This window comes from Amphiprion ocellaris, chromosome 15, assembly GCF_022539595.1.
Source record: "Amphiprion ocellaris isolate individual 3 ecotype Okinawa chromosome 15, ASM2253959v1, whole genome shotgun sequence".
Taxonomy (NCBI): Eukaryota; Metazoa; Chordata; class Actinopteri; family Pomacentridae; genus Amphiprion; species Amphiprion ocellaris.
The window spans coordinates 14,260,808-14,367,967 of NC_072780.1; the positions used below are offsets into that span (position 1 = coordinate 14,260,808).

A 107,160-nucleotide genomic window follows, 5' to 3' on the forward strand; every position below is an offset into this window, starting at 1 on the left:
TGTAAAAACACGCCATATGATGAAATAATGTACAGGAGGCCGTGAAAAACACTCCAGAAAGGTTTTCTGTGAAAAAAAAATCATCATGAATTTTGGCGCAAAAAAAACGCCTTACTATACTATGTCGAAAAAAAATGCCATTTTTCAAACATGTTGTAAAAACGTGCCATATGATGAAATAATGTAAAGGAGGCCGTGAAAAACACTCCAGAAAGGTTTTCTGTGAAAAAAAAAACATCATGAATTTTGGCGCAAAAAAAACGCCTTACTATACTATGTCGAAAAAAAACGCCATTTTTCAAACATGTTGTAAAAACGCGCCATATGATGAAATAATGTACAGGAGGCCGTGAAAAACACTCCAGAAAGGTTTTCTGTGAAAAAAAAAACATCATGAATTTTGGCGCAAAAAAAACGCCTTACTATACTATGTCGAAAAAAAATGCCATTTTTCAAACATGTTGTAAAAACGCGCCATATGATGAAATAATGTACAGGAGGGCGTGAAAAACACTCCAGAAAGGTTTTCTGTGAAAAAAAAAACATCATGAATTTTGGCGCAAAAAAAAACGCCTTACTATACTATGTCGAAAAAAAATGCCATTTTTCAAACATGTTGTAAAAACACGCCATATGATGAAATAATGTACAGGAGGGCGTGAAAAACACTCCAGAAAGGTTTTCTGTGAAAAAAAAAACATCATGAATTTTGGCGCAAAAAAAACGCCTTACTATACTATGTCGAAAAAAAATGCCATTTTTCAAACATGTTGTAAAAACGCGCCATATGATGAAATAATGTACAGGAGGGCCGTGAAAAACACTCCAGAAAGGTTTTCTGTGAAAAAAAAATCATCATGAATTTTGGCGCAAAAAAAAACGCCTTACTATACTATGTCGAAAAAAAACGCCATTTTTCAAACATGTTGTAAAAACGCGCCATATGATGAAATAATGTAAAGGAGGGCATGAAAAACACTCCAGAAAGGTTTTCTGTGAAAAAAAAACATCATGAATTTTGGCGCAAAAAAAACGCCTTACTATACTATGTCGAAAAAAAATGCCATTTTTCAAACATGTTGTAAAAACGCGCCATATGATGAAATAATGTAAAGGAGGGCATGAAAAACACTCCAGAAAGGTTTTCTGTGAAAAAAAAAACATCATGAATTTTGGCGCAAAAAAAACGCCTTACTATACTATGTCGAAAAAAAATGCATTTTTCAAACATGTTGTAAAAACACGCCATATGATGAAATAATGTAAAGGAGGCCGTGAAAAACACTCCAGAAAGGTTTTCTGTGAAAAAAAAAACATCATGAATTTTGGCGCAAAAAAAAACGCCTTACTATAGTATGTCGAAAAAAAATGCCATTTTTCAAACATGTTGTAAAAACGCGCCATATGATGAAATAATGTACAGGAGGGCGTGAAAAACACTCCAGAAAGGTTTTCTGTGAAAAAAAAAACATCATGAATTTTGGCGCAAAAAAAACGCCTTACTATAGTATGTCGAAAAAAAATGCCATTTTTCAAACATGTTGTAAAAACGCGCCATATGATGAAATAATGTACAGGAGGCCGTGAAAAACACTCCAGAAAGGTTTTCTGTGAAAAAAAAAACATCATGAATTTTGGCGCAAAAAAAAACGCCTTACTATACTATGTCGAAAAAAAACGCCATTTTTCAAACATGTTGTAAAAACACGCCATATGATGTAATAATGTACAGGAGGCCATGAAAAACACTCCAGAAAGGTTTTCTGTGAAAAAAAAATCATCATGAATTTTGGCGCAAAAAAAACGCCTTACTATACTATGTCGAAAAAAAACGCCATTTTTCAAACATGTTGTAAAAACGCGCCATATGATGAAATAATGTAAAGGAGGGCAGTGAAAAACACTCCAGAAAGGTTTTCTGTGAAAAAAAAAACATCATGAATTTTGGCGCAAAAAAAACGCCTTACTATACTATGTCGAAAAAAAATGCCATTTTTCAAACATGTTGTAAAAACGCGCCATATGATGAAATAATGTAAAGGAGGGCGTGAAAAACACTCCAGAAAGGTTTTCTGTGAAAAAAAAAACATCATGAATTTTGGCGCAAAAAAAACGCCTTACTATACTATGTCGAAAAAAAACTCCATTTTTCAAACATGTTGTAAAAACGCGCCATATGATGAAATAATGTACAGGAGGCCGTGAAAAACACTCCAGAAAGGTTTTCTGTGAAAAAAAAAACATCATGAATTTTGGCGCAAAAAAAACGCCTTACTATACTATGTCGAAAAAAAATGCCATTTTTCAAACATGTTGTAAAAACGCGCCATATGATGAAATAATGTACAGGAGGGCGTGAAAAACACTCCAGAAAGGTTTTCTGTGAAAAAAAAACATCATGAATTTTGGCGCAAAAAAAACGCCTTACTATACTATGTCGAAAAAAAATGCCATTTTTCAAACATGTTGTAAAAACGCGCCATATGATGAAATAATGTACAGGAGGGCGTGAAAAACACTCCAGAAAGGTTTTCTGTGAAAAAAAAAAACATCATGAATTTTGGCGCAAAAAAAAACGCCTTACTATACTATGTCGAAAAAAAACGCCATTTTTCAAACATGTTGTAAAAACGCGCCATATGATGAAATAATGTACAGGAGGGCGTGAAAAACACTCCAGAAAGGTTTTCTGTGAAAAAAAAAACATCATGAATTTTGGCGCAAAAAAAACGCCTTACTATACTATGTCGAAAAAAAATGCCATTTTTCAAACATGTTGTAAAAACGCGCCATATGATGAAATAATGTAAAGGAGGGCGTGAAAAACACTCCAGAAAGGTTTTCTGTGAAAAAAAAACATCATGAATTTTGGCGCAAAAAAAACGCCTTACTATACTATGTCGAAAAAAAATGCCATTTTTCAAACATGTTGTAAAAACGCGCCATATGATGAAATAATGTACAGGAGGCCGTGAAAAACACTCCAGAAAGGTTTTCTGTGAAAAAAAAATCATCATGAATTTTGGCGCAAAAAAAAACGCCTTACTATACTATGTCGAAAAAAAACTTCATTTTTCAAACATGTTGTAAAAACGCGCCATATGATGAAATAATGTACAGGAGGCCGTGAAAAACACTCCAGAAAGGTTTTCTGTGAAAAAAAAAACATCATGAATTTTGGCGCAAAAAAAACGCCTTACTATACTATGTCGAAAAAAAATGCCATTTTTCAAACATGTTGTAAAAACGCGCCATATGATGAAATAATGTAAAGGAGGGCATGAAAAACACTCCAGAAAGGTTTTCTGTGAAAAAAAAAACATCATGAATTTTGGCGCAAAAAAAACGCCTTACTATACTATGTCGAAAAAAAACGCCATTTTTCAAACATGTTGTAAAAACACGCCATATGATGAAATAATGTACAGGAGGGCCGTGAAAAACACTCCAGAAAGGTTTTCTGTGAAAAAAAAACATCATGAATTTTGGCGCAAAAAAAACGCCTTACTATACTATGTCGAAAAAAAACTTCATTTTTCAAACATGTTGTAAAAACGCGCCATATGATGAAATAATGTACAGGAGGGCGTGAAAAACACTCCAGAAAGGTTTTCTGTGAAAAAAAAAACATCATGAATTTTGGCACCAAAAAAACGCCTTACTATACTACAGTGGGTACGGAAAGTATTCACACCCCTTTAAATTTTTCACTCTTTGTTTCATTGCAGCCATTTGCTAAAATCAAAAAAGGTCATTTTATTTCTCATTAATGTACACTCAGCACCCAATCTTGACAGAAAAAACCAGAAATGTAGACATTTTTGCAAATTTATTAAAAAAGAAAAACTGAAATATCACACGGTCATAAGTATTCAGACCCTTTACTGTGAGACTCATATTTAACTCACCTGCGGTCCATGTCTTCTGATCCTCCTTGAGATGGTTCTACTTCTTCATTGGAGTCCAGCTGTGTTTAATTAAACTGATTGGACTTGATTAGGAAAGGCACACACCTGTCTATGTAAGACCTTACAGCTCACAGTGCATGTCAGAGCAAATGAGAATCATGAGGTGGAAGGAACTGCCCAAGGAGCTCAGAGACAGAATTGTGGCAAGGCACAGATCTGGCCAAGGTTACAAAAGAATTTCTGCAGCCCTCAAGGTTCCTAAGAGCACAGTGGCCTCCATAATCCTTAAATGGAAGAAGTTTGGGACGACCAGAACTCTTCCTAGACCTGGCCGTCCAGCCAAACTGAGCAATCGTGGGAGAAGAGCCTTGGTGAGAGAGGTAAAGAAGAACCCAAAGATCACCGTGGCTGAGCTCCAGAGATGCAGCAGGGAGATGGGAGAAAGTTCCATAAAGTCAACTATCACTGCAGCCCTCCACCAGTCGGGCCTTTATGGCAGAGTGGCCCGACGGAAGCCTCTCCTCAGTGCAAGACATATGAAAGCCCACATAGAGTTTGCCAAAAAATACATGAAGGACTCCCAGACTATGAGAAATAAGATTCTCTGGTCTGATGAGACCAAGATTGAACTTTTTGGCGTTAATTCTAAGCGGTATGTGTGGAGAAAACCAGGCACTGCTCATCACCTGCCCAATACCATCCCAACAGTGAAACATGGTGGTGGCAGCATCATGCTATGGGGGTGTTTTTCAGCTGCAGGGACAGGACGACTGGTTGCAATTGAAGGAAAGATGAATGCAGTCAAGTACAGAGATATCCTGGAAGAAAACCTCTTCCAGAGTGCTCTGGACCTCAGACTGGGCCGAAGGTTCACCTTCCAACAAGACAATGGCCCTAAGCACACAGCTAAAATAACAAAGGAGTGGCTTCGGAACAACTCTGTGACCATTCTTGACTGGCCCAGCCAGAGCCCTGACCTAAACCCAATTGAGCATCTCTGGAGAGATCTGAAAATGGCTGTCCACCAACGTTTATCATCCAACCTGACAGAACTGGAGAGGATCTGCAAGGAAGAATGGCAGAGGATCCCCAAATCCAGGTGTGAAAAACTTGTTGCATCATTCCCAAGAAGACTCATGGCTGTACTAGCTCAAAAGGGTGCTTCTACTCAATACTGAGCAAAGGGTCTGAATACTTATGACCGTGTGATATTTCAGTTTTTCTTTTTTAATAAATTTGCAAAAGTTTCTACATTTCTGTTTTTTTCTGTCAAGATTGGGTGCTGAGTGTACATTAATGAGAAATAAAATGAACTTTTTTGATTTTAGCAAATGGCTGCAATGAAACAAAGAGTGTAAAATTTAAAGGGGTCTGAATACTTTCCGTACCCACTGTATGTCGAAAAAAAATGCCATTTTTCAAACATGTTGTAAAAACGCGCCATATGATGAAATAATGTAGAGGAGGCCGTGAAAAACACTCCAGAAAGGTTTTCTGTGAAAAACAAAAAATCATGAATTTTGGCACCAATAAAACGCCTTACTATACTATGTCGAAAAAAAATACCATTTTTCAAACATGTTGTAAAAACGCGCCATATGATGAAATAATGTACAGGAGGGCGTGAAAAACACTCCAGAAAGGTTTTCTGTGAAAAAAAACCATCATGAATTTTGGCACCAAAAAAACGCCTTACTATACTATGTCGAAAAAAAATGCCATTTTTCAAACATGTTGTAAAAACGCGCCATATGATGAAATAATGTACAGGAGGGCATGAAAAACACTCCAGAAAGGTTTACTGTGAAAAAAAAAAAACATCATGAATTTTGGCACCAAAAAAACGCCTTACTATACTATGTCGAAAAAAAATGCCATTTTTCAAACATGTTGTGAAAACGCGCCATATCAGTATGTGGTCAAAAATGGTGAAAAAACATGTATGATATGTCATATTTTCTAAAAAAAAATAATAATAAAATGTCATGATATAGTTTGTAGTTGTCTGTGGAAAAACGTCATAACATGCCATAAAATTGTCTTAACTTATGTTATAGAAATATCAAAGTGTAATATATTCGTAAAATGATCATAATATGGCATGTCAAAAACCGACATAGGAAGGTATTTTATGTCATCATGTAGTGTTGCTAAAAAAATGACATCAATACCAATTAAATCAAGTTTTTTTTAATGCATTTCACATTTGCATTTCACATGCTAAACAATCAATTTTGACCAAAGTCCTTTACATGTTGTAAAATCAATTTTCACAGGAAACAAATATCTCATTGTATATCATGCCATCGTAAAAAGTCATAGTAAGTCAAAGTATGTACAAAAATTCACAGTATAGTATGTAAAAACATCATCGTGAAGTATGTAATTAAACATGTCACTGTTACGCCCAGCCTAGGGGTTACTGAACGCAACATGAAGTGCCTGACTACATGTGTCTGAAGCAGCACACACAGCGTTTTCTCAAAGAATTTATTTACATTAAATGTGTATTGAAAAGCAAACGTGGAGGTTAACAAAAACAAGTCAAAGGTAAGGTGTAAATGAATTAGGGGTGAGCTTTACGCCAAAAATAATAAACAAAACCACACTAGTCCTTAGGAGGTCGACTTACCTATCAAAATAAAAGGACAAAATTAAATACAAAGTCTTCCCTCCCTCTCTAACTCAAACAGGTGAATATGAATAAAACAAAAAGTAGCAGCTCACTACAGTACCTTGTTCTGCTATACAACAAACAAATTGTGCTGGATATGTGCCGGTCTGGACGGCACGGAGGATGGCCTGCTTATCTGACCCTCTCTGACCCAGAGGCGACGTCATCCTGGTTTTCGTCGGCAGCCCGACCAATCCTGCGCCAACCCGACCTCCTGTCATCCAATCCTGGCGGTGGTGCAGCGCAGCTTTTTTTGAATATTCGACATGCACACATCACAGAAAACAACACTATACACATGACAGCAATGATAACAGTCACAAAAACGTCATCGTACAGTATGTTGTTAAAAATAACATCAGAAATGTTACAGTTTAGTACGTCATCAAAAATGTCATCAAAAAAGTCATACTATAGTATGTCAACAAAAGTATCAAAAAAAGTCATAGTATGTTGACAAAAATATCACAAAAACATCAAAGTATAAGACAGAAATCCCTAGAAAAACAAAACAACTGTACAGTGTATCGTATCATGTTACCGTACATACACAAGCTAAGATAGAACTCACAATATGCAGCATGTTTTTGTCCCAGAAACACTGAAAAATACACAGGCATATCTGTTGGTTTACAAAACTGCTTGCAGAGCGTGTCCATCACAGGCAGCTTTGGAAAAAAACGAACCAAAAGAAACTAAAACAAAAAAATATTAGTATAGATATATTTGGGCCTCGTGTACACCCCATATACACACACAAAAAACATCTCTTTTTACCGTGCCCTCGCAAAAATGCAACTAACACGGACTGGACACACAAAGCCTACGTCTGGTCACCGGAGGGACAATGAATGGTGGTCGAAGGCGGCGATGGAGCGCTTCGGACGAAACCAAGCTCTTTCCTCTGTCCTTTAACTCACCGCACATGCACCAGAACTGCCTGAAAGTTTTCTACATTACTTCCTTGTCTGTGTGCCGAGGCTCTCGTTAGGAATCCCTGTCGCTGTCATCGCCCCCGTACATGTCCACCAGTTTCTTAAACCGCGGCCCCCACTCGCTCAGGTCGTTGTAGTCCTGGTCGCCCTCGGTAGTCACCGACTCCAGGGAGCTGAGGGACTCCGCCACCGAGCCGTTGCCCTCGTAGGCGTAGGTGGCGAGGGAGTCGTAAGGCGGCGCCGTCGGGTCGCTGTCGTTGTCCTGGAGCCTCTGGTTGATGAAGTCCCTCACGTCCCCGTTATTGTCCCGGGTCGGGGGCAGAACTGGCTGTCGGACCGGACGGTAGAAGGTCTCGGGCACGATGTCCCGCCACTGTCTGCGCTCCTCAATGGCCTCCAGGATTCGCAGTGTGCCGATATCGAAGGCCTGGGTGTCCTCCTCGCCACCGCCCTCGTCGTTGTAGCTGACGACATTGTCTCTGACATCCTCTTTGGAGATGATCAGAGGCTCCTTCTTCCTCTGCGTCCTCAGGGCAGCGAACAGCACCACGATCACTACAGGGAAAACAAAGAGAGCAAACAAAGAGAGTTTGGTGACTTCTTATGACGTTTTTGTCATATTTTGGACGACATACTAAACTATGACATTTTGGTGACATTTTTGACGACATACTAAACTATGATGTTTTAGTGACATTTTGGACGACATATTAAACTATGATGTTTTGGTGACATTTTTCTGCTTTAGAGCTCTCTGGAAGACAGTTAAGTAGAGATGAAATTAAAATTTCTTTTTGAAAGGAAATCATTGGTGTTTGTTTTAGCTTGGTTAATGATTTGGTCAAAATTGTAATTACAATGGGATAGTACCTCCTCTATTATTGTTCTCCAAAGGGCAATATTAGGACTGGTAATTAAAGTGGAACAATATCTGTAAGGACTGGGAGGGGTAATGTTGTTAGTGGTTTCTTAGTTCATGATTTCAGCACTCTGTACATTAGGGGGTGGTAGCTTTGTGTCTTGACAGTCCAGTCATTTGACGTCACTAAAACTGGAGCCATTTTGTATAATGTAGGACAAACACATGGAGCAGGTGCTTTACATCAACACTAAAATAACATCACAGAAAAGTAACACTTGGTCAGAATCAGAACAATTACAAATGACAGAAATCCACTTTCTGAGAAGATCTTCAACATTGTTGGACCTTGTCGAGCTCATTTGTTAGTTTCAGTGTTGGAAGTGGAACACAAAACAAATGCTGAGTGTTGCAGAAAAGGATTACCAACAGCTGCTATCAGACATTTGTTGAAAAACTTTTATTACTTGGCATTGCAGTGTGACGTTCTCCATCAGCACTGCATTAGTGGCGTAATGGACTATTGTTGATCTGTGAGCTGCACGGATTCCTACCCACATTTCAAAATGTGTTCGAACTGCAGATTAATTGTGAAGTTTAACCATTGAAATGTTTAATACAGTTTACTACCACTGTTACTTTTTAAAGTAATTATAAGGGCACTTGGATGACCAAATATCAGACCAGAGTCCACCAATATGACCAGTGCCCTAATGTGCAACTATTTTGCAAGTCCAGTCATTGATTAAACCCCTAAAATCACACCTTTGTATGTAAAAGTTACATATTTAGAAGATTTTTTCCATGACAATGCCACTGTGTAGACAGCCTATCTCACTCATGATATATCTTACAGGATTAAAAAAAATACACACTATATGTACACATTAACAAGGTAAAACAAACAAACAAACAAAAAAAAAACAACTTGATTTCTCCTGGAGAGGGTGTTCAAAGAAAGTGACCCAGATCTGTATGAAAATTTAACTGGCCATGATTCACCTTTCTACCAAGTTTAATTGATTTGGCTTGATAATTTCTGTACAATCCTGCTTACAGACCAACAGACAGCCAAACACATGGTGCTGACGAACATAACTTTGTCTCAGTGAGGGGTGATTCCCTAAATCTTGGTGCAGAGTTGCAGTGTAAGGATACACAGCAGTTGTGTGTGTTCAGGCTTATGTTAAAAGCAGTTGACATTGACAGTCTTGGCAGAATCGTGAGTTTTCTATGATCTATTGCACCCTGATGCACCGCAGTCCACAGATACAAGTCAAAAGCACTACTGGATTATTAAAGACACCCAGGACACAAATATATCCAAAGCTTTTATCTTCTTTCAAAAAATGGAAACATATGCACTCTAGCTGCAGCATCGTTTTAGTAGATTTTACCCAAATATATTGACCAAATCCGTACAAAGTGGCAAAAACCAAGACACACCTGGCCAACAGGAGAGAACAGCAACACAAAGCAAAACACTCTGTGCACTGCAGTATTTAAAGACAGGGAATTATTATAGATTTTTTATTTTGGAACCTAATTCTTTATCAAAACACAGATCAAATACCAAGAATTTGACACACTGAATGATTAGCATAGTTTCACTGTAAACCTTGTATTGTACACTTTGGCCATGGTGTACTTAACGCTGGTCATTCCAGTAAGGACAATTTAAATTTGAGACAACACAGGGACAGAAAGTGGGGAATCAAAATGAAAGAGAATGTCAGTAAAAGTTGACTAAGAAAGTTCCTGGTTTTGCTCTTGCGGTGAGCTGAGTGTGTTCATGCAGCTTCCCCTTCAAAACACGGCAAACAGAAGTACCAAAACAGGGAGGGAGAAAGTAAAAGAGGGAAGGGTGGTTGAGCGATTATGTGCTAAGGAGGTGTGTGTGTGTGTGTGTGTGTGTGTGTGTGTGTGTTTGTAGAGAGACACGCCACTCTCTCTCTCTCTCTCTCTCTCTCTCTCTCTCTCTCTGTACTTTAAGAGCTTTACCGCTTCAGCCAACATCCTGAAGCAGGCCACTCTCCACTCCACCCCTGCTTTCCCCTCTCCTCCAGACCAACGCATGGACTCCAACAGCTTGAAAAGACGACAGTGAGGAAAGCAACTTTTCAGAAGAGAGAGATAGATGGTGGGAGGGAAGTCTGCTGTTGGCTTCCTGGGCTGAGCTGCATGCGTTAGAGTGTTGGAGTTACAATAGGAAACAATCCCCTTTTTCCTGTGTGCGTGTTTTCTATCCGCCCTGACGAACAACAGCGGGAGCACGAACTGGGCAGAAGAAGACTTCTGGATGCAGCACCAAAGAGGAAGACCAGCCAAAAGAGGGGAAGTGGAAGTGATAAAACAGAAACTGGATCTGCAGGAGTTGGACTGAGAAGCCAGGAGGAAGTCTTGAGGGACGTTTAAGCAAAGGGGCAGAAAAAGATCCAGAGGACGAAAGGTGAATTTCCCCTGATCCACTTGTCAGTTCAGCCAGGTGGTGCAAGCCTCCGTCTTCCCCTCTCCTCCCTCCCTCCCCTTTCCCTCTTTTTCCCCTGACATGGGCCGTCTGCCGGCCCTGACCCTTGCCTACCTGGCCTACCTGCTGGCCACCGCGACCGGCTCTGAGCGCCAACAGCACCGTGTGCAGCACGGCCCCTGCAGCTACACCTTCATCCTCCCTGAGGTGGAGCACTGCCATCCCTTAAAGGATTTCCAGGTCACCAATACCCTCCAGAGGGACTCCCCACCTGAGGGTGATACGAGCCAATCCAAGCAAAGCAAGGCCCCGAAGGAGAGGTCTGCCTGGCAGGAAAGGAAGCTGGAGAGTCTGGAGAATGCCATGGAGAATAACACTCAGTGGCTGCAGAAGGTAAGGTCTCTGAACTGCTGATGAAACCGGCCTCTTCCTCCTGTCACACTCTCTTTATCTTGTCCTTTTTCACATCACACGTTTGCCTGCAGAGCTTCAAACAAAATGCTGCAAAACAAAGACGGGATGTCTGCGGAGTATACTACCCAATAACATCTGTTGACAAGCCTTCATTATTGATAAGTTCAATGCTTAGCTGGAATTTCCGTTGATGCTTACTGTATGCATTTCTGGCTCCATGTCAAAGCCTGGTGTATGAGTGTACGTCTGTGCGTAAGACCACTGGGATGTCAGAACTCCCTGTTGCATGCAAGAGGAGAAACACAAGATGAAAAAAGTTTGCTAATATCAGGTCATGCCAAATGTGTCTCACACAGTTAAACCTACTAAAACAGTGTTTTTCCCCCCACAGGCAACAAGTACACAGAAACTTCTCTCTTGACTCATGCTCAGTTTACATTAAAAAAAAAAAAATCTTGTTTGCTCAATAAAAAAAAAATAAATAAAGTTTATCTGCGAGAGGCACATTTCAGCATGTCTCTTCACTGGACAGTTCAGCCTTTGTAGTTGCATTTAGGCTGGATTATGAGTGACTAAAATGAAAAGATGCGATTAAAAGTGGCTTCACAATGGCGTTTCTATTGCTAAGGTCATCTGGGCACAGAATTAGTGTTGGGCCATTGTCTAGGACAGACTGACTGACACGTCAACCCTCTCCACCCGTCTCTCTATTCTTGTCTGCTTCGCTCACAGAATATTTATGCTATACACTAATCCTCGGGCTGATTATAAGCGTTTGTGTCGAGTGTTTAGATTGGCCGACTGAGAGCAAACACGCTGATTATATTTCAGGATTGGAAAATGGGGTATTATGAATGCCAAAGCTCTTCCTGTGCTCCTGTCACTTCACACTCTCTTTCACACACACACTCACACACTTTCAGCACAAATTCTTCTCTTTTTTGGGTTCTCTCCTTCCCTTCCCTGCTGACAGCTCTTCTTTATCCATCTCCGTCATTTCTATCTGCACCGTTCTGCACCTCTGGGATGATGAATGTGTCTTATCGACCATAACATCTCAGAATCATTGTCTATCCTGCTCACGCTCACCTGACACGTAGTCAGAAAGTCACATATGAAAACACACACTTGTCTCCCCTGTGTGCACTCTATCTGATGCTCGCTCAGTGTATGAACAAGAGGCCTTGCTTCCATGGGAAGCATCCCATGAGGCCATGCTATGCGTGTATTCGGGCGTTTGAGAGATGGAGAGAAAGAAACAGTGAGAGAGTGCACACTCTTTTCCTCATGTATGCTATTCATGTATACACTCTTGAAAGCTAAATTGTAGAATACAAATCATCACACACTGCCCTCTTCTTTTTCTGTGCAGTGTGTAGCCTCTCACCTTCACTTTCTCCATTAGAGATGAGACGTGCTTAAATCCCCCACCCCCTGTTTGAAATCCCCCCCACATCTAGAGAAAAAGCTCCGCTGACACATACCTTGCTCTCTTGCCAGCTTCCTCCACAAAGCGTCTGGAATGAACACAAAGATCCAACCTTTCAACAAGTAACCCCCACCAGGCCGAAGTGATGCATAAATGATCGCACTGTAGGTGGTATTTCCACATAAACACAGCGTGACCCCAGAGAGCCTCTTTTAGATATGCGCTAGGGGAACCTGGCCCTTGACCCCAGATGGCAAAGCCCCTTTCAGCGCCTTGTGGAGCTCATTAGGCCTATCTGCATACGGTTGGAGAGAACTTGGTGATATGCTTGTGGAAGAGCTCCAGGCATGTGTGTGTGTGTGTGTGTGTGTGTGTGTGTGTGTCGGTGTTTCTGTGAAACTTTGTACGATCTCACTCAAAGCTCCCCGGGGACAGTACAACCCTCTCTGTGAGCTTTCCCCTCGAACCCCCTTGAAAGAGAAAACACACACCCACACATCTAGAATTAGGAGCGCACACACTAATCCACCATGTTCCTCAGAGGAATCCTCAAGTGGACCAGTGCAACAGGACTGTATTAATGCTCCAAATTCCTTCTTTGGTGTTTCCACGAAGAAAATACTGTTTGTTTTCTTTTGGGCTAACCCCCAACATCACCCCCCATCTAGTCCCCTTCGCCTTCTGTGGCCCTGAGGGGCGGACGAAAGGGATGTGAGCGTGCTTTTCTTAGTACTTTTAAGAGGCAGTGCGGATTATGCTAATGCAGAAATATTGCACAGAGATCAAGGTAGCTTGGCTACCCTTGGTGACCTGATTTTTTTGGGTTCTGCGAGATTTCATTAAACCAATACTAAAGTCAAAGTCAACCATACAACTCATTTTCTTTCCCAAACATTCACTCATTCCTCCATCTAAACGACGGGCTTTGATTTCAAAACATCTTCAAGCACTTATCAAAATTACAGCAAAGCATATTTTCTTACTTTAATACCTATAATGGCAACTAGCTTTGTAGATAGTTTTGATTTTATTTTGTCACAGTTTTTTTGTAGTACAAAAGATTTGAACCGAATTTTCTTTGCCGTGATTACAGCAATAAAAAATGACATTGAAACAAGCCTAAAAACCCGTGTCTATACAAGCTTCTCTTTACGTCTGTACTTAGGTAGTGTTCTGAGCTAAACTGTTAATGCAGTGTCCACATCTTAACACACTGATGTTCAGAAGGTATAAAGTTTACTCTGTTCATTATCATAGTTTTGCATCTAAGTATGCTGACAATGGCAAAATTGCTCTAAACACAAAGTCCATCTAAGAGTAATGGGTATGGCATTAGTGTGGTCATAAACCAAAGCATTAGACAAAGTGAAATTTTGATTTGATGGTGGAACCCTATGAAAAGAAAATGGATGACTGAGGGTATTACTGTTCCTCCTGAAGGCCACATGAATGCCCACATTAAATATAAAAGCAATTGATCCAGTAATATGTCCTGAGTCAACACTACAAAGAGTAATCTCATAGAGCCACTAGAGGAAAAGTGATATCTTTATCAAGATAAATCCTCAAAATAATATAAATAATAAAAAAAAAATTAAATAGTACAAAATATGATGCTATTCCGTTAAGTAGATGCTAAGATACTTCATCAGATATCCCTACTTTTGATAAAATATAACACACTTTTGAGTGTCCTAAAGGACCATGAAAATGTCATGATAAATCCTCCACTTGTTTTAAGATATTTCAGTTCAGACGAATCGACAGTGACAACTCTAGATGATAAAAAGAAAATAAAAGAAAATATGTCACGGTTGTATCCCTCCGAACAGAGTGTCAAGCATGGACACACTCTTCAGTGGAAGTAGTTCCACTGAAAGTAGTCCACAGTGAGATCTATTGAGAGTAATCATCTCTGGAAAGAGATTCTGTCCTTGATTTTTTTTCTTTACATTTTACTGTGCGGAGGGGAGCACACACACAATTTCACTTTCATTCATTGTACTGGGGTAGACACAGAAATACAAATAGAACCAGAGCTACTCTTGTCGTTAAACAGCATGAAGCAAACAGCAGCAACAGAAAAAATACTGCATGTTTCTTTGAAGCCCTTAAGGTCAAGAATACATTTTCTGGATTTCCACAGTGTTGCAGTGGCACATCCATCACTTTACTATTTGAATCGTAATCATACGCATCCTGATGTGCCTCCGTCCATCATTATCATTTGCCAGAACACCCAGCAGATATGTTTGCCCTGTCCTCTGTAATTGTAACTGAGAACAAATGTGTCTATTGGCTCAATAATTAAGATATCAAGTGATAAAACTCCTATGATTTCTCAGCACTGATCCCTCCTCAGTCCCTCTTAGACACAATAAAACAGAATTATGTTACATCCCAAAAGTGATTTATCTGGCTGCATACTGCAGCATGTGACAAAGCTACAATTAATGCAATTGGCAGGGGGAGATGGAGTATATCAAGGCCTCTGGATTGAGCTCCAGCACAAAGGCTGTAATACGAAGACTTCGGACATGCGGCTGATAGCAGCTTGAATGCGTAAGGCTGATTATGATGCAGGGATCTTTGGTTCTTCCTTTGGAGTTGGCTTTAATCCGCTTAGTAATCTCTTCATAACCTTCGTTATGGAAGGATTTTTTTTTTCTGCAGTCTCAGTTCGTCCAAAAGTAGCAAAATATGAGAGATGGATTTGTGGAGCAAGCAGGAAGAATCGGGACACTTTAAAAGAGGCGGTCGGGGAGAAAGTTCAAGAGGATCTGAGAGACAAAGAAAAAGATTACTGGGAGGCAAACAATTTAATTGCAGATTCATCTCTATTAGCCCACTTGGATGAATTTTTTTTTTTTAGACTTCATAAAAAAATAGAAAAAGACACCCTGCCTCTTCTGTGGCAATGTATTATCATAACCCCATTTCTCTCTGAAATGTTTACTTTTGTCGAAGACAATAACAAAACCAACAACTGTCGTCTGATATGAATTCTCTTCGATTTTTGCGGATAGCCTCTCATTAGCTGGATAATTTTGAGTGCTTTCTCCTGAGAGACTTCATTTTCCAGTTGTGTGGTTTAATGAGTAAAGTCTCTTCAGAAAAGGCATAAATATTAATGTTCTCCGGTTCAATATTCTGTTTTGCTTTATCGCAAAAGGCGCAGACCATTGCCCATTAAACGTCAAACTAAATTCTCCCGTTTACAGCAGGAAAAGTGGAATTTGACTTCCAGATGCCGTTTGCTCAAACAGACCACATTAATAAGAGAATCTATTTATTGAAGCAAGATGGATGCCATCCTATTTTTACTCCTGATATGATGGGTTTTTGCCCGTGCTTCTTTTTCTGGGTCTGTGATTGATTACAGTGTGCGGGCGACGATCCCTGAAGTCCTGCACATGAATATCATGATGTCAAACTCGCGGTATATACTTTCACTGCTCTCTCTGAACACCCACTGAAATGCCTATATATTTCACCATTTTATTAATGTACGGGGTCACTGTTTGCCTGAGGTAGACCTGCAGATGGGTGGATAGATTGGTGGCGGGACACTGAAAGTGCCTAGGGGAAGCTAAATTCCACGACTTCATCACAGTGGCTGAGAAGATTGAGGCGAAGAAGACAGATCACTTGAACGTTGCCTCTTTCACACTGCATGAAGCTGTCAGCCAACGTATAGGGACACAGGCTGCTAAAATATGATTATCACCACAACAGAGGTAGGAAATCTGACATGCTGGACAAAAACTCCCTGCTTGTTCTCCCTCCAGCTGGAGAACTTCATCCAGGAGAATGTGCGCTCTGGGATGGAGGAAATAAAGAGAACGGCGGTGCACACTCAGACAGCTGCCATGCTGGAGATGGGAACCAACCTGCTCAGCCAATCTGCAGAGCAGACTCGCAAACTGACAGACGTCGAGACACAGGTGAGCCGAACAGGAAGTATCCGAGCACACCTGGGGTAACTTGTGCACAGCCAATCCAAATGAACAACTGCGGTGTCACACCAATGCAAAAACAAATGATATCGCTTGCAAAATACTTGGTGAATAGCTAATTAAACGCAAATCAGATGTTTCCTGTTGAGAAGCCATGCCCAAAGGTGGCGGTAAACGCTTTCAAACACCTGGTATTCGGTTCTGCAGGCTCTGATTGAAACAATGAGCCGAGCTTGGCGTCTGACGACAAGCCAATTAAAACATGAAGCTCAGTAGCACAACACAGATGTGTCTTCAATCATGCCACAGAGTTTGTTATTACAGATTGAGCTGTTTTGGTCCTCGTGCTTACTTTTTCTCTTATCAAAGTCGATATGAAAATGGCGAACCTGTACAAATATCCGAGCGCCTTTGTTCAAGCTTTGTGTTTCATGTGCAGCTTCAAAAACATGTCACAGGTGTGTATGAGATCATTCTCGCTCAAATTTTGATTATAAGATCAAAGAATTCAAATTATCAGCTTTGTGATGTGTTTTGCGACACTGTTTATCCCCAAGGGTCCTTTCTATGAATTCCTCTTGCGGGCGCCTCCTTTTATTTTATCCTCTCACATCACTCTCATCAATCCTTTACCTTTTTCCTTATACCATGCAACACTGAGAGAGTTATTCTTTTTTTTTTCTTTTCATCAATCTGTAGGTGTTAAACCAGACAAGTCGCCTGGAGATCCAGCTGCTGGAGTACTCGCTCTTCACCAACCGGCTGGAGAAACATATTCTCCTGCAGACTCAGGAGATCTCACGCCTCAGTGATAAAAACAGGTGAGCACACACACCCTTTGGAAAACTATTCAGTCAAGAACATTTTTGAGCACTGAAAGACTTTTCTTGAGTGCTGTATCATTATTTTTGGATCTATTATGTTAATTTAAATGCTAGTACAGCAAGTTACGGTAAAGATGATTTACATGGTCAGATTTGGAGAACGTATAATTGGGTTCTGTAGTCACTGCTGTGGTTGCTTTTACTCTTCACTTCTCGGGAATCTCTTCTTTGTCTAAATCTGTGCCTTCTATAATGCTGTTTTTGTTAGTAAAACTGTGCTATTTTATTTGCCTGCTTTGCTTTTTGCTTTTATTGACTAATGAAATGAGCTGGTGTGACCACTGTGGGAAACATAAAATGCATCTCCTGCTTTTGCACCACAGAATGCTTTCTCAGGAAAAAGCCACTTCACACTGGGTGGCAGAACATAAAGGTCCTCCAAAGTGTAACATAGTGTGTATATGTACATGCATGAAACTGCAAAAGAATATGTTGAACACTTCCAACAAACAGGGTACTTAATGACTATATAATGCGTATTGTATGAGCGTGTGTGTGTTTGCCAGTGAATGGGCAGTGCGTGTTAGGAGGGGTTTCCCATTCTTCTCTCTAGGAACAGAGGGTCAAGTAAGGGCCAGGGACGGGTTAAGGACTGGGCTCTGCCCGGTGTGAAAGGGAGCCAGTGTTGGCTATCTTTGCATCTGGTTGTTTATCATTCCATCCATTTGTAGCAAGTGTAGACCGAGGGAGGACACGGTGCCCCGGCAGCAACACCTGCTACACATCTGGCTGTGCTTGGCTCCGCTTTGCCCTTTTAGCCCTCGTCCTTCAAGTCGTTGACGTGACTCTGACATGTAAATAAATGAATACATCTTGACGAGGGTAAACCCAATGACGGGATGCAAGATATTAGGAATGCAACAGCAAGTTTGCAGCCAGGCGACTGTGGAATAAGAGGGAAATTAGGGTTGTCGGTGGCTGCTGAGCCTTTAGGGCATGGAGCCAGTTTTTGAACTGCTGCCTAGCTAGAAAGGGCAGAGAGACATATTTGTTTTCATAGGCATTACATGTAAAATACTATTTCCAGGAAGTGCACCAAGAGAAAGAAAGAGAGCAGACTAATAGAAGTATACTGAATAATTGCAATAATAATAAATAGCACAATATCGTAAGCATGGCAATTAATTGGCCCTAGATGCAATGTGATAAAAAATGCCATATTTGTTCTCTCAACTCCCCTAGCTGTTCAATCATGACTGAGCTGGTTTGATGCCATGCACTGCACTTTGCCTGTCCCTTAAAGTAAAATACGCACAACGCAAAACATTATGTTAGTTTCTCTTTTTTCACTTTCATTGAGTGTTTCCCCCACGAAGCTAATATGAAATGGAAGTGATCTAAGAAATGATTTGGATCGATCCCACTCTCTCTCTCCAGGCCACATGCTCAACCGCTGCCAACAGCGTAAGATTGGGGATCCATCTTTGAGTGTTGTGGCTGCTTGTGCATCAAGCTCAGAAGTAGCTTGTTCAGTCTGGGTGGCTGGATTGTTTCAATAAATAACTGCTGCAGAGTCGTTAGTCAAAGCCATAAAGATCAAGCTGCAGGAATTTATGATCTTCATTTGGAGGTGGGGGTGTGCCACTTGTGCAGACACAAAGACACACACGCGCACACACACACCCTGTCAAGTTGTTGCCTCGTGGCTGTGATCGAGCAGCTTGGCATGCAGGGCCATCTGTGAGCGCTGCTGTGGTACAGGTGTTTATACGATGTTAGCCCAGTGAGACTGTTGCGCCGATGTCTATTAGTCATCCTCATGTAAATGAGCAAGTTTGTGCAATCTCCACTGTGAAAGGTAAATGCTGAATGGATGGATTCTGCACCTGTGGCCAGTTTTTTAAATATTCTCCTCCTTATAGTGATACAGTATCATGCCTTCGGGTTTTTTTTTTTCCTTTTCCAGTCCAGTGCAGTGTAAAGAAGAGAAAATGAATCTTAGCTTCTTTTTTTTCTTTCACAGTTTTTTGGAACAGAGGCTCTTAGCGCTGGAGGCTCGGTATGGGAAGGAGCTTCAGAGTTTGCAGGGTGAAAAGCAACAGCTTCAAGAGGTTCTGGAGAGGCAAAGTCGACTGGTCAGTCAGCTTCAGGGTGAACTGGGCAGCTCGACGCTCAACAGCACTCTGCTGCAGAGACAGCAGGCTGTGCTCACAGACACAGTGCAGCAGCTGCTTTCCATGGTTAATCACTGCAATGGTAAGGCTGAGTGAGTTTCAATCAGGAAATTGTACTGTAAACATCATTTATTTTAAACAAAAGATTACATAAGAGAGGGACACTAAGAAGAAACACCAGTATATTAACATAAAGGTGTTCTACAAAAACACATAACCCAGAGCAGCTTGTAATTCAAATCACAAACACACTACGTACATGTTTACCCTGCGGACACCACACGCTTAAACCAGAGCTTAACACTGCAAGAGAACTCACATATGGGTTTGGGATTTGTGTGCAAAACCCGTAAGGTTGCCATCTGTAAACACATGCTTACATGTTTCTGCAGAAATCTCCAATATGCCCAAGGAGGAGCCACTTAGTTTCAGAGACTGTGCGGAGATCCTGCGATCTGGAGCGAAGCAGAGCGGAATATACAGCATACGCCTGCACAACTCCACGCAGACTGTCAAGGTAGTAAGGCTTTAAAGGCCACTGGCCTTTTCTTGCAAATATCACCTAACTGACTATGACATTAAACATTTTTTTGTCCATTTGTCTCACAGTATTTAACTGTACAGTCATTTTCACTTGTATTAACTTTACAGGCTTTTCCCAGCCTGTGTAAAATCTCACACATACACTGCATAATGAAAGTCAGCAGGCTTATCATTATTTTCTGTACCACTATAAATACTGGGAAGACAAACTAGTCTGATGTCATGCTAATTTGCTGGGGCTTTCGTATAGAGGTTGATGGTGGTGCCGTGCTGTGTTACGGAGAGCTAAAATAATAAACAACAGGAGCATTGTGCCCTGCAGGCTTCATGGTGAGTGAGTGTGTGCTGCTGAATGCAGAGTCGGAGAAGCCTGGGAGGTACCTCCACTGATCTGAAGTAGCTGGCCCTTGCCAGCTCAACCATGGCAGCCACCAGCAGGCTATCCTTTCTTTGAATCACATCTGGCCTTCCTGGCTAGGACCTTCACACTCAGAGCTTAGCAGGGAGAAAAAAAAGAAAGCGCACAGTGAAACAATTTTTTTTTGTTGTTGTTTGTTATTCATTACTTTCAGTCTAGTTTGCTGTTGGCACATTTTCTGACTGCCTCTGTTTTCCCCGTGTTCTTCCTCTTCATTTCCTGTGGGCACGGCGGCCAGGTGTTAGGCAGCGATGCCATGTGTTTCCTGCCAACTGGGGCCAATGTACATTTCCACTGATACAAGTTAGTGCTCCCCAAATCATTGCTGCTTTCAATCTATGCCATCTAAATCCAATGTGGCTGGCGAGCTGGGTGGCTGTATAAAAGTGGGGCAGATACAAATTGCCCTATTTTCAAAGCAGAGAGCCGCCTGTCTCGGTTGGACCTCAGACAAAAGGCACACACGTGTGCACATGATGCAGAATACTGGCTATATGAGACAGTTATCTTTCCATCTGTCCATTTGTGTAACTTGAAATCACCAAGGTTATGAATAATGATGATGATTACACTCCAAATAATTCATAGTCAGGATCAGGATATGTCTTTCACAACTCTGGTATGCATACTTTCTAGAGCTACATAAGCACAGGGCTTATAAAGTTAAACACATTAGTGGTTTCCTGTAAACACACATTGTGTAATTTATTTTATCCCCAGATAGTCCCTTGAAAACAGCAGCTGTGGCATTGTCTGTTTTTCAAAATCGTAATAATACTTAAATTGTTTGCATTTATTTGTAATGGATTTGGCCCTACAATGCCTCCTTCTTGACCAACAAGTGAATTTGGAGTATTAAATATGAATCTGGTCTAAATCAAAGTAACGACCACGTTTGGGAATCGGCTTTAACTGAGAATTCTACTTCAAGCGGCTGCTTTTGTATTCAGTGTGATGCATTTAAGGCCAGAACATTGGCGTAATGTGCCAGAGGATAATCGCAGCATATTGCCAGTCTGCTCTGTTTTTCGGGGTGAAAGAACTGAATGCCTTTTGACCTTGATTTAGCTTTTCTATTCTGGGAAAGTGCTGAAAACTCTCATTTCATTTCTATCGGAAAATAGCCAGTTGAGATGTGGAAAGAGAGTCCTTTGGATTCTGACAGCATATCGGCATCTATGCAGCACGACTCTGTTTGGGCGATAATATTAAAGCAACCGGCCAGGAAAATCTATTTTGTTTCATCAGTAATTATCCATGTTCCAGGTTGTAAAGGTTGTGTCAGTGACAAATCTGAGGTGACAACATTGGATAGAGATTCAAAAATAGTGTCAAAGGAAACTGACAAAGGCCAACTGCTTAGCCTTGAGGTATGCTGAATACATCTGTTGAATTAAGAAGGATCTCACTAACATACAGCATCTAATCTTACCACCCACGGGACAAACATACACACTTATTGAATCACCGTACCTAAAGGAGGCTGGAATATGTCCACTTAAACACCTTGAATATCTAAAATAAGTCCCTCAACAAGTCTAGATTTCAAAATCTGTCACTAGGTGAATTAGTACAATTCCTTCCTATTTGTTCTCCCAAACAAATCCACACATGGTGAAATGTGCAGCCAAGTAAGAAAGAAAACAGTCCGTGTAACCAAAACCTCAGAAGCCTCCTCCTCAACCCCCACTAAAGGGATAAGAGAACATGCTCAGATGTTAGTTTTTCCTTCCCACCTGGGTCATATCATTGCGTGACACCCTGAAATGTAGGGTTCTCCCCATGTTTCTGAGGCTTTCAAGGCATCCTTCAAATAACAGGAGGACTGCAACGTGTTTTATTTCTTAGTGTCATTTCTTGCCACTTTATTCTCCATTTTCCTCTTGTACACCGCTCTGGTTCTGGAAGGTGAAAGGTTTTGAAACTAATCCCTGTTTACTCATACATACAGTCTGGTTTCAATGTCTCTTCAGTTCTCCTCAGAACTACAGAGTATTTTAGTCTCTTTCAGCTGATTGCTTTGGTTTTACAGTTTAGTTCCACTGCCTTCTGACAACCTCATTTCCAGGCACAGAGGACTGATGTGTTCAGTGAAAAAGTGTATCCTCTCTGTGCTGCCTGCCCAACAACAGTTAGCAACAGCCCTGTTAACACAGTGGAACATTTAGCTGCGAAAGAGCTAGATTGTTCTCTGGTGGAGAAACATACTGGCTTCACATTCACAAGGTGGCTTCAAATCAGGTTCTATTCTCTTCTGAATAAAGCAAAATTATTGAGGCACATGCATGTGGCACAAAGTAATAATATGTCAATCAACTCCTGTTGCTTAAAGGTTTTATATTTAAGATGAGAAAATATTATAAAATCCAACCAAGCATTCAACGCGTGAACAGGTTCTGATACGGAATAAAATCTTCTTGTATATGCATTTACTTGCAGGTGTTCTGTGACATGACGACCAGAGGTGGGGGTTGGACGGTGCTGCAGCATCGGAGAAACGGCTCTGTGGACTTCCATCGTGGGTGGAGGGACTACAAAACGGTGGGTTCTGCTTTGCACCACAATCAGCATAGGTCGTACGGATCAGTACTGCAGCACCGGACAGGAGGTTTCAATAATTATCCACGGGCGCTTTGGCAAGGAGAGGCGTGGGAGACAGGCTAGCCTGTGATCTCAGGTGACCTGCGATTGTTGCGTTTGGCCGCCCTCGTGTTCTCTACCACCCCCCATGTTATTGCACCTGCTCTCGCTCCCTCTCCCTGTCATACTCCCACACATCCACACACACAGTCATGCACAAACACACGCATGTCATGTACTCCAGTGCCTCACAGAGCACTAACTGTTTGTATCCAGCCTCAAGATCCCAGCAGCTTTCCTGCACAGGGATGTGTGCATGCTGATGAAAGGAACAACATTTCCCAATGTAATCCCCACAAAAACAAACTGGATGCAATACAGTCATGCACTAGAGACTGTGAAGTTGCTCCAGCGCTTTGGCCAGTTCAACACCTTTGTCTTTTTCCTTGCCACTGTCGCCTTTTGGCTTGCTCTGGGGGTCAGGCATATGGGTTCTGTAAAGCGTCTTGAGACAATTTGACTGTAATTGGCGCTATATAAATAAAATTGAATTGAACTGAATTTTATATAGTTCTGGAATTTAAATAATGCTTTTTTTTTTCAATCTCATCCTAAAGTTTTCTCAAAAGAAAACAATAATAACAATTGCACAATAGAAAAACAGAAAGAGAGAGAGAGAGAGAGAGAGAGAGAGAGAGAGAGAGAAAACAACAGCTCTGCTTTTTTGACTGTCAAATTACACAGAGAACAAATGAACGAGGCTGATTCGGATTTTTGATTGAACCGAGTAGCAATTTGTCTCTCACCCACACCAGCAAATCAATTGCTACAGCGAGGACTGGAAATAAACTGCAGAGAGGACTGTGACTGCAAACAGAGGGAGAAAGAGTGAGACCAAAAAAAAAAAAAAAAAAGAGCTTCAAAAACTCTTTCAAGGACAATATTTTTACAAGTGGATGATAAATATTTGGCTCCGGCTGGGGCGTGGGAGCACAGGGGCCCTGTAGATGACAGATAACGTATGTACTAAAATGCTTCAGTGCCCTGGTCCACACTCCATATTCTCAGAGATTGTGGTCAGAGTTGATCAAATGTTGCACTCAGGCCTGATGGTCAGATGAGAAATGCTCTATGGACTTTAATATATATTTGCTCTCACTTAAGACCAATAACGAGTGGAGAGTCTGGCAGCTGGACTAAGTGACTCAGAGTTTCACAAGGAGGAAATGTGTCCTTTGGTTAAAATGGATAATGAATTTAATACCTGCAGATTTAGATTTGGATTATTAACCATTCTGCACTGAAAAGGAGAGTAATGTCTTCTTGTTTATATGATTATTAACTGACAATGCATTCTTTGATTAATCTGGCCACTGTCTCTCATATTCCATAATGTCAAGCCAACAATTGTTGCATTGATCAGATTTTTAGTTTAAACGTCTTCAGTAAATGATAGTTTAATCATACACTTGGCTACATGCCTACATATTATCTGAGTTTTTACTTGGGAAAGTAATACTATTGGGTGAACCACTCTTGTAAGCTTTTATGACACAATCCCCAAGAAAATGCTGAATGATTCGTATCTGTGCTTCTAATTTGTAACTTAGATTACATAAATACAGATCAAGGTTATTCCTGGCTCAGAATCAGTCTTTGGGGACCAACTATGCACCACAGTTAGCATGATTGACTTGTGTACAGTAAAGGCAGCGAATCTGTTTCAACTGATTTGACTGATATCTAAACATTTTTCTTTAATTCTTGACTATTTGATAGACAGATATGGTCTATTGTGCTTGAGGAAATGAAATCCTCATTTATAACATATATGTTTTTTACATTTCTATTTGTTTTTTTATTCTTTTTTTGGTGCTGGCAATTTTCCTTAGGCGCTGGCTAAAGCTTGTTTGGTGAGTGCCAGGAATTCCTCTATGCAAGGAAACACCTTGCAGATACAAATCGCTCCTCATTTAGACATGAATCTCGAATCATTTGCTCTCTGCATTTGCTGATTTGCATTAATCAGCATGGGAGCAAAATAATGCATAAAAATAAATGGAAAATCACAATTGCATTTGAACAAAAAAGTCTAAATTGATGTGGAAATAAAATTAATACTAATACAAACTTATTAAAAGTGCTTTGACAGATATAAAATACAACCTAGAATGCCCAGAAGGCAAAAATAACGACACAAGGACAGGCAGTAAGGCCAAACAGAGCAAGAAAAACAAGACAATAAATGATTCAAAAATACTACTGCTGGTTCTTATAGGGTCACCATTTTAGAAGATGACATATGAGTTTCCAATTCCAGTATACATATTCAATTCACTCAGCATGTATTTGCAGGTTATGTCTTAGAAGTTATGAATGCTTACAAGATCCGTAAAACCCCATAGTGGTCTGCTACACTCCAACAGCATACACATATCAAAATGGAAGATTAAACTTAAAAAAAAAAAAAAAAACTATCTAGGGCAAATGTTTTTTGCAAAGCATCTTAAGTGGTTTTACACATCAGTTTTGTTTATTTAATAATGTGAAAACCCGTTAGAAAAAAAACGTTTTAATTGAAAATAACTAATGAAAGACTGAATATTTCCAGAAAAAAAAAATCTTGTTTAAAGACATAACTGAAATAGAGTGGGCTGTTAACCTTATAATGGATATTTTACATGCGAATGTAATTTATCAGTTTACAATAGTTTCTATAAATTAATTATTTATTGCCACGCTCTGATACATTTTCAAGTCAAATTTTATGCAAATGCATGCAAACTAAAATAACTACATTTCCTCAAGTGTGGTAATTTCCTTAGTGTATATTTTTTTTGCCACAATTTTTTTGTCTGATATGAACAATTTATTATTAGTATCTGCTGATACAGAGCCCCAATCTGATACCATTTTCCCTAAATAATACACAGTTCAAATTGATTAAAGTTATTCATGTAAATCCCATATGCTTGACAACTTCATAGCTCTGTAATGCATTAAGAGAAAAAAATGCATTTCTCCAATAAAAGAAGACATTAAAAAAAAAAAAAAAAAAAAAAAAATATATATATATATATATATATATATATATATATATATATATATATATATATATATATATATATATATATATATATATATATATATATATATGTGTGTGTGTATACACACACACACATCTGGAGCATCAGAAACTTTTCTTAAACTCTTTCTAAGATTCGCCTTAGGCTCCTCAGTACTCTTAGCTCCTGTAACTTACTCTGTCTTTGTGTCATTAGTTGCTCCCTTCTTCACAACCCTAAAACCAATCATTGCTTGTAATGTAAAATTAATATCTACTGGTGCGCCACAGACACCAAATTTCAAACTTTAAGTTACTGCAAAATACAGATTTCCCTCGAACTGGCAGTCTTAATTTGCATCATGTGAACTCAGGATGACATTTATTTAAATGTAAAAGTCCCACACTCTAGTCTTAACTGTGCCACTGAATATTTTAGTCAACTTTGAAGTTATCTTTTTTTATGTAGGAAACCAGGTCAAATTACAATAGTTACTGTATATAATTTACATCAAATTAATGGGAGTACAAGAATTCATTCCATTATTTCATGTAAAAGCATCATATTAAAGTTAAATCTACAAATATGCATTAAATACACTTTCTTGACGTGTGAACACAACATCAGTGGTGGGGTTATCGGGTGTTTCAGCATCAGACATTCTCACCCAGGCAACACAGCCATAGATCGATCAGACTCCAACTTAGATCTCAACAGCAGCCACCCATGAATCTGCCCTCTTAATTCAAAGCCACCTGGTGCTGTTCTCTGTGTCTTCAGCTGTGAACTGAACAGCCTTCTTCCTAAGTTGATAACTTTGATTTAAAGCTTCTACAGTGCACCTCTGTGGGTTCACAGAGGGACTTCCAGCCTCTGCCCTAGGACTTCTCTACCAGTTCCTGGTACTTTGCGTGTTTCTTTTCTTTAGATTCCTTCCTGGGCTCCACAGAGGGCACTCTGACTTCCAGCTGTCGTGGCCTCAGAGGTGATAATCATGTCTGATGTTCACATTTGAGTTGCTTGTCTAGACAGACCTCAGAGTCCTCGCACAGGAGGCCTCTTATTGCTTTTGACTGTAAGAGATATTTCTCTCCAGCTTTAACAAAGTAATAGGTTTCTTTGGGGAGATATGATGCTCCAGTGGCTATGTTCTGGTCTTAGTGCTAACAATAGCAGGCTTCCCCAGAGGTCTTTAGGGCAGCTGTTGAGATGTTCATAGGATCCTCTTTTATAGCAGAGAGAGAAGGACGATGTCTCGCTCATCAGATGATATCAGATGTCAATCCAAAGTGACAGCTCTCAGTCTCTCTTGCAGATGCTGAGCTTAATGGATGTGCACTTCCCATTCTGAGAGATCCAGCTGCTGCTCAGCGGTGAACTCCAGATCTAGAATTACTATTTGTTGGCTTTTGCACAACTGCTACAATGCACAACATTGGGAAATGAAATGCAGTCAGTAAATATGGTATCATTCACTGAGTGACGTCCTGTCTGGCATGCAATGATTTTATGATGGACAGTTGGGCACAGAGAGGTTGTAGTGATGATGTATGTTTAATTTTAGGCTGAAGGGAAATCTGCTCTCTTACTTAATCTTGCTTGTAGGTCCACACTTTGGTAAAGATCTGGAAACTCCAGATGGCAAGTCATCCGATTCTCATCTTTCCATACCATACTAGCCAAACCATTCCCTGCATGGAAGCATTTGTATTCATTATATTTCACTTGCATGTATCTTTAAGTAGCATACCCATAAACTTCCCCCTTAACATATATTCTTACCTATGTTTGTGTACAGTGTAGTGATCGTTGTTGTCATCCATTGTCAAAAATAAGGACTGCTGATGAGAATTTATGTTCAGGTTCAATTCCAAAGTACAAACAAACAGTGGATCAGTTACCAAAGCCAGCTGTTATTTTAGCTTTTATTTTATTTAAGTGTTGTGGGTCCAGATGGAGAATTGGTAGGATACTAAAGCAAATTAAAGTCTCTATTGAGTAGCCTCTAGCTTTGGGAATGGAGTGTTTCACTTCCTAAACTCAGTGGACTGTCATAGTCCATCAGAATGATAAATGTGACTTCTTAAATTGAGGTCCATTTTCATATTAACTCGAAAAATACTTGGCAGGTCGCTGGTAAAATCATCCCCCTTGTTAGGATATTTTCTCGTTCTATTGTTTCCTTGTCTTTGTGTGTAATCCAGGGCTTCGGAGAGCCGTCTGGGGAACACTGGCTGGGGAATGACATCATCCACAAGCTGACCAGCTCCCAGGAATACAGTCTGCATGTCCAGCTAAAAGACAGAGAGGGGAATGAAGCCTTCTCACATTATGATCGCTTCTACATAGACGGAGAGGAGAACAGCTACAGGTAAACTGGCAGCATGAAATATTCTTTAGCTTATGACTGAAAATGTATTTTGGCTCAGAGAGATCAAAATTATTAAATAATCCAGTTAACAAAAGTAATTAGTAAATGATAGCATGTGATATGACAGCATGCTAAAGTAAAATGCTTATTATCCACTCGGGTCTAGAATTGAATTCTTTCTTTCACTTTGTCAGAAATATGACACGAATAAGATTATAATGAAGGCGTTTTATTTCAAAATTCAATGTAAGTGTTTTATTAAGTGCTTTCTATTGTGAAAGGCATAATTGCAATGCAGTAACATCCTTTCAGTTGTTGCCTTCCCTCCGGGTGCATGGCTCACAGATTAGAAAACTGTTATCAGCGGTTCAAATTCCTCTCCATTTTCTCATTTTCTAAGCTTTCTTTTCCTCAAGTGCTTAAGTTAAGGCACCACTTGGACCATTTTTAAGTGCCATTCAAAATGATGAGCTAGGTGGAGGGCGCGCAGCCACTTTCATCTGCCACCATTTTTCTTTTCACATCACCACGGCTACTGCTGCCCCAGAAATTCCCCAAGGGGAGCCACATCCACTGGAATATAGCAAGAATGCTCGGCAATACCTGCCCCTGCCAGGAACTGACAACTCAAACAAAGCTCCCTGGTAACCCTGCAATCACTAACAAGATTATGCGTGGGTGTGCTGAAGCCATGTTTCCCCTCAAACAGACAGAAATAACAGATAAACCAAAATAGTTCAGGTTGGATTTCAAATAAGTTCACCGGAATTCACCCTTGTTTGGTCGAAGTTTATGGAGACTGATGCTCTGTGAGATGACAAATCATAATTGCATGTGGGTGGATGCTTCCAAGATCCCTAATAGTGCAGCAAATTGCATTTGCCTGAATTTCTTCCACATAATTAGCGTGATAAAACGGAATGTTTCACAGTTTTGCTGTAGGCTACACTGTGTGAGGCGAAGCACCTGAATGAATATAATCACCTCTGCTGCTTGCTACATCTGAGATCCTATTCGGTGTAACCAGTTCAATATGTACCAGCATCGCTAGCACACTGAAGATGCTGGCTTCTTCTGTGTGTTTATATTAAAACCCCCAAGCCGGATGTATGGTGCTGTGCAGCAAGTCAGCCAGAGCAATTCTTTTCCTCAGCTGCATCCAGTGCGATCCCTCGAGTAGCATGAAGGACTTCACCTAAAACTCAGTAACAAGATTCATACATTAATCATCGACATGACAAACCGCCTTCCCCTTTGAGGTAGCCAAGAATAGCTGTTCTTATAGTAAAGAGGGTAGTGGACATTCCTTTAATGTAACAGTATCTTTGTCGTTAAAGCATAAAATAACAATATAAAAAGACAGTCACCTTGAAAAAGGTTAACCTGTGGTTTGCGGTGTTGGTGGAACAGCTAAGTTTTTACATCTGGAACTCATGGCAGATGCAAATGTTTTGGGAAGCTAGAAGAGCTCCCAAAATCCTCCTTAGGCCGCTCTATTCCAGTAGGATATCCTGTAACCTGTGGTTACAATTTGGTCTAATTTGTCTCTAATTTGCTCCACATCACCACTCCATCATGAAAAGAAAAGTTAACTCGTCTAACAAAACATCCCCCTCATGTGTTATTCCACTCTGTCTTTGCTATTCCATCATTATTCCCGTCCCTGGCGCTGTCATTTCAGACTCCCCCCTCTGCCTCTCCCCCTCATGATGCGCTTGTGCTGGTCTGTGAACTTACAAATTCAAGAGGAGGATTCTTCATTTAGTCATCACAGGCGACGTGCCCCGGGGGTCACATAACTCAGGGGAGAGCACGGCACTAACTAGACAGAATGACAGGACAGAGGAGAGGCCAGACAGCAGGACTGACCCCCTCGTCCACTCGCTTCAAACCAGTGCCGACACACACATGGATGGACAAATAAATGCGGAAACACACCACACACACACTGTGCTGGGTCGCTGTACAAAAATAATTCAGCGAATCAATTTAACTTGGGCAGAGATTTCTTTCAGACTGGGTTGTTTCACAAAGCACAGCGTGGAGGAAAAATAATGACAAGTTCTTTAGCTTAGTTTTTTTTATTGATGTTTAGCAACAATGGGAACCTGGGTGAGGGAGTACCTTGTATTGTGCAAATACTGAAAAGGCTATGGTATCCTGCAGTGGTTTAAAAGCGTATATAGCTTTATATCTGTTGCTTTTTTCCTCTTTATTATATTAGTGGGAAAATGCATGCAGGGTTATATGAATTTAATTCTATAATAGATGTAGACTTTAATCCAAAAGTACACCCCTCAATGCAGCTTGTAAATGACAAGATGGAGCTACAGAGAAGAGGAGCATTGGATTATACCCATTTGAGATGCTGTTATTTGCTTGGTTTGTGAAAATTAAATTCTAAAAGCCAAATATGCCCACGGGCGCTGACAAATCAAACAAAGACTGAAAAATTAAAAGTGAACAGCAAAAAGCAGCATACATGCCCCTACCGAACTCATCCCTTTGCCATCCTGTGATATTAAGCAATCACAGGCCGGCTGGTTTCGTAAACATGCTTGTGTTGTGTTCAGTTTACCAAGATAACATTAGATGATTTTAGAAACTGTGAGCTTCAAACAGTTTTCAGGCAGTATCCACTCATTGCCATTTGCAGCTGCCAACACGTTGCCCAACGCAGCTTTAAATAATGAATGAAAGTGCCTGCGGCTGAGCTTTTCTCTCTCTCTCTCTCTCTCTCTTTTTTTCTACCAAGCCTTCATGCTGAGGGCTTCAGTGGCACAGCTGGAAAAACCAGCAGCCTCACCCACACTGGCAGCCAGTTCAGCACCAAGGACAGAGACAATGACCGCTGCACCTGCAAGTGTGCACAGCTCGCATCTGGAGGTGCGCTCATCTCCCCCCACCCCCCATCCCAATCTGTCTTTCCTTATAACCCATCTTGTTAAACATTTCTATCCTCCTCCTTGTAAATGTCCCGAAGTGCATTTCATTTCCCCTCTGCACCAATATAAAGTTACTGCTGACTTACAGCTGTACATTTGGGTGTTACATTTCATGAGCTTGAATTCAATTAATTTTGACTTTTTCCTTGAACTCTCTCTGGCACGCTTCTTCCCCTGCAGGATGGTGGTTTGAGGCCTGCGGTCCCTCCAACCTGAATGGCATATATTACCCCGCGTCATCCAATGTGGTTCGTTACAATGGTATCAAGTGGTACTACTGGAAGGGTCCAAATCTGATGGCTACCATGACGACGATGATGATCCGTCCAGCTAACTTCTGACGGCGCGGCTCACCCTTGATGTCATCATAGACAAATGTAATGAGCAATATCCAGGAAGAGATGTACTTTGGGAGCAATCTCGAAGCAGACTGTGGTGGTTTCAGCCTCTGGATATCCTGCTTTAGCAATTGCCCGAGGACATATGGAGACCCTCAGCAAATGACTGTGGTTTCAGTGAATTCCTGAGTGAGGAATTCCATGAACCAAATCTATTCATGAAGGTACCCAGGCTATGTCTTAATAAGGATTGTTCAGCCGTGAGAGGCAGAAGATGAAGGGAGCTTTGCTGCAGACAAAATATTACAAATCAAATCATGCAATTACCAAAGCAGTTACTCAACCCAAAATACATGAATTAAACTTCAGAAACTGTATCGCAAGAACTGTTTTAATATTAAGAGTCTGTTGTGCGCTTCTTCATTTGCTGTGAAATACTTTTCAGGCAACATATCTAAGCTGAAAACATGCTCGAACAGCCATTAGCCTTCAGGAAAGGCAACAAATTAAAAGAAAATATGCTTTTAAAGTTATTTAATTTCACACTGACTGCTTTATCGACTTGGATTTTGGCATTTGATATGTTTACTTGTTTGTTTAAAAGTGTAGCGCAGTCCACACCCAATACAGCATAAGATAACCTGCACTTGCTTCAGTGGTTTACCATTGTTCATAAAACAACACCATAAACAACAGCAACAATAACCGACTTTGCCCTTTGCTGTATCATCCAAAGGGCTTTTCAAGATGAAATATCCCCAATTCTTTCCAGTCACACCTCTCATAAAACTTTATTTGTGAGATTTCACTCATAAAAGTACATCATGCACTCTCACTTGTGTGATTTACTTTCAGAAATGGAACATTTGTAATGCCATCTGGAAACAAAGCTGTAAATTCACTTCTGTCTTTGTTAAAACAATAAAATCATATATAGTGTTTGGTGCCTGTAACCCACAGTGCCAGGTGCGTGTCTCCATGTTAGCTTCGTAAACTTCTACAAACCACACATGCTGGGCTCAGAAACATTAGACAAGGACCGCCCTGCACCATTGATCTGATGAATCATCCAATAACACTGATCCCTGTGGTACCCATTAGAGAGCGGATGGGCTTCACCTCAGCAAACAGTCACCCGCATCCGCTGGTGTATCCTGAGGACGGCGGCCTGTGCTAAGTGGAAGATGATACCCAAGGATGTCGGCCAGCCGTATCAACACTGTCTGCTCATTCTTGAGCTTCATTTACTGAAGGACAGACAGAGAGAACACTTAAACATCTCATTTTCTTTGCCTAATGTGACTCCCAAATGTGATTCATTTCTGACAGTTGCAAATTAAATACAACTGCAAAAAATGAGACATTAAGCGTAATGAACTGTGAGCCAGATCTTGGTGTTCTGACATGTCCTGATTATTCCAGTCAATGTCAGAGGTACTTAGGAGAAAATAATGTATGTTTGCTTTCCGTTCACGGATAAATATATACTAAAACAAAATAGGAAATCATTGATTTAAAAAAAAAGCTTTTCTGTGTTTGGCATCACTGAACCTGCAAAAGACTCGCCATGCCTCAACTGCCTTTGATTTACTACTCTATTAGGAAATATGCAGGAGCTGCTCAAGACAGTAAAACTACTCAAAGGGATAACAGCACTGCTACTGTGCCTGACCATATCTTAAATGTGTGTGTATAAATATATGATGCCGGCATGCTAGGATCTAAGAGGAAACTACAAATAGCATTACAAGTGGATCCAGTGCCAGCAGCTATGGATATACGGCTGCATATATGGTGGGTTGTGACGATAGACCTGAGCAACATAACAAGCTGTACAAGCAGCGCGAACACATATATACACACACACACACACGCACACACACAAACACACATGCACATGCGCTGCTTCCATGCAGTGACCCCATTTCTTAACAAGTTTATTACGACCTCCAAGGGCTGGACAGGCGATAGATCACAGCAGGGGAGGCCAGAGGTGAATCCATCAAAGCAGCTTTAATAAAGACCACTTGATTTGGCCTGCTGGCTCAACAGATGAAATGGTTGTGTTCAGGTCCAGTGAAGCAGACCAGAGTCTGCTTCTCTACTTGTCCCAGTTCCAGTTTATTTGATGAGTTATTTGTAGGCAGAGGAATGAGGAAATAGTAACGATAGAAATGTTTTACAATATCGTCAATATTTGCAGTTATATACTCTAGTTGTTACAGTGGGGAATTCCCAGCAAAACAAAGACAAGTTTATGTTGCCAGGTTTCTTACTAGGTCACCTTTACGCTAGTGGTTCTCATGTGTTCTTTCAGATATACCCATGACAGTGCTGAAGAGAGTCATGGTACGTGTGTGGTGTGTCTTGTACATGCACCATGGGACAATAGATAAAAGTTCAAAAATGCTCCTATAGACTGTGCATAATATATACACTTAGCCCTACATTAAAACTGCTGACAGACCTGTGAAGGATGGGATATATGAGGCAGCAGGTCAACAGTCAGTTATTGAAGTTTATGTGTTTGAAGCAGAAAAAATAAGAATCTGATTGACTTCAACAAAAGTCAAATTGTGATGACTGGACTGCTGGTTCAGAACATCACCAGAATGTTAGATCTAGTGGGGTGTTCCTCGTGTGCTGTGGTTAGTACCCACCAACAGTGGCTCGAGGAAGGTGAACCAGCAACAGCTTTATGGGTTCCCAAATGTCTCTGAAACACGTGTGATCCAGTCTGACAGAAGAGCTACTGTAGCATTAATGCTCGCTATAACAGACAGTTATCAGAACACACAGTATATATGGGGATGTATAGTCACAGACCATTCAGGGTTCCCATGCTGACCCCTGTCCACTGCAAAAACTGCCTACAATGAACACATGAGCATCAGAACTGGAGCGATAGAAGAAGAGTGGCCTGATTTTTAGCATCATTCTGGAGGCTGGGTGTATATATGTCTATTACCTGAGGTAGAGATGGTAGCAGGATGCACAAGGCAATCTAGCAGAGGCAGCATGTTTCTCTTAGTAATGTTCTACTTGGAAACCTTGCTGACATTTGTGTGGATTCTACTTTGACAGATACCACCTACCTAAACATTGTTGCAGACCACGTAAACCCTTTTATGGCAACAGTATTCCCTGTTGGCAGTGGTTTCTTGCAGCAGGGTAACACGCCGTACCATAACGCAAGAATTGCTCAGGAATGGTTTGAGGATGTTTAAGGTGTTAACTTGGCCTTAAAACTCCCAAGATGTCAATTCAATCAGCGTACATGGGATATACTGGAAAAGCCCAATCTATGGAGACCCCACTTTGCAACTTCCAGGACTTAAAAGATCTGCTGTGAATGTCTTGCTGTCTCAGACCGCAGGACACTTTCAGAGGTGATGGGTCAGAGCTGTTTTGGCAGCATAAGAGGGAATCTGCACAATATTAGGCAGGTGGTTTCAATTTTGTTGCTCATTGGTGTATATACAGTCTGTGGGGGCTTCAGATGCTCCAAATAACTGTGGATAACTCAAAAAAAGAAATTTAATGCTTGACAACTGCTCCCTCAATGATACATCCAGATGCCATCAGATGAATGAAAGGAGTGTCTGAAAGGGGCTTAAGAGATTATCCCCAAAACAGAATGTGTACAATGGACTCTTAGGAACAAAGATTGGTCTTTTATCTCTATTAGCTCCTCATGCACAGTGTAAACACTTCTACAATCTAATACATCAGCTCTTCTTTGGCAGATCCATCAGTATAAATCCACACTGTCTGAACAAGCGGTGTTGAAACAAACACACTCTTTTAAAATGTCAATTTGTCACACACAGTGGATGTGACATACAAGTACAGTATAGTGTTAAATTGCTGTAAATTGTTACCTGAGGCGATTTTACATGCACATACTTAGCAGCTGAACTCTAAGAAATCTGTGTTTTTATTCATCTCGAACAGCCAGTGAACCAGCTGTGCAGACGCTCGCTGTAAATTAGCTAGCAATGACGTCATAGTTCAGCATCTGACTGATCTCAGAACTCACCAGGCTCTCCGGTTTTCTGCTTTAATCTCCTATCTGGGTGATGGGAACCCCGGGCAATTTTCACGTCTAACTGTGTCTTTTCTGACTTTGTATGTTATCGCCTTACATCATAAATTTGCCTCAGTTGCAATTTACGCATGTGGTAGACTACTTCTTGGCCGGGCCGCATGGTTTCAGACAATCTCTACTCGTTGCCTGTCAACTTAACAACAAGATGAAAGTTACATATAACAGCATGAATGAAGGAAGTTACTGTGCTTTCCCAAGTAATAGTGCCCCACAGAGTCCCTCATGAGTTTTGTATGCATATAAGGCATTAGTGTGTCATTAGGCCTGTGGTTCTTCATGCTAAGCTAATGTAGTTTACTGTGGACAAATATAGGGCTGATAGATCAAGCGAAAGCTATTTTCAATTACAATTTTAGTTTCCAACTTTTTTTTCCAAATTGTCTAAGATAAACAAGATCAAAAATGAATCCTGTGCGTATTGTCATGATTCTCTTATTTTGTCTTATAAATCCAGCATTACATCACTATACTTCAGTTCCTTCCTAAAAAAAACAAAAAAACAAAAACAAATGTTCACCAAGTGTTGGATTGTTCACCCAGTAATACAAAACATGACATCAGACCATCCTGAGACTGGTTACTATTATCATACTGATGATGCATTGTAGAAATAGGAATCCTGCTTAGAAGAGGAACTACAGGTATAGACATTTGAAGTGCATGGGTGAAGAGCCAATGGTGTAAAGCTACCATCTGTGGGATTGTGACTGAACACCTGTAAGTCAAGATCCCACCTCAACATGACAATACTGTTGTATCGTAGAACTGATTGAAGAACTGGATAATAGTAATACAAATCTTCTCACTGAAGTCACTGAATAAGAGTATTTTCGAAAATGTTGAACTACTGCTTTAAATTCAATACTTGAAACTCATAATGATGAATTTGAAACCATACGTCAAAACCAGGGGAAAAAAAAGTATTTTAAGTAGAATTACTACCTTGAAGCAGTCTGCCAGCCAGCCAAGTGATTGTTTCCACCCATGTCTGCACGGACTTGACCTTTACCCTTTTAGATGCGAAACATCTGATGTCAAATGTTAGACATTTGTGTAAAAAATATGTCATAATTAGTGTAGGAATTTTTGAGTTATGGCCAGAAAAGTGTTTTACCTTCGACCTTTCCGCCAAATCCGAATCAGTTCATTCTTGAATCCAAGTAAATATTTATGCCAGATGTAATAACATTCCCTTCCAGGAGGGCCCTAATTTGTCGATTCACAAGAATTGGAAAGGCGGATGAACAACCTGAAAACATAGTGCCTCCGGCCTCTGCTGTCACCACTACAGAGTAACAATAACAAAATGTGGATTCTCAGTATGAGCTGTTCTTTTACTGGCTTTCTTTCCTTTTATTTTTCTCTCTTGTTGTAAATTGTATCAACAATAGAATTTCTGTTGGATCATTATGCCAATAAAGTACCTAAGTTCAACTAATTTGAAAGACATTGAGATAAAGAAAATAAAAATGTGTTTGTGGGAGGAAGGGCATAGGAGCAGGTTGGCATGAATGTATCGTCATACATGTTGACCTGCTGTGTATATTAACCTATGTGAGCACAATGTAACCTGGGCAGTTTCTGCTCCACTGGTGCTTTAAAACTTGCCTGAGGATATATCGTCCAACCAGGTCAGACAGCTAGATGCACAAGAGAAGGGAAAGAAATGTACTGACTGCAATGGAGAGAGGAGAAAACAGGGAGCCAGAGCCAAGTGCTCGTAAGTCCTTGTCTCTCCTGCTCCAGTGTCTTTGATTCATAAGGACTATGATGGCTGGCCAGGGCAGGGGACAGGTATGGCATTTTGGCAGGAGGAGGAAAGGAGGGAGGGCGGGGAACTAATTTGTAATAGTCATCCTTGCTGTGTGGTTTACTGTGTCAGGATGCAGCCCATTTAACAGTGGTCATCTAAAAAGCAATAGCATCCCTATACCAGGCTGCCACGTGAGATACATCAGCTCCTATGTCTCTTGGCTTTTTCTTTATAGAAAGAGAAAAGGCAAAACAGCCAGTTGTCATGTTTTGTTTGACAGGGTGAGGAAGGAAGTTAAAAAAAAAAAACCCCTCTGGCCACTTGGGGGCACTGGTGGCATCCTTTTCACTTTTCTCTCGCCTGGTTGGTGGAGTTTCAAGTGATGTGGATCTGGCTGTTGCTTGCTCTTTCTGTTTTCCCCTCCACCACAGGTCTGGATTATATAACTGTGCATTCATTAACACATCTTCTGCCATGTGCTCCTTTCCCAGCAGATGGTTAACTGAAGGCTACAGAGGACATTAAGGAGGAGGAAGGACTACCTCAGGAAAATCACATTAGAAACCCTCATAAGGAAGAGCACTTTAAATCAACCAGTGACTTTGAAAAGGGTAAAAATACACGTTCAATAAAGACTTTGGTAACTTTCACGCCGCTCTAAAAAAGAAGTAAAAAAAAGCTCTCCTGTAAAGAAGTGTGAGAGTCGTCATGGGTATCAAAATCATTGCTGGCTGCCACATGTTTGAGGTATACAGCTGAATATATATAGAGATATTTTTGTTTTGTTTTGTTTTAAAGCAAACACACCATCTCTTGGGTGGAATCCAATTATCAGTAGAAAACCTGACTCCAGTAGAACTGTATGCCATTCATTTTGTTCTACCAGCTTGCAGGATGTCTCGCCCTTCTGTTTTCCTTACGATTCAGCTCTGTCTTTCTCAAAATATTACTCTCACTTCATACCTCACTTTTATGCAAACAGCTTGCCTTCCTATACTGAGTGATGTGTAAATAAGACATAAGGCAGGCAGACAGAGTTGAGAGGCTCGCTTGTTGTTCAGCTAACTGCTGGAATGGGCAAGATGTGAGATTTGAATATGGTATGACCATTACAGACGCGCTGGTTCCAGTATCTGACAATCAGCCGTCACAACGGGGAATTTATGCATTACCGAGTTTACTGAGGATGGCAGCGCGAGTTAAACAGGAAGAAACATCTTGATGGCAGAGGCAATTCCGCGGACAAAAATGCATCATTGACGAAAGGGGTCAGAGGAGAGTGACAAGATGTGTTCACGCTAGCTGACAGACCACAAATTTAAACTGAATTTGTGCGGCAGTGACATGCACAATGATGCCCCAGCAGAAGCAAATGTACTGCACTCTCGTGACTTAGAAGCCACTAGATAAAGCTACAATGTGCAAGTAAACTCCAATAACAAGAAAAAGTGCCACCTCATTCATACGAATCCTATCGCGTGGCGCCAACTGAGCGTTTGAACTCCACAGATTACTGCTGACCAAGTTCACTCATTTATCGCCGCGGTCTCTGCTTTTTCAAACGGATGCTTCCAGCAGCATAATGTGCCATCAGATGCATTAATGTAGCCCTGAGATATCTGCAGGAACTGTGTGATGCTATCGAATCAGCATGGGCCAAGATCCCCGTGGAAAGTTTCCAGCATCTGGTTGAGACGGTGCTTCAAGGAATTCAAGGCTGTTTAGAGGAAAAAACACAGTCCTGTGTCCTGTCCTTTAAGAGAAACGTCTCCATCTTATGAAAAGGACAAAACCAACAACAATTCCACTATCAAGTTGAGTCTGTACAGCCAGGAGCCAGATATATCTTGTTATGCCATACATCTTCACTGTTCACTGTTCATTCCATAAACTATTAAAAAGCCATTGTTGCACTGGCTGATGTGTGTTCAGCCTGTGCAACAACCATAGGGGAATGAAAAAAAAAAAGAAGATTATATTCAACATTATAAAAGTCATTTTGTGCAAAAAATTCAATGTAAAATGTATTTTAAAAGAGCATTTCCTATTTCAGTGACAGAAATTGAGCCAATTTTATAGAGACAACATTCTGTTTTAGGAAATACTTACTAGCATACCATCTGCAGTTGAAAAAAATGTTCAGAAAATGCACTTGTTACTCTTGTTTGAGTGATACTGAAAAAAAAACTACAATGCCAAGCTGTTGTTAGAGCTCCTCAGCATATTTAAGAAAGTTAAAAAACACATGTCACACAAAAAAAGAATATATCTGTATTTGTCTGCAGAGAGGGAAGAGGTATATTGAGAAATGGATTCATGTACTGTCAATTTCAGTCTTTTAATGACAAAAATGGATAATATTGCCTGGTTCACCAGAGCTGAGTACACATGAAAATTGTTCTTGTCCTGTCTACCATTTCCAGTGGTTCCACTGGTGCAGCTGACATTTAGCAGCCTTGTCTTGTTCCGGGTATATGTATTGCATTATTTATTTTTTCCCAGCCTGCATTCTGTGTTACATGGCAGATTGGTTATCGTCAGCTCTATGATTCCTCTTCTCCTCCCTGCTGCTCTGGGTGCTGTGAACTCCTTGTAGCTACTCTACAGGCCCTGGACTTTGACTCACAGGTGTTGGTATCATTTGAAGCCAGCTCGTAAGGCTACAATCACTACAGCTTGTTGCTCTATATTAGCTTCAAGGTAATTTTGTGTACAAGCTGAGTACCACATATGGCTTAGCAAACGCTGGTTAGCCTTATTTCCTTGATTAGAGAGCATAGTGAAATACAAAATGTGTCTTTTTGGATGTTTTAATGTCCTTTATGCTCTTGTTATTGTATTCTGATCCCATTTCATTTGATCTGCCAGTTGTTCCCACTCTTTGTGGATATCATGTCTGAACAAAACCGTGTGGGGTGTCAGGGCACTTTTTGTGTCAGCAGATTGTTTAATTTAGCTGAGGTAGGCCAGTAGCCCGTAGTAATTATGAATGCACAGCTGACCAGTCAGTAATCAACATAAAAGTTGTCCCAGCTGCTCGCTCCACACCCTTTACCCTGCACGTTCTCAGCCCTTTTGTACTACCGTCCTGTGGGACTGGAGCTGGAGTGGGCAGCTTGTTACACAGTGTTTTATCTTCATCACATGTCATTATTTCATTAAAAAACAGATCACCTCCAAGAGATGACAAGATTCTCTTTAAAACAGCGCAACACAGAAGCACATCGGTTAAGCATATGGCTTTGGAATGAGGAGGCACGAAGAAAAATTTTGTGTGTGCCTAAAATGTGTGCTGGTGAAAAAGCTATGCGCACCTGTGCAACAAATGTCAAAGGTTAGTCTGGAGACCCGTAAGAAGGGAATTTCACTACAGTATATCCAGAAAAACAGTGTCCGTGCTCTCTTGACCCATGAGTCAAATCACAAGTCAAATTCGAGGTGAAGATTTGATCATTTATAAGATCCTAAAACCACTTGGAGAGCCACACTGAGAGATAACACAAGCTGTATATATTTACCTCAGGGATGTCTGCAGTCTTTGCAAATGCACATTCCCGTGTGTATTAATGTGTGTTTACATAAAAATACGACCGATGCATATTTTTGCACGGCTGTGTGTGTGTTTGCTTGCAGATTATTCTATGAGGGTGCATTTTCAACTTTAGCAAAATGGCAGCTTGTCTCTTGGGCAGTGTGTGTGTCTGGCCAGGTCCTCCAGTATGTGGGCAGAAAACAGAGAAGCTGCTTCCTGAAGCCTTCACAGCAGCCCTGACAGTGAGAAGAGTCACCGTGGAAAACATGCCACTGTAAGAGAAATTTTTGCAGAGATACACAAGCTTCCCCTTAGCATGAAGTATCATAAATCTCAGCCTTGTCTCCAACTTCATTTAGATTGATGCGATTGGTATTCACTCCATTATGTATAAAGATTTTACGTAATTAAGACAAATTTGAATTTGATGATTGTTGCTGTCTCTCTTCGGTAGAAACTGCTTCAATCTGACTTTTAAGACAAAGCCAGTCCCTCAGACACAAATGGATATCTGCCAAAACAGGTCTTTTTCAGTTTCTCTCTGCTCGATACCTGCCCAGGCCAATCAGGACAGGTTTCTCTTCTCATAAGGCCAAATGCCAAGAGCTGCACAATTACTGGTGTAATTGGCTTGAATTGGCCATTAGTACTCAGCTTGAGTCAGAGTCCACAACACACATCAACGGACAGATGTGAATTCAATCAAACAACCTCAGTCCCTCACTAATGCACTGACTAGACTTTCTTTTTTTTCTTCTTGACTTCACAGAAATTAAAACGGCAGTTCTTTGTACTTCTGATAAGTTAAAAACACCTGCAGAAGTTTCTCAGGAACAAAAGGTTTCGTTACCTCCATTGCTTGAAAAATTGAAAAGTAATTAATAGGCGTGATCATGGAGGTAGAATTCAAGATTAAATACTGGTGATAGAAACTGAATGAGACATAATTCACAGTTATGAGCGAAGCCTTTATTAGCATTGTAAATTGTTTCCAGCATTGTCATCTGTTGCAGGTTAATTGTTTTCTTCTATTCCATCTGTGTGCACTGCCAATTGTTATTATGAGTCCCTGACATTCTTCATAACCTCTAATTCCTGTAATCAGTGTCGCTGGGCATCGGTTTGTTGATGGTGGTCAGAAATAGCATGAGTGTGAATTCACCACTGCCAGTCATAATCGGTCTGGTTGCTCTGTTTTCATTATGTGCTCCAACCAGACTGCTCTGCATTCAAGACTTTTCCAGTATCAGGACTCACAGCATCATCACAAAAAATTCAAGGGTTGTCTAGATGTTTCTGTCCAGAGCTGTTTTTTTTTTTTTTTTTTTTTTAATGTAATGGTTGGAATTTTTTTTTTTAAATTCTGCAAGCATCTCGAAAATTTAAGTGACACATATACAGCTACATAAACAAACAAATCAAAAAAACAACCTGTGGTATTTTAATGGAACATGAAAGATGGTCATATGAAGTGGTGTAAACCCTTTTTGTCACTGTGAAGGGGGCTGAACAATTCGATAGTCTGTACAACCCAATCTCACTTCATCAGTGCTCATTCTGCCTTCCTTTTCAAGTCTACTGTTCCATAGAATTATGCAGAATGGGCATGAATTGTACAGCAAACAGCATCATTAAAATAAAAATAAAAAAAAAATCCTACAAATGAAGCAAGGTCACGCAGAACATCCTTGTTAAAAAAACACTAGGGGTTGCCTCTTTCTTTAATGTAATTACAAGATGTAAACAAACAAATCACTAACAGCATACTTGGCTACAGTTTTTGACATTTCTACTGATGCCAAGCACTCAAATCTAACAACCAGTATTTTCATTTAAGTGCAGAACTGCAGTCCTACCAGTTTGAGTAATGCCAAATGCATAGATTCCTAACTGCAAAAATAAATTTGACAATCAGTCCATCTGGGTTAAAACCAGTTAGGGGTGGGCAGTCTGGCAAAAAGACCAATGGATGAGAGAGTCTTTTGTGTTAGAATCCCAATCAACGACGTGAATCATTATTGTCTCCAAAGATTTAGTTGAACTCATGATAACATGAATAGTATATGGCATATAGACCTAGTGCCTCAAACTGCTGCTGACTGTGAGAAGTTTCACACAAATTTCGTTGGATTTACAAAATGACAAATAAAAGCCTCTATCCTGTATCCTAGATAGAAAGTCTGTCACTTGAACTCAAGATTAAAGGGTCAAACCACAAATCTCTGCAACATGTTTTAACTCTGATTTTTAGAAAAATTCTGCTTTGATGCTTCTTTCGAAAGTTTAGGAGGCCCTATCTGCTCACTTGCCAGGTCACTGCCATCACTAGATATCAATCAGCTGCTTCTCCAGTGAGCTTCTTGTCTCATGGACAGACTCCAACTCCGCTGCCATGGACTGCGACTGGCAAAGGTGGCTGATTATCTCATTACAAGTAGACATTATGGTGCTCTCTCAGCAGGCTTGGTCAGCTTGGCACATGAACCCGTCCTCCACCTGCTGCAGGTTCTGGTCGGACTGACCCTCCAGCTTGCAGCTGCATTTCCAAGAAAGCAGCAGAAGGAATACTGTCACCAGCTGCAGAAAAAGACGGGAAATTGGAGAGCATCTACAAGACAAGAGACCCTGGAGAAATAGCTCAGTGACGTCAAGGACCACCACACCGGGCAGATGGGAAACAGGAGATGGGACTGACTGGGGCTACCTTGTTAGCAATGACTGCTAGGATAATTACGTACACGTCATTTAACGATGCATTCTGTAAAATTTCTGATGATGGTTGACTGAGAAACTACACAAACTTCTTAAATCTTAGCTTCTGTGTGGAATTGCCATATACATACATGTAATCCTTGCAGTTCTGGACTTGCAGTTTTAGTCCAACTTTTAAAACTTAGAGGTCTACACATGGGCACCATCTACTGGAATGGAAGCTAATATTTTCTGCAATTTTGACTTGTACCACCTGCATTTAATAAAGAATATCCTTTCGGTTTTTCTCTGCAGCGTATGATTTACAAGTCCTGGAATGTCTCCATAGTCAGTTAATAGAAAAAATCCCACATTGTGGTATGACAGCATACATTGTGATTTACTGGGATATAGAAAAATGTTCTGATTTGGATGTAATTTATCTTGCAAAAATAGTTTTACAGCATAGGGACTGAAACAAATTCCGTGCCATTTTGCCAAAAGAACCCATTCAATCCCTTCCCCTGTTAGAAAATCCCTTAAAATAGTTAAAACACATCTCATTTGATCTGTGAAGCCACGTGAGCATGTGCTCTTCTTCGTTCTTTCCTTTATTTATACCTTTGTTCCTTCATCCTTTTCTATTCCTATCTGTATGCCCCTCAGTTGCCATCATTCTCTTTCTCTGCCACACACTCCCATACACATGGACACCGTGAATCACACTACACACTTGCAACTTTTTTTTCACAGCGCTTTGTAATGGCTTTGATCAATAATTGATCAAGGGAATCTTCTAACTGTTCAAAGAGTGTAAGGAGTGTGTGGAGGCAACTATTTTCACTTTCTCCCAAGATCCACACAAAGGCGAGCGAGCCACGCCATGCAGAGCTCACACCACCACCATAGGATCAGCCGGCTCATAAACTGCTGGCACAATACCATACCACAAGATGTCTGCATGTCTGACATTACCTGAAGCTCTAAGTCCTGCCAAGACATATACATTCAAGCACAGACAGCGGACCAAGGTAACATGTCACCCACTGAGATTCTAAATGTCTCAGGAGCTGAGATCTAAAATGTCATGGCCTCGGGGTTCAGCTGCTTTCTGATGGCAATTTTGCTTGAGAAATCTGTCCGGATCCAATGACTTGCCTGTGCCACTGCCACTTGACAGCTCTATTTTCTGGCCCATGAAAAGGACATGTCAGGTTGTCTCGCGCAGTCATTGTTCTGTCTATTGTGTGTGCACGGATGCAGAAATGACATGGAAGGTGGATGACAAATAGCAAAAACAAACTCTCTCATTCTTTACTTTTGTTTAGTCTTTCACCTGATCGTTTTATCTGTGTAGCTTAGCACGGATAGAATTTAATCACACAGTTTTTGATGTCTTCTCCTCCCTGTTAAATATTTGTCAGCCCATCTGAGTGACTACAAAGTAACCACAAAATGCTACAACCGGAATAGATCTGTGGGTAGTGGCGAGGCTACGTTGTGTGTTTGTTGGTGCAGTGGTGCTGAGTGTTAGTCCTCACTCGTGCTATTCCAGTGTGTATTCGCTCATGCTCTCGTGTTTTTTGTTTTTGTTTTTTTTTTTTTTTGCAAACATTGCCCCGCAGAAAGGAATTCTGCGCATTCCTCTGCCCTACCTCCACATGGCTGGCCTCAGGGATCCTGAGAGGAAGGAGAGGATGAAGAAAAAGAAAAGAAAGAACACCGGGAAGTAGAATATCAAGCGACATTGTCCAGAAGCTGTTTACTCCATCTGCAGGCTACATGCAGTGTTTGAGCACGTGTAAATGAGTGCGTCTGAGTGCTCGTGCGTGTGTGGGTTTGCAATGCTTTTGTGTTTAGTCTCCCTGCTTGCACAGGTACCAGGTGTGCTATTGCAGACTGAGCAAGAGACAATACTTGTCAGGGAGAGGGTGAATGGACTAGTGAGAAGGAGAGAGAGATAAAGAGAGAAAGGGGGCGAGAGCTGGCAGAAGGAAGTGAATGAAAAATTCATATGGCTGCAGATCCCAAAAGCCCTTCTGTCTTTGCCAGGAGTCCTCATCTTCAAACTGCTGGGCAGGGGTGGTGGGACTGTGCCAAAGAGATGCACATACGCACACACAGGATGCAAAGGGAGGAACAGTGTCGGATGGGATGTTATCTAAGAATCAAGGGGGAAGCTGAAAAAAGAAAGAGTCAACCGCACAATAACAGTATCCCTTAACAACAACAGGATGCTCAGGACAGCATCCTAATCGTCCTCTGGATCCTTTTGTCATAACAAGTGTGACAATCCACCGATAGTCTGTCCTGTACTATAAGTCAGCAGTGCGATTTCAGGTGTTTGTCTGCCAAAACAGTTTGTGTGTGCCGGAGTTCCATTTCTATGATCCCACCACCATCTTTTGTAGCATCCACTCGAATGAAAGAGTGTAGAAAAGCGATTTGATGCAAATTAGGCTAAATGAGAAGCTCACTGCAAGTGAAAATCCCAATGCAAGCATGTTAAATAAATCAGAAGATAGGGATCTTTGTAATTATATAGACAACATCTTGATGCATACCCGTGACACAGCCTTGAGCTGACAAACAGGAGAGGAAAAAAAAGTCAAGACGGAGAGAGAAAAGGGAAAAAGGAACAAGAGAGAAGTAGTCTCATCTTTTTTTACTCACTACTGCAGCGTTGCCATAGCCACTGCTGCATCCTTAGGATGCCAGGGCAGAGACAGTTTGAGGAGGTAGAGCAAAGGAAGGAAGGGGGAAGAACTTTTACAGCTCTACCTCTCTCTCGCTGTGTGAAAGTGGGTCAACAAACACACACACACCCACACACAGAATACCCGTCATCTTCCAAACTGCTCACTTCTATTCATCTGTGTGCTGGGATCAGGGACTCTGTGAGGTGGGGTCTTGAAGAAATCTGGCTTTTCTCCAAGGACACATAAAAACAAGCAAAGAGGCAAAGACAAACACAGTGTGTTTGACATGGATTCTCTAATGCCTGTGAGATGTGCATCAACAGTAAATCCAATCAGGCTTGTCAACATACTTTTGCATGAGAATATTTAATGGATTTAATTTGGTTGAGCTATCCTGTCCATGTATTTTGAGAAAAAAAAAAAAAAGATCAATACTTTCAGGTCCTCGTTCAGTATTTTGAAATGACAAAAGAGAGTACATTTCTGTCAAGCAAAATCTTAGGTGCTGTCCTTCAGTTTTGTTTTTTAAAAGCTTTCCTGCTGTCAGACAGTTTTTGTAATATTTTTTATTTGGTGGTGAATAGAGAGAAAATTCTGAATATATCTCTCATTTATATACTACCGTTTAAAAGTTTGGAGTCACTGAGAAATGTCCTTATTTTTGAAAGAAAAGCTTTTTTTTTTTTTTTTTTTAAAATGAAGATTGCATTAAATTAATCAGACATACAGTCTAGACATTGTTAATGTGGCAAATAACTACTCTAACTGGAAATGACTGATTTTTAATGAAATATCTACATAGGGGTACAGAGGAACATTTCCAGAAACCATCCCTCCTGTGTTCTAATGCTACATTAAGTTAGCTAATCGTGTCGAAAGGCTAATTGGTGATTAGAAAACTCTAGCACATGAATAAAAGTGTGAGTGTTCATGGAATACATGAAAATGCCTGGGTGACCCAAATCTGTCGAACGGTAGTGTATGTCAATTTTCTGATAAATTGTAAGCAATGAATATAGAAAGCACAAAGAACATATTATAGTTAAAAAGTACACATGAAAAACATTAGAAGTGACAGAAATTTCTACTTTATTATGTTTTTCTTAATAATATGATTATAAATTTAAATGTAACCTATGCATTTACTATATAACAATATGCACAATGAATGCAAATACTGGAATTCACAAGTAGCTTAAACTGACTTTATAGTACTCTGATGTATTATTGTTTCTTATTCCGCCAAGGAACGGTGGAGTTATGCAATGATTGGTGTACATTTGTGTGTCTGTTTGTCTGTCTGTTAGCAACATTACTCAAAAACGGATTCACGGATTTAAATAAAATTTTCATGGAAGGTCAGAAATGACACAAGGACCAAGTGATTAGATTTTGGCAGTGATGTGGCTTATAGTCTGGATCCATGGATTTGTTAAAGATTTCTGTATCATTGCGTGATCGAAGCACGGCCTCACTGTAACTATGACTACAAGTGAAAACAATGTCAGCTGCCTGCTGATCACATGATTGTGATCCTACTATAAATTGACGACTGCGGACTTATTGGGATTTATTCAGCGGAAATGATGAAAGGAACAATTGATTAAATTGTGAGGGTGTTTCCGAGTGCCATCAATTCCCGCCGCCCACTATATATTTAGGTCACATGATTTGGTATCCGTAAGTAACAAACACATGCATAACACATGCCTATGCTCCCCGCAAGGTCATTTTGTTTGTGGGTACATCTATATTAAATGGCCACATTCTATAGTGCCATGATTTCTGCCACAAATTTTTTCAAGATATCAGCCGTCAGAAATGATAAAACGACTGAGCAGCCTTGGTGAAGTACTGCGCTTTCTGAGTTCTTTTCTTGTTAATTTCTGCTACACTTCTATTCAAAAACATTTGAGTTTCTATTAAAAATGTAATTCAAAATAAAAAAAAAAACCAGTAGCTACATTGTTCCATTGCAGAAAATGTACTCTTGTCACCAGAAAAGCTGCAAAATTTTTTGATTGTTGTTTTTAGGGGCTATTCAGGGGCAGGAGTCATCACTGTAGCAATGTAGAAAACAACTACATCTTTGTGCTTAGCGTTTGCAAGGAAGTATTTTAACCCAGGTTTTTTTTTTACTGAATGCAATCAAGTAGTCTTGGTAAAAGCGAGACTATACAATGTGACACATTTGAATGACCTGACATGACACGGGCTAGTAGAAAAAAGATAGTCAGAAAAAAATGTCCAAAAAAATTTAGCCATCTCATAATTTTACAATTTGCACTGTGAACTAACATTGCTGTGACTCATATTGGTATGAGACTGTGTTGCCATAAGAAATTTTTTTGCAAAACTGCAGTAACTTCCAAAAGCTTCTTTTACGATATATATTAAATTCTTGCTTTCTGTCTACAAATGTTGAGTTTTAAAGTGTAGTTGACAAGTGTTTATCTATCTTGATAAAAAAAAAACAAAGACTTCTGATCTGCAAACACTTGACATGCTTTATTATACACAGACTGTCCAGTCCATGAGGCCTCTTAGGTTTCTAAGTATGTTTGTGAAGTGGGTATCATGGCTATGTGAAAGGGACAACATCCTCTGTACAATGTTGACTCCCTGACCCCTAATTTCATTGTCAGGTCATGAAGCCCCTTCATCACCAAAGACTGCACACATCCATCTGTGAGGACTATTGGTTTACCCTCACGGTCATGACGGTCGTTTCTCTGTCAGAGTGGAATCAGGCCCTGGAGAGCCGCTGGGGCCATTTACCAACATTGTAAGACATATGGCGCATAAACACATAACTACTCACATGTGCACACACATACACAAACGTTACGCCATTTACCAGGATGACACAAACAGAAGAGTGATGAGAACAGACCCAGATGTCAAGGAAAATCACATTTAGGCAGAGGAACTGTGTGGGTACGCGTGTATGTGTGAAGTAAATGTGTGTGTGTGTGTGTGTGTGTGTGTGTGTGTGTGTGTGTGTGTGTGTGTGTGTGTGTGTGTGTGTGTGTTTCCATGTGTGTCTGCTCTTCTCTTGCGCCCACATCTCTCTCGGTAACATGATGAGCATGTGACGGGAGCAAGGGAGCACTGAACTGAGTCATAGTCTCCAGGGGGCAAGTGTGATGATCAAGAGGACCTTTGGGAGAGCAGCTGAAGCTTTACCTAAACAGCCTTCCACTCATTCCCTGAGTCATCTCCTTTCCCACTCACTAACCTGGCCTCATAAATTTGCTCGCCCGCTCCCCGTGGACCTATACTGCTGACAGACGTCAAAGAGTAAAAGTTATCATAGACTATTAGTCTGGTGGGACTGGTGGAAGACACTGTATGTGCGATATCAGAGTGCGAGACAAAGGCTGTATAAGTACAGAAATGCTCTTTTGTATAGTACATGATATTCTTTGTGTCACCTGTCCACAATGTTCTGTCTCTTTCTTCTCTTATTCTCGTTTTCCACCACCCCTGCGGTCTTATTACACTCTCACAGCCTCACTCTGCTCTGTATCTTCTTCACCCACACAGAACCTTTGCCTTCCTTCCCCGCATGCCTCCCATGACCCATTCCTTACTGTGGTGTCCACAGTGGAGGCCTAAAGCCTCCAGCATCGCCAGCAGGCACCAAGACAGCAGCTGTTCATGACACATGTTCACCAAAAAACTCCTTTTTTTGCTTCATTTCATCCTCCTCATCCTTCATTTCACCCCTCGTCTTCCAACCCACCTTTTCCTTACTCATTTGGCCCCTACCGTACCATTCGGAACAGGTGATCCCCCAGAGGGCCAGTTTTACACCCTTCACTTACTCTCCACGGTGCTACCTCCTCCAGCTTTCTCAGTCCCCTCTGAAACCCTGAGTGACAAGCAGAGACATCTGTCCCAAGAGCCGACAGCAAGTCAAAGAAAGGTCCACGCTCGATGGAAGACAGTGAAAAGAAGCCAAGGGGCATCTGCCGAGGACTGAAGTCAACTTTTCGGTATGATTCATCAAACTTGTTTGACAGCACTGCAGAGCATTGCAACATTTACAATAACTCCGGATTTCCAAGCACATTCTAAATTCCACAGCAAATGTTAAATAATAGAGTATATAATTTGCTTTGTGTTTTCAAATAATCTGTTTCATAATTCAAACCACATGCTTGATAGGCAACCCTGCAAGACACATTATTTACAACTAATCTTCTTTGCCAAATACATTCAGGAAGAAATCAGTTTCTGTCTGAATAGTATTTGCTGGATTTTTTTTTTCCAATTTAGGAAGTGTGATATTCACATCCTTCTCACATGGAAAGAGGGGGGTCAGGAAAGCACAGAACTTTGACATCAGACAGTGAGCTTTGTTTCTTGCACCCACATATTACTAGGTTTGAGCTTTCACCACTGTAAAAGATGTACAGTGAGTTAATTTGTCCTAATACTAACATTTATATTAAGTTCACGATACACATTTCCGCATTATGATGGTGGTATTATGCTTCCTCCAAAACATACTTTTTTATGTAAGTAGTTGTAAGATAAGATAAGATAAGATGCGATGCTAATCCCGAAGGAAATTCTTTTGTCAGATATTGCTCGGATACAAAATTAGAAAACATTAGGAAATGCATTGCCTAGTTGAAAAGCAATAACATATAAGTATGATACATTACTAAAAATATAAATAGGTAATATAAATATAAATAATAAAAATGATAATATAATAAGTAAGCTAACATAAGTCTAAAGAATAGAAAAGTAAAATGTAATACCGGCAATAATACTGAGGTAGTAAAATAATGTAAAAGTAACAGGAAATTGAGATTTGTGCGTGAAAGTGGAACATTGTACATGGAAAATGTTATATTGTACATTACACTGACACACTTTTAGTGTTGCATTGTATACCACACAGTATCACAATATGTTGGTGGTAATAATGATACTATACTGTACTATTTGTATTGATAAATACAGAATGACAGTGTTGAAGATGTATTTACAGCTGTTTTTTTTCTTTTTCAAACAGTAACACGGCAGCTCTTACTGTGACAAAACAAGATTCTTGGTTACAAATACAAGTGCTCTTACTGAACATCCACCAACTGTCGATGCAGATGCAGGAAGCGTAATACGGCAGACGCCATAAAGCCTGTCTGTAAAAGATGTTGACTTGTTAATGAAGTCAAACAGGGGAACGTTAGTGAATGTGATTGGTGCAAATAGAGCAAAATGTTTTCACCATCACGGTTTTATGAGGCAATTGAGGGCAATAAGAACTGCTTCATTCAGCTTCTATTTCTTTGCAATACAACCTTCACACTAGTAATGTTAATTTAACCTTAACTTGCAAGCTGTGTTCACAAGTATGCAGATCGCCAACACTAGTTCTAAATGTTTAACTGAATTCCCACAAAAAAGTGGGTGATTAAATGTGCATTAAAGCACCGCTTGTACTTATCTCTGTAGGGATTCTTCATTTTGTATGTGACAAGTGAAGGTGGAGAGATGTAAAGGTATAAAAAGATAATCTTAATAAAGAATCCCTTCAGTTCTGATTAGATTTAAAATGCTTTAACGCACAAATTACTATCACAGTAAGTCACTCCTGTTGTTTTATGGCTTCTGTTTACATCTTCCACTGCATGAATATGTTCAAAATATTCTCTTTCTTTTTAAATAAAACAGCAATTGTTTTAAAAATGTCCATGTTCTGTCATATAATACCACATTACTTTATTGGATGTTTTAGGTTTCACTTTGTTTAACTGTTATCATTTCAATATTTGTATCAATATAATTATGCTGATTAATTAATGTCATGATTTTGGTACCATGACAATACTATCCTGTATATGAGTGTAATTTTTTTCGATATATGGCTGTGCAAGGAGGCAAAACGGGGAGAATAATATCTGGGTCCAGAATATACATAGAGCCTCAAAGAGCATCCATTATGTGTCCAGCAACAAATGCATACAACACAGCTAAGTAAAAAAAAAAAAAAAAAAAAATCCATTAGCAGCCCATATTAACCACTATTTATGATTGATATCTTACAATGTAGCACTCGGGCAGCACAACATCATAAGGAAAGTTGGCCGTAATGTAGTATCAAAGAGTTTCATCACCCAAAGGTACGCAGAAATGAAATCCATCAGGTCCAAATCTACAGTCGATATCTCTCAACGCTGGTCCCTGACTCCAGCAGTTTGTTCCATTACCATTCCAGCGGGTTTATCTAGAATATGCCTTTTCCAGCTCATTATGCCCACTTTAGGCTCCCATAAGGTCATTAATCCCAATCACTGTGTTCATTTTCACACATGCCAAACCATTATTCCACACTTGGCATATCTTTTTACCCTTCTGTAATGCTCTCTCTCACACACACACACATACACACACACACACATTGATACAGTCTCCCTCTACTTAGTCATTCTGTTTGTGTCACACTGGCTGTGACTGCATAAAAACATAAAATACTGTGAGGGGGATCATAAGACGATAATGATCAGAGAAAATCTTGCCAAATATAGGCTTATGGACTTGAAATTTATCTGTGATGACACATTTCAGCACTCTTCAATACTACGAGTTAGATTTGTGAAGCAGCTTGCTCGTGTATAAATGATTTGCCCTCATCCAGAATATTTGTCATGCTGGAGAGCTTTCCAGCATCCCTGCTCCACGCCTTATAGAGATTACTGCTGTTTAGTGAATGTATTTTATTTTATTTATTCTTTTAATCCGCCGAGGTGCCCCTTGGCACTGACAATACGCACAGTAAGGAGACAGGAAAGAGCACAGATTAGTGTTTAATTAATCATTTGTTAATTATTCAGTTGTCCAGTCATCAACTGTTAAAAAAACAAGACTTGAAATTAATAATGGAAGCTGAGGCCCCAATGAAAGCTGCCGTAAGACAACATTCGTTAACACAAGCTGGGAGCATATTCAGGGTCATGTAACATGCATGAAAGCAGTTTCAGATGAGCTGATATATTCACATGACAATCCCATAAAGTCTCTGTATTTGTAAATGGAGACCAATGATCAATAGCAGAGTGCAGATCAGTGTGAGCAGCTTTGGGGAATTGGTTGCTGGGTTGCAGGGATTCTAATGAGCAGAGCAACAGGAGGGGATCAGAACACCCAATCAGAGACAAAAAGATAACGAGGGACAATGATCAATGAGTGTGATTTAATTTGGAACTTTATTAGATGTGTCAAAGTTGTGCACAGACGGATTCATCTCTGTTCTTCATGGGGGCGTCACAGACCTCATGCATGGGTGTTATCGTAGATAGAAGTAGTTGTGCCAAGCCCAAGTTCTGAAGAACATAGGAACCTTTCAAATTATTTGTTTTACAATAGCATGCAAGCCTCTCGTAAACCCTGTTTTCTCTTTCATACACAGACACACACACACAAACGCACAGCGGCGCTGGTAGCTTAGTATTCACACACGACCACATGGCTGTGAGGGAATAGCCCTGCAGTGGATGGAGAAGAGACGCATAATAGAAAAACTCATTTGAAAGGAACTCAGGAGCCCAGGACCACATTAAGCTCAGCCGCCGGCCTGAATGAAAGATCATGTCGAAATTGTCACACAGTGTGTATGTGTGTGAATGCGTTTGAGTGTGGTGGAGCGAGAAAGGCTGGGGAAATAAAGACGACTGGATAAAAGCAGTGTAAATATGATAGAAAAAGATGTGAAAATCGAATAAAGAAGGCTGAGTGTGCAAAAGGAGTAACGTACTCAACACACTCCCCTGGCTCTTCAGACTGACATTTTCTGGGTGTGTTTCCATCACTCATGCGATGAATTTTATGGCCTGCAACTTAAACAAACTGTTTACATTGCACTTTTAACTTTTAATTGATTCTTCTGGACTATAGTATTATCTAGCCCTGAATATAAAGCACGCCGAGTAGGAATATTTAACAGCAGCCTGGGGAACTTTTACTTACTTTACCTGCTTTACTTGAAAAGCAGATGTTCTCAAACTTGCGTAAATTGAAATGATACCACACAGCAGCCGATGAAATCTTTTATGCATCACAGTATCTCAGATCATGAGCCCCTTTTTTGCCAGACAATCCCCTGTGTGAACGTCTGCGTCTTCCAAAGCCCTCAGTCGGGGGAGCACTGCCTCTAATTCCACAGAGGGCGCTAACCTCCTTTTCCCCTTCTGCTCTGTCTCCGACTTGAACTTCCTACAGGCACTGAGATGAGTTTAGCCCATTTTCTTTCATTTTGTCGAGGTCAGACAGGAGGAACACCTGTGGGATTCAACCTTTGGAAAAAAAAACTCGTTCTTTTACTTTCTTATTCTTCACTTCCTTTGTCCCTCCTTCCCACCCCTATTTAGCCAAGGTCAAGGAGATTTTTCCCGGTACTCCCCTTTCCCAGTTATGCCTGCCTGCGGTGGTCTTGTGTATCAAGCCAAATTGTCATGCAGAAATTGAAAATATGGATGTCCTGGGAAGGTCCAGTACTGCATTTATGCAGCTTCATACCTCCACACATTCTAATGTTTCTAAAATGCAGAGCAGGGGGTCCCTGAATAAAACATCATTGGTTTCTCACTGTGGAAAGATTTACCTTGGACTGAACTCTATAAAATGAAATTCACCTGACGCATCGGCTTGGAGAGTGGCTGACCCTTCCAGTGACTTTAGAAATATATGCAATCACTGTGGAGCGCAACAATGCAGCAGAGAGGCGCATACAGATCACACACCTCAGGCTGCCTTTGCTCTTCTCAAGCTGCTTGGTGGAGCATATTTGGAGGTGTGATATCAGGTTGAGAAACGCGTTGTTCTTACCTCAGTCTGTCCACCTCTAGCCCTCTGTAGCAAGATAAAGCAGAACAGGCTGAGGTCAACTGTGGTAAAGTTTGCAAAACTAATTGTACGAGGTTGATTTGTTTTAGTTTGGAACAGCGTGGGTCTAGTTACACTGAACAAGTTTTGGAAAATTAGGCTCTACCAATTGGTCAATTGAAGGTAAAACTACAAACTAGAATACGAGCATATCGTGCAAAGTTGCCTGATAATAATCATTAATGAAATTGTGCTTCAAATTAGGCCCGGGCGACACAATGATGGCAATGATTAGTAACAATAGACACAATCGATAGCAACGAGAGCAAGAAGTGCTTGATTTAAATGCATTTGATGCAAAGTGTCATTAAAGTGCGAAACGAAAACGCAAACAGCAGTTGCATTAACAAACTCCAAGCATGCTCTCTCTCTAGCATTTAAACATATCATTTCCCTTGATAATGACAGGTGTTGCTCTCCCTGTGAATGTGTGCAGGTCTCCCGAGGCATGCAAGTCTGCTGCTACCTGTGCTTTTCTGTGCTCTATCCACATATCCCCCCTCCTGGTAGGGACTGAGACCAGTGGGGAAAGACCCCTGCTCTTACAAAACTAGCCTCATCTTTAGGAAAAATGTTTCATCCACTGCTTTCAGTAAGTGACTTACTCTGAAATCTGACAGACTTCACCTATCACAGAGGATGGTGTGGGGTCCCTGGTCAGCTATTTGGAACCCCAGTGCTGGTTGCCCTCCATGTACCTCAATAATCCAAAGTCCGAGACTCTAAAGTTAACGTTTTTTTATTCATTTATCACATCTATATTTTTCTGACTTTATGTAATTTGTATCTTATTACCTTATTTGTTTAATTGAATCATGCCAGTTTATTTGTGGTTTACACCTTACATCGTATCAATAAAGTGGTTAAATTCAAAGTGAATTTGGCAAATTCAAAACCCACCTTCTATCTCCTGTTCTTTATTAAAAATGGTTTATTAAAAATAATCAGTAATTTTCAGTATTGAGTGACTTGAAACATTTAATCATGACAGTGACATAGTATTATTTCTGTTCTCTGCTCCATGTGTCTCCACTGTTTCTCCCTCTCTCTTTTGCCTCTTGTTTGTTCTGTCTTTTCTCATTTCACTAATTGTAGATCCTCAGTTCCTTTTCTTGACTCATCTTCTCCTGTCTTAGTGCTTCTTCTCAGAGATGTGAGAAGAGGACAAGAAGAGACACGAGGAGAGAGGACTCGAAGCAACAGGTTTTAAACAAATGAGATATCCTCACCTCGGACGCAAATTAAATTAAATATAACATGTGGCACAGCCGTATTGCCTGTCCATTGTTTTGTTGTAACCTACCGGTGTGTTTTTTGAGCTCTGTCAGAAGAGCAGAACATGATAAATTACGGCATATATTTATTTATAATTCAATTTAAAACAAGGCAGATCCTAAAGAGAATTTTATTTTTTTTTATTTACCACATATGTGGTCGTTCTGGCACACAAAATAGTACTATACAAATAAATAGTGACATATATTGTGATTGAGTGATATATATCACATATATACAGTTGTCAGTCCTGCTCCCGACATGGTTTGTATATTCCAGGCACATGTCACATCTCTTTTATGTCACTGGTACAGAAAAGACTTCATTGCGGTTAGAGAAAGACATCATCACGCAAAACTCCTTCAGCAAGCCTCTTTGATCCTTGAACCTCTCTCCTCAAGATGCCTTTCAGGAATTGAGATGTCCTTTGTGATGGTGCACCAAGATTCATTTCCAGGTTGTGCACTGGAGCACAGAGCAGACAACAAGGCTGAAATTAGTGAAATGAGATGAGCCCTTTGTGTTTCTATATCCACTTGCAGCTGTTCATCACTCCACTTCTTTCCACACTGAACGGTCTGCTCCTGTGGTAGTATTGTCAGCCAAACTCTGCTTGTAGTTTTTGCTCCCCATTGTTTCTGCTCTCAGTCTTGCTCCAACTTCATTGTGTCTCCGGTTCCAGTCACCTCTGGTCATCTCCTTGCCAACTCGCTGCCACAACCAAGCTCCAGCCGGCAACTCACAGTGTCAGACGCCACCTCCTCGGTCTCCAAACAGTCAGCTGGCCATTCACCCAGCCTCAAGCCATGCTCTAAGCCACCCTACATCCAGCTTCTCACTCCTCAGGATTACCTACCTCTTCTCTGGATTCCACTCCTGGCTGCACTCTCACTACTAGGACTGTTTAAACTAAACCCCTTAAACTGTGAGGCTAAGTTTTACATTTGGGTCCAAAAGTCTCTTTTTTTCCCATTGCTTTTCATGAAACTACACTTATCAGGTAAATAAAGGCAGACACTGATTATAGTGGGAATAATGATTTAGGTCAAAGTTAACCACAGTATCAGTTACAGACATTGAACACTTCACTGTAATTACTAGGTGCAGAGCAAATCCTGTCTATAGGGTGGACAAGGCAGTGATGGTTTGTAGAAAACCACGAAAAAAGATATAAAAAGACACCACATGAGCCAGTCTACTTCTATAAACTACCAATGAAGTGCAAATCTCTTTTTCTTTTTTAAAAAAATTTTAGTTTTGCACATTGCTCCTATCCATAAAAAGCCATGTGCACTGTCTTTATTGGAGAAGAAAAGCGAATTATTAAAGAATGCATTTCCTATTAATGAACATCCCTGATGTTTGATAGTAGGGTATCAGGGAAAAAATGTGTGGCTAATTGAAAAAAAATACTCAAATGGAAATGATTTCAATGTTAGTAGCCTGTGAAACACACTTTTCTTAAATTCTAATGCTTGTGAATCGACTAGGCTCAGCTCGCCGTCGCGACGTGTTTTTCATCCATCCTCTATCAACAGCGGCTGCTTAAGATACAGATAGATCTCACAATGTCTGACCCGCGTGACTTGGAATGAGCTTAAACAATCAATTCCTGTAGTGAGTTCTTATTGAGTTGCGATCAAGATTTCTGCTTTGTTCCGTCTTCTCTCACGGTTGCCTGGCCTGCAGAATTCAGAGGTCAAGGAACCATTCAGAAAGCTTTAATTAGCTTTCTCAAGCTAATGAGTTCTCAGGCATCATACAAATTGTTCTGTCAAACCCTGACTTTCAGCCAGTTCCTGCCAGCCTGGATTGTTTGGGTGTGAGCTCAGCAGAATAAAGGACTTTTAACCATGTTCAAATTCATTACCTCGCAAATGAGTAATTTTTCATTCTTCTCAGTCATTTGGTGACTTATTCATAGTTAAAGCTACCCCTCTGCCCATGACAGACACTGCTGGCCTGTTTAGTGTGATGCCCATCATCATTACACTGGATGGATCCGTCCCTTGTACAGTTTAAGGGGAAATTCTACTAACAAATCGAAGCTGATGGACTGAGAGCAGGAAAAGGAGGCGACACAGGAAAAAAAAAAGTAATTTCAAACTTGGACTAAATTCCAGCTTTGACTGCCTCCATGAAGACAGCGGGGCAGAGAGGAAGCTCAGACAAAAATATGAGCTTTGGTTTAACCATGAAATATGACAGTCTGACCCCATTCCCTTTTCCCCCGATCTAATTCAGCTCGGCCTAAATGGGGATGCGTATAGCCTAAACCGATAACTTGCTGGACCTGAAGTATCTTTTTAGAAGCATTTTCCCGGGAATTGAATTTCAATCGTGTGAGCGGTAAATGAGGAGGAGATTTATGTGGCTGCGCGTGGGAAAAAAAAGGGGGTATAACAAGACGGCAGTAGCAGTCGCTTTACACTTTGTCACATTCACAAAGAAAGCATTAGGGCTTTGACCCACTTCAAACAGGGACGGAATAATGCTGCTGGTCTCTGTGCTGGCATGGTGGCTATTGCCATCATCCTTGTCAAATTTATTCTCACTGACGTTGTCATCATTTTCATGAGTGAAATTTTGCCCCAAGATTATTATGCTGCTGTGAATCGTGTGACTGTCTGTGCATGTTTCTTAATTCCCACGTCGTCCAGTATCACGGCGTTTGATGCAGTTATCAGCTGAGGAGGGCTGTTCCCAAGAAGAGTCATACAGTAAGAGGGCCGACTGTTATTTACCTCTCTCCGTCTCTTTCTCCCTGTTTCTCCATCTCTCTTTCTCTCACTAGCTTCTCATGTGAGACTGATAGAGTTTGGAACACAGCCACTCGATGTCAGGTCCCGGCTAATGGAATCAACATGGTTGACGGATAAACCCACCGAAAATAAGTTGTCAGAGAGCTGTGGGCCCTTCATCAACCTCCCTGCCATGTGCCTTGACCTCTCCCAACGCCATATCAGGAGGGTGTTTTATCTTCAGTCTGCTGAAATTACGTTTCAGGTTTTTATTTATTAATGGATGTTTTTGTTCTCTGAGACCTAAACAATTGGGTTGTGGTTGTTCTTTGGGTCAGAAAGATGCTCTGATGAAGGAGTTCACTGTCCAGGGACTTAAGGTTAGTTACAAAGCTGCACCTATAGTGTGATTCATTTAAGGTATAGTTAGACATTTCGCTTAGTGTGCTTATTTACTTTCTTGTAGAGTAAGCAGAAAAAAATTGGTGCCACTTTCATGACTACATGCTAAATATGTAGATACAGCCAGCAGGTGATTACCTGAGCATAAAGAGCGGTAGCACAGGAAACAGCTAGACTGGCTCTTTTCAAAATGAACAAAATTTTCCAAACAATATCTCCAAATCTCAGTAATTAACATGTTAAACTTTGTTTCATTTGTACAAAACCAGACGTGTAACATAATGTAATTATTGAATGAATTTTGAAGTGAGAAAAACTGGGATGCTTGGTGTCATCAGAGCGTAGCACTATGGACTACATTACACATAGATGGAATCAAAAGAGCAGAGCAAGACAGAAAAAAACAAACAAACTCAAAGAAGACTAAGAAACAAACAAATCTACAAAAAGTTGGCCATCTATGAAAGAAAAAATAGAGTGGAGTCTTTAGGAATTGTTTTCAATTGAGCAAGTTGTAATAATTTTTTTAGATCAGTTGATATGCCGTATGGAGACAATGACAACAAAAGAAATGGAAACAGGTGATGCATCAAAAGATGTTTTTCCATTCACCATGAAGCACATCAACTGTTTATCGTAAAAGTCAAAAACCACCTCGAGCAAGCATAAAAACTTTATTGTGAAATTGGGAAAATTTTTTAACAAATGTTTCCATTTCCATTAACATTTCCAAATGTGATACACCAAAATAAAATAAATAATAATAATAATAATAATAAAAAAAAAAGTGTGTTAAGGAAACATGGCTTCTTTGTGGTTTGTGCTTTTCACAGGGGAATACATCCTGGACTATTTCTTGGCTGGGTGCACTGACTTCTGAGTTTCCAGAGGCTACATGGCAATCTCAAAGTGATCTCAGAGATGCTGCACCCACTCACAAAATACACTTCAGTTTTTGCATGAATAAATCCAGTAACAAAAACAACAATATGTTAACCGGGCTTTAAAAGTGCTGGAAAGTTGGATTCTGTCACCTTCAAACATGGCCAAGCTAGCGCTTCCCCATTATTTCATTTGCTTTTACTAACAGCTTACCACAAGAGTTGTATCAGCACGAGTCTTAAAGTTACAAACTATTCCTTTAACGTAAACAAAATGAGGTATACATTTAGGAATACTAAATGAAGTAGCCCAAACTGCAGATTTGAATTAATTTGCATATGGGCAAATTTATGGAGAGGGGGAAGAAAAGGTGGGATAAGAAAAATAAAGCTGAGGTAAACCCGAGAACAAACACCTGGCCGAATACTAAGAGCATAAACAAAGACCTTATGTTTGTCCAGTTAAATAATTCTCAGACTGTGTGATGTGTACTTTCCAGTACTACCAGGTAGTGCAAAATTTCTCAGTCTAAATCTGGCCAGCAGAGATAGAGGGAAAGAGACTGACTGTACAGCTCCTAAGCTCAGAAACATGACGACTTGCTGCCTGCTCTCTTTCCAGAATGTACTAAAAGCTTTGCTTACTTTATGCCTTAAAGGATCTAATATTCTGTGCTTGAATTTTGTCCATATACTGAAATAATCAGTATTGTATGTGTGTGAAAGAAATGTCTCACTCAGACTACATTCACTATAGGCTTATTATATGAACGATACATCACCCACACCTGTCTCCAAGAGATGGAACCAAATACAAGAAAACCTGAAGACTGCATTATTTGTTTCATGTTCAAGGAAAATTTCCTTCTGGACAGGTTTCTTTTTTTTAAAAAAATTGTTATTCCACATCTCCAGCACAGCACGGTATGAGTTTTTCTCATATGATGTAACCCTCACTCAGTTGCCAGAATCCATGAAAACAGTTGTGCTCAGTGCCAACCTGCTGCTACATTCTGTTACTTAGAGCATCTGGGCCGACCTGTCAAACAGAGGAGGCTGCCTGTCTCTTTCATCCCCTATTCATTTTTTTTAAAGAAAAGTCTATGAGTTTGACTTGATTAACAAGATGCATTCAATGTACACGCGTACAACAACTAGGTCAAGGATCTCACACATCCACTGCATCCTTAAGCTTTCTGCATAGTACCTCTAAGCTCCACCAGGAGCCACTGTAGATCCATGTGTGCTGCAGTTACACACAAGCAGACTTTGGGGGGGGGGGAGTTGGGGGGCATGAGGGAAGGTAAAAAGAGCTCAATGTATTAGATCAGCCACCCCACTGGTTTTGTATACTGACAGCTGTGCTCTATAACCCACTTGACAAGATTAAAAGTCCAAACATATAAACAAATAGACAATCTGCATCCTGGCTTGCAGAGGCTCAGTCATCGAGCCTGGCTCCCTCCCTGCATCTTCTCCTGCACCTTGCGAACTGCAGATGAGACGGGGGAGAAAAAGTGTTGGGGAGCATAATTTAAGGCTGCTAATAAGATCACAAAATGTGACCTACTTCAGTGTTGTGCCGGCTAAAAGACGCAAGATTCTAATAATATTTCAGGAGACACTTCTTCATAAATCTTGAATAATATTGCGTGCGTGCGGAGCGATTGCAATCCCTAACCTCCGTGTGCTTGGCTTGTGGGTGCCGGTGCATGGCTGTGGCATTGTCTGGAGACAGAAAGAGCAAAAGAAAGCAAGACGGAGAGAAATGACTGATGACAGATCCACGATGCTTAGCAGTACATCTCTCACTCCGGCCGTACAGCCGGTCCTCCTCCGAGCTAAAGCATCCATCCATCCGTCCTCGTGCTCACTGACGCTTTGTGTTTTTTGTTTAGTTTGTTTGTTCTGACATGTTAATGGGACAGCTGATGGACTGTCAGCCTGATCCAGCTAGAGGGGCAGGGACTACTGGGTTTATTTTATTCTGACAGCGAGAGGCAAGGTCAGCACGCTCATAGCTCACCTGCCTTCTCCTGTCTTTCTCTCTGTCTCGCTTTTCTGCTCGCTCCCATCCTTTCTATCTGATTTCTGCCTTTGTCTCATTCGCTTCCATCTCCTTTGGAGTGTTTTTGGGCACATCCGTCTCGGCTCATTTCCTCTCCCATGTTTAGAGCTCTTTTGAAACATTTCCCCAATGATTGACCGACGGCTGCAAGGGAAATTGGGACACCAAATTAGATGAACTACGATGCAATACCGAAAGTAATACCCTATAAAAAATGGAACAAAAGCTCAAAAAACACCTTCTGCAAGTGGAAAAAAGTGAAAGATTTCTACAGCCTGCAGACTGCCAGGAGGGAAAATGTTTTGAAAGTAAGTACACTGGAAGAAGACGCAATCTAAACGTAGACAGAAGCAGACACACATGAATCTGCAAGTGCAGACTGACTTTAAAGCAGAAGTCTATCAAATATTCTGTATGCATGAATGGAAGTATATCGCACACACACATACATAATGGTGGCATCATTCTGAAAAGAATTCTCCGCATGATTTGAGGTGTCCTAATTCTATACAGCTGCCTGGAAGCGGGTAAGCATTAATGGCTGACCAGAAAGGCCTGTGTGCTGCAAGAAGTCCAGAACCCATTAGATTGCTGGGACAGGAGGTGATGGAGGAGGTGGGTAACTCAGTGTGAGAGCCACAGCACAGCCACGCACAGCTAATGGTGCTGAAGAGCACAGCAACACTCCACAAGTCACCTTTTCCAACGCTTTCATCTGCTTCAGGCCTGAGCGAGCAGCAAAAGAGAATGTTGACCGGTGACACAGACAGGTCAGGTGGGTTTCTGCGCATCCAGGTGCATCCAGAAAACCAGTGACCCTTCACGTAAAAGCAGTAATTTGCAGGTTTGATGCTGAATGCTTGTTCGAAATGGATCTTTTCGCTGGTGCCCATTTAGCTAAAATTCGGTTTGCAGTGAGATAGAAGCTGTGTGTGTTGCGACGATGACAAATGATTGAAAATAAGCTGCCAATTAATTCTGTAATAATGGCAAAATATTTCAGAAATTGTAGCTGACACTTGCAGCCCAAGTGACAACAATCTAAACTGTTTTGGATGAATTACAAACATCATTTATCGAAATCATTTCTCAGCTCCACATTTGTCAGAGCAATTGTCACATGACTTGTGGGTAATAATGTGGAAACAAATGAAGTCATCTAAATCGGCGACACTTTTGTTCTCAGTAAATGGAGGCACTCATGTACAGTCACTGGATTTCAAACTAATATTTCATTATGTGTCCATGACAGTGGCTCAACTGTTCTTGCAAGTGAAGCGTAGAACTGCAATGATTAGTCGATTAATCGCTCAATAGAAAATTAATTTGCAACTTTTTTGATAAATCAGGAAAATGCTTGCATGCTTGACAGTTGTTAATTTGTTGAAGAATTAAAGATTCAGTGTGATGAATCATCCCATCTCCCTCAAAGCACTTTCTTCAAGCAGAAATCCTTCATAAAAATATTACTTTGTAGTCCAAATAAAGGACATATAATGTTTACATTAAATTAAACAATGTATTAATTAATACTGCTATATGCAAAAAGGCCTTTTGTTTTCTTATTGATACTTGTAATATGAGTTTCAGACAATACAGACAATTCATCTCTAGTAAAAAAAAATAAAAATTATGTGCAAGGGATCCTTTGTGCTATGTGTAATCAATATAAACAACTGTCTCCATGCCTTTCATAAATTGTGCCAAATCTTGCAAACATTTTTCTGCACTGGTGATGGTTTGTGATGCATGACGTGTTTCTCATATTCATTTCTGTGCTGTTTGTTTTTACTGATGTGACAAAGACACTTTTTTGCCTAGTAGGACAAAATTATCTGGTTGTTTTTAGGGCCTAGTCCTCACATACCTAGGAAAGGCCAAAACACATGGAATACACCATATTTTCAAAATACCTGTGTACATATGGACACATTCTAAGAGGCTCTTTATAAAAAATTAGCTTAATGTTGTCACAATGAGTATTTAAGTGAACACGGACAATGAGAAAACAGAGCTGGATGGTTAGTGGTGCTACATAAGAACCGGGGATTAAGCTTGTTGGCTTAGACAAATGTGTTTTGTAAGATCATTATTTTCTGTGGCGAGGGAATCCTAACTTCTAAACCCTTGATTGCATAAATCAGTTCATTAAAAGCTGAGACTTATCAAATACTTAATTTTCCAACTAAACACTGTCTGGCTCTCCCCAAACTATTTGTGTTTAAAAAAAAAAGAAGGGTCAGTTGGAGAATGTGTAGATTATTCACTCTTTTCATATTAAATTGAGAATCTAACATTGGAAAATGAAAATAAAAGGTTCAGTATTTTGTAATATATTTATGGTTCCAACACAAAAATATAAATAAGAGTTTCTTTTCCTTCTTTTCCTAATCACTTTTCAAATTGCATGTATGACTAATATGCAATAAACAATTGCAAAGCAAAGCAAAACAAATCACTAAGACTGCAATTTACAATATACATTATGCAGCCAGTCTAGCCCACGATTTAAATATTGAGTTATTGATTTTACAAGTCCATACATTCCTCCATATCAGAGATGGTCACACTTTTGATGGTGTATCTGTTGGAAAAATCACAATTAGTTAGTTAGATCCAATTCTAACATGGGTGTTCGAGACCAGAAGATGTAAATCGATGCAAATGCTGCTGACTATTTTGACCAGCCACTTTCCCCAAGTCAATGTAATGGAAATCAGTATAAAGTTTATGAAAATGCGCAACGAGTTAATACAAAGTGAAATGATGCTGTAATGTGATCTGACCTGACAATTTGGAACAGCCACTGAGCTCTGAAAAGATCAAGATTTTCAGCGTTGAATCACATAGAACAAACAAAATGAGCCCAATCAAGAAAATCGCAGAGACCTTTTCCAGAAAAAAGCAGTCATTAGAAACAGAGATTACAGGCTAGAGAGTGAAATCAAGGGGAAAAGGACAAGATAGAAAGACCAAGACAGAGAGAAAAAAGGACAGCGAGAATAAAGCTTGTTGCTTTGTGCCAATCCTTAATTATCTGTCTCCGTTTATTTACTCTCCATCCATCCCTTTAAAGCTGCAGGGCCTTTAACACCCTTAATCAACCTCTCTCCCCAGCAGGGCCTGTAGCATCTTCACTCGCCTACGTAATTGACTCTTTGTGTTTGAGAGGCAATAAAAGTTTATGACTATTAAACATAACATCAAGCGGGCTGTTTTTTTTTTTAACCAAACTATTAGCGGAGGGAAGGCACGTTGTGAACCAATAATTAATTGCTTACTCTGGGGAAGCCTAATTACCAATTGTTGGTGTTATTAGCTGATTAGCGGGTGGATTTGACAGCCCTGAAACGCTGTCAGTTGACAGAAGAGAGAATGGGGCATCCATTGGTGCTCGGAGGTGCTGGCCTAATTGGTCCTTATTTTTTGAAGTACACAGCTTGGCAGCAGGGACTGACAGAGCTCTTTTACAAATCCTAAGGCTTCTTGTTGATTTAATAGTGGTTGACCTGAAAAAAAAAGGCAAAAGGATAATTGATTGCTTGCTTAAGCTCAGATGATACGAGTCACGTGTTGGATATTTGTGCGAATTATGCAATACATGAGACGTGCGGTATAGCAATTGACATTTAATCAAGTGCTTCTCAATGTGCCGCAGCCCTCCAGGACACCTATATTCGACACAATCTCATCCAGGTGACACCTCGGGGTCAGAACATATAGAAATCGACAATAGCCACTCTCCTCTCCTCTGTATAATTGGGTGTATTTTTAGGGATTGGTTCGAAATTGATATGGGAGACAGAGGCGCTGCTCAGTGATCCATCCTTTGGTGCCAACCTTGGTGGCCACAGTGACAAATTTAGACATAGAACGTTCTCTTCCACCAAATTAGATCAGGCCAATGGGCCATGAAAAACTTGTCTCCGTGTCCCTGGGAACAAGTGAAAGCCAAACTGCGAAAGAAATTAACTTCCCAAGACAGAAACTCTATCAAGACTTCTGCACTCAAACACATTATCAAACCGTGATGTGAACACACATAAATGATGCTGGTTGAAATAATTATGTTTAGTTACATTTGTGTTTGAGCCATCAAATGTAGATTAAGGAAGAAAGGTTTATGCACATGGTAGGTAAAAGTTCACTTTAGAATAATGTTTTGGTATCTACCCTACAAAGATGTCTTTAAGTTGTCCAAACTGTAACTATAGACTACATAAATATCTAGAAAAAGCTTCATTAAGTCATGTTCAAAATCACTCTCATTTCCACCGATTCTCTCCTCGTATAACGGACACTTAGCAAATACATTGGGCATCTATTATTTGGATTTGTTAAAAGCTATCATTTTGTGTCAGCTGTAGTGCCACATGGCTGTCATTTTGGAGTTGTTAGCAGACGGAACCTTTTTTGTTCCAGTTGTTGGAAGTGAATGTAATACATAGTAAATATCTGAATACTTGAAACAGTATAACAGAGGGTAAATATGGTGGTCTAAATGTCATGAATATAACCATTTAATGCACAACATGGGTCAAAAGTGACCCAAATCCAATGGAAAATGGGTACCTCTTGACCGAAACTGCGCATCACAGGGTTAAAGTGAACTAATCCATTCTTAGGCTGCAGAGTGATTTGGTGGATGGATGATCCATTCTTCTTTCTTGCAGTCTTTTACAAGCTTTTGACGAAAAAGCACAATCACCGATGCGCATAAACATGTCTGTTATCAAATGCATCAGTGATGAAAGCCACACTCAAGCCTACTGTCTGAGGTCAGTTATTTAACTGGACAATTATTTCAGCATCAGAAAATTACATTTTGATAACTGACAAAATTGTTTCATGTGTGGAGCCAAAATGTTCATTGATAGCTCTAGATTCCGAGAAAATTGATTGCTGTTTTTTTTGCAACCCACCTTCACACACACACACGCACACACACCTACACACACACACACACACACACACACACACACACACACACACACACACACACACACACACACACACACACACACACACACACACACACACACACACAAGAAGTATACTAGCTACGTTGGTCCACACCACAGAACATTATTTTTTATAAAAAATTATTTAAAAAAATTATGTTTATGTTTTTAGGAGCTATTCATGATGCAGAACTCACTGTCCTAGCAACTTAGAACACAACCAGAGATTTGTGTTTGGCTTTTGCACACATGTACCCAAACCACTATCTTCTCGCAAAAACTCTCCAACTAGTTTTTTGTGCCTGATCTCAACCAAGAATTTTTGCAGCGTGAACAAAAGTAAATAACCACAGAAGCTGCAAACTGTGCAAACTGCAAATGCAAAGTGAAACAGAAAACAGGGACTAAAGAAATAAAAATAATCAGCAACTGACAAGCATTTGAACAGTTATAGTTTTCCTCATATCAGGAGCTTTTCCTGAACCAAATATTATATGGGACATACGGCATAACACTCACATCATGCACACAGATCAAAAGAAAAGAATAAGCAGGAAAAAAAAACAGTCATTTAACAATTTCACAGCCTTGATTCGTGTCAAGAATGCACCGTATCACGCATTTACGTTTGAGACTGCACTGTCTTCTGTCACATTCACTAGCTCTTTTTTTTTTCAGGTATTTTAAGATACCATCTTGAACTCTTGTAAATTATACTGAAAATGATTCACCAGTTGCTGACATTTTAGAAAAGACACTTAATAAAGAAAATAATCAGCATCCATCCATTCATTAACTGTGCTCCTCTGCACCCCAATCCATCACAGAGATAATACAGAGACAGACAACAGAGCATGCTCACACTCACACCTGAGGCCAATTTGAAGCACCAATTAACCTACCTTAACTCCAAACCTTTTTGTTGTGCTCGCCTCTTTGCCATCACTAACCTGCATATTAATTAATAATCAAAATATGTCACATCACATTTAACAGTTAGATTACTAATTTTGAAATATGACATTTCTGTTTGCAGTGTTACTTTGAAGATCAAAGGTACCACAGGAGCAATTACTTGTCCTGTGACATGTCACCTGTTGATATTGCATGTAAAGTCCTTTATGGCATATTTGCAATAAAGGAGCATAGATATAAAGTCATACTGAATTCTATATACCAATACAGTGCATGGTTGTTGTGATATGGTGGCACTGAGAAGAAAAACAAGCCCCAAAAAGATACTCGAGGAAAGACTGCTGGAAACAAAGCAATAGCAGAGAGAGAACGGAGACAGAAGATAATATTAGGGTAAGAAGCCTTATTTTTCCCTGTCCTCCACACAGGCTGCAATTCCGGAGCAGATTATTTCTCTAAGTGCTCCATAATAGCTCCTGCAGAGACTTAAGACTTGTTGCATTATTGAAAGGAGGAATGGAAAGTCCGGTCGCTATTACTCTGCTCTGCCACACTGCATAGAGAGACAGTCAACAGATAGAAACTGTCCTTGCATGTGGGTGTGTGTGTGTACGTGCACAGACGTGAACAGATTTCAGCTGGCAGAAAGAAGGTGGTGAGTCATCCTGTTTCTAAATTCAGGGATGGAGTGAGAGCAGGAATTACTTTTGACAGAGGGATTGGGATCCAAATGAAGCTTCCTTTTTATCAGTTAGTTAAACGGGGCCAAACCCTATCATCTTACAGCTGGCAATTTGGTACGGTGGCAGCCGTGTTTGATCAAAGTTTGGCGCAATTCAGAGAACGTTTTGATCATCTCTCTCAAGACTGGAGCTTGCAGAAGGAAAAGTCAAAACTAATGTTACGAACATAAAGAAACTGGAAAGTTTAAATTAGGAATACACCGATCAGCTACAACAATTAAAATATCCTGCCACTTTCTATTGTGTTGGTCCTCCTCATGCTGCCACAACAGCTCTGACCTGTTAAGACATGGACCTCTTTGTTTTTCCACTGGTCTCTGGATCTTGAATGTTGGCAGGAGATTTTTTTTAGGTTTGGTTCTGACACATTTCACAGCTTCTATCAGATTGGGGAGTCTGTGGAGTTTTGGGGGTCTTGTTGGCATTCCTCAAGCTGTTCCTTAGCTGTTTTTACGGTTCGGTTACGGTTTTAAATTCTCCTGCTAGAGGAGGCTGCTGCTGTTGGGGAGTAGGGTTAATGTTTTGAGGGGTGCTATTTAACTAACATCCACATGAGTGGCAAGACTCAAGGTTTACCGGCAGAGTATTGGATTGTAACAAGATGATTAATGTTTTTCACTTAGGCTGTCAGCAGTTTTAATGTTGTAGCCGATTGGTGTATATCAAACTTGTAAATTGTATTTTACAAAACAACATTTCGATAGCATTAAATAAATAAATAGAATATGAATAAATGCGAATATGTTTTACAGTGCAAACAGCCTCAGAAGCATCTTTGGTCACTGTATTGCTGCAAGTACACAACATACAGCCAGGTTACAGGTTGCACGTATGTACACATGGGGTCCATCAATTAGTGGCCACAAGCAGATTATTGTATCCAATATTCAGCATTTTGTCCAGTTATCCAAGTTCCTATTAAAGACTACTTTGTCTTATCGTAGACATCATTTAGCACCTTTATCACGACATAGTGACTTTCACTGTTGTCCCAAAAATGTACAACCAAAATTCTAAGGTCTATTTCTGTCTCCATAGCTCATAGTGGAGAGAAGAAAGAGATCATGTTGAACATGAGGGATGATAGATGTCCGCTACATTTGTTTTGCTATATGGTAAGTAGGGTAAGTGCTTCAGAAGATGGCAGATTGTGGATTTTCATTTTGCATTTGCTTGGTGTCCTTTGAAGGTTATAGTATCTTAGAGATGCAAAAGTATGCAAATTATCTGAGATAAAAGATTCTGGTGGTGAGTTCAGCTGCTGCCTCCATCCTCATAGATCCACATACATTTCTCTTCGCAACATGTGGCCACATAATTAGTGTGTTTAAATATTGCAAGTTGAAAGTGTTGTTGATGATCAAGGCTTACCTGACTAGAAAAGTAGTTTTTATGGAGGTAAGAGATTGCCCTAAGGCAGAGTTAAATACTTCAAATAGGGGTTGCTGGTGATCTGTTTACTAAATATTGTTTCCCTTTTTGATACAGAAAATGAGGACACAAGGTTGAAAGAAAAATCAGCAGAGAGCGAGATGATTAAGGCTGTGTTGTGGTCTGAGTTTTGTAAGCCTGACGGCCATAAACCAGCAGAGCAGGACTACCTGCGGGACCAGCGAGCGGAACACCTGAGGGCCATGTCTCTTCCTAACAACAGAGCGCAGTCACGTTCAATTACCGTTTATTTACAATCAATAAGATGACCTACAACACATGAGTGGAACTTGGCTGCCTTCACTGATGCCTCCATTTTGGAGAAAAAGAAAATCTTCCTCCGCTATAGATTTTTCCGTTGTCCTAGGTCGGTCAGCTACATCAATAACTCCCAACAACAACACCGACAGAAGAAAATAAGGTGAAGTAGCTCCTCTGCGAGCTCAGTACCCTTTCTGTCTTGACGTTCTGCCAGGCAGGTAGTAATTTTTTTTTTTTGTTCTCCTTTTCCCCTTTCACAGCCTTCCTGCAATTTTGTAGCCGTCAGAGCCTGGCAGTATGGCAGTTTTACTGCACTCTCTCACTGCGTATCACGGCAAGACGGAATCACTGCCTAAAGGTTGGCAGCCAGTGAGACATGGCCTGTATGCTAATGGCAGCACAAGGGGGGGTGGGCACTCTACCCAGGCAGGGCTGGTGCCAAGCCTCCTGCCGGTGTGACTTACAGAAGCAGCAGTTTGTTGAGAGCAGTGGGAGGTCTCCATATAATCATTTCACTTTGTATTCAACAAACAGCAAAGTCACAAAAAAGTAAGTTGGTATTTTTGAATTGATGCATCTGAAGGGAGCGTGAGGTGGGTGTGGCAGAACTGGAAGGTAGAGATGGCGTATGTCTCTGCATACACATTTATGAGTGTACATCCACAGAACCCGTCAATCAAAGGGAGCAGTAAGTTGACATTCCTACTTTTATTAAAATACCTGCTGAGGCTGTGATCTGCGCTCTCTTTAGTATGTAAAGGTGATTCTGTAGAAAAGGATTAATACAATTTGACCCGTAATCAAGCACCGCAGAGGTCACATATCACAATGAAGGGGTTTCCCTGCTGTGTGTCATTAGCATCCCTTGTTACTAATCCCTCTCCTTGCTTTAGTGAAGTTTAAAGGAAAATCCAAAAGCAGCCCCTTTTCATTCATTTTCCGTAATATTCCCTTTGTGGCACTTTCAAGTTGATTTGTAATTGTTAAGCTTCTAAAGTTAAAGGGTGTGAGGTACTCAGTTGGACAAAAGGTTTGTTGGAGCAGTTCATGCAGACAAAAGACTAAAGATTTGAATGGGATGAAAAGTGAGGATGAGACTTGCTGCAAATGGGTAAAATAAAGCACAAGTAAGGTTCGACATGCAGAATGGAAGGCCTGTCTGTCAGTTCAGGAGCTGAAGCTAAATTTCCCAGGACAAGAATATCAGAAGCACAGGGAACTACATGCACACTCAAAACAATCTAACTTGTTATTCCGTCCAATCACTGTTTCTCCCAGCCAAGCAATGGAATGGTGGGTAGCTATTGATCAGGCTGTGTCTATCTGACATAGCTTGGCTGATGCCACAAACAACACTGGTCTGGGCCCTGTCTAATGAAGCAAGTTCACCATAGGCAAAGAATCTTTGTGCTTCATGGATGTACAAAAAGTTCGCCCACACTTGATACTTTGTCTGCATAAGGTGGTGACCAATGTGCTGTGTCAACACAGGACTGGTCCAACTAATGAAGTGTTTTTCTGTGGAAAGAGCAGTGACAACTGTTGAGCTGATCTGCTGTGATGAACAAGAGTGGTGGTGATTTATTTTCCAATCTTTACCAATGATCTTGACTTTTGGTTGGCGATCAAAGAAGCTGATACCTAACAGAGGTGCAAACTTTGAATTTGATTCATGGACATTAAATTGGAAAGAAAATTGTCTTCTATTATATAGCAACTGACTAAATTCTTTAGAGTAAATTGCTATTTTTATTATTTTATTTTATTTTATTTATTTTTTTAACCATAACTGCTCATTAAATGGACACCATGTTGCTGCCAGTGTTCTCTTTCCAGGTTGATCTCGGTTTGGATTGGATGGTTTGGTCTCTTCCTGGCAAATTAATTTGTGTCTGATTTCCAAATTTCAAATTTAGTTGAAAGCAGGAGTAGAGCCTCTGCCCTTCAACACTGAATGGAGGCAGTCATGGTGTTTTGAGCATGTAATCAGGATGCCTATATCAGCTTGTTGCAAATACATCACACAGGACCCTGGGGCACATCCAGAAGTACAAGAGGGAATACATATCCGCCCCTCCTGGAAATGCCTCAGGATCTGACAGGAAGCACTAGACTACATTGCTGGGGAGAATTACAGGTTGAGCTTACTGCCTTGTTGACCCAGAACCCTATAAGTGGTGGAAAATAGAGTGACGATTAGGGCGTGCACAGCCATCATGGTTAGTTAGTTTCGTTTATTATCCTTTCGGAGATTCTCTTTGTGTCTGTGGCAACTGTCAGATAAACTCAACCACATCAGAAAAGACATTATAATTACAGACATTTGCAAAGATGTCTGTACTGTGCATTTCATCCGTGACAGCCATTATCCCCTAAACAAATTACATTTGTCGAGCATACGGCTCTTGGACAGCAACCAACGTTTTAAAGTAACCTGGTTTTACATGAATACAGCGTACTCATTGTTAACTAAATTTACACTGATTGGCAGAGTCTGGGTACTGCAGAAAAGGCCAGCTGTACACAAAAATATGCACCATGCACCGTCACTGTGGTCGTTTTGCTTTCCTCACTCTCACTATCAGCTTTAAAATAGGACTGAATTTCTTTGGAATGCAAACACTCTGGTCACACTAGCGCTGAATCAGTAACACACCGTAATGCTTTACTGAGAGCAGGTGTTAATGCAAAGAAAACAGCTTGTCTGTCTTACTCAGCACGTCAAAGGGGATGAAATGAAACAAGGGACATCCGCAGAGTAAACAAATGCAGGCAGAGTTACATGTGACAGACAATGAAATTATGCGGATGGCCAGCAATGGCAAAGAGCTGAAAACAGATCTGCATGCCAAACGATTGATTATTGTCCCCTGGCTCAGTTGAACACAACCCTTCATTTATATGATAAACAGGTGGATAGCATTCCAAGCACTTCTCTTTTGTTTTCTTTCCATCCCTTCTCATTTAGCCAAGCTGCTGTTATCCGTGTTATTGCTCAGTCCTTGTGTTTATATCTCTCAACCCTTCTTTTTCTTAGTTTGTGTGTCATCATACCATTGTGTCTGTATTGAACAGTGGGGCTGGAAGTGTGTATGCAAAACTTGCTAAAGGGATTGAATATTTCTTTTAACGAGCAAGTTATATCATACTTTAAACACCCCATAGTACTATAATATCCCAATAGAACACTTCCCTCTTGTGGTACTTAGAGTTTTGAAAAGTACAACAGCTATCAGGCTCCCTTCCTCTGGAACCAGCTGCCAGTTTAGGTTCAGGAGGCAGACACTCGCTCTACTTTCAAAATTCAGTTTTAAACTTTCCATTTTTGACAAAGCTCATATTTAGGGCTGCCTCAGGTGACCCTGGACCATCCTGAGTTTTCTTGCTAGAGATATAGGCTGCTTGTGGACCTCCCATGATGCATCGCTTCTCTTTACCCTCCATGCATTGATAAGGCACTATTGCGTGTCATTAACTTTGTGTATTCTCTCTCCCATAGTTTGTGCTTTGTCCTCTCTGTCCTCTCTCATCTAGTATCTAACTGCAGGGATCTGAAGCTGCATATTCTCTGATTCTAGCCCCATCAACCTGCTGTTCTTTAGTGTTTTACTCCTCTTAAGATGCAGCATCGCCTGCAGATATGGTAAAGCACGTCATATTTATGTACAGATTGTTCACTTCACAGTATTCCTTCGCAAATGTGGGAGTAATTTTGCATTACTATGTGGATGAGCCAGGCTACTTTCCCCACACACAGACGCAGACCTGTACAAAACCTAAGGCCATGTCCCACTTAGTCTAATATGTACCCCCCAGCACAGTTATGAATACGACTGTGTCAAAACGATATGGCTCAATTAGCCACAATGGTTAAAACAGACCTCTGTGAAGGTGAAAATACTGATTTCATTCCAGTGATAATTACTGGGTCAAAAGATTGAGGAAAAATCTGTTCACCTGTGTCCAAGTGTGTGTAAATGTCTACGTAATATTACTGCAATCATGAAGAAAATGTTTGATTTGATATACAGCAAAAACACATTTGTCTTTTTGTTCATTTTTGTGACATTTAGCACGGCAGCGTTTGTCTCACAAATTACAGATATTTCTTTCACAGTTTTCTATGCTCTCAACCAGCACAGCTAATGAATCACAACACACACTGAGACAACACAAAGGACAGACAAGCTGGGAGAAAAAGCCATGGGAAACATGCAGACAAAGTTTGAGCATTGTGTCCGAACCAGTGCAAGATGTGGGCAGAAAGACACATAGAGGCACGGAAATCGATGTAAAAAGGACAAAGTCGAAAGTATCAAGGTCGCAGTAGTTCCTTAACAAGAGACTACATCTGCCTTGTATAGACTGAAATGACAACTTTAAAAACTATGAAAAAGTTGCACATGCGAGTCTCAATGATCAAAAGTAATTAGCCGCATCTTCAAAACCTGTCACTTGACCTAATGCATAGCTTCTATCCCTCCCCAGTGCCCTGGCTCCCCAGCCCATGTGGTTTACAAATGCAGTTGCTTGATGTTGGTCGCTGAAATAATGAGGCACTTTCTTCCTGCACAGCACCTTTGATATGTTAAAGCAGTCAGACTCACCAACTGGCAGCAGCATCTGAACTGTACAACCTTACCTTCTGGAAACTAAAAGGAAAGATCAACGGCGAGGCAGAGTGGGAGGGAAGCAGGGAGAGCAGGATGAAGAAGTGAAACCGGTAAGAGAATATAAGCCTATGTGACCCCCACAGAGGAAAATGGATGAGGTGGGGTCCCTACAGGGAAGTGCGACATGAGTTCCATACTCATTCAGACCCACTCGCGGATGATTGACAGTGCCACTGGCATATCCCTGGAAATAGATTTAAAGGGCTACAAAGACCCTATAGGCAGCCAGGCAGACGAACACCCTCTGGGTGAGTGATTGCAGAGGTTAAGTTGAGATCAGGCTCACTGCCTCACCTAGTAAAATATTACTCGAGTTCAAATCACACAAGTAGACCTCTCTGCTTCTGTGAAACAGAGGAGGAAAGCATGACACCAGCTGGAGCATTTCATTTTGTACCTTTACTCTGCATAAGATAAAAGCAGTGCACAACACATTCATTCAATAATATATTATTTTGTACAGATGTATTCAGAATGGACGATTAAATCTACATGTTGCCTTTGCCTCAGCTATACCCCAGGTTATCTGGCATAACTTTTACAGTTGTCTGTCATAAATTTATATCATTTAATGTGGTGTATTTGTACTAATAATGACTACATGATATCAGATTCAATTTGGGCATTTCTCAACAACATGATGAGGAATATTTCTGCTTTTCTAGAACAGTTTCTAGAACACAACTGACCGCTTTTCAAAATTAATGCATTCATCAACACATGAACTCAGATTTCAGCTTTTAGGTTACATTTCTGAATTTTGAAAATCTGGCAGTGATTGTTAATTAGTGCAACAAGTGGCGGCGCTAATTTCTGCTGCATTTCCCATATTTAACTGAGATAGCAGGGTGTTGCATGTTTAGCTAAGGTGGCAATCAAATGTGATTACAGCAAAAGGGGTAGGCAGAATTTCTGTGCTACAGATAAGAGCTCAATAGGATTTTTTAAATGTCAGCCCAAATATAATTGGCTGTAGTGAAACCATTCATTCTTCGCAATTTCAAATTGACACCCTGCCAATTCTCCACATAAACGTAAGTTTGCTAATTAAAGAGTACTGCTCAGTCTGAAAAGATAGCTGATTAATATCTTCTGCAGCTGTGCCGTGACGGTTTTAAAATTTGAAAAAAAAAAACAAACAAAAACTGACAACCTGATTATCAGCAGTATCTTGGTTTCTTGGGCTCGGAGACCGTCATGAATGGGGAAATTAGGTATAGAAACCCAAATAGCTTTTTTTTTTTATCAGGCTGTAAAATGTATATTTCTGTTGTAAAGTTAACATACAGATCTCTGGGGATTGACTCATTTTTGGAGTCATCATCAAGAGGTCATTTGAGGAACTGTAGTTTTTGGAACTTCCACATTTAGCATTAGAAGTAGTTGCTTAATAAGATCCCATGGGGGTTGTAGAGTTACAATGGTCCATCACACTGATACCAACCTTCATGTTCTTTTATACTCTGCCTATGTTATTGCAAAAGGCTGGGCATTCTCCAACTGGGGTATCTCAGATGTTTGAAGATGCACCATGATTTCCAGTGGGATGGCTAGTGGTTGACATCGTGGATGGGAGGAAGTATGAAAACCATTGATGTACAGCATAGACTTTGCCATCCTCAAGAGAGACCTGCTCTACACAGCAAAGCCTTTTTCCACACTGGCCAGCGCTGGATCCCTCTAAAATGTCTCCAGAATTCTAGCTTAGTGAGTTCTTGTACTGTATTATTAAGTTTGAGTTGTCCTTGTGAAACCGCTATTTTATCTTTACATCCACCATGAGAAAAAATAAAAACACTGTGCCACTGCTAAAATCGTTCTCAACAAAATACTCAAATAACAAGCTATCAAATCCCTCATAAACAGTATAAACAAGATTAGTATAGATGAATCCACACTGTTGATTATCTATCACTCACTTCTTCCACTGCGCACACATGAGGTAACATAAAAAAGTGAACTTTTCAGTTCTATTTGAACCTTTGAAGAAATAGCCTTGGAGTGGGGTACTCATCCACTCTCACTCTCTCTTTATTTCTCTCCTCTGTCATCCTGTCTTTCACTGTCTTAATATCCCTCCTTCACCTTTGTTTTCCAATACTTTGGATGGGGAAATGATGAGGAGAGGCAACAAATGATAGGAAGGACAGTCACCCATCTGTTGCCTGATGCATTATTGATCCCAGGGTACCGTCAGGGTGAAAAGTGAAGGATTCTGTGGGTGGAGTCAAATAGACCATACACACTGATACAAATAGACACAAATAGTCCACAGAAGTCTATTTGTACACAGGCTTGCACACAAAAAAAGCAGGCAAGGTTTGTCTGCCTCCTGCTCAACTATTTCAGTATACATGTGACATATTCAGATAATTCCATATCTAAATGTAATTCTGAGTATAAAATCCCTATTTCAGTCAATTTTAAACCAAACATCTGACATCGCAGTGTCTATGTGCCCCGAAAAGCCTCTCAACGAAAAAAAAAAAAAAAACTCCTGAGAACTTCAAAGGTTACAAATGAAGCAGATGATGGCTGTGAACGGCGGGCAGTTTTATGACATGCTATGAGACAGCTGAACAAGTTGACAAGATGCGTCGGGAGTGCTGAGGGCAAATTAGACGGCAGATTAATTACGTCGAATGTGTGGCCGTACTGCAACACAATATAAATGTCCTCATCGCTGGCCTGTCTGCAGGAAACAGATGAGTTCATAAACAGACAGCGGAGGACAGTCTGTGTCCTGAGGCAAACGGTGTCTGGATGTGAACTGTATGCATATGCATGTTGTTGTGCGTATGTGATCGTGTGCACTCTGAATGCATCCCACTGATTTAAAAGATGAGGAGTGATAAGTCATCCACCTCATGAGTTTGGGTGGTGTGTATTTTTGCATGCATGTGTGGGAATCCATGTGCACTCTGTTGCCCTCCTGCTCACTTGGCACAGTGATTTTGTCAGCATAATGTGGTGCAAGCAGCTTGTTATGACACTGTATTTATGCCTCCTTGTCCTCTGACTCTTCTGGTCAGTGCACTGCCAGAGTAGTTCTTAAATGGCATAGTTTTAGAAGAGTGCGGTTCCTGTACTATAAAATTAAGCAGCAGAAGTTTAAATTGCATTTGACTGGAAGGAGATTTCTACAACCAGGCTTCAGAGAGTATGTACAGCAATGGAGCCTTTCACACTGTCTATTCCTTAAGGCCCCAAGACAACCACAGGTCTGACATATAGCACAATTCTAGTTTATTTCAGCAATTACTTTTTTTATTACTCTTATTTTCATGACCATTGTTTCTGCAAGTTAGCTCTGACCTTTAGTTATTGGAATATGTGAGTTACATCAATAATTTCATGCACATCCAGTTTAAACTCAAAATAAAGTTGCAGATGTAGTTTTAGCAAAAAACAATAAGGAAAAGGGCAAAGAGGAAGACGACAAGATGACAAGAAGTTACATCTAAATATTCCACTGATGTAATTCCGTACAGTCATTACTAGATACTTCACAGACATTTTTTAAAAATGTGTACTAAAAGCAGAGACATTTTCTCTCCCTCCCTTATGTACACCTATATCACCAAAAATCTCTACAACTACATCGCCCATGACAGAACTGGACAGCAACTTTTCTTTAAGCTTTCCCCAGCTGACTACCTCGTCATTCACCAATACTCACAGCTTGTATTAGACAGTTGTCAGGCTATGTCTTTTTTCTTTCATCATTTATATACTTTCTGGCAATGTTACCGCGAGCAAGGTCAACTGGTGCAAGTATGATGATAATCAAAGATAATAAAACAAATGGCATAAACAGCAGCATCTGAAAAAACTGAAACCACCTGACAACACCAGAGGTGGAAACAAATCTGTCGCAGTCAGATAACGTTTACCGACCTTCGCATTATAACCTGAAGTAATTTCTCATTATGTGAAGAGAGAACCCAAACAACATTTTGCTTATGGAGCAAATGTGCGACCTCTAACAGTGAGTAAATCACCCGCAGTTTAGATTATGTCCGGACCTCCCTTCCCTGCTGAAACCTCAGCATTGGCTACACACGGATAGTCAAAAATACATCAGCTGGCCGGATGTGAGTCTGTACAGAGAGGGGGATGAGTGGTAATTATGACCCTCAAGGTAAAGGCTGAGAAGGGGGCATGTTAAAAATGCACCAAGTGGGATGGTGAAACTGGACTGTGCCTGTTTGGAATCAGTTAAAACAAGCCTATTTAAATGTTCAGGTAAGGCAACTCATTGAAGGTAGTAGAGGCTTTTGCGTGTATGCGACTTGCAGCTGTAAAAAACATGTTCATGTCTCATTATGTAGCTGGGTCAGGATACTGATCTACCTCTGCAGATGGACTGGAGATGTGTCATTATTTTGCACCCATCTATCCATCAGCCTCCGGCTCTCATCTAAGGTGCCTCCTCTTTGCCCCGGGTTCAGGTGGAATAACGGAGGATCGAGAAGTACGCCATCCCAGTCATTCAATTACACACTGCGGACATGATTCTCCACGAACCGCAAACACACATACACAACAACTGCACACCTCCTATCAGTGAGTCTCTCTCTCTCTCTCTTTCCTCTTATTGTAATGGAACTCTGTAAATAGGGCCATTTTGAGTTGAACAAGCTTCAGGATGAATTACACCATATAGGCTCCTCGAGTCAAGGCAGCAGTGTAATGGATTTCTCCCTTTTCTATTTTTTTCTTCTTTTCCTGTCGCCCCACAGCGTTATGCATTCTGCCAGCCAATGCATACACTTGCATGAAGTGGCTAGTTGAGGTGTGGGAACGAAGGATGAGATTTAAAAAAACAAAAAAAAACAGTCTATTGCTTCGAAGGCTAATAAACTCAGTGTTTCTGTTACGCAGAGGAGAGATAACTTTGTCCTTGGCTCGCTCATAACCTCATCACAATTGCTCGATGAATCACAGAGTGCCATAACTCATGGCAGGGGCAGCTGTGATACAGTTCAGAACTATGGTGGAGATGCAGGAGGCTGCATATTGGGTAGAAGTGAGTAAAGAAAACATGTTAGAGAAAAAGCACAAGCATGCACCTGAGTTTGTTTCACTGATAAAGAGTTTGTCCAAATCAATTTATAACGCGCAATATGTGATACAGAAACACATATACACATGGGGGGTAAGGTTCTTCCAATTTATCAAGAAGAATAGGTACAAAAAAAGTTAATCTTGAACTTCTGTGGTGCAGAGATAAATTCAAGCTCAAACCAGCTATGGTAGAATAATATTAGATATTATTATTATTCCCTGACATTCATGAGAAAGAAAACAAATACATAAAGACTTATAATTATTTTGCTTTTGGTCATATTTTTTCCAAAAAAACTGTTCTGGTATAAAAATAGTCATGGATGCACATTGATATCATCAGCATTTTTTTTTATAATGAAGGCTATAAAATGAAATGTTGGCACTGGACAGGCACATAATGCTAGTCAGGCTGACAGTTTAAAGTTTTGTTTGAAAATGTAATATGAAAATGAGTATGGTGTGTTTCACATGCAAATTCAAGTAGTTTTCTTATTTTGCTAGTGAGAGAAAGCAATAATAATATGTTGATTCCACAACAAGAGAGACGTGATGTTCTCTGCCATTAGGTGAAAAAAACATGTGCATCTGCAATCGGGTAAAATGAGTTTTAAAATAACAGCATATCTGAGATTAGCAAAACTCTACAGATTCCTGGCAAACCAGAAAAAAGAAAAACTAATAGGGTATCACATGGACAGTTAGTTATAATAAGACATTTTTTATGTTTTGTAGTGATTTGTTCACATTATTGCAAAATAACTTGGATAATATTCTGTAAAGTGTGCACACACAAAGAGGGGCTTAAAAATGCATGAGGGCTGTACTGGAGGAAGAATGGATCCAAGAATGGATTCTCTGCACACTTTATTAAAACATAAGTTTCATGTTTTTACAATGTAAGTTATAAGTCATACTTTCTACAAAATAAATCAGCAAAATAAAAGGAACGTTGTAATTACAAAAGCAGATTTTTTTCTGTTAATGATGTGTCCAAAGTAAAAAAATTTAAAAAAAAGGACATATTCTGTATTTTAACATTTACTTAATTAGTGTTGTTGAAAAGACTGGAAAAGTTCTACTTTTTAATGGTGTATCTATTGTGAAAAACTAAGAATGTTCTGCTTTTTAATGGTGTATCTGTAGTAAATAAAACAAGGCATTTTCTATAAATAATGCTGTACCAACAGTAGAAGATAAATAGAATAAAAAACTGAACATTTTCTTTAAATTACCAACAGTTAAAAAAAAGGATATTATCTCGTTAAATCTAAAATGTTAAAAAAATGCACATTTCCTATTATTTATTTGTGAAAAACAGGTGTGTTTGTATGTAAGTTTGTATGTCATAATAATGTAAAAAATATCTTGTTACAAAGTCAAAAAAACAACTTCTTGTTCGAAACTTTTCACATCACAATATGATACATAATATGATACAGGTTTGTTTTTCTTACACTAGTATGGCAGCAGTACAGTGCAGTTAAAACCCAGCATTGTGCATCCCTAAAAATGTTAGATATTTAAAAAGCTGTTTTTTAATTAATCGTCCCACTTGGCTTAAAATTCTCATAGTGGAGCTGACGGTTAACACTTTAACCTCAGTCACTGTGTCATTTATGTGGCCTAATTAAAAAGCACACAAAGCTGAATCACCCAAAATTGTGCCTGTCTGAAAATAATCTCTGAGGCCCTGGTGTTTGGTGTACACACTCACTCACACACACAGACACACACACACACACACACACACACACACACACACACACACAGAGGTAATGTTCCTTGTGAAGACTTTCCAGCTTAACTTGTCTCAGACAAACTCAGTAGGGGCTGAGCTCCTAGTTGTGGATGAGAACTGTGCAGCAAACAGACTTACATTGTGAATTAACAGGATTAAATGTTTTAAGAGGCTTGTCAGGTAAACCTGAACCTGCCTGCCTAAAGACGGAGACTGACTCTGAGCTACTTTCAGCCACTGAAGTCTCTAACTATCTCATCCATGACTGGCATATCAGAGAGCCTGTACAACACACACTACAGTGGTACAAGTGTGATTTGGCATGCACCACTAACCAGCACCTGCTAGAAAGCAAAAAAGGGAGGTGTACGCCTACACACTCGCAAACACACACCGATGAGACACATGCAAACAGCATGGCTTTAGACTTTCAAGAGGTGTCTGACATTTTCCCAGCTTTTGGTTTTGCAAAGGCTCCCCTCCAACCCAAGAAATGCTCATGAATTTCTTTTTTCTCCTCATTTGCCGCTATGATATGAGACTCACAAAACATACAAAACACACATCCTCACATGCAACTCCACATCCACACACTGTGAAAAGGAGAAAGATCGTTTTAATAACCTTCTTCTATATGGGTATAAATATTAAATAAAGAGAAAATAAAACAGTTCATCAAAGGAAAAGATGCATCTTTCTCCTCTTGGCTCAGCCTAATAACTCGACATGAGAAAACATAAAAATGCCTTGTACGTCAATATCCTCTTTTCTCTGCAGCAGGGAAAATGTAACTTCACATTTTTACAAACAAGACTTTAGAAAACATCAGTCAATTCTCCATCAGACTCTTAGACTGTGAACATTTTTAATTAAACACCGCATTTTCTCTTTGTTGACGTATATCAGATTAGCTGATTGCTGACAATTAAAACTGAAGTGGGGAAAAAATGAAATAAGGTAACCCAGAAACCTCTTCAAACTGTGTTTGCCTTTGATTTCAAAAGCATGAACTCTGAAATGTGGCCGGATGGGATGCGGGTCTCCTGAGGCAAAAGGAGCCACATGCTGTAAATGAAATCTAAACTTCAGACATAACATGAGCAGCATGTACTGCTCAGGGTCTTACTGAAACAAATTTAATTTCCCACATTGGTGATGTACTGTAGTTGCGGTGTAACAGCACATCAGCCTAATTTAAATGAATAAATACATTAAAAAGCCTCCTGCCATGAGTTATTGCTTTTCCCTCATATCTTTCCATGCCATTCACAATATGAATAACAGCCCAACCAATCAGCTTTGATGTACAAGCATTATTATTAGGTCAATGTCACTGGGTATTTTGCAGATGATTATGATTTGACCTTTCAATTCCTCTGTTAGAGTCCATTTACAAATGCAAATCAGTGTTCAAGTCAATATTGCATTATTATAACAGAGCAAAGAATGCATGCTTTGGGATAAGTATGCAAATTAGAAATCATTTAGTCAGTAGTTGATTTTTAAAAATGAATGAAAGTACAGGGGACAATTTTCCATAGGCTAACCTATTTTTTAAATTTGTGTTTGCTCCGAAATCACAACAGCATTATAAAGTTGAACAGATAAAGCAAACACCTTGAATTTTAAATTAAATGACACAAAACAATAACTTTGTTTTAAATCTGAAGCTTCTGCTCCCTGCTACTAAACAGTTTCCTTGGCAACATTGTTGGCAACAAAGTATGTAAGTAAGGAAATATGTACTGTACATAATGGACTAAATAATGCAATTATAATTTCATTTCAGTAATTACTACAGTTTAAAGTCCATTTATATTTATGCCTAAAACTCCTTAACATGCTTTGTGGGATAATTAAACTAAAACAATATGTTTATGTTCTCCTGACTGAACAATGGAGGACAGCGAATTTACTCAGCAGTTGGCAACATTTAATTTAACCGTTGTTAGTAACCGGAAATTTGCAACATGCAACCTTTTAATTATGCTAAATAGGACAGTCTGTCTGCTGTGAAATATAGGAAACAAGGCCAATTTAGGCAGTTGATTGTAAAGAGTCACAGTTCTTCAAAGACTATGTAATGGAAAATCACAGTACGTCAGTATTTTACTCTTAATTGTTTAAATTAAATTCTTCACTAACTACTCTTGTCTCTTGCACTCTGAAAGTCAGAAAAAATCTGCTCAACCGCTGCTAATGAATACTTGCCAGCACAGAAGGTAAACACTTCTATCAATGTCAAAATATTGAAAGTGTTTGTCCTTAATGTAGGCGATGTGGATCTATGTGCTTAAGGCCATACACACCTGGTATGTGTATCTCAGTCAGACTAACAATATGTTAAATTAAGCACTACTTGTCTTGAAAATAAAAAGACATATTGTGATTGTGCTGAATGAACATTGGAAATTAAAATGCAACATTGAGTCACAGATGACAGAATAGGTTAAATCTAATATTGACTATAGCTCCTTGTTTTGCTATGGAGGCTCTTTCAGCCTTGAGGTTCAAGAGTTTCACTATGTGACTGATAAGATTCTACATCATAATACTAATGCCACCATTACTGTATTAATCCACGTGATTGTATCCATTTAATAATGCCACAGTCACTATGGTATTTTGCTCAAGGCCAGGTTTCATGATTGATTTATGACACATTTACTCATTAAATGTTTGTCATCATGACATTTACTGTTTCAGTCAATGTAGAGGCGCATTCAGAAGAGACGATCCCTATATGGACCGAGCATGTTACACACATGCAACGTGTGTGGGCAAGTGACAACATGACCTACATTCTGCATTGAACAGTAAGATCTATGTATTTGTATGCAGTGAGTAGTATTCATTTACAATGTCATAGTGGATCCCAAAATGGAGAGCCAACATCAAAATCTGTGCCAGACTCAAGAACACAGCAGTTGAAATGCTACTGAAGACAGAGCAAGAAGCCTATCAAAATGTTTTAGGTGAAATGCTTGCTTCAGACGGGGCAGGGAAGCACAGAAGAATGACAGGGTGACCCTCCACAGGCAAAACCACCAAATATGTCAAAGTAGCTGAACAAATCAGGATTTATTTGTTGGACAACTGTCACAGAAATTGCTAACATGGTTGTGTGTCAGTCCTTAGGTCCACTCTGGACATTGACAAATTTGTGCGCTAAGATTCCTGACTTCAGGAGCAGAAGCTGCACTATGTCAAAGTCTGTGAGGATCACCGTCAACAGGCCCTGAATGACCCAGATCACATACCAAGGATCATCACAGCTGCGTTTGCAGTGGAAGAGCCAGCAGTCTGCAAGAACAGAGAGGACACACCAGGGGAACAAACGGAACCAACATCATGCTTGTCATTTTTGTTGACATCCACTTTATCGTGCACCACGAATTCTTCCCCCAATGTCAGATTCTGAACGTCAAGATCTACGTGCTGAAGGATCTGAAGGATAACATTACCACCTCAGCTGGATGCGTTTGAGGTGAAGAAGCATGAATTCTACTCCAGGCTCTCTCCATATGTCCATGCTTCTTACCCTGTCTTGAAGGTTGAGCCCAGCCACACTGTGGAGGAAACTCATTTAGGCTGCTTGCATCTGCAATCTCATTCTTTTGGTCATAACCCAGAGCTCCTGATTTTACCTCCCGAAGAATCACCACCTTAATGTGACCCTGTGGTTCTGGGAGCTATGATGTCAGGGGGGGAAAAGCCCCTGATGGCATCTGTCAAACGCAATGATTTTTTTTTTTTTTTTTTTAGCATAAACCTATTTACAAATAAGGGTAAAAGAGTTTTATGATGCATAAGTAACTATGCACTTTAATAGTAGTTGAAAATGAGTGCATATTTTAGATTAATATAGTAATGAAATAAACCTTTTTCAGAATATGCTTTCTGTGGTTTGCAGGACTTTATATGGTAGGTGAGGAAAATTATTTGCATTTGTGGTTGGTGAACAAGTAAAAAAGTTTTGGATTCAAATTGTTCGAGGGATGACAGATGGCCAGAAAATAGAGGCTGTCAATTCATACCTCTCTTGTGTAGCAATGACCACAAATTGCATGTCCAAAAAAGTGACTTGCAGCTCTAAAAATCATCATTATTGCTCCTCATTTTCTGATCAAGTTAAGGAATGTGTTCCAGGATGCACTGACAATGACAGCAATTCATGGTCGTGGGTGGTAATCGTAGAAGAAGCAGGATTTGCACAGCTACCTCTCTCAAAGACATCTAAAGGTACTTTCTGTTTTAATAAGACAAAAATAAAAAAAAAATAAACTCAGTGAACTGTAGTCAGCCAAGCCATTTCTGGTACTTCAACATCTTTGCTCCTGTAAGTCCTGTGCATTTTTTTGGATTTAGTTCAGCTTGCTGGCTCAGTCCTGTTCAGTGGCACAGCTTTGAAAATGTATTACAAATGTGGAATCTTGTGTTTCCATTGTGTCCGTTTTAGCAAACATATATGCCCATTTTCATGTCCTTCATGAAATGTATACTTTCAAGGATCTGTGTATTACATTTGTTGATCGATTTTTAATTTGTGTTTAGATAGGCAGACAGTACAGGTGGACAGGAGATCTATGGAGAGAGACAACAAAGGCCTCTGGCTAGAAATGATCAGTGGACATTATTAATATACAATAAACCTCGTCACCACTTGGTTGCCTCTAGAGGTTATTGCATTTTCTGTTCATGTTTTTTAGTTCATTGCATTTACTAATTACACATGAGGCATGCTAAATAAACTCCTACAGAACAACCTATATTTGTGATCATTTCAGCAGTAATGGTGTAGGCCTTCTCTTTTCTTTGCATGTATAATGCAAAGACTAAAGACAGCAAAATGGACAAAAACATTTAAAGAATGCTGCAGACAGCAGTGAGGAATGATACAATGGATGAAGGAGGCTGAGTAGGCTTTATCAAGGAAGATCTTTCCTGTAATTAAAGAATATTATTTTTAGATTTTTTTGTCACTTTTACACTGAGGTCCAACAGAGGCTGCGGCAAGTCGTGGCACCAGTTATTCTTAAAATTAAAGAATATAATAGAAATGAAATGGAGATGTACATTATGTGCTATTATAATTGTTGTATTTTTAAGACAAAATTTTACCTCAAAGTCATTTGCGGTATGTTTGCAGCACATGACAAACTGGGACGTTTTATATTTGTATTTTCTGTTATTTATGCAGTGTAAAAAAGACCACAAGCCCAAGTGGGAGCTTATTGCAAAGCAAAAGCAGAAACTGGAGAAGGCAGTTACAGTTGACAGCAGCCTTGTGCCAGACGCAGAGGCTGTTGGAACAGTTTTGAGTCAAGACTTCCCCATTTGGCTACAACATTCTGGTATATGCATGTTTCTGCAATTTTCCTCACATGTATTTTAATTCTATGATTTCTAAATAGTATTTTTGTCTAACGGTATTAATCATGTACAGTTATTTGAATGTTTCATACCACATCGCCTATTTTGTCTTGAATTCTTATGGAGAAATAAGCGTTATTAACATCCATGGATGTTTGTTTACATTGCTGTTAAAGACAATAAATACAAAGACTTTGTGGTTAGAGCATCCACGGCCCATCTTGGGATTAAGAAAATGATCTTTGACAAAGTAATGCTGCTCTCTCAACTTTGAGGTACATGCGCATTCAGTCTGGAAAAAGGAATTTATAGAGCTTTCTCATGATTGACAGTATAAACCACCAGTCAGAGGTTTGGTCACACCTTCCCATTCAATGGGTTTTATTTAATTATAATATACAGTGTAGAATAATACTGAAGACATCAAAACTATAAAATAATACATACGGAATTATGTTGTAAACAAAAAAGTGTTACTCTTCAGTATTAATCTACAATTTAGAAAATTATTTTTAAAAAATAAATAAAAAGCATTGCATGAGAAGGTGTGTCCAAACTTTTGACTGGCAGTGTATACAAATAAAGCTATATCCTTAATAATCCATCAAACGTTCCATCAGACTTCAGACTATTTAGAGAAATGTAGAATTTAAATCCTTCTCATAAGACATTACACCTTGAACAGAACACAAGCAATATCACAGAACAGTCATATTATAATTATTACTGCAGTTAAGAAATTCAGGTAATTACAAATTACAACTACAAAACCAAGTTTAGCGTATTTATGTCCTGTCTACCACTTCACAGTGTTTATTTTAATTTTTTATTTTTTATCATTGATGCAATTCACTGTAATATTTACATCAGTTTTCCTTAATATTATCCTGTAGGTGGTGTTTGTACAGTTCAGATTTATGTAATGTTTGCTGTCAACACATACAAAGACTAAAATGCAAACCATGACCAGAAATAATGTTTTGGATAGACCCCACTGCCCTGCAGGAGGAGGATGACGAGGAAAGAGAAGGTGTGGGATGGATAGATCAGTCTGCCCTCTGCTGACACTGACTCCTCCGATGCTTAGAAGCAAGATTAAAAGCACCGATACTGGCAGTTTGGGGTGAAACATGTTCTGTTGTCATTTCATTTAGCAAAAGGGCTATGTGTTTTGCTTTATTCTTATGTTAGTATTGATCATGATACACATTTTTGTCTTTTTGTCTGTCAGAAAATGTATTATTATTGTTTGCCATAGTATATTGTTTAACAGACTGAATGATCTCGAGAAAACTGCGAAAGATTGTTTTAGAGAAAAGTGTTCATAAAATATTTGAGAGTTTACATCCAAGCTGTATTGAAGAGTGGAACTCACCACATGTATCTTGAAACATAATTTCATATGTAAGTGACATCAATCTGTGTTATTAGAATGAAGTCCAGTAACACGGAAACGGAATCTTGGTTAATTTTGCAATATTTCCAGCGACACAATGACACAGTCTGAGGTTTGAAGCCTAGTTTGTCAAAAAGGGACATCATTTGAACCTAGACACATATGGGCCACTATTCTGTCTTCATCCATACTGCAGAAAACTTGCAAACCACGATGCAAACCAATCCGCATGGCTAGAATGAACAGACTGGTTTTGAATAAGGTAGATTGCCTACATGTAGCCTACTATAAAGGTGGTGCCGTTCTGCTGTTTACAAAGTTAAAGTCCATTTTCTAAGTTTAATCTACTCTATTCATCATGCAGGTGAAAATGATCTTTTTTGCATATCCCAACTTGATGGCAGGCCAGAGTCAGAGCGTAGGGTCAGCCATATAAAGCGCCCCTGGAGCAGACAGGGTTAAAGGCCTTGCTCAAGGGCTAATGGTGCCAGCTTGGCATGAATCCATGACCTTCTGATCATTAGCCCAAGGCCTGCTTTGGTTTCAGTGTGCCTCCTCACGTTTACACTACATCCTTGTTCTCGCAAAATTTCTGCTCACATATTTTTGCTCCCACTTTACTTTCTGGAGCGCCCCATACATGGAATGTTTTCTTGCATGTTGCTGAATGTGTGAATTTACATTGTGAATCAATAAACACACCTTAAACATCAGTGTGATAACTCTGAGTATTCATTTTTGTTGGCTTTCCTGCTTGTCATACTCTATATTGATGTTTATAGCTGATACTCATTTGAGAAAATGTAGATGAATATCAGCCAAGTTATCTAAATGATGAATATTCTATTTCCTCACATGCACTGAGCAACATGCAATAAAACATCCCGCCTTAAAAGTTGCCGATAGCTGCCGACTGTCCTTCAGTAGCGCAGTGAACATTGTGTTTCCTCATTTGGTGAAAAAAGTAGCAGAATGTTGTTCTGGACCATTGCAGCAGGTTAACACATATAACCAGTGTCTGTATTGTTCACTATAATGCCATGTAATGGGCTGTAGCCCCACATCACAGTGGATTAGTGTTAGCTTGCTGGAGGAGAGAATTAGATTTTTTTTAAGTCTCTCATAGTGGTTACTGTTTAACTGGGGTCAGCAGATAAGAGTAGCGGAAAAGCAAGACTGCATTAATTTTGTTGTTCATTGTCGAGTAAAATGTGCCATTACTAAGTGTAATTAATGCTTGAAAACCAAGTACATTATCACAGGTGGTGTAGAGGTTCAACTAAAAGATTATGCTGTTGCCCCTACAAAGGTTCAATGTTGAAACAATGTTGAAACAATATCAAACCTACTATCACAATCCTTCTACACAACAAATAAAGAGCAGAATACAAGTTTACAATAATCAACGCAAATAATATATTTAACAATCCAGTCCTGGTTTTCATTAGTCCCTTTCGTTTCCAGTCCGACCCGTCCAACACAAATAGTCTGCTCCATGTTTTCCAACCAATCCCACAAAAAACAAACAAACAAAAAGAATCTAAACAAGGAAGTGGGTTTCGACTGTTCATTCAGTTCCAAAGAAACAAATAATCCAAAGAAAAGCGCTGCCGTCCGGTTTGGGAACGGAGGATGAAACATAAACGAGGGAAAAGAAAGTAAACCAAACTCACAGGTCCTTGTTGTTTCACGTGTGCGGCGGAGATGCTTGTGCTGCAGCTGGGCGTCCTTCGAGGAAAGTCCGGCTTGCGCCGGCAATCGGTAGCCGGTAATTGTGGACAACTTGTCGGGTTTAAGTGGGGAGGCCAACACCGTGAACTATCTGTCGCTGACTTGCCGCCATACTGCTTTGGAGGCCGGCAGATATCAGGAAGTCGTAGGGCCGGCTCTCCCAGCGAGCGGAAAAGCAACCATTTTACTGGCTGGAATGCAGATGGGCTGATGGGGCGTGGAGGTCAGGTGAATATACACTTTCTCAATGCATTCAATGTAATATACTTTGGCTATCGCCACAGTGGATTCTGCAAGTTTGCCAGTTTAATCTGAAGAAAGTGAGCACCATGAAACATTTATATTTAGCTTGATTTGCTTTGTCCATGCAGGCAAGGATCTGCTGAACCTGGTTAAACAGTAGAATAGTCAGCTTGCTATGGGGCTACTGTCATGTGCAGCTATTTAAGTGACAACATATACAGACACTGATTGTGAACGTGCTACAACAAAAGTTTTGCTGAAGTCTAGACATGTGGTGGAGGTGAAGTGGAGCTGGCAGGTGCCTGATGGAGGCTGGCTGAGGTGCTATAGAAGAGTGGCAGAATTAAAACGAATTTAAAGAGAACAACAGACTGATTGGACTGCAGAGCACAGAACATTGAGTTAGAGAAGTGATGTAGAGATTAGAAGTGGAGTGATTCTGACAGCGTGATAAAATGGAAGTGATGCAGAGAATAGTGGAAAGGGAATAGCCTCAGTGAAGAGAGGCATGGTGACAGAGTGTGATGAACAGATCTTCCTAATTGAGCATATGTCTTAGCTACATTTACTGGTATCTATAGTACCTGTACTGGGAGCTCTACAAAGCAACAGGGCTGCAACTGCAAGGAGAAAGCAACAATTTTATTCATCAGAGCCATAACTGACTTTTAACAGGGCTGTTTCACAAAGATCTGAGAGCGAGAGTTAAAATCTAAGAGTAAGTAGTCATGAGTGCAGACATACAATTTCTGAGCAAAAACAGAGTAGATTTCTACCTAATATCAGGGGCTATTTGGGAGAGAGGGCAGGGTTTTTAAGGAAACCATTACAAATTGGAGAAAAAATGCTCTCAAACTGAAAGACCATGATTTTGAAGATTGGAAAGCAACTCTACAGACAGGTGAGTAGAGATGGAGGCTTTCTCATGGAAGCAGTGGAGCAGAGTTACATCTAAATCATTGTTATAAAAAAAAAGTCTAAACATGTAACTTTGAAACACAGAAACAAGGTATCAGCTTTACATCAGATGATAAAGCAGGTTTGTTAGATGTGCAGAAAAGTGATCATTATTGAATCAATAATAGCTGTGAGGAGTGTGGTCGAATGCAGTTTAGAAAAACAAGAAATGAAAAGCAAAAATAAATATATATGATATGTTACAATCATGCAAACAAATGTAATCTGGCATGATACATATCTCCATAAAACCATGAGTTTAGTTGGGGAGGAGCATAAACTTTATGAGAGTCTTGTACTGAGTCTGGTTTCCAAATTGTTCTAAATCCTGTCACATGAAAAAAAGTGTGGAAACAATAAAGCTTACTTACCATCTTACATGAGTGAGAGCAAACAACAGACAAAGTATACTGAAGAATGTGGGTATTTTAAGCTACATGGTTTATAACTTGTAACAGAACAGGAGATGTGGAGGAGTGGACTGGGGCTGCGTGGTGGCAGGGGTACAGTAAGTAAGGTTGCCTTGCAGTGGGTGGTATCACCACACATCTCCTCAAAGCTTTAAAAGTGACACATTTGCTCCCTCTCCACTTGGATCTTCCTCTATATTATTAATACCTCACCCAGGAGAGGGAGTTGCCTACAGCTAGTATCAAAGGCCTGTGCAGACACAGCACTTCCTCCTTTATTAACAAAACGACTCTCAGATCAAGACTGCACATCACGTACAGAGTGCCAAGAACATCACCAGAATCAAACAATTTGTGAAGGAGTCTCATACGTCGACTAACTCCGTGTGGGTCTAAATCTATTTTTTAAACTTCACTAAAATGTTGCGTGTGTATTTTGTTCCATTTAATTTGCTCTGTCTGCTTCCTTCAGGCCTCATGTGTATCTAGCTCCTGAAACATGTACATTTTCCCGGTGAGGGATCAATAAAGACTTATTTTCCAATATTTGCAATATAAAATTGTCACAAAAAAAAGAAATATGTTTTTACACATTGTTTTTTCCCTGTAAAACCATACTGTAGATGTTGTTAAGTTACATAACAATGGATGGAAAAACATCACACCAATATACAGTTTTTGTGCTATAAGAGAAATTGTACAAAAAATTAGATTACAGATACATTTCTGGATATAATGGGGATTTGGGTAATCTTGGTTTCAAATGACTACACAATCTCTGTATTCCATATATATATATATATATATATATATATATATATATATATATATATATATATATATATATATATATATATATATATATATATATATATATATATTACTTTATCCTGAAATAACCAAAGTCAGAGCAGGACATTTTGCCATCATCTTGGCTTATTCACACAGTGCAAAAATTGTTGACTAAATTACAACAGCCCCTCATTTTTAGAGACTTCAGGACGTTGGAGCCAAAAATATCTCAAATGCCACCGTCACACATACAGCTTTGAAACCAGCAGTAACAGTCTGCAGCAGACTGCAGTAGTTGGTATGGAAGCACGTTCGTAAAGTCTCCAGTGTGAATAAAAGTGGCAATGCAAAACTTCAACGCAGTTGATTTTTTTTTAAACACATCACCTATGTTGAATTCAAGAAATCATTTGGATCTGTGGACAGATCTATGGATATTTCAAACTGGTCTGGTGAGAAATAAAATGATAAAATGGTTCAAACCTGGATATAGGTAGGCTGTTTCTAACAGAGCAAAGGAGAAAACAGCGGATCTCCCCACAGTTTGGAGAAAGTAACAGAAAGGTGAGAGAAACATAGTTAAGTTAAACTTAAGGAGACTTAGGCATTTATTGAGTCACTAAAATACTGTAGAGTACAGACCACATCAGCATGATTATAAGCATCCTCTGGTAAATTAACAACCAGATACTGATGTCTCTCACCATATGGACTTCAGGAGATGACTGGGGGATGATAAACTGTGACCTACTGGTTGGGTTCTCTCTGTTCTCATGTTTCTTACATGTTTGTCCCCTGACAGCCGGGTCGTAATGTTTTTTGAGCAACGCACCATACTATGACATTTTTACAATGATGGTTCTACTATGGAACCAGTTTGACATGTTCAGGTGTTCTTTGTGTGAAAACTCAGAGATTTCAGGTATCAGAAGGTGGTTTTCAACTTTCTTTGTTAACTTTCTGCTTCAACTTTAAATTAAATTTCCTTCACTAACCCAGCCCTCTGGACTTCCAGTAAGCTGTGTTCCTATTGGCTGTCCAGGTGGCTGCTTGGTGTTATCAGGAACACCTGAGCAGCTGCTTGGTGTTATTAGGAACACCTGAGCAGCTCAGTGTCTTCCTGCTTTATTTAGCTGCAGACAAACATTTCCTCTGCTTCTCTTCACCACAGAACTGGGTTTGGCTCTGTTGCTTTAGTTGTTCTTTAGGCGTTGGCTTGCAGCTTCCAGCAGTAAAATCGTCTTTAATGTGTTTCTTGGTGTGTTTTAGGGCTTTGTACTGGATAGTTGTCTTGGTAAATGAGGTTCTTTAGCCACAGTTAGCACATGGTGCTAATGTGTGCAGTGATTAGTGGATTTGGTACAGCTGAGTTGTGTCTTTATCTTGGCTGTAGTGAGTCTTCAGAGGTTTTTGGTCAGAAACATTCTGTATTCTTGTTTGTGAACCAGCGTTGGTTGTCCAGAAGGTAAGAGTTCCTGTCCTGATTCTCTGTTCTCAGAGGTTCTCTGGTAGGCTGCAGGAGACTTTAGCGTTTGGGTTGTGCTAGTTTGGTTTTTGTACAGTTTCATTTGGACGACTATCTTGAGGCCCCTTCATGTGGTTTAGTGAGGTTTTCTGGAACAGTTCTACAAAGCAGCCTGCAGCAGAAGAGACTTTGAGAGTTTTTAGGAAGTTCTGGAGACCAGACTTTAGAGCAGCAGAAACATTTGTCAGCAGTTTGAGCAGGAGAAGTTGAGCTTCAGGGTAGAAATGAGACGGAAACCTTCTTGACCCGTGTGGTGAGGTCCTGTACCAAGAGTTTGAGCAGGTTGTGAAGAGTCTGTAGTTCTTTGGTCTAAAAGCACAAGAAGAGTCGACTCATTAAAGGAGAAAACAGGAGATATTGTTGGTTCTTCTGTCGCTCTGCAGTTTCCTTAGACTGAATATCAAGTTTATATTTTAAATGATTTCCCATGTGAGCCCAAGAAGACTTCAATAAACTCCCTCCATCCCCTGGACACATATTTTATTACCATGTTAAACTTTTTTTTTTTTTTCTTGTGAGTTTTAATCATAGTTTTAGCATAGTTTTTTTCTCTTTGCTTGTTTAGTTTTGTCATCTGTGTAAAAGGTGCAACAAATAAAGTTGAATTGATAAACTGAATAATTGACTAACTCATGATTGTGACAACAGAAGTATTTTCATTATGATTTAAGGGTTTATTTCATTTTTAAGGTTGGGGTTAAAATCTTGACAGAAAAAGAAGATTAAAGAAATAAACTACATAACAAAAAGTAATTAAATCAAAGGGAAAAAAAATTAATCTAATAAAACTTTTAAAAACTTTTATTATTAAAAAGATTTAAGAAATTTAAGATGTAATTTCTAATTAAACATTTAATTTTTCAATTAAATGTTTTGTCTTTTTAAAGGTTTAATGATCCAATTAACTGTTTTGCATTTTTTAAAATGTTTAATATTCTTCTTGTTTAATTGTATTTTTTAAATGTTTAATTCTGGAAAATATTTTATCTGTAATTTTTAATATTTGTATTTTAAAAATTTTGTTCAATTTCATAATGACATGTATTGTATCTTGTTGAATGATCTAATTCAATATTTTGTCTGTTTAATAGAGTTAAACATTAAATACAATTAAATTATATGTACATATACCACCTTTTAATGTTTCATTTTCTTTTTAAATGCTTCATTGTATTTTCTGTTTAATTCCTATTTGAAGTTTTATTGTCTTTAAGATTTAATTTTCTAATTAAACATTTAATTTTGTAATTAAATGTTTTGTCTTTTTAAAGGTTTAATACTCTAATTAAATGTTTTGTCTTTTTAAAGGTTTAATGATCCAATTAAATGTTTTGCATTTTTTAAAATGTTTAATATTCTTCTTGTTTAATTGTATTTTTTAAATGTTTAATTCTGGAAAATATTTTATCTGTAATTTTGAATATTTGTATTTTAAAAATTTTGTTCAATTTCATAATGACATGTATTGTATCTTGTTGAATGATCTAATTCAATATTTTGTCTGTTTAATAGAGTTAAACATTAAATACAATTAAATTATATGTACATATACCACCTTTTAATGTTTCATTTTCTTTTTAAATGCTTCATTGTATTTTCTGTTTAATTCCTATTTGAAGTTTTATTGTCTTTAAGATTTAATTTTCTAATTAAACATTTAATTTTGTAATTAAATGTTTTGTCTTTTTAAAGGTTTAATACTCTAATTAAATGTTTTGTCTTTTTAAAGGTTTAATGATCCAATTAAATGTTTTGCATTTTTTAAAATGTTTAACCTTCTTCTTGTTGAATTGTATTTTTTAAATGTTTAATTCTGGAAAATATTTTATCTGTAATTTTGAATATTTGTATTTTAAAAATGTTGTTTCATTTCATAATGACACGTATTGTATATTGCTGAATGATCTCATTCAATATTTTGTCTGTTTAATATAATTTAATGTAATTAATGTTTAAGTCTATTAAACAGACAAAAATATTGAATGAGATCATTCAGCAATATACAATACGTGTCATTATGAAATGAAACAACATTTTTAAAATACAAATATTCAAAATTACAGATAAAATATTTTCCAGAATTAAACATTTAAAAAATACAATTCAACAAGAAGAAGGTTAAACATTTTAAAAAATGCAAAACATTTAATTGGATCATTAAACCTTTAAAAAGACATAACATAGGTACTTGTATAGCTCAACAGGTTAAGTGGGTGATTCATGTACAGGTGCTGGTCCCTGACGCAGTGGCCCGGGTTCGATTCCCGCTTGTGGCCCTTTGCTGCATGTCTTCCCCCCGTTTCCTGTTTGTTTCTCACTACGCCTATCCAATAAAAAGCTAAAAAAAGACAAAACATTTAATTAAAAAATTAAATGTTTAATTAGAAAATTACATCTTAAAGACAATAAAACTTCAAATAGGAATTACACAGAAAATACAATGAAGCATTTAAAAAGAAAATTAAACATTAAAAGGTGATAAAACATTTAAAAAGAAAAACCTTAAAGATTTAATCGAAACATTAAATATTGGGAAAGAAAAAGAAACTCAAACAAGCCGATAAAACATTTAAAAAAACAATTAAACATTAAAAAGACAAAACATTTGGAAATCAAATCAGACATTAGAAAAGAATAAAAGGTGAGAAAAGAGCAAAACTAAATGTTTAAGAAGAATCAAACTAAAGACAAAACATTTGAAAAGACACCAGTTAGACTTTAGAAGATCAAATTAAACAGAAGAGACAATAAAACAATCAAAAAGAGCAAAAACACATAAAGGTCTGAAAGCGTTTTCTAGTCTGAAATGAAAACATCAAGTTGTTTCTTCAAACATTTCCTCTTTCTATGTTCTTGGTTTGATTGTAGACAGATTTACTAAGAACTCATTTAAGAAAACTGCTTTCCAGATAAAGTCTACTAGTAGTTGAAGGCATGGATCAAACTAATGTTACCTTCTGATCTCCATAAACTTTACTGTTCAGTGAAGAGAATCAAAGTTTGTTGAGGATTTCTAAAAAACCCACAGGTGAAGGTCTGAGAAGAACTCAGATTGATGGTCTAAATGTGAAATCAAGACTCATGGTCACAAGTTTTAAGGCTTCTGTTAACCAGGAAGTTCAAACTAACAGAGAAGTACTGAGAAACTTTTAAAATTTCAGTCCTCAGACTGTCTGAAGGTTCAAACTAACAGAGAACTACTCAGGAACTTAGAAGATTTCAGTCCTCAGACTGTCTGTCTCAATCGTACGACGCAGTGTGTAACTGTATGCAGCACAGTGAGACGGCATACTTCTTGTTTCCGTTTTCACGCCGTGTACATCAACAGAATGCACTGAAACTTTTCCCCCACTAGCTTAGCCTCGCTGTAGCACGCAGCTCAAAGGGACGTGTCCTATCTACTCATTCATATCTATGAGAACAACGGTGGCTGCACATAAGGACGCCTGACGTTGATTAGCTGCGTAAATACCATTATATACAGTCTATGTGAATCGCATCATTGGCTGCAGCAGCCAGTCACCGGTTACTCACTGACTCACACTGAAAAATAGCACAGAATGAATTGTTACGTGTTTATTTTATTTACAATTTAGGTTGGATTTTTTTTGTGCGCAGAGCAGATTTTCTGTGCACGGAGACCGTGTCAGCAGTGCGCAATTGCGCACGCGTGCAACTTAGAAGAAACAGTGCATCAGACCAACCTCCAAGGTCTACAGTAGTGAATTTTAGGTGGAATATACCATTAAACTCACCTTTTAGGTCTACATTGGAGGATTTTAGGTGGAATTTTCTTCCAAACCCTCTTTTAGTCTTCATTTAAGGATGTTTAGGATGGTATATTCTTCCGAACCAACTTCTCAGGTCTACATTTCAGGTGGAATATTCCTGCATACTAAGTTTTTTGGTCTACATTGAAGGATTTTTTCTAAACCCCCCTTTCGGGTCTATATTTGAGGTTTTAGATGGAATATTCCATTTAACCAGCCCCTCAGGTCTCTTTGAGGATTTTGGATGGAATACTCGGTTAAACCAACATTTTAGGTGCATGTCCAAGGATTTTTGGTGGAATGTTCCCATAAGGTGGATGTTTGAGGACCTTGTAGGTGGAATACTTCCTGAAACCAACCTTTTAGGTCAGCATTCAAAGATTTAAGGTGGAATATTCCTTTAAACCAACCTAAATTTCATGTTTTGATCATTATCAAGTGAGAAACCTCAATCCAGACTCCTCATAATGATGTTTGAGATTTATGCTGATGTTATTTGTTTAGTCCAGACTAAATGACAGAAATCCACAACTGTAATTTTATTTCAGGACTCGGTTATTAAATGTCAAAACAATCCATGTGACTCTAAAAACTCAACAACATTACAAACTCTAAAATTAAACTCTCCACAAGGATCCAAAATAAGTTGGACTTCTACATGAGAGCTTTAATTATTCTTCATCTACTTCCTGAAAAGTTTGGTTAATAAAAAAGACAAAAACTAATATTTTCAGCTGAACTAAAGACAGACTTTGTGATTTTTCTGTTCACATGTTGTGTTGTTGTAAACTTACTCTTTCAAATAAATAGCTGCCTAACCCCCTGGAAACCAGCATTTGTCCTGTTTTTGTGTTGCTCCTCGGCGACCCTAGACAACCAGGCTGTAATGTTTTTTGAGCAACACACCATACTATGATGTTTTTACAATGATGGTTCTACTATGAAACCAGTTTGACATGTTCAGATGTTCTTTGTGTGGAAACTCAGAGATTTCAGGTATCAGAATGTGGTTTTCAACTTTCTTTGTTAACTTTCTGCTTCACCTTTAAACTAAATTTACTTCACTAACCCAGCCCTGTGGACTTCCAGTAAGCTGTGTTCCTATTGGCTGTCCAGGTGGCTGCTTGGTGTTATCAGGAACACCTGAGCAGCTTGGTGTTATCAGGAACACCTGAGCAGCTCAGTGTCTTCCTGCTTTATTTAGCTGCAACAAACATTTCCTCTGTCTCTCTTCACCAGTGAACCGGGTTTGGCTTCGTTTCTTTAGTTTGTTCTTTAGGCGTTGGCTTGCAGCTTCCAGCAGTAAAATCATCTTTAATGTGTTTCTTGGTGTGTTTTAGGGCTTTGTACTGGATACTTGTCTTGGTAAATGTGGTTCTTTAGCCACAGTTAGCACATTGTGCTAATGTGTGCAGTGATTAGTGGATTTGGTACAGCTGAGTTGTGTCTTTATCTTGGCTGTAGTGAGTCTTCAGAGGTTTTTGGTCAGACACATTCTGTATTCTTGTTTGTGAACCAAGGGTGGTTGTCCAGAAGGTAAGAGTTCCTGTCCTGATTCTCTGCTCTCAGAGCTTCTCTGGTAGGCTGCAGGAGACTTTAGCATTTGGGTTGTGCTAGTTTGGTTTTTGTACGGTTTCATTTGGACGACTATCTTGAGGCCCCTCTATGTAGTTTAGTGAGGTTTTCTGCAACAGTTCTACAAAGCAACCTGCAGCAGAAGAGACTTTGAGAGTTTTTAGGAAGTTCTGGAGACCAGACTTTAGAGCAGCAGAAACATTTGTCAGCAGTTTGAGCAGGAGAAGGTGAGCTTCAGAGTAGAAATGAGACAGAAACCTTCTTGACCCGTGTGGTGAGGTCCTCTACCAAGAGTTTGAGCAGGTTGTGAAGAGTCTGTAGTTCTTTGGTCTGAAAGCACAAGAAGAGTCGACTCATTAAAGGAGGAAACAGGAGATATTGTTGGTTTTTCTGTTGATCTGCAGTTTTGTTAGACTGAATATCATGTTTATATTTTAAATGATTTACCATGTGAGCCCAAGAAGACTTCAATAAACTCCCTCCATCCCCTGGACACAACATATTTTATTACCATATTCAATCTTTTTTTTTTTTCTCGTGAGTTTTAATCATAGTTTTAGCATAGTTTTTTCTCTTTGCTTGTTTAGTTTTGTAATCTGTGAAAGGTGCTAAACAAATAAAGTTGAACTGATAAACTGAATAATTGACTAACTCATGATTGTGACAACAGAAGTGTTTTCATTGTGATTTAAGGGTTTGTTTCATTTTTAAGGTTGGGGTTAAAATCTTGACAGAAAAAAAGATTAAAGAAATAAACTACAGTAAAAAAGCAATTAAATCAAAGGAAAAAAACATTTAATATAATAAAACTTTTAAAAAGAAAATTAAACATTAAATACAATTAAATTATATCAGACAAAATATTTAATTAGATAATTAAACAGAAGATACAAAGCATGTAATTATGAAATTAAACAAAAATTTTTAAACAAAAATATTAAACATTAAAGATGAAATATTTTAGATAATTAAACATTTAAAAAATACAATTAAACAAGAATATTACACATTTAGAAAAATACAAAACATTTAATTAGATTATTAAACCTTTAAAAGTCAAAACATTTAATTAAAAAATTAAATGTTTAATTAGAAAATTAAATCTTAAAGACAATAAAACTTTAAATAGGAATTAAACAGAAAATACAATGAAGCATTAAAAAAGAAAATTAAACATTAAAAGGTGGTAAAACATTTAAAAAGAAAAACCTTAACAAAGATTTAATCAAAAAATTAAACATTGGGAAAGAAAAGGAAATTTTTCAAACAAGCCGATAAAACATTTGAAAAAACAACAATTAAACATTAAAAAGACAAAACATTTCAAAATCAGATCAGACATTAGAAAAGAATAAAAGGTGAGAAAAGAGCAAAACTAAACATTTAAGAAGAATCAAACTAAAGACAAAACATTTGAAAAGACACCAGTTAGACTTTAGAAGATCAAATTAAACAGAAGAGACAATAAAACGATCAAAAAGAGCAAAAACAGATAAAGTTCTTAAAGTGTTTTCTAGTCTGAAATGAAAACATCAAGTTGTTTCTTCAAACATTTCCTCTTTCTATGTTCTTGGTTTGATTGTGGACAGATTTACTAAGAACTCATTTCAGAAAACTGCTTTCCAGATAAAGTCTACTAGTAGTTGAAGGCATTGATCAAACTAATGTTATGTTCTGATCTCCAAAAACTTTACTGTTCAGTGAAGAGAATCAAAGTTTGTTAAGGATTTCTAAAAAACCCAAAGGTGAAGGTTTGAGAAGAACTCAGATGGATGGTCTAAATGTGAAATCAAGACTCATGGTCACAAGTTTTAAGGCTTCTGTTAACCAGAAAGTTCAAACTAACAGAGAAGTACTGAGAAACTTTTAAAACTTCAGTCCTCAGACTGTCTGAAGGTTCAAACTAACAGAGAAGTACTGAGAAACCTTTAAAACTTCAGTCCTCAGGCTGTCTAAAGGTTCAAACTAACAGAGAAGTACTGAGAAACTTTTAAGATTTCAGTCCTTGGACTGTCTGAAGGTTCAAACTAACAGAGAACTACTCAGGAACTTAGAGGATTTCAGTCCTTGGACTGTCTGAAGGTTCAAACTAACAGAGAACTACTCAGGAACTTAGAGGATTTCAGTCCTTGGACTGTCTGAAGGTTCAAACTAACAGGGAACTACTGTGGGACTTAGAAAATTTCAGCCCTCAGACTGTGTGAAAGCTCAGGTCCTGAGGACTCGGGAGGTGTGGAGGCTTGGGAAAGTCTTGGAACTGAGGGTTCAACCCTCCAGCACAAAGGCTGAAGTCCAACCTCCTGAGAAAAACGGTCGAGCCGAGACTCGAGTTAAAAAAAAACTCGAAAACGCCAAAAAATAGATGATAAATGCGCAAAAAAAAGAAGAATTAGTATCTGAGCGAGTAGCTCAGGAGGATAAGAAGAGGACTACCAACTGGAAGGTCGCAGGTTCAAGACCCACCACCGGCACTTTTCTTTCTTTGTCTTTGTCAGGATTTTGAGAAAATTTAAGCAGTGTCTGGTCTTGAACCAGCGACCTGCAGCTCCATAGGCAAATCCTTAACTCACTGAGCTACAGATCAGATACAAAGAAATAAATTCGTCGTCCCTTTGGCATCGTAGTTCCTGAAGTGACCACATGGGCGGAGCCAAGGCGGAGTCTGGGTGGAGTCAGGGCGGAGAGTAGGCGGGGAGGTGGGTGGCGGCCTCCCCCCTCTACTCCCCCACCTCCCCCCACCGCCCACCACACCTTCCCCCGCCCGACGAGTTCTTCGAGTCTCCACGAGTTCCTCGAGTCTCGACAGGCTTTCCCGAGTTTCTGGAGTTTCCACCAGGTCGGAGGCAGAACAAGTTGTCATGAAGAGGTGTTGAAGTCGGCCAGGATGGACTGACTTTTTACAGCGACTAGAAGGAAGACCACTAGAAGAGCAGGTCTTTAACCACCATCCATAAAATCCATGGAGTCGCTCCACAGAAATGAAGGGAGATCAACTTTTATCAACCTCCATCCAGATGTTCAACTTGATATCTTTACTTGGAGATTTTTAGCACCACAAACCTTTAGTATCACACTTTATTATCATTTATTAGGACTTTCATGGAATCCACCAGCAGATTTAGTTTTTGTTGAGAAACTTTATTCTTGTCGTCGTGGGACTGCAGTATTTAAAACTGTTCCTTCTATTTGACCTCATGTTTATTAGTTTTAGTGGAGAAAGTTTGAATTGTCAATTAGTCTCTTAAAAACTAAATAATAAATTGGATTAGTCAAGTTTAAATTTCCTACTTTGTCATATTTTAAATATGACAAAAAATTGAAAAATAAAGTGTCTTGAGACAATTTGACCTGTAATTGGCATTATATAAATAAAATTGAATTCAAATTGTATGTATCTTGTAATGTTGGAGTAATTCAGCCATATATGTTGGAAAACACATTTTCTTTGACCATTAATCTGTTGATTGTTTTCTCCAGTAATTAATTTCTTGTTTTGGTTTATAAAATGTCAAACCCAAATATATTCAGTTTACTGTCATAAAAACCAAAAAGATTTACATTCATGATGCAGGAATCAGGCAGTTTTTCACTTTTTATCTTAGTTTAGTCAGAAAGATAGTTGATAATGTGTGAATTGTTGCAGCTTGTGAGGCGTAGAAGGTTTTAATCTTTGGGGCCGAGTGTCAAAAAACATTTAGAAACCAACATCAACAAAGATTTGAACATCATTGAAGGGAAATCCAACTTTTGCATGACAATGTCTAATTAAAGGACATTTATTTCCAATGTAAATGTGTGATATTCATCCTCGGGAGCTTTCTCTTCACATCGTCTTCCACCTGGACTGGTTTGGTCGGGAGCATGTGCAACAAATATTTGAAAAACTGCACTTTAACATCAATGAATGACACTGAAGTTTAATCTCTACATAAATGAGACTGAATCTGGATGTGCTGCTCTGTCATTAACTCCTAAGTTTAGGGAAAGTTCAAACAAAAGAGGACAGTTCAGAAAAGACTTGAGAATGAGCTTATTTTGAACAAACATCTCAGACTTTCTGAGCTTCAGCACCTCTAGCAAGATAATTTAACAACAAGCAACTCAAGAGATCCAGAAGTTGGAGAGTTAGCTTTAGCTGAGCCAAAGAACATGTGGGACGCTCACCTAGCAAACATTTCAGACTTTTCTCTGTGAATTCTGAGAAATAATTTCCTATTTAATGACAGAGCTACACATCTAACTCAGTCTCATTAAAACAGACTCTAATTCAGTGTCATCCATCCATATTAAAGTGCAGTTACCCAAAATGTTTGTTGCATGAGCTCCAACAAAACCTGTCCAGGTAGAAGGCCACTTTGACAAACAGGAAGTGGACGATTCCAAGCAGATTTATAGAAGGGGGAACCAGACTGTACTAAGTGTGGTCGAGTATAGAGGGGTGTTTTGTGGGTTTTTAAGGCTGATAATGATTATTAGTGAGACATTTGGAGTAGATATTCATTTGCAGTAAATGAAAGTATTTAAAATCTTGAGTTAAACTTAGAAGAACACAAACTCTAACAGAATACTTTGTTGATATGTTTTTGTTTTGTTTACAGATGTTAAGTTAAAGGAGTTTTATTCGTTACGTATAACCAATCAAATCACTCCAGAAGACAGAGCGACCACAGGTAGATAAAGGTTCAGAGCCAAAGTAGCACCATTTTTAAATGTATTTATTACCGTAAATCAGTAAAAAATAAAATACTGATAATCATTAAATCAGTCAGCCCACAATTACTACAATTCTACAATGTATGTCTCTTTCCTTTGACTTGTTATTTGTACAATATACGATGTATATGATGGCGTTTTTTCATACCAAAGGCTATACTATGATGTTTTCTAAGAGACATACGATGCTACTCTGGTTGTTCTGGCCCTGGGATGCTGCACTCCTCCTCTGTTGTTTTCTGGATTGTACTCAGCTGCATGCCTTCGTCCACCTGGCTTCCGTTGACTCGTCCCGCCTGCCGTCTCTGGAGCTGAAGCTGGATTGGAACAGACCAAAGTACAGTCCAATCACGATGCCAGCTGCCTCTCAAAAGGCTCCTTCATCTGGCAGGTGGCGGCACTTCTTCTGAGGGGAAGCTGAGCTGGCCTGGCAGAACTTTGGAGATGTGTTCCAGTGGTTGGTGGATGTCTGGGGAGATAGAGAGGGACCTTTGAATTGTTCAGAAAGGAAAACAGGGAACCCATTGGTAGTTTTAGTTTAGGGTGCTACTGCGGTGTGTTTTTGGGCTTGAAGAGGTGAACAGGAAGAGGTTTTTTTCGTATTGATTATCTTTTACTTTGTTCCTGGTTGGAATGCCCATCAATATCAACATGAAGTTCACTTTTAGTTCTGTTGATTTATTTTTATTTTACTAACACCCATTTGTTTTTAACCCCCTCACATGTTGTGTTGTTGTAAACTTACTCTTTCAAATAAATACTCGTCTAACCCTCTGGAAACCAGCGTTTGGACTGTTTTTGTGTTGCTCCTCACCTACTGACAGCTGTGGACTAAAGGCTATACTGTGACGTTTTTAGAGCGACATGCTATACTATGATGTTTGTTGGGTGACACGCTATACTATAGGCTTTTTTAATTGATATATGACTGTGATGTTTTTTTTTTGTTTTTTTTTTAGCAACATATAAGAATTCGAACAGTTTTAAAAGTTACTATACTTTGTGCAATGAAATTATTATTCTATGGCATTTTTTAGATGACATATTATACTCTGAGGTTTTCTTGAATTACATACTATTTTGACAATATACTGCACTATGACATTTTTTGAACCACGTATCATACATGACAATTTTAGGCAACATCCTATCATTTTGTGCTTTTTGAACCACATAATAATCTATGTTTTGTTTTTTTTTTTCTTGCCAACATGTTGTACTATGAACTACAGGCCATACTATGTTATTCTTGAGTAAAGCATACTATACTTTGACATTTTCTGAACTACATCCTATACTATGGCGTTATACACAGAGTGCTTTGGTTACATGTTGATTTATAATCTAGATTTTTTTCTGTTTTGTTTTTTGACGGGATTACTACAGACCTGACTGTGAACACCGTTGACACCCACCTCAGGGAGACGGTGTCTAAGATCTCAAGGCTGCTTGGTCGTGGTCTTTCTGGCACGTGCTCTTCCAAGATGAGCCGGGAAGTTTAACACTGATGGAATGACACCAGGTCTAAGCCGACAAACTTCCAATTCCTCCTCAACTCATAGTCTCTGGGAAACCTACATGGAGTGAGAAAAGTAGACAGAGAAGTAATTAAGTCTGTACACAACATATTAAAAAGAAATCATGCTAATAAATTAAGTACAAAGAACCGAATTCGCCAATATACTGGAGACCAGAGCTATTTAATTTGATAAGTATAACCTTGTTTAGTAACATTTCAATTATTTGAGAGTAATCCCAATCATCACCTATGAAAAGTCATTCCAAGTTTCCTTGTCTCAGTCGTACGACGCAGTGTGTAATTGTATGCAGCACAATGAGCCAGCATACTTGTTGTTTCCGTTTTCACGCCATCTACATCAATGGAATGCACTGAAACTTTGCTCCCACTAGCTTAGCCTCGCTGTAGCACGCAGCTCA

The 107,160-nt window shown here is 39.4% G+C and overlaps 2 protein-coding genes across 2 annotated transcripts; one reads left to right on the top strand and one right to left on the bottom strand.

The window, feature by feature from the left end:
• Nucleotides 1-6,088: 6,088 nt before the first annotated feature.
• On the bottom strand, nucleotides 6,089-93,159 carry LOC111572229 (cadherin-6-like). Its single transcript, XM_035950744.2, has 3 exons — nucleotides 93,061-93,159; nucleotides 91,180-91,324; nucleotides 6,089-8,072 (listed from the first exon to the last, which is right to left on the bottom strand). The coding sequence occupies exons 1-3, from the start codon at nucleotides 93,157-93,159 to the stop codon at nucleotides 7,570-7,572; spliced, it is 747 nt and encodes a 248-aa protein (XP_035806637.2). The 3' UTR covers nucleotides 6,089-7,569.
• Nucleotides 10,342-32,865, top strand: angpt2b (angiopoietin 2b). Its single transcript, XM_023275788.3, has 9 exons — nucleotides 10,342-11,236; nucleotides 16,475-16,630; nucleotides 17,342-17,463; nucleotides 19,490-19,722; nucleotides 20,033-20,157; nucleotides 23,041-23,142; nucleotides 28,451-28,617; nucleotides 31,373-31,503; nucleotides 31,743-32,865. Exons 1-9 carry the CDS (start codon nucleotides 10,925-10,927, stop codon nucleotides 31,901-31,903), a joined length of 1,509 nt encoding a protein of 502 aa, XP_023131556.2. The 5' UTR covers nucleotides 10,342-10,924; the 3' UTR covers nucleotides 31,904-32,865.
• Nucleotides 93,160-107,160: the final 14,001 nt, after the last annotated feature.

Excerpts from the sequence above, each read along its gene's own strand:
- angpt2b (XM_023275788.3), top strand. The coding sequence starts at position 10,925 with ATGGGCCGTCTGCCGGCCCTGACCCTTGCCTACCTGGCCTACCTGCTG. Across the intron at positions 23,143-28,450 it reads GGTGGAGGGACTACAAAACG|GGCTTCGGAGAGCCGTCTGG; the intron begins GTGGGTTCTGCT and ends TGTGTAATCCAG. Across the intron at positions 31,504-31,742 it reads TGCACAGCTCGCATCTGGAG|GATGGTGGTTTGAGGCCTGC; the intron begins GTGCGCTCATCT and ends CTTCCCCTGCAG.
- LOC111572229 (XM_035950744.2), bottom strand. The coding sequence starts at position 93,159 with ATGTGCAGTCTTGATCTGAGAGTCGTTTTGTTAATAAAGGAGGAAGTG. Across the intron at positions 91,325-93,060 it reads TAGGCAACTCCCTCTCCTGG|TTCACGGTGTTGGCCTCCCC; the intron begins GTGAGGTATTAA and ends AGCGACAGATAG. Across the intron at positions 8,073-91,179 it reads ACGTGAAACAACAAGGACCT|TGATCGTGGTGCTGTTCGCT; the intron begins GTGAGTTTGGTT and ends TTTTCCCTGTAG.